The sequence below is a fragment of the Mastigoproctus giganteus genome, chromosome 8 (genome assembly GCF_048544385.1).
Source record: "Mastigoproctus giganteus isolate SK-2022 chromosome 8, ASM4854438v1, whole genome shotgun sequence".
Lineage (NCBI taxonomy): Eukaryota > Metazoa > Arthropoda > Arachnida > Uropygi > Thelyphonidae > Mastigoproctus > Mastigoproctus giganteus.
Window position 1 is genome coordinate 125,310,706 of NC_143582.1, and position 121,896 is coordinate 125,432,601.

At 39.8% G+C, this 121,896-nt stretch overlaps 1 protein-coding gene across 2 annotated transcripts; it reads right to left on the bottom strand.

The window, feature by feature from the left end:
• Positions 1-18,472: 18,472 nt before the first annotated feature.
• Positions 18,473-117,521, bottom strand: LOC150081802 (SEC14-like protein 2). 2 transcript variants are annotated; one of them, XM_090379681.1, is made up of 13 exons: positions 117,458-117,521; positions 96,116-96,202; positions 87,242-87,311; positions 85,139-85,182; positions 80,074-80,130; positions 72,880-72,973; positions 71,736-71,833; positions 67,390-67,468; positions 38,317-38,397; positions 28,694-28,780; positions 27,185-27,291; positions 21,756-22,077; positions 18,473-18,654 (listed from the first exon to the last, which is right to left on the bottom strand). In XM_090379681.1, the coding sequence occupies exons 2-13, from the start codon at positions 96,194-96,196 to the stop codon at positions 18,515-18,517; spliced, it is 1,260 nt and encodes a 419-aa protein (XP_090235807.1). In that variant the 5' UTR covers positions 96,197-96,202; positions 117,458-117,521; the 3' UTR covers positions 18,473-18,514. The 2 variants fall into 2 exon arrangements, with proteins under 2 accessions (XP_090235807.1, XP_090235808.1); XM_090379682.1 differs by lacking the exon at positions 117,458-117,521 and adding an exon at positions 96,372-96,447.
• Positions 117,522-121,896: the final 4,375 nt, after the last annotated feature.

A 121,896-nucleotide genomic window follows, 5' to 3' on the forward strand; every position in this document is an offset into this window, starting at 1 on the left:
CTTGTCTTCTTTGGGGTTTATTGTGATGCGCCTCTTTCTGGCTATTCTCTACCCCAACCCCAACCTTGGGGATCAACTGATTGTGGGTTTTCCGCTTGGTGAGTTGGGATCCAGAACGGGGGTCCTCCGCTTCGTCCTGGGGTTCCACAATAACAGGGTCGTCACTCTGGCCCTGGGGATCATTGTTTTTTTCTATTCTTCCTTCCATTTCACGAATTTCGGATAACCGATACAGTTCGGATTATCGGGTGTATGGTAGGACAGCTCACTGAAAATGATGGCAAATGAAGCCCACCACAAGTTCGTGGCTTAATTTGAAGGCACACGGTTTGCTATGGGAGTTTTGGGCTTTCCCGCTCTGTCAGCTGTGGAGGGGAGAAACACCTAGCTATAAAAATGCGCCTAGAAAAACGGATTTACTTCCCCTTATGGTTTTCAGAGGCGCTAATCACACTGGTAAAGTCAATTTTACTACAGGGACAATAATTAGAGAGATCTGTCTCTTTCACGGAATGGCTATGGAAGGGGGAGGATCATTGAGCACATGGTATATTTAGTTCCGCAGACACAGAATGGTGGGGCACTCTTGCGGCCCAGAGAGCACTAATTGGTGGATCCTCTCAAGTCAAGAATCAGATTTGAACGTGGCAGCCGCGTTATATCGGAGCACTCTCCATTACCTCATGTGAGCGGCATGGTGACCTGTCTTCCAACAAAGGAAATAGATAAAGAACGTAAAAATCTGATTATATTTCCCTAGAAAGTTAGAAAAGTCTCACCCTATGAGTCCACTGTAGGTTGATCTTCAACTAGAACCAGAAATTTTTAACTGTATTACATTTAAAACACATAATTCAGACAAATTATAAAGATAAACGAGACGTCCGTACTGAAAGGCAGTACGGACGTCTTCTGTCAATCTTTAATCAGATATTAAATTCCGGATCAATCCCGACAATATGGAATCACTACAGAGTACAACCCATACCCAAAAGAAGAAACCCTAAGGAACCTAAGGACTTGAGACCGATCTCAGTGGGCTGCTCTCTATTAAAAGTGTTTGAAAAAGCTATCTTATCAGCACTGATCGACCAATGCTTCTCTCATAGACCCAAACATCTGCATACCGTGATCCCCAAAGATCTACATATACAAACTTACTAGACACCCTGTTTAAAATTCAAACTATTCTCAACAGTACATCTCAGCTGGACGTCATCTTCCTTGATATTTCATCTGCTTATGATAAGCTCTCAATTCCAGCTCTCATCTACATTCTGGAAAAATACTTTGGCATTACAGGAAGCCTGCTAAAAGCCATCAACCTCATCCTTACGCCAAGACAACTCATCATCAGCCATAAATCCTTCAAACAGGAGCATGTTATAATGCGGGGAGTACCGCAGGGAGGTGTCCTGTTCGGTTTATGGTTCGCCGCGCCCCTTGAACCTTTCCTCGCAAGGTACTGATTTCTCATCATATGCAGATGACCTCAAATTATATACAAAATCAAATGACCCTGAACAAATCCACCTGATAAATCAGCGAGCCGCCGTCCTGATCAACAGCCTTGTAACCTATCTACTGCAGATAGGTCTGGAGCTAAACATATCTAAATCAGCCCAAATCACATTTACAAAAAAGAGAATAAAAAATGACATCTCAGCCTATCACAACGGAGTGCAGATAAGGAAAGTGAAGTCTCACACCGACCTCGGCATGATTAACATCGACCTCGGTGTTAGGTCCACTGTTGTTTTGTATATTCATCAATGATATTGATGAAGGTATATCAGGCTTAATGTCGAAGTTTGCAGTTGATACAAAGGTTGGCAGGGTTGTTAATGGCAGTGTGCTACTGCAACAGGATCTAGATAATTTGGGCAGATGGGCTAAAAAGTGGCAACTGAAGTTTAACCTTGACAAATGGAAAGTACTGCATATGGGTAGAAGTTACCCCAGAGAAACGTACCAACTGTGTGGTACTACACTTAAGGTGGTAGAAAATGAAAAAGACCTGGGAGTAATTGTGCAGGCAGATATGAAGTTTTCTGAGCAATGCAGACAGGCTGCCAGGGCAGGTCATGGGGTTTTGTCAATGATATATAGGAATTTTGCTAGCAGGGAGAAGGAGGTGATTGTCCCTGTGTATAAGGCAATGGTCAGGCCACGCCTTGAGTACTGCGTACAGGTCTGGAGGCCCCATTTTAGGAAGGATGTAGATTTGCATGAGCGTGTACAGAGAAGGGCAACAAGATTGGTGAGGGGAATGAAGGGATTCTCTTACCAAGAGAGGCTTAAGTCTGCAAATTGCAGTGGCTGGAGACTAGGCACCTGCGTGGTGATCTGATTGAGGTGTATAAAGCCTTGAATGGGTTGAGCACCCTGAATTCTGATGGGATCCTTCCACTTGTTCAGATTACGAACCTAAGGGGGCATAAATCCAAATTAAGAAAAGACAGATGTAGAATAGATGTGCGGAAATTTGCCTTTAGCCAGCGGGTGGTTAATTGCTGGAACAAACTTCCATCTGTTGTGGAAGTTGAATAAATTTAAGGAGGAACTGGACAGGCATTTGGAGGGAATGGTGTGATTTTTTTTTTTTTTTTTTTTTTTTTTGGCTGATGCTGCATAAGCTCATACACTTGCTTTCTTGCATCACATGCCACTAGTACCACTACTTGGGACGAGGGCCTCACTTTTCAAAACCATTTTTCGATCATGGAAACTAAGACTTTTTTGGCGATGTGGGCAATTCGACAAGAGCTGACGGGATTACTCCACGTCGATGTATTCGGAGCATACGTACAGCGGTGCCTACAACCTATCGCACTGTATGCATCACCAATCTGGTCTTCTGCACCGACCTCGTACATAAACAGATTCCTAGCAGTCGAGTACTGGGTAATGCGATGGATGAACAGAGTCACGGGCAGCGCATTCACCATCTCCAGGGCTGTTTTATATGCCAACTTAAATATCACTCCCTGGAGAGTTCACATTGCATCCAGGAATATTCTTCTTCTGTCTCAGATGCTAACTGGTGTGATTGACGCCCCAAGTCTTCAAGGAGTTATGGCTACTGCACGAGGCGCCCCCGTAGCGAGGTGGGAAAGAGCAGCAGTGCGTAACACACGCTTTTTGATTAGACCGGGGTTCGAGCCTGTCACCACCAAATACGGAGGATGCGGAAAGGTCAGGGAATGACCACCGTATTTCCCGGAGCAATATGGCCTTAGTTGCTAATGCTCTAAAAACCAAACAACAAACAGCTACTCCACGTGCTGGACACAGTAATGACAATTCCTACTTACCGTTGCATTCTACACTATCCAACCTGTGCTGTCTGAAGAACTTCTTTCCGAACAACGCAGTCCCCCTTTTCAATTCATTGGCAATAGATCCTGTGAAATACTGTAAAGGCAAGCAGTACAGGGTGAAGAGCCTCTCTGAAGCTAACAGCTTGCTTGAACTATAGAAGTATGAAGAAAAAGCTTGAACTAGAAAAAGCTAGGAATTTGAACTTTATAAATAAGAAGGAATGACCAAAATATAAAATAGCTGTTGGACATCTATTTTTAAATGGTACTGTGAATAATTTCCTCTTCTAAAGTTGTCGATAATTATTTACATTCTGTAAATAATACTGTAAATGATTCGGACTTCTGTAAATATTGTAAACATGATTTGTAAATATTGCATTGTAAAAATTGCCATTCTTGCATTTTTGTACACTCTTCTAGCAGGTCGGCTGTGTAAAAGGGGCGAAAACAATCACTTGCTATAATAATAAACGGATTTAATAATAATAATAGATGTTAAGCCAGCTCGATCAGACCTAACTCTCTTGAGCATTTCTCTCCTTTCTATTAAAATTTGTATAATTACCTTTTTTGTCTAAGAATATATAAATTCATACACCGACCATTGAATAAAATTTAAAATTTAATATGACTACAATCTTTACAAAAAAAAAAAAAAAAAAAATATTTACAATAAACTATTACGGAATGCTAAAAACTGTAATAAAAAAGATCATTTACAATAAAATTTGCTAAAATATAAAACATTAAAAGCGCTAAAAAAAATCTGAAGCTTTCGGGAGCGTCAGCTCCCTTCTTCAACAGTGATATAACTTCCTGCAACATCTCCTTAAGTAGCAGGCTCACGGTACCTCCACACGTGGTATTTCTCCCCGTGGTTCAATCGGCACATGGTCAGAACTGGAAGCGGAAATGTCTCGGGAACGTGGCAAAGAAAATCGTTCATCCGACCTTAATATAATTGTTTCAAAGATAGGATTAATACGTATACCTCTATCTCTGTTTATTGTATTCCTACTGGATGAACTAATCCGTAAACCCTCGAGCCATTTACGCTCCCAGTATCCATGTGCACGATCCAAAATAATAGCGTCCTCCGGGGAGATTTGATGCTGCTTCTCCCAAAAATGTTCGGCCACAGCAGACTTGTTGTATTCAGCGGTTCTTATGGCATTTAAATGTTCCCCCAGACGATCCCTGAGCCGTCGTTTTGTTTCCCCCACATAACACTCCCCACAATCCGGGCATTCTATTCTATAAACCACTCCACTACTAAGATCTTTTGGTATGCGGTCTTTGACCTGAGACACAGCTGTGCACAGCCTCCGCCCAGGAAGCTGTACACAGCGTGTCCCATAACCCCGTAAAATTCTTGCCAGATGTTCAGTAAGGCCCGGATAGTAGGGGATGTATGCGGTGGCTACCGGAACGAACGACTCCCTACGTTCGGACACTCCTCTACTATATCTATCCAGGATCCTCTGGGGGTATCCGCACTTTCTAAGTTCTGCCGTGACACGATTAATTTCTTTTTCTTTATCCTCAGAAGTGGTACAGTGTGATCTTACTCTGTCAAATAAAGCTTTTGCAACACTATTCTTATATTGTCCAGCTTGTGCTGAATTGAAATGGGTGTATTGACCTCTACACATGGGTTTTTTAAAAACTGACGTCTTAAGTCTAAAACCCACCCTGGAGATCAATACATCCAAAAATGACAGGGTACCACCCGTTTCCACATCTGAGGTAAATTGTATAAATTGGGAGAAGCTATTAAGCCAGCAAACTGCATCATCCTCCCTCCCCTTCTGGACCAGGGCAAAGGTATCATCAACATATCTTCTCCAATTCCTAATAGGAAACGAACACCCACTAAAAACCCTACTTTCCAACTCCTCCATGGCCAGATTGGCCACGGTGGCACTAATGGGTGAACCCATGGCAGTACCGCGAACCTGCTTATACATAGTTCCTTGAAACAACATGGTAGTACTAGCTAGACATAATTCTACCCCGGTGCAAATGTCTTCCACACCGAGAAGTGATCTATTACCAAGGGAGGCATCCCTGGTCAATGCCATTTTTACACAATATACTGCATGACCAATAGGAATACATGTAAATAAAGATATAACGTCAAAAGAGATCATGCTCTCATCATCATTTATAGTCAAATTCCCCACAAAATTCACAAACTCTCTACTGTCTTTAACAACATATTCGGACTGCCCCACTATGGGTGCAATTAATTTAGCCAAGTACCCTGATAGCGCATAGGAAGGACTCCCTATAAATGAAACTATAGGTCTCAAGGGCACTTCTGCCTTATGAATTTTTGGCAGTCCGTAGAATCGCGGGAGTTGACTACCTGTAGTGTGTAATGACCAGTAAGTCTCCTTGGAAATCTTCTCCGTGTTCAACCAGGATTGTATCAGTTTATTGACTCGCCGTTCCAGCCCCACCAACGGGTTCCTCTGGATCACCTTATAAGTGTTATTATCTTGCAGAAGATCCAATGCCTTCTTATTATAATCTTCTGTATTCAGAACCACCGTTGATCTCCCTTTATCTGCTGGTAAAACAACTATTCCTTTGTCTCTTCTCAATTCCTCTAGAGCTCTCTTTTGACTAAGGCTGAGATTCGGGGGTGCCTTCCTCACCTGACTCAACACTGCAGCTGACTTCACCCGGATTTCATTAGCTAAAGGCTCAGGAAACTTATTAATGGCCCGTTCAATACCCATTGCTATCTCCGCAATGGGGGGTTTCGAAGACACCAGAGTGAACTTGGGGCCTAAACTAAGGACTGCCTCCTGTTCTTTCTTGAGCTGTCTATTACTCAAATTATGTATAAAATGGGTGCTATTATCATATCGCTGTACCACATTTTCACTCACCAACCTATTAAACTTCATAATTTGTCTTTGTCTATATGACTCTGCTACCCTAACAACTTTATCCGAGACTAACCTTCTAATAAGAGCTAGGTGTCTAGAATTAATAAGTTTCCTGAGCCTTTAGCTAATGAAATCCGGGTGAAGTCAGCTGCAGTGTTGAGTCAGGTGAGGAAGGCACCCCCGAATCTCAGCCTTAGTCAAAAGAGAGCTCTAGAGGAATTGAGAAGAGACAAAGGAATAGTTGTTTTACCAGCAGATAAAGGGAGATCAACGGTGGTCCTGAATACAGAAGATTATAATAAGAAGGCATTGGATCTTCTGCAAGATAATAACACTTATAAGGTGATCCAGAGGAACCCGTTGGTGGGGCTGGAACGGCGAGTCAATAAACTGATACAATCCTGGTTGAACACGGAGAAGATTTCCAAGGAGACTTACTGGTCATTACACACTACAGGTAGTCAACTCCCGCGATTCTACGTACTGCCAAAAATTCATAAGGCAGAAGTGCCCTTGAGACCTATAGTTTCATTTATAGGGAGTCCTTCCTATGCGCTATCAGGGTACTTGGCTAAATTAATTGCACCCATAGTGGGGCAGTCCGAATATGTTGTTAAAGACAGTAGAGAGTTTGTGAATTTTGTGGGGAATTTGACTATAAATGATGATGAGAGCATGATCTCTTTTGACGTTATATCTTTATTTACATGTATTCCTATTGGTCATGCAGTATATTGTGTAAAAATGGCATTGACCAGGGATGCCTCCCTTGGTAATAGATCACTTCTCGGTGTGGAAGACATTTGCACCGGGGTGGAATTATGTCTAGCTAGTACTACCATGTTGTTTCAAGGAACTATGTATAAGCAGGTTCGCGGTACTGCCATGGGTTCACCCATTAGTGCCACCGTGGCCAATCTGGCCATGGAGGAGTTGGAAAGTAGGGTTTTTAGTGGGTGTTCGTTTCCTATTAGGAATTGGAGAAGATATGTTGATGATACCTTTGTCCTGGTCCAGAAGGGGAGGGAGGATGATGCCGTTTGCTGGCTTAATAGCTTCTCCCAATTTATACAATTTACCTCAGATGTGGAAACGGGTGGTACCCTGTCATTTTTGGATGTATTGATCTCCAGGGTGGGTTTTAGACTTAAGACGTCAGTTTTTAAAAAACCCATGTGTAGAGGTCAATACACCCATTTCAATTCAGCACAAGCTGGACAATATAAGAATAGTGTTGCAAAAGCTTTATTTGACAGAGTAAGATCACACTGTACCACTTCTGAGGATAAAGAAAAAGAAATTAATCGTGTCACGGCAGAACTTAGAAAGTGCGGATACCCCCAGAGGATCCTGGATAGATATAGTAGAGGAGTGTCCGAACGTAGGGAGTCGTTCGTTCCGGTAGCCACCGCATACATCCCCTACTATCCGGGCCTTACTGAACATCTGGCAAGAATTTTACGATGTTATGGGACACGCTGTGTACAGCTTCCTGGGCGGAGGCTGTGCACAGCTGTGTCTCAGGTCAAAGACCGTATACCAAAAGATCTTAGTAGTGGAGTGGTTTATAGAATAGAATACCCGGATTGTGGGGAGTGTTATGTGGGGGAAACAAAACGACGGCTCAGGGATCGTCTGGGGGAACATTTAAATGCCATAAGAACCGCTGAATACAACAAGTCTGCTGTGGCCGAACATTTTTGGGAGAAGCAGCATCAAATCTCCCCGGAGGACGCTATTATTTTGGATCGTGCACATGGATACTGGGAGCGTAAATGGCTCGAGGGTTTACGGATTAGTTCATCCAGTAGGAATACAATAAACAGAGATAGAGGTATACGTATTAATCCTATCTTTGAAACAATTATATTAAGGTCGGATGAACGATTTTCTTTGCCACGTTCCCGAGACATTTCCGCTTCCAGTTCTGACCATGTGCCGATTGAACCACGTGGAGAAATACCACGTGTGGAGGTACCGTGAGCCTGCTACTTAAGGAGATGTTGCAGGAAGTTATATCACTGTTGAAGAAGGGAGCTGACGCTCCCGAAAGCTTCAGATTTTTAGCGCTTTTAATGTTTTATATTTTAGCAAATTTTATTGTAAATGATCTTTTTTATTACAGTTTTTAGCATTCCGTAATAGTTTATTGTAAATATTTTTTTTTTTTTTTTTTTTGTAAAGATTGTAGTCATATTAAATTTTAAATTTTATTCAATGGTCGGTGTATGAATTTATATACACTGTATTCTTAGACATGAGTTTTCCCGACCTCAGAGGCCTCTTTCAGGAAATTACCTTTTTTTTTTGTAAATAATTGTTCGATTATCCCGGAAGTATTGGGAGGTTGTAAACCCCTGGCTTTATGGCCGTGAAGGGCAATAAATATTATCTCTCGCCGTCTCTCTCAGCCCACCAGCCGTGCCGTTTCGGATATGCTCTGACCCAGTTGTCTGGCCATTACAATTTGGCCTTTGTCAAACTCGCTTAAGTCCACTGTCTTTCCCATTTGAAGAACAAGAGTAACACTGATTAAAGGAGCTCGGTATCAAGTGTTTATGCCGTAGTTCACCTGCAGTTGCTTCGATTTGCATAACGATTCGCTGGTCATAATGTTTTGGCTCAGCGGTGTATGTGTGTATATATATATATATACAAATATTATTATTTTTTTAATTAAAATATTTTTGAATTTCATTAATATTGTTGAATTGTTTAAGTAAATTGTAGCTTTTTTTTTCTTTTCTAAATTGGATCTATTCTGAATTGAATAGGTCCAATTTAGAATCGATAATCAATTTAGTTGAGGTTTTGAGATGTTTAGTTTCCCACGGACATTTGTGGTAAATTTTAGATAGACCATCCTCACTAAAATGAGAAAGAAATAATGCCGATATCAAATGGAAGCAAGCAAACAAACAAACTTTGGAATAAACCTACGCAAACTAAGACACGTTCAAAACTTAACTGCCAGTCCGTTGCCAGAATAACTCTAATCGTGACGATTGTCTTCTCCTAACTTAACAACCATTAACAGGCTCCTGCCCTTGATTTAGTTTACTCATTATTTTCTTTCTGGCGCGTGTTGCCCCTACAAATGTAGTCTACAGAGGTCAGACCAGACACAGGTGTTGTCCATGACCTTTTAAGTTTCCTAATTCTCTTTATCTTATCCTCGGTATTTTGTTTTTTCGTTTTATTTTATTTTATTCGCGTTAATCTCTCGCTAATTTGCGTATTCGCGTCAACAACGTTGTCCGAAAAATCCCTAACCTACGGCTGTGTCGGATATTGCAATAGTTTACGCCGTAAAGCGTTTTATTTTCTTTACACGCTCATACATTCACGTCGGAGTTTTATTTGTTTTGTACGGGCTGTCGATAAATAAAGTTCGCCCGCAGGAAAGAGAAATACGCAAAAACGTCATCGAGTGAATTAATGACGCGCACATTTGCCTTACCTCTATAAATGCTACGAAAATGAAAGGGCTTCGCCGTGTATAAAATGAATTTCTGTTATAGCTCTGCAACTTAAACGGTGGCCTTCTCTCAGTCAGCGTGAAATGAACTCGACCCGAGTGGTCACATACAAAGGGTACTAGGAAAGTTTTGCAATATGACGCAACAATGAATCACAGGAAGCTGCTTGTTGCTGCATGTTGAGACATGTTCATACGTGCATAGTAGCCGCCGCGCCAAGTCGATGGCCTCAGTTATTCATTAGTAGTGAGAGTGTAAAGTGCTTGCGATGGCATCGTGGTCACGAAATGAGATAAGGACAGTTTTGAGGTATAATTTTGTGCGTGGTTTAACCATAGACCAGTGCTTAGAAGAAATGACTCTTGCACTAGATGATGATTGTCCACATCATACAACGATATTCAGGTGGTATAGAGAATTCCAAAGGGGAAATTTCACTCTGGAGGATTCTGAGAGGCCGGGAAGGCCACGAACGTCAGTTACGGAGGAAAACGTTACTACTGTGAGGAAAATGCTTGACGAAAACAGGCGAGTGACCTACCAACAGATAGAGGATACTTTGGGCCTAAATGCACCAGCAATTCGTTCGATTCTGCAAGGTCATTTGCACGTGAAGAAACTTTGTTCTCTCTGGGTGCCGCATGAACTGACTGAAGAGCAGATGACACGACGTGTGACTTGGTGCCGGGAGATGTTAAAAAAGTTTGATAAGGGACAATCTCGGTATGTGAACAACATCGTGACAGGTGACGAGACTTGGCTGTACTATTACGATCTGCCGACCAAGGCTCAAAACAAAGTTTGGGTCTTTGATGATGACGACACACCCGTAATTGTCAGAAAATCCCGATCTGTAAAGAAGAAAATGATAGCTGTATTTTTCAAATCGAGTGGAATTGTGGAACGTGTTGTTTTGGACACGCAGAAGATAGTCACAGCTAAGTGGTATACTGAACAATGCCTGCCTAAAGTCATTGGATCTATGAAGAACCTGCGGCCAAAGTCAAGAATGGACACCTGTTACCTCCATCACGAAAATCCTCCAGCTCACCGCGCCAAAGCTTGCACCGAATATTTGACCACGACAGGACTGAAACTTCTCGAGCATCCTCCCTACAGTCCAGACCTTGCTCCCTGCGACTTTGCACTGTTCCCACATGTGAAAATGAAGCTAAAAGGGAGGCGGTTTTCCAGTGATGAGGACCTTCTACGGGCTTGGGACAACGAGTGTGCTTTACTCCCTAGTGAAACTTGGCAGAACTGGTTTAAAGATTGGTTTCGGAGGATGGAGAGGTGTATTGAATGTAGAGGAAATTACTTTGAAAAAATTAAATAAACAAAGCTGTGTTGCAAAACTTTCCTAGTACCCTTTGTAAGAACAGAAAACGCAGGATTCAGTTAGCACAATCTAGTTTTTTCGCTATAAGCTTATCAGAATCTACTAATTATTGTCGTTTACATCTTAAAGAGTTAAATTTTTTTATGGCGAGAACAGATTTATTTTCAAAAATTTAAGCGTTATTCATAAAAAAAAAAAATAATAAAAAATAAGCGGTATTTCCGGAATAAACAATATTAAATATAATCACAGGACACGAACCACTACATAAAAACGAATGACAAAGATTATACCCGGATTGATCATTTAATTAGCGGAATGCACTTATCTTAATTTTAATCTTCGTCTTCGAAGCCTGTTGGTGCTTATCCCTTTCTCCTTCAAAGTGCACGCATACACCCTCTTTGCATATACCTCTCGATGAAACCCTCTTTCAGAGCACTTCCGTTTGGCCGTTTATTTCATTAATTTACGTAATATTTAATTAAACGAAATACCGTGATTATAATAACAAAATTACTTGTTATTATAATTACGGTATTTCGTTTAATTAAATATTACGTAAATTAATGAAATATGGGCGAGAAAAGAGTTTTTACGAAAACTAACTTGGTTGCTACGAAAAGACTCTATAATGGTGCGAGTTCCTAAAAGAAATTGTTGAATTACGTTTTGGGCAGAACATCTGTAAACGATTGAAAATATTCAGAATCATTTTCTGAATAAACTGTGGTTTATGCGAAAAAGACAACTCGAAACTCCAATCAGCGTTTGATGGTGAGACTTGGGTCTCACATACATCAACAAATTGATGTATGTGAGAGAATCACTTGTAACAGATGGCTTGGATATAAGAAAAAATGTCCTGGTATTCACGTGCATCCCCAAACCCCCAACCAACTGTGCATAGAGGGCAACATGCAGAGGAGCTGGTCAGCACTTTGCAGAACACCATTATTAAGGCAGCTTACAAATCCGCGAGAAAGAAACGATTCCATCCAGCAACTACCAAATGGTGGACACACGAGCTCACTCTGCTTAGGAGAGAAGTTTCCACACAGGTCGAAGGAGGTTCCAGCGACACAGAGACTGGCCCCCACAGGAAGTTGCACAACTTTATAGAACGTACATCTTCACAAATAATAAATACGTAAAAGAAATTGCGACACGGAAAATAGCGACATGGACAAACTTTGTCAAAGACACAAATGCGAGCAACCCCTGGGGATTGGCCTATAATATAATAAGGGACAAAACCTTTTCTTCGGAAATCTACTCCACAGTTCCAGATAGCACACATAAAACAACTAACTGGACTAATTCAGCCAATCTAATTTTGGACAAACTTTTCCCACCTGATGATAGCCAGGTCGACCTCCCCGAACACACAGAGATTCGGCAGGCCAATGAGCGGTACATCCCACAGGAGGAAACTGATCCCTACACTTTGGACGAGCTAAAAGCAGCACTCAAGAAGATTATTCCTAAGAAATGCCGCGGTATTGATCTTATAGAGTATGAATTCATTCTTTGTTTTTGCAAAATCAGACCACTTCACTTGCTACAGCTGTTTAACATATGCCTACAAGAAAGTACCTTCCCCGGAGTGTGGAAACTGGCACTTGTGCGCCTCATCAAAAAGCAAAACAAAACACTGATGGATCTATGTGCGTTTAGGCCTATAGCCCTCCTAGCAAACTTGGGGAAAGTCCTTGAGAGATTAATAGCACAACGAATTACAATACTCTTCATAGCAAAAGACCTGGTCTCACCTCACCAATACGGTTTCACCCCTGGGAAGTCCTGCGAGGAAGAGCTCTTCGATCTTGTTCTCCACATTAAAAGCTCTGCAGCAAAATTGGAGCTAGCTGTCTGCGTGGATTTCGAGAGGACCTTCGACACTGTCTGGTGGGACAGTGCCTGGCACGTCTTCTCACAACTGCCTTGCTCACGCCAACTGCACAAGTTGATTCATAGCTCTGGTAGGGAGGTCCTCCTGCAATCCAAATTCCAACAGGTCAAGAGAAGTATCAGTCGAGGGTCGAGTGGCAGTACTGGGGCCCCTTGTATGGAATATGGTTATACAGAACTGGCTCTCTCGCACTTTCCCAAATACAAAAGTTATAGCCTTTGCCGACAATGTTACAATTGTTGTTTCCGGCCACCCCCAAAGAGCCCTTGAAGTGAGAGCTAACCAGGTCCTTGCTGACATTCAGTCCTGGGCAGTCAAACAAACTCGCCATAAACCCTAAGAAGACCAAGATGATGCTGTTCAAAGGGAAACTGGACCTCGGGCGCCCGCCACAGGTAAAAATTGCAGGCACGCAGCTTCCGATCGTCACCCAGACTAAGGTCCAGGGCATCATTATTGACCACAAGCTAAGTTTCCTACCTCATTTGATTCATCTAAGCACAAAAATTAAAAAATTCTCTCCAGCTATAATCAGAACTACTAGAAACGAATGGGGATCCAGACAATCCCTATCGCTTTATTATAAAGCAGTTTTCCTTACAGTTTGTGATTATGCGGCTGGCGCCTGGTTTCACCGTGTGGGACTGGTAAAGATGAAGAACAAGCTCAGCTCAATTCATCGATCAATGTTTCTCGCCATCTGAAAGTGTGCAGGATAATGTCCACCCCGGCCCTGAAAGTGCTGGCCAGTGTAATGCCACTTGACCCTCATGTTGCCTATCGAGGCTTGAAATTCCGGATAAGGAAAAGCATTTTAACCACGTTTCTCGGCATCACAACAAACCCGAGTATGGACACCAAAACAGAAACTACCCGCTGCTACAATGAGCTGATAAAGCTGTGGCAGACATGCTGGGATGAGATCTCGCTCGGGGAAGCTACCAAACAGTTCCTACCGGATGTGACCTACATGGCTGCCAGAGCAGTCCAGAAATGGTTCTCCCCTGCACTGGAAACAAACTTTATACTGGCGGGCCACGGGTCCCTTAACGATAAGTTGCACCAACTTGGGCTCCATCACACAGAACAGTGCTCTTGCGGTGCCAGAGAGATTTGGAAACACGTTCTCCTGGACTGCGCGATCTACGCAGACTTGAGGACCAACCTGGTCAATAGCACACAACTAGCTCAAGACAACCTCCAATGCTTGATCTCAAACTCGGACAACTTCAAGGCACTCCAGAACTTTGCCAAAGGAGCCTTTGCACGAAGACGAAGGAACATGAGAACAGCTCCGACGAGCCAGTAGCCACTTGAACATAAATTGGCACTGCTGGTAGGAAAGCCTCTGCTCCTCCCTTTTTTTTTTTTTTATCTTCGCGCTGTGCTTTGGTCGGGGGTTGCCCCGAACAAGGCAGCTCAAACTCTCGTTCTCTAAATGAGGAAATGGAATGAAGTTTTTTTTTTTTTCTCTCTCTCTCCTCCATTGTCGCCTCCAGAATGGGACGCAGTTTAGGGTGGTGCACCCTACCCCCATTCTCTATTTCCAATACGATAAGACCTCCCTGGGTAAATCCTATCCCCAAGGTGGAGGGGCGTGCTAGTTTGTAGGGGAGGCCTTGCCTTCCCGCGGCTAGGGATATGGGTACTTAGAAGCAGTCACCTAGGTGGCTATTGCTTGTAGGTAGCCAAAAGGCCAAAACGTGACATTACACCTCAGCACAAACACAGTTTTTCTTTTCTGTTACTTCCTCCCGTGTGGGATGAAAATCCTTCTGCGGGTTGGAAAAATTTTCCCCCTCTTCCCTTTTCTTCCGCCCGTCACGGGCGGAGAAGAGTCTCTCTTTTCTCTTTTTTTTTTTTTTTTCGTTCATGACACACATATGGTCTTACCTTGACAGAGATTGTGTAAAAATGGAACAGAGCAACGAGGCGGAGATCAGCACATATTCTAGGAGCCACCCATACACAAAACACATGCATACAATATATATCTTAGTGCACTTGCATCATTTATACACAGCCAATTATAGATTAGCAAATTTGCAATAGCGGCATCGTTCGTTACATCTCATATTGTGAATACCTTCACGACGAGCTGCCATGAAATTGCACTATTTCGAATAAGTAACGCTTCACCCAAAGGAGAAGACGGTTGTTACTTATTCTCAGTGGATACCACCATCCATACGGCACCGTTTCAGGGCTATTTGTAGATGTGTGGGATAATAACTCGACTATCCACTTGTCCCTTTTAGACGTAGAAAAGAAAAAAGGTAGAGGGAAAGTAGGAGTGGAAGAGGAAAAGAAACGGTGCAGAAGAACGAAAGGGACAGTAACTCCTTCAACTCACACCACACAAAAACTCAAAACTCCTCGAATAGGCAACGCTTCCCCAGTGGAGAAGGCTGTTGTTACCTATTCTTGGAAACTCGACACCATCAGGCTCCCCCTGGAGCCTGATGGTACCTAACCACATCAGGCTCCCCCTGGAGCCTGATGTGGTTAGGTACCCGAGTGATGTAATGATGACAAAACAGTTGTGAAGTATATCTCCACAATATGAGAGATGCCTGATGGTGTATGATATAAGTTAGGATTCTAATGCATTAAGAGCTTATGCCTCAAGCTGCGAGAATAAGTAACAACAGTCTTCTCCTTTGGATGAAGAGTTACTTATTCGAAGTAGTGCAATGTCATGGCAACTCGTCGTTAAGGTATTCACAATATGAGATGTAACATAAACGACGCCGCTATTGCTAATTGGCTGTGTATAAATGATGCAAGTGCACTAAGATATACATAGTCTAACTCTTTCGCAGCTTGAGGTATAAGCCCTTAATGCATTAGAATACAACATATACACACCTAAACATCATTGCTGACAGGTACACCCTTTCATGGCAACGGTCTTCCCCTTTGGCTGTGACGTCTTTCAGCAGGATAATGCGCAATGCCACACCGCCCGGATTGTTCGAGACTGGTTCGCGGAACTTGAGGAAGACTTCCAGGTATTGCCCTGGCCTCCAAATTCCCCAGACATCAATCCCATCAAGCATTTGTGGTTTGTGTTGGAACAGCGACTCCGATCTGCGGGGTCTCAACCACGAACCTTACAGGAGTTAAAGGATCTGCTGGTTACGTGTTGGTACCAGATACCAAAAGACATAATTAGAAATCTTGTAGCGTCCATGCCTCGCCGGGTACGAGTTGTTTTGGCTGTATGTGGGGGACCAACGTTATATTAGGTAGGCGGTCATAACGTTTTGGCTGATTGGTGTATAAATATCAAGTGTGTATATATATATACACTTGATACACGGAAAATAAAAAAAACTTTTTTTTTTCATATTATACACAGCGCGAAATAAAACAGTGGCAGTCTCTCAGCTGAAGACGAAAGCTGTTCCCTGATGAAACTTCTTGTAATCGACATCCATCTCCTGGACTTTGTGGAGCATTTCCATGGGTAGGAATCTGTCGTCTATCCTGAGCCTCCACGCTACAACTGAGAGAGGGGTTTCGGGAGATCCTCGAATTACACATTTGCCTAAAACTTGGCGTAATAATTTCGCTAGCTATCATTTTAATTGAGACAAGTAAACTTTTCTGGAAACTTCTGCTTGAAGAGGACCCGCGAAGAAGCCAGTACTCATCAGATGAGATGGCTTTAGAGTGGTTTTCGTCGCTGACACCCAGATTTCAGATCCTGGCTGCAGAAACTGGTATGTGCATTGCAGCGTGTACTCGGGCTCTGTGACATGAAGGAGGTGTTGTTTGGCAAGCCATCTGGTTCCTCGTAGACTTGATATTTGTTGCCTATCACAATCACTTAGCAACCAGAATTCTGCCACTGATTTATGGGAGATTTCGATTCATATTCATTCCTTAAACCATGATTACAGTACTATTCGTTTTTAAATACCAGCAAATTTCACTACTTCTTTAAAGGATATCCTTTAAACCTGCCAAATGCTACTACTCATTAACGTCTTTTCTGCGCGCCATCTTTCGTTGTGGAAGCCTTAGCCAGCTGGTATACCTGTAAAGTAAAGGGAGAAAACAAGTTAACCTTGTACTCTAATTTCCTGCTGCAAGCAAACAAGTAGAGAAGATACACTTGTTCGCTCTGTTATACGCTCTGAATACCCCGTGACTAATTTTTTGTCTGGTATCAGCATATGTTTGAAGGCGTCACCTGGAAGAATCCAAGCTATAAAAAACTGCTTGACCATTCTCAGCTTGATATGGAGTGATGGAAGCCAGACTGTTTATTGTACTGTATGCCAGGCTGCAACTCAATTCTGATAGACCATTCTCTTCTCCTTGAGTGCCGATCTACTGTCACCGCTGTCCTAGAAGCACAGAAAACAAGGAAACGTAGTGAAACCACCTTGTAAACCAAGACGAAACCCCATCATCTTGAAATTCTTATAGCCATCCCATTTCTATTGGTCGTACTTGATCTTCTCTAACCGGCTTCATATTTTCGTAGTCTTATTTAATATAAACAGGTGCACATGACGCCCACACCCAAGATTCATGCATGTGAAAAAAAGACCATAAAAATTCCTGTTTCGAAGAGATTCAAAGCCTTTTCCACAAACGATTTGAAAGGACAGCGATATATTGTTGTTTTTTTAAGAGCATCAGCGACTTAGACCATATTGCTCTGTTGTGTATTATGTTTGTGAGGTGCCTATTCACGGGCCGATTTTCATGTTGTGCGAAATGAAAAACACGGAATTATTCACGGGGGGTGGAGACCTTACTTCCTTCTCCTGAGGCTCCCTTCCTCCGCTAACTAAGTCCCGATTGAAGAGCCCGTTTAGATATTTCCTCCAGTCATGACGGGATTCGAATCCAGACCTGTCCAAACGAGTGACAAGGATGCTGTCACGGAGGACAACAGTAATCGTAATGTATTATGAAATGCCACGAGATTATTTTACGAGTGAGTGAGGTATGAATATGAGTGAGGTCTCAGTAAGGAAGAAAATGCTTCATATTCCAATTTTAATAAATTCAGTTTATTTTTGAGTACCAGAGTTTCAAATACTGAGGGATACTCCGATATTCGTCATTTGTGTTTTTATATTTTATCATTAAAAAGTACGCAAACTATGCAATGAATTAGCCTTCCTTGAATTAAAATTTAAAATATTCGCAACGCGCAATCGTTGAAGACTGTTTCAGTCTTCAATGATTTTCATACTTTATACGAAAATCATTGAAGTAAAGTACGAATTTTATTTCGTACGAAATAAAATTCGTACTTTACTGTGTTCGATTAGAATCATAAGGATCTTTCTGCTCCCACTTAGATCGAGGCGGAGTATTCTACCTAAGGGTTTGGTTTATATTCATCCGAAGCGTTATATCGAAGCGGAAATATCCCCATAATCGAACTCAATAAAGTGTTCTACTTTTATTTGATTTCAACTGCTGGGTTGAAATATCTTCCCTGCAATCTTATGGAAAAGGAAGAATTGAATTTTTATCATCAGCATTTTAATGGGGCACACAGATAAATCGAGTTAACAGTATTATAGTCCCGAAGGAGTTCAGTCATCCTCTATATTCTCACTTTTAACATGAATTTGTCCATTGTTCTCTTCTGAATTACCAGGAACTAAAACATCCACGTGATATCCTACTTTCGCGTGTCTGAACCAACTGTAGGAATTGTCGAACCTCAGAATATCTGAAAAAATAAAATAAAAAATATGAGTAAGCAATATTTGAACATCGAATGGAAGTTGAGAGCAAGAAGTTCTGAGACTGAATTTATTATAGAAAAATGAAAAACACAGTAGAGATTACAAGGTGTAATTCGCAAACTTGCTGTTTTTGTGCAGAAACTGTTGTTTGAAAACATTTAAGTAGGTTTTAGTTTAAACATGGCGGAACGTGTGTAGGAAATGATGCACACGCCGATCGTTAATTGGCATCTCCTACTAGGCAATGGATCGCTCATTTTATCATAATTCGTGTAACAGACGGAACACTTCGAAGTTGCTGAGATGTTGCCATTTCGTATGGTACTTGCCAAAAAATCAAAGTCTGGGACCGAATTTATTTTCGGAAAATAAAGTATACAGTAGGATTATATGCAAGGTGTAATTCGCAAAATTGGTAACCATACTTAAGTCTTTCTTCATTCCTAAGAGAATTGCTGTTCTGTACAGACTTGTTCCTGACCAGTTCCTGTAAGATTTCAGGTACTGTAAACGCCAGCGATCATACACCATGTGATTCCGAATTGGCCTTAGTCCAAGAAGAAACGTACGAAAGACACTGCTAGCAGTGTGTAAAAGAGAGGGGAGGACTGCTTTGAAGGGGATAAATTTGATTAATTGCTTTGATCTTTGGTTTAACCCATTCACCCAACTTTTGAGATCATTTTGGGGACCTTTTCCTTTTTTGAATGGACCAGAGTGCCCCAGAACACCTTTCCGGTGTTCCGTTGCATTCTTCGGTAAAATTTTACGGTATTCTTTCGTAAAATTTTTCATTTATGTTTATGTTGATCCCTGAAGGACATATATTCTTATTAAATCTAGTTTAGGTAAAGTATTAGGAAGCCATTTTTAATTATGAATGATCAGTAATAGTTCCAAAAACATACGATATTGAATTGATATTACTAGAAATTGTAAAATAATGATAATAAATGAAATGAGAATTAACTGGTAGCCTCAATTTCCACTAGAAGGCAGCACCTACATTTAACTTATGCTGGATCCTTGGGATGTTTGCACGTTCACTTTTGGTCATGTGCGCCAAACCGCCCTCTGGAGAAGATTCCAGTGCAGTCCTTCACCGTGTGAAGGACTGCATTGGACTCCTCTCGCGACAAGCTGCCATTGAGCCATAAAAATTAAAATAGTCAAACGAAACCGCTTAAGACAGAGGATTTTAGTGGTCTTCTTATTTTGGCTTGCCATTGGGGAATTTTTGCACTGTCTATTAAAGACGATAAGAGCGCCATTCTTATGATATTCCAGTTCATATTTTGTTCTGCAGAGACGAAACTAGAGTGTGGCCAGGCTACAGACGCCGAATGAAATTAATGCCTTACAATAAAATGAACTTACAATTCATTTTAAAAATATGACTAATTTTATTATTGCTATAAATCATTATAAAAGCCTCTTTCTTATAAAAAGAAAGAGATGAAAGTACCATCTCATAGATAATAATTTTTTTTTCCAGCAGCATAAGCCAGCTTTAATTAACACACAGTGTTATTTTTACAATCGAATTTCGTAATTTTAATGGAGAGCGTTATAATGAATGTTATAATGAAAACAAAAGTTAGCACATAACATGAAGTTGTTGTAGTGACACGTGGCTATAAAAATCAGTAATTTGTATGGAAATCGAGCTTTTGTTTAAGCTTAATTAAATTTTCAATGATTGTATTTTGGCGGAGTGTTTTATTTTATTTGCTGTTGTTCTACCGCGTGGTGCAACTAGGAACACTGTCTCCCAGGAATAAATTACCTCCGAGTTGCAGATTGACTTGGAGTATCCACCAGTTAAGCTAAAGATTTGAACGATATCGAAATTAAAACTGAATGGTGCTTGTTGATGCGTGTAGATTCTTTAACGCCATTCCGATGTTATCTTATCTGATGTGAATGGGGCATGGGGTAAGAGAGGTTTCCACCGAAATACTAAACACAGTAATGGTATTTTATGGGCCAGTTTCTCGATTGATGACTGAAAACTTTCACATGAACAACAGTATTTACCTCAGTCGTTATTGGGACAGAGACACTTCAAGTTTTGTGCACACTTAACAGGAAAAAATTTATTATTTATTTTATTTACTGTTTAAGCAACAAGTACCCAGACTTGTAGCAATATTAATAAACAGAAGCAATAGGGTTTTTAATTCAACGTTGTTGCTTTTTAGTGCACACACTGTTTCTTTTGTTAAATAGAAGTGAGTTATAATGAGTCCTTTCCACGATGCATCGCCATCTACCACTCTTTTCGAGAGGTCCGTGTTCGATTTCCATCGGTGACTGGAGGAATTTCTCAAGTCCTCTTCAATTGTGGATGTGGTCAGCCGATCTGAGCGGAAGAAGTAGCCTCCTCCTCTAGTTATTACAGGATTTTGCAATATATAAATCAGCCTGAGGATACACACTAATACAAACAAATGCACAATACCTAAATCGACTGCTTTTGCAAAGTTGTGCTGCAGCATCACCTAGTACTTAAAGCGGATCCGTGGGAAACCCCAGCCACTGTCCACAGAATATGGACGAGCAACAAGTTCTGGTGCCGTAAATATAATAAATGAATTTTTTTTTATCTTCATAGTCTCCTTCCTTAAGTTTTCCGTATAGAACGAGGCGTTCAGAAATTCCAACAGTCACTGATGGTACTGGAATGCAGACCTCTTCAAACGAGTGGATTTGACACTATATTGTTCTCCGTGACAGTATAATGTCGAATCCAGTCGCGGAGGACAAATCTTTCGAACTATTACAAAGCATAAAAGATCCAAGTGTTTTATTCCTAATTAAATACACTTTTCGAAACGGTGGCTTGTAACTTCTTTAAAGTTATCACAAGCTGGAGGAGGGGAAGAACATGACTGAAGTAAAAGATAAACTTTAAATATTGTAATATCATTATAAATTTTCGATATAAAAAACGGATTTCAGTTAAAAAATTATAATGAAGAATAATTGATATGATGATATATTGTAATAAAAATAATTTTATATATATATGTGTATATATGTGTGTGTGTGTGTTAATTCGATAATAGGGTATAAAATATCTTACATGTTCCTGGAGATTGGCAGAAATAAGTCTGGCTCTCAGGCCCGCTGAGGCAGTCGTATTTTTTTGGTTTCAAAAGTTCCTGAAGACAATCTTCGTTATTGCTATTTGGAGCAGTGGCTCTGTAAAACAAACCAAAACAAATGTCTTTATTTACTGTCTGGAAGTCCCAGCGCAACACGGAACCCGGTATTTCAATAACAGTTTCTATTGATACAACAGAACCACTGGAAATCTGGATTTCTTTTACTCCTGGCGTACACAAATAATCAGATTTGATGTTTTCCGTGTAGAAAGAGGTTGGAATCTTACCAGCTTGATTTATCTAGAACAAAATAAACGAATCTTTACACTTCATCATTTTACAATAATACTTTTCACGTACTGTTTATAGCTAACAACTGAAATAAAGTAGGTTTAGCAAAAATGGAACTTGTAGAATGAAATTTCTATTCTAATATGTTAGTTTTGCTAAATTTGCTATCCTGATTTTAAAAGTTATGAACGAAAAACGATACTTCGTATAAATGAAACAGCAAAAGAAGAAACCAGACAGTGTTAATAAGGAAGACTGGAAGCTACGGCACTAGCCTTCTTTGGACCAGTAAAGTTTTTACTAGGTTGTTTTCTTGCAGTAAAAGAGAGGAAGGACGCCGTTTCTTATTTACATCCAGGGACCTGAAAGCCTTCGACAGTAGAAAATCCTCTTTCTCACACATACTTTTATGGTAAAGCAAACTGTAGGAGAAGGTTCGCGTATCTTCTCTCATTAATCGGAATACCCCCCCCCCCACAAACAATTCAATTCATGTGTTGTTGTGAACCCCAGGGTTTCACAACCCCATTAACTGCTTTGTACTTGTCCGGCAACACCTGGTCACCACGTTCCTCCTCGCCACGTTGAGACGGTTAGGATCTACTATCATCTTGTTGATCCAAACCAGGGTAAAACGCCAGCATAGATCAAATTTAGTGAATGAAAGAGAAATTGGATACAGTGGTAATAGTATGAGATGGAAGGGGAAGGAAAGTATAGAAAAGCGGAGGATCAAACAAATGGATCCGCCAACGAAACGGAAGTTATAGAAGAACATAGATTACAGACATAGAAGGGAGTGGAAAATTACACATCTTTCAGGAGAAAAGTTCTTGAGAAATCCCATCCCGACAAGGAAATAGCAGCATTCAAAGATATTCAGCAAGCCTCAATCATGGGAAAAATCATCCTACAACCACTTCCAGTCAGGATCAGCAAGAGTTAAAGTTATATCCATAGTCCTATCCTCTTGAGAGAATGAAAAAGAAGGGTTATGTACCACATCAGACCAGAATTAGCAAGGTAATTTCCTCTTAGGGGTCTATCCTTTTGGGCGCCTCCGTAGCCAGGTGGGCAGGAGCAAGCAGCAGTGCGTAGCACACGCTTCTTGATTAGACCGGGGTTCGAGCCCGTGACCACGAAATACGGAGGATGCGGAAAGGTCAGGAATGACCACCGCATATCCCCGGAGCAATATGGCCTTAGTTGCTAATGCTCCTAAAAACCAAATAACAACAATAACTATCCTTTTGAAGAAATACAGAAGGAAGTTGATGGTCTTCAACAAACCACCAATGATACGTAGAGTTTAGTCCTGAGTCCATCAGTCACAGGTCCAACAATGACACAGCACTGGGTTTAAGATGTGTCACACAAACGTCAAGATTAAACTTGTTATTCAGTTAATTAGATTAATCCAGTGAAGTACTCCGTCAATAAGATCCCAGGAGAACAATTAGGAACTTTACATCCCAATAAATGAATACCTTATATACAGTTTATATACAAGTCAATCAACACAGTTTATCAAAACAAGTTTTCAGTCTAGGTGAAATTTTAAAGCATCAAAAAATACGTTTACCTGACGATACGACATAACAGAGATCTATGGCATATTAATCAAGTAAATTTCCGTTTAGCCCTCAATCATTTTTACATGCAGGGTCCAACATGTCAATCACTAGTCAATCAGCCGTACGGACGATCTGAGTTCCATTCTTCTCTGGAAAGTACGCAAAGCAAATAAGTTGAGTGCCTTAAAAGCATCTAAGGTTCGAATCAACAGTGCCTTATTATCACTAGAAAATACGCCTGTGGCTAACTGCAGTTCATTTCTAAAATCGCTATATAGGTGGTAATCTACAAGAATACTACAATCTACGAGCCCACAAGTACATAAGGGAGTAGGAGACAGTCCTGGTTTATTCAAACTCCTATGTCCAGTCAGTAAATAAGATCCATACAGACCAGGGGTAAACCAAAGGAAATCCACTTTCTTGAATTCCATGACAGTAGGAATAAATTCTCTTGTTACAGAAGAAGTGCCAAGTACAGAAGTGTTCCAGTCATCTTGCCATTTGCTAACAAAAATGGATCGAAGACGTTTCAGCTCTTTAGAAATTGAAGTATTTAAATCGAGTTGTATATGATTGAGAGAATAGAATATCCCATTTTTAAGTTATATTTCAAGTACCTGTATTGTATTTCATAATGAATGGGCAACCGTCCTGTTAACACTTGAAGTGCCACAGTTGAGGTAGTCCTGCAGGTCCTGATCATTATGAGAAGAGCCGCTCGCTGTTCTTGAAGGAGTTGCTTGATGATAGCTGTTTTCGTGGCTCTATATCCCCAAGCACCAGCGCCATAAGCAAGGATGGAGAGGAAGATGCAATTGCAATATAAACGTAACGTGTGGCCCTTTAAGCCCCAATCTTTTCTGGTAACTTTACCAGTAGTTTGGATAGGAATGACTTACATGTTTTTTTTGATAAATTTTGCATGCGGGATGAAGCTCAAGGAGTCATCTAGCATAATTCCTAGATATTTGGCAGTAGAAGTATATTTAATTGGTTGTCCCTTATATCTGATCACAGGAGGGCGCCCTTTATCCAGTCTGCCTTTGAGCAACGTCCGTGAGGTTTTGCTAGTAGACACCTGCAATATATGAACATCTGACCAGTCCGAAAGTTCTTTGAGGACATGCCCCTTCACAAACAGCCAAAACTGATTAAATTTTATTGTTAAGTTTCATTTTGTTCAATTAGTTTTTTATATTGCAGAGAAACATCCGCATTTTCCTATTTATGCAACAATAAATCCCCACAAACCACGGGCTATAAGTAAAATTTATATACTTATTTAGAAAAAGCAGAATTGCTATGATTTAGAGTATGAACCACATGCTTCATTTTATCCTACAAAATGACGAAAGTCAAAAAGTAACTATAGTTATAGAATATAATAACTATTAGCTTGGCATAGATTTACATATTACCAAATAAATTGTATTATTTAATGGAAGTGAAAATTCATCGAATTCGGATCCCACAAAATATTATTATTAAAAGTGATTGTAGCGCATATTTCAAAAACAATAAGAATACAAAATAATTACAACAAAAGTAATAATAAATCAAAAATACATAATCAAAATAGTATTTACTGTAAACAAATCATCCATTAAAACAATACTAGTTTTACAACTAGTATTGTTTTAATGAATAACTAGGAGCCCTGCTCGCTTTGCTCGCCAATCCCCGTGCACGCTTTTCTACGTAATGTATAGAGGTATGACGGCGTAAGTCAAATGTTTTCTACGTAAAAAACATACCTGTCGAAACGCACTGATCGATATCTAATCTAATATATAAAATGAAATAGGAAGTGTAAGAAAAAACTACAAAAAATAAAACTGTGTGAATGTTGAGTGAATAAAAGTTATTATTAATTGCATGTTCTATCTTAGCCTCTTCACCGCACAGACTGATGGCTATGCAGGCCCTCAGGGACCTCATGGTTATCCAAGCTGACACCATGCTGTAGCTTTTTCTAGCTGGCATGGTGTGCGATGCTGACACTGGCCATTTGGGTCATTTACAGCTCTGTTCCCAGGTCAGTCTGGGACAGAGCTGCAAAAAGCACGCTCCACCAAAGGGATCTCTTTCCCTATGTTCTTTTAATCCTACCACCTCTTGGGGTGGTTGAGTCTCCTTCTGATAAATAGCCTTCCCCCACCCTGGATGTCCTCCTTTTTCCTAGTGGCTCACCCCATCACCCACTTTCAGCTCCCACCCTCTGGACCAGGATAGGCATCCTGTACCAGGGGTACCCTTACTGTCTCCCTTTTCAAATCAGGCGGGTGCCTCAACTACTGCCCCCTTTGGTCTCTACCCCTTTTATCCTACCTTCTTCCTAGCTCTCCATTACGTCCTTTCCAATAAAAATTTGGTAAAACTGCAGATGAATTAAACTTCAGCAAAACAGTGATTGACAAGTTGTGACCCCTGCCCACTGACCTCCTAGGTTGATATGCCTAGGGTTTCCCCCCCCACCACTTGCTGCCGTTATTAGATAGCGAACTCATTTTCCGATTAAAAAACAGCGGGATTGGGGGTTAACACTACCTAAGCTAAGCATCTCCTCCTCGACGACACAAAACAATCAGAAAGAAAACGCCTCCACAATAATCACCCAATCACAGAACCTGCTGTATAATCACTCCGTTCTACGACCACGCCCACTGTGTGAGTACAATCACAGCGCTGAGTGGGAGGTGCCTTTACCCGTCATTCACCGCTGTCTTTCCTCGCTTTCATCGGTGTACCCTATACTGGAGTTCAGCCAAAAATTTTTTTTATTTATTTTCGCCCCGCCAGAGCTTTCGTCTCTCCTAATGTGTCCTGGCCCGCCTTCCCGGGGCAGTGACGGAAACTGGGGATGTTATTGGCTCTCCACAAGCCCCAGGCTGGCTAAGTGGCCAGAGGAACAACAAAACACACACTAACACACACACACATGCTGTGGCCTTCAGCAGCGTATTGTATTCTAAACAGAGTAAAAACGCGGAGTAGGGGGAGACCCCCCCCGGTGCCGCGTAGAAAAAAAACACTGTCACTATAATCGATATCTAATCAGGAAATGACCTATGTAATTATTTATCTGTGCATTCTGAAGGTCAAATAAATATCACCATGTAATTATTTACCTTATTATTTATACCACATACTTTATTTGCCTAGTTATTATTTACCTGCGTTTACATAGGTCACTTAAGAAAAGGCCTTTTGCTTCGAGTTCCATATTACATGAGGAATATTGTGGCATCGGAAAGAGCAGGACTAAAATATTTAACTGAAATATTTACAAAACGCTATTTACAGATATGCAATATTCATTAATGTACAGAAAAAACGTTATAATGGAACGTTTGATGCCAATTAGACAGTGAAGCATGTGCACGAGGTGGCGAATGTTATGGAGGCAGTTTTCAATAATTACTTGCATTAGTGACGTAATTGCCTCGCTCTCTTCTCCCATTGGCTAGAATAAATATCATTAGGAGGAAAACGTTTTTAATTAATGTATAGAGAGATAATTATATTCGAAATATACTTACGAAACTCGCACAGCGTTCGTTTCCATCACTGTCAACTCTTAATCCACCAAGAAAGGCAGGCAGTACTTCTGAGTCAATATCCTTTAACAGGGCCTCTTTTGTCGTGTCTGAAATAGGGGGTTACCTATCATTTTCGTTTTTTTTTTTAATGTCTCTAACAATAAAATTGAAATTTCGAACTTCATCACAGTAATTCCTCCTTAACCGCGGGTGTAAAAACCGTGGGTTTCAGATAACGCAGTTTTATATTTGTATACTAAACGCACATTTTAGGAAGCTATCCTCGTTTTACACCTAAAGAGTCATTGCCGCCGAACTCAAACTCCACTACACATCCATATCAACTGCATCTTTTCCTACAAATTCCCCAGCTGTACTACACGCATATTTCGGTGCGGAAATGTCAACATATTCCCTTGATACCTCCTCCTAGCTCATCACACACGCTATCATTTCCATAAATTTCATTCAATTAACAATATCAACTCTCCCTAGGACTGAAATCTATAAACTAATTCAATCCTAATCAAGGATTGAATTAGTTTATAGAAGAGCACAGGAACACGTCGGGCGTGTTCCTGTGCTCTTCTTTTGAAGTTGCTAAACGTACCGATGCCCTTCCCCAGAATACCCAAGTTCTGGAGTAGTGGTGTAACATACCGATTAAACTGTTGTGCTGACTACCACGTAGATTTTTAATCTTAAAGCGTATTATTGCCTGGCACAATTCCTGCTCTTCTTCTCTGAGCGCCTTTTCAATTTACCATTTGTTTCCTCACATGGTCCTCTACTTCTCATATTTAAGAACTGAAAGGAGGACCCCGCTACTTTGTCTATTGTTCAGAAGCTTTTAATTATTTTAACCTACTCCGCATCTGACCAGAAAATGAAATTTTCTGCATCAGCCAAATAAGTTACTGACTCATGATCCTATCTTCTCTTTTCCTTGGGACTTTATATTTGTTCTCTGGTTCTTGGTTCACCCACGAAGGAGACCGTACCTTCCTCATTTATTTTACCCAGTCCCTTCAGCGCATTACGCATCTCAATTAGATCTCTCCTTAGATGTCTAGTTCTCAAACTTTGCAATCCATACCGACTTCCATTGTTTACTAAAATTTATTCTTCCCGTATGACCTCATATACCAACATGCGTACATAAAATAATAATAATAAATCTTTCTATATTTTCCTCTTATATATAAAAATAAAACTTGTTATAGAAGTCTTCCTGATCTCTGGAAGGCATACGTGGTTTTGTGTTACTATTTCTGAAATGTGTAATGATCCTCTCAGATTTAAGACCATCGTGCAATAAAATATTAAATATAAGGAATTAAATTTAAAAAAGAAAGAAAGAAAGAAATGATATAAATAAAAAGCGTGACATGGAACTATTTAATCAAAAGATTAATCCTTTAAACTTGAAAGGGAAGGTTTGTTTTAATTAAAAGGTAAATTTTAGAAGGCAAGGATAGAAGCGACTTCAAGATATTTTAAATTTCTTACCAGAGTTGCAAATGACTAATTTGTACAATATATTTTCAGGGATCCATCTCTTCAGAGTGTTGTAGAACCAGTAAAACGCCGGAGGGACTGAAAATAAACTCTTGTTAGCATAATTAAAGAAAAAAGGCTTCTGTCATGAGAATCAGTATAACAAATTACTTCGGACGTAAAACGGTAAAGTTACCTCTTCTTCATTTCACAATTTCACTTAATGATTGTCATTCTTCGCAATTGTTTATATGATTATTTTTTATCATATGCCCAGAAAATTCCAGCGCGATTGGCACGTGCTACTGGAGTATTTCAGATAAAAGCGCAAAATTGGATAATTATTTGCAACTATGATCGATGTACGGATTATTTTGTATTAGAATTCCCGAGTAGTTAATTAGCATCTGTTTTCACAGCGTGTGTTCTGCACCACAGGATTGAAATTGTTATCAAGTGGGAAAAATAGTACCAGTTAGAGAACTCACTGAAATTCAACGTAGGACGAGAGTATATATACATACAGTATGATGATCAGCGTTTATGCAAGAACTGTTTGTTACGAATGAGTCTGCGAATAGGTTCAATAATTTAAAAACGAGTGAGTTTTATGCGCGAGTTTTTAGTAGGATTTTGTTGGATTTATATCCCCGATCTTCACAAATTCTTTCGCTTTTGATCTGAAGCTTATTAAAATCTCCAAGAGTGTAAAAATGGTTATTAGGAAAGCCTGAGAACAACCTCACCGACTCCTGTTTATATTAAACATAAATTGCGTTTGTTCTCTTTTCAGTTTGCCTGGTTTGCCGGACGAAAAATCCGACTTTAAGGGGTGTGTTGGTGGACTCTGCTGTCCTCGCCTAAAACCGACTAACTCAGCCACGGAGTGAAAAAAAAAAAAGCCATTGACGGGATTCGAACTCGGGCCTTTTTCGGCGTTAAAAGTTTCCTTCCGGCAAGGACCTCCAAGAATAACCATTTGAAAACTATTGAGTCGAGTTTGTGTTTAAGTGATTCGATATCATTTCTAAATTCTGTCTTATGCTCATGCTGATCTGAAATGCTTTCTAGTAAAAGCTTCGAGTATTGCTTCCGCTCGGAACCAGCTTATGTTGTTGTTATTTGGTTTTTAGGAGCCTTAGCAACTAAGGCCATATTGCTCCGGGGATATGCGATGGTCATTTCTTGACCTTTCCACATCCTCCGTATTTGGTGGTCACGGGCTCGAACCCCGGTCTAATCAAGAAGCGTGTGCTACGCACTGCTGCTCCTGCCCACCTTGCTACGGAGACGCCAAACCAGCTTATCGAGGGGGCTGATATGATTAATTTCATGGGCGTCCATTCTAAATTGAACCGGACTAGTATCAGTACTTTGATCAACTATTCTAAATTGATCAAAATAGCATTTAGAGATGTAACAATGAGCTATACACTAGTTTTCTGTGCTATTGTCCTTATAAAGAAGACCGAATGACATAAGCAAGTTGGAGTATTCGTTCTGGCCACCCTTTTAATCAGTGTAATGATGAATCGATAGCAGTAGTTTCTAATTGGGTGCGAAATAACCGAAGATTATTCGTTAAATAGATGGAGAGGTGTCATTTTTTATGGTCCATGTTAGACTTTTAACTAAAAGATTTAGGAATGAACTGCACAGTAATGAAGTTCGTTTCACACTTGCCGACAGTTATTTTTTGTTGTTTTGTTTTTGTACCAAAGCAACTAAGGTTATGAGATACCAATATATTGCGCTTGCAAACTGCGTTATGCCATGGTCAATTTGCCTATTATGGAAAAGGTACAGTATCGGTTCGACTCTCGTCGCCAGTCAAAGCTGGGAATTACTTCTCGTTTGAACAGAAAGAACATGGACTTTTTAGGGTCCGTAGTCTAACGAAGGACCCTTATAATGTCACTCGGTTGTGTTCTCCCCCCCGTCTATTTCCGTCGCTAATTGAGCTAAAAATTTAAATCACATTAGTTATGCGTTATTCGATGCTTATCAAGGGAAAACTATTACGATTGAAATCTATAATTTACTTTTTGTATTAAAATTAAAAAAATCAATATTTTATTGCACTTCGATAGCGCGCTTCTTTGTACTAAGTAACTCTCCTTTTGGTGACAAAAAGGTTGCTAAATAGTTAGTTAATAATTCTGTAAAGGTCATTTATAAATTTTGAGAGGAGAAGTATTTTTTTAAAATTTTCAAAGCTGGAGTTGTCACGGCAAGGAGGTACTCAGAAAGCCAGTGTTGAGGCGACGGTGGTGGGGAGGCGCCTGCGCGGAGTCTTGCACGGCCCTCACCTGCTAGTTGCTTCTCCCCCAAGACTTTAATCGCTTCTCCAGGAAGAAGTCGGAGTGTAGAGTGTGTTTAGTGTCAAGCGGCACCAGGGGTTCCCCCATCTCCGCATAGTATACATTGTGGGTGTGAAACAGAACACTGTCAATGCCAGAGGTTTAAAAGTGTATGGTGTACCGTTGTTCCGCAGGTCATTTAGCCATTGGGCCCTTAATGGGACCCAACGTTGTCCACACTCTGCCCCGTGGAGGCAGACCAGGTACACCAGTATTATAGGTATTTACTCTGGCAGGTCCTGCCACCTAATTTCCTGAGATTTCAGTGGCAAGGACCTAAAAAAAAAAAAATAAAATAAAATATTACGTACCATGTACATAATGAGTTGCTGCCGCTCTACTCTGAGACTAATAATGTCACAGCGGAAGGCGTTAAAAACGTCTTTACTGCAGGAACTCATTGTGAAACTGATACAGTAAAATAAATTTAAAAAAAGTATTGCTGCATTATTTTTATTGAAAAAATTTCAGTACAATGAATGGAATTTTTCATTGTACTAGAGTACAATGAAATAATTCATATAAAATAGATTATAATAACACTAAAATTATTGGTCTATGGTAACTGAAATAAGATATATAATTTTGACACCCGAATGATTTTAATTCCCGAGTGAATACTCCATCGATTGTCGTTCCATTACGTGTAGTAATTTGACTTAATATCTAAATTGAAGACAGCTTTCATAAATTTACAAAACTTCTTTCCAGCCTCAGAATTTAATTCTAGATTGAAATCACCAGCGAGAACTAGAGGTATACGATCCAGTGCTCTTCCAATAATTTTGCATCCCCAATGGAATACGGCATTAAATTCATGTTTATGAATTTTTGAATTATATCTAACGACATCCCTGGAGTGATGTATATGGCAACGATGAAAATAGATTCACTATTGAATTTGCACAAAGATCCACAAATGTCTCCAATTTCATTTGATACCGTTGTCGAATTGCTACTATTATGTTGTGCAAAGATATGTGGTATACTGATGATAGTTGAACCTTCACGTTGATATATATCGCAACACCACCACTACGGTCATCTGACCTTTTAAATTGAGTCACACTTTGGAATGGTTTAAGTAATATATGTTCATCATTATCCAACCACGATTCACTTAATATCAATATTTTGGATTGCTGTAAGGTTGTGCCCGTTTCGATATCTCGAACATTGGGCCAGTAAACTTTGTACGTTCATTGACGATATAGATATACCACGTTGTATTAAATCTTGCAGTTCATCCTGTAGAGATGGTAGCTTATCATTTTTCAAGCGACCTAGTTCAGCACGAAGTTCTAGATTACTAGTAGCTTCGTCGTGGTGAAATGTGAAATCGTCGTGGGGATTTGTAATATATAAACCTTACAATGAGGTCACTCGAGATAACGCCACGTATACAAGTGGCTGTTGATGATCTTTCTCATAATTATATACAACTTTGTCGAAGGTCCCTCCTTGAGATTTATGTATAGTCAAAGCACAAGCACATACTAAAGGAAATTGTGTACGTGTACTGTTCTTGAATGGAATTGTAGTTGATCGTTTGTATAATAGGTACGCACTGACCTGGTAACCGTTTATCTTTCACATACTGTATTGTTTATAACGAGATTGAAGATTATGGCCTATTTTTGACTCAGGAAATTTCATCCACACTCGTTTAACTGTTTTGTCGTCCTCAAATTCGAAATACAGTATACTAAAGTACCGATTGCACCGTTTATGAATCCATCGACCACATCTATATTTGTAGTAATCATGTACTGTTTTCCTTTCAATAATGGAGGTAGAATGTATGGAAGTCCTGCAGTTTGTCACTGACATTTTATAAATTTTATTTTGAACCCTTGCGGACATAAATTAGTAGCATCTTCTTTTGGTAACAAATCTCGGTTCTATAATTTTAAATTCATCTGGTAATAACACTTCTCCATTGCCTATTTTTGTAAGAATTTTAGAAAATGTACTGTCGAACAACTTGTACTAATTCATGAAATTGTAGTGAATGCCATAATTCTGCAGCAATCAATTCTGAAGCAATCTCTAATGACTTGTTTATAAATTCTTTCGATTCCAATATAGAACGAGTAATGTTAGCTGTTATTCCTACTGATTTAAATGCAATTTGCAAAGTTTCTGCGGTACTCATTCACATAATTTTCATTTCCATATATAACAAATGTTGGGGAGTTACTCCACGACGATGAAATCTACGAATTTCACTCGGTGCCATCATAAAGGGAGGAATTTTCAATCCATTTTTAAATTTTCGTGCATGTCCCAAATATATATAAAGAAAGTTCTTCTGCGTGTATATCAAATATGAAACTTGCTGGAGATGATTTCTGACCCGGTGCTATACATAAATATTTATCTTTAAACCATAATAATGTTTTGTTGAATTAACAATAGTTCATCATCATTATTGACAGGTTCCACAATTTCATCTGAATGCCCCTGTTCACTATCATCATTTGTCTCCAAGAAATCGTCACTCACTTTTATGCCGTAGAATTTATAGAAAGGTGAATTTATCAAATACCGTAACCATATTTTCACTATTTCTTCTGTAGATATGATGATTTATGTATGAGTCTTCGTTTTATATGTACATTGATGGCATAATCTTCATCTAATTCTCTAGGTCAGGGGTCGGCAACTGCGGCTCTTTGAACACGTAACTGTGGTTCTTTAACTTTTAGCTCATATGAAGTACAATTTGAAATGGAGTTAGAGGATTTAAAAATCAAAGACATGTGGAGTGTAATCTGGAGAGGTTATCCAGGAAACAAACTATACCAAATAAAACCAGAACCAAAGCTGTGGCTCTAAAGCTTCCGAAAAAGAAGACGAGAAGAAACAATTTTAGGAAGGCTTAGGATTGGGCATACTCATCTCACTCACCTGTATCTATTAACTAATGACAGCGCTACCCAATGTACATCATGTCAAGTACAACTGACCATTCGCCATTTGCTAGTGGACTGTCCCCACTTTCAAAACATTCGCTTAGATACCTTTAAATCAATTGCTAATACGCAGTCATCAATAAATTTAATGCAGATTCTGGGAGATGACCCTAATAAAAAAAGAACTATTTACTTTCTTAAATCGGATAGGAATATATCATAAAATATAGTTATTATTTCATATTCACCATTAGAAAAACACAATATGGCCATAGCAGCCTACGTGTCGTTAAACTCAACAACAACAACAACATGTGGAGTGCAAGACTAAAATGCCTTAAAACTGAAATTGAGGATTTGGAGAGGCAAAAGGCTGCCCTTGCAATTCTACACAATGGACAGCTACAGATGAGTTGAAAAAGTAAGACCAAACTGTGTTCGATGCGTGGAGTAGCTTACCGGACAAGTATATAAATTTGAAAATATTTGCTTTTAGACTCCTCTGTTTTTGGTTCGACGAATTTCTGCGGGCAAATATTTTCGACCATGAGTTACATTAAAAATAAATCAAGAAACCGTCTGAATAATGCGAGTGTCTCAGCATGCTTAAAGATGAAAATTTCTGCATACTCGTCTGACATTGAGAGACTCGCTCAAGAAGTTCAGCAGCAAATTCACATTAATTCGTACCTAATTGGATGTTTGTTGTTTTTTCAGTATTAATAAATGATATTTGAAAAAAAAAAAAAATATATATATATACAAAATATATGTATTATAAATTATGTGATATATATTTTTTAATAAAACATCTTCCCAGTCTATTCCATTTCCTAAACCCGCCCCCTCCTCTAGCTGAGGTTGCGGCTCTTCGGATTCTCTCTTTTTTTTTAATAAGATCAAAAATAGCTCTTTACTCAAAAATGGTTGCCGACCCCTGCTCTAGGTAATTGAAGAACCATCTTATTTACGTTAACTGGTACATTTAATTCTCTACATAATTGATGAACCATTGTATTTCCGTTAACTGGTACATTTATTACTTGTCCAATGATTCCATATTGCCCATGTTCATAACGTAAACGACGAATTTGCATAAGGGGTAATCGTGGTGATATCAAACGCTCAGTTACAACATCCAGAGGCAAATGACTAGGATATGTTGGATATATAAATCCATTTGACGTGGCCATAGTTGGTATCTGTCCCTCTTTTAATGAAGTATGACATGTATTACACGTCATGAAAGTACTCACTTTTTATAAATGAAATTCATTTTGAAGTAATTCATATGAAGTTGTTGGAAATGGTTTCAAATCTAATTAAAACCATAAACGATCACAAACATTACAACTAAATCCAAATGGGTTTTTGTACACTAGTTTTTCAAAATCACTGTCAGCTCGTGTAGACAATATAGGGATGTAATCAGGAATCTCATTATTAGCCATTTCTAATTTCGCTTTTTTTCGTGCACCATATTCCTTCATTCGTTCTGCTGGTGTTTTAGATTCCTGATAAGTATCAGGCATAGTAGAACTCTGTGGTTGAATTTCATTATTATTCGGAATAGTTTGAATTTTTAATTTCCTTTTCTTCCGTTCACGATTTTCCTTCATTATTTCAGCTCGAGTTTTTTTGGGTGCAGTTTGAGAACTCCCAGGCATAACGAAACACTCTTGTTGAATTTCATTTGGATTCACATTTCTGTCCAACTTCCCTTTCTTTCTTTCACGATATTCCTTCGAAGGCTGGGCTGTAGATTTTGCCACAGTCACTCGCATATTAATCATTATGCTGATATAACGGCATCTTTGCTTTCATCTCGTTTATATCTTAATGGTTTTATTTCAGTTTAATTGATAGTGCTGCCAGGCTTGCATTTTATATCTCCTCTAATACATACACTATCTTAAAACTGTTTATGCCATTATGCATACATTTCACTCAATGCCTGCCTTGATTTTTTTCACAGCACGCAATTTGAAGAATATTGAGCATTCTTAGTACCAGCATGTCTCAAAGAGTTGATAACATTTTCAGTTTACTTTTGCAGTAAATCTTGCCGCAGAATTTCTTCCTATTTTGTGCTTCTTTTTTTTTCCATTCACTTTCTTATCTTGTTTAGGCTTGAAACGTTTAATGGCTGAAGAACATGACATTGTGGAAGGGGTATTTGGTTTTTTGAAATTTTATTTTATTTTTTATTTTTTTTATTTTATTCTAACCTGTAAGAATGCATATATTCTGTTTAAACCTTTACTCTATTCTCGTTTCCTTACCCCACATTCCGCATTCTAACTCATGTACCTCACAGAAGAATCGGGTTCGTATGTATATTTATTCTTTCCTGTCAGAATCTAGAGAATTGTTGTACTAAGAAAATTCCTCCTTCGGAATAGGCTTGTGTATTCAAATTGACTAGTTACAACTTCTTTAATGGCTGTATACAATTCTTTATTACATACATATACATGAAATAAAGTTAAAGATAATTATACACATTATATGGTAAGATAATACAACATATATGGTACATTAAATTAACTGTTCCGTTATATTAATTGATATTACACGCATTCATATACATCATTTAGTTAGAACAAGGATACTTAACACTTTCCATGAATCTCCATTATTATAGCTTCTCTAATGTATAACCATTTAGGGATCACACTCAATTCCTTATTCGACATTCTTATACAATTGAATTTATAGCTGCACTAAAACACAAACTTCCTCTGGCTTAGTTACCATAATACAATTGGAACCATCTTATATGCTAGTATTTATCCTAATTATCTGTTTTATACCTGCATTAAACACAAAACCTTTTCTGTCTTAGTCGCTTTAATTATCTCTTTTATTTAACCCCTCTAATATAGCTACTTTCCATGCGTTCATTCATATTTAATTGACTATCTCCTTCTATTTCTCTATTCATTACAATGTTCTAATAACAATACTCAACTCATCTACATATATATCTTAGGGCATATTAATCATATGACCTTCCTCTTTAATTTTCTTATTATCCTATAGTCCTTCCAATAATCTATAGTGTGCTTATTCTAACTTGGCACTTACTTCTATATTCTGGCGGGATGTTTTCGTAAGGGCCTTCTACTTCTTCCTCATTCAGGACTGCTATCTTCCGCCATTCAGAGCTATTTCTTACTGCATCCAGTAAGAAACTACTCTGCTACTCTGCTTTTCAGAACTGCTACTTTCTGCTTTTCAGGACTGATACTTCCTGCTTTTCAGGACTGATACTTTCTGCTTCCAGGGCTGCTTCTCTGCTTTTCAAGACTGCTACTTTCTGCTCCCAGGATTGCTACCTTCTGCTTCCAGGGCTATTTCTAGGATATTATCGCCTTCCTCGGTGGACTTAGTCAGCTATGTACATCTTCTTCTTTCATTCTTACTGTTTAACGAACTCCCTTTAACTACCCCTTACACGTTCATCCCTTTTTCTTATACCCTTACATTTCCGATAAACTCACTTCGACTCATCTCCTCACTATATTTCTACTCACTCTTTCTCCCCCGCTTTTTCGCCCATTCTCTCCTTTTGTTCCCCAACTTTACACTTCCCTTCAAGTTTGGCATCCCTCCCCCAAGGACTCCAACCAGTCTTCTTTTTCTGTTTAAATTTCCGTTCCTTCCTATTTGCTACCACAATTCTCCCAAGCTGTCTCCCTAGTGCGCAAACCAACCCTTTTCTCAAACTTTCTTATTTTTTTTTCTCACAGGCTGTATAGTTTAATATTACCACAGTATTATGTTACAAAAATTGCGCTACCATCATCCGTTTCATTAAAGAATATTCAGAAGCCAGGACCCTAGCGCAGAATCCTGAAAAACCCCAGTCATAACATTGGGCCATTCAGAGCATTGTCCATTTGTAGCTATTCGTTTCTTCCACCGGTTAACCGTCCTATTAAGTGTTATTTCACTGAGGTTTTTCTTTCTGCATATACATTGCTCAAGGTTCAGCTCATTATAGTTCCCTTAAAGAGAGGACTCTGTCTTCTATTTATCGTGCCGTTGCCCTTCAATCCTTTCTAAAGCAATGGAGGTTAACTGCCAACTCTTACACTGTCTCGAAACATGTTGCCTCGTAAATATAGATTCCGTCAGATTATGCCTACTGCGGATATTTTACTTCAGTGGCACTTCATTTTGAAATGCGATCTCTGGGAGGACACTGACAACAACAGTGCTTATTTAGAAAATGAAAGCAACTTTCCTTCTTTAATAATAATAATATATTATGGTATACGAAAATATTTAATTCCGAAAAACTTTATTGGTAATGAATCATTTTATTTAACGGTCACATCCGTGAAGGGAAACTTACCATTCACAATAAAAGCTCTCCTCAAAGTTTCAGGATAGTTTTCTTCATAAAAAGCGATGAGTTTGAAAAGCAGATCCAAACCTAAATCGAAAAAAAAAAAAAGTTAACACACACAGGGTAGTTATAATTAAAGTGTATCATTTTAGCTGGCTGCATGTGAAATGGTTAATCCTAGAAATATGAATAGAAAAAATAAATGAAATAAACAGTTCGAAACTGTCATGGGGTGAGGGGAATTGTGCACTAGAATGCAAATCTAACTCATCCTATGGCTGTAGCTGGCCTTCTAAGAGCATTTACAAATGGAAATGTCGAATACAATCAACCTATCTCGAAATATCTCGATACTGCAAAAGAAGGATCGCGCCTTATTGATAAAACTATTTTACTAGAGAAACAGGAACTGCATGGCGCGTTGAACCCACACACAAACTCGTGCTTAGAGCTGCGCTCAACGACATACACAAACAAACCTTCACAGTTGTTGTTGTTGTTTTGGTAGTTGTTGGCGCATCGGCTTCTGTGGCCATATTGCACCTCCCAAGGTTTTTGCAGTACTTTGATCCAAGCCCGAGGCGGGAATCGAACCCGCGACCTTTGGGTTGCCGGGCAGGTACTTTACCCACTCGGCTAGCCCGGTCGGCCAACCTTCACAGAAGTGCATACCAAATTTTCACAGCATGCATACTCCGACTTATCCAAACCACACACACACACACACATTCTACGCTCATTAACACAAATGCCCTCCTGTATACTCCCCTCCCCTACACACAAAGTCAGCATCAGGTTTTTTTATCTCCTGCAAGTCCAGGGTAAATCAGGGCCATGGACCGTTCCGCACCAAAGAGGAGAGTTCTAGCAAAGTAGCATCAAGGGCAAGTTATAGTTTTCAGTGGTATGTCACAGTCATTTGCCGGGCGTGGTAGTTTGACTCGCTGGGACTGGAGTCAAGGTCTAGGTTCGATCTGATTTATTCAATTAAACGGGTATTTTGCAACGCTTGGCCTTGAACAGTTCTTCGGATTTCGAACAATGACTGTGCGAATTGGGTGAAGGCTTTATAGCAGACTTTCTCCATAATAATCCCTTGACAAGAGGCCAGTCTTAGAGATGAGTATTTCTTTCTTTATTATTATTTTTTTTATTCTGCATTGGTTTTCATAATTGATACAGTCGTACAGTACGTGAGCCCAGTCCTCTCTCTGTCACCATAGGTACAGTTTGGGACTTCAGTCAGTCCTAGGCTATTGAATTTCTCATTAAAGGATCCATGACCAGTTAAGAAGAACAAGTTTAGGCCGAGAACGTACCAAGGTGGTGGTTTGGGGAAGGAACTTTCTGGTCACTTCCCCTTTCTCTTGTTTCCAGCTTGTCTGCCATATCTAATGGAACTTAATAGCAATTCGTTTCTTTTCAACTCTAATGTCATTGGTGAGATTTTGGGTAATACCCTGGAATTCTCTAGCAATTCCTCTTTTAAGTTTATAGTTAAGAGTTAAGCCCTCTACGGATAATCTCGAGATGCAACGGTAATGTGTCAGCCGATATTTACAGTACTGGTGTGTTTCTGAAAGTGCGATATGCTCTAGTTATTGTTAATAAGATTATTCTTTGTATGCTACCTTGATTTTAACTATGGCTGTGCGGTTATACCATATTCCATCTTCACAGGCGATAATAGGAATAAAAACAACTCGGTAGACGAGTGCCAGGGTAGATGAGTTACTTTTGAAGTCCAAATCAGCAGTACTGATTCTGGCAGGCATCCCGGCTTAACTGCATACTTTTTTTTTAGCTAAATAACTAAGGTTGTGGGTAAAAAGAGAGTTTGGAGTGTAAAGCTATTCCAAGATATTTCAGCTCTACTACCATGTGGATGAGTGTGCCTGTAATTCTGATAGTAGGCAGTCTTCTTATGTTTAGGTTTCCTTTTAGGCGGATGGATTTAGATTTCTCTAGTGATATTGCGAGCTTGCGCATCAGCACCCATTCTTGCAGCTGGACAAGTGCTGTGTTCGCGCTTTGCTAATTACCACACGAGTGTACCAAACGGACAGGGTTGTTAGCAAAGGCGACCTATTTATTAGGGGGACCTAAGTCAAGGGTTAAGAATTCATTAAGTATATATATTTTTTATTTTAAGAGTTATATAAGAGTATATTTAAGAGTTATATAAGAGTATATTTCATCAAGTATATGAGGTCTAGAAAAATGAATGATCTCTGCGAGCATCCTTTAGTCACTGGGCATAGAATTTCTTGGTATTTGGTTCGCACAGCTACGTATTTACTTTGTGGGTAGTCGTTGAGCAGTCAAATAAATTCTGTGGCACAGTTCTTTGGCGAGCCTCCTTAGACTACGCGGCCACCAGTTTAAATGCACCTGCAAAATCTATTGATGTTGCCAGCAGGTACTTTTCCTCCACAGTGTTTGTAAACCAACAAGAAATCCCAGTTGTGTCCCTGCTCCAGTCCTGCCCACTCTTTCTGGGAGCCTAAGAGGAGCCCCTGTATCTCAAACTAAATACTTGCGAATGATGCAAATAAATGGGCAAAGGTCCCGCACAGTTGCGGATGAAATACGCCAGGCCACTGAGGAGCATTCAATTGATGTTGTTCTGATTCAAGAGCCGTATGCTGCAAGAATACAACCCCATCCAACCTCTAAAATTACTGGCTTTTCCATACACACGCGAGTCATTCAACCTGTCTCAGTGAACCCAAAAACATGTATAGCAGTTATAAATAGGGATCTCGATGTCCTGGTTGTCCAGGGCCTCTGCAATCAGTTCTCCACCTGTATCCAGATTACATGTACAGATCAATCATTCTACCTGATGTCACTCTACAGCCCTCCCTCAAGTAACAGCAATGAAGCACTAAACTTTTTGGAATTTGCCCTGAATTTTATTGGCTCCAAACAACTCCTGGTTGCATCTGACTTGAACGCAAAATCCCCCTTCTGGCACAGTGCAGTTGCCAATGGCCGTGGCCAGCTTCTTGAGGACTTCATCCTCAGCCAAAATCTTACTATCCATAACCAGCCTAGCCAGTTCACTACTTACTCTAGCTCCACCGGTGAATCTAATATTGATTTAACCCTCTCTACAAAAGACCTACGTCAGTCAGTTAGTTGCTGGAAGGTAACTCCGGATCTGACTGTTAGCGACCATAGAGCCATACTGTTCCATCTTGACTTGGTTCCACCGAGAAACAACAACAGAGCAAGGCCAACTGACTTCATTAGATTCTCTTCGAGAAACGTCAATTGGGAAGCATATGACAGCTCCATAGAACTGGACTTTCCAAATCCAGACCCATCACAGATGGACTCGCTAAATGCACAGGACTTGACCACCTTTATCCAGCACTCCATACTCAGAGCCTCATACAGGTCCTCAAGGAAGAAGGTGTTCTGCCCAGCAATCTGCCCATGGTGGACCCGGGAACTTACCATCCTTCGTAAGGCAGTCCACTCTGCGCGCAGGAACTACCAGCGACACCGTGATTGGCCAGCTCCTGATGTCGAACGCCTTCATAGGGATTATATCGCCAAAAAGAATGAGTATACCAAGGCAATTGCAGCCAGAAAGAGAGAAACTTGGGCAAATTTCGTAAAAGAAACCAACCGTACAAATCCATGGGGCCTGGCATATAAGATTTTGAGAGAGAAAACCTTCTCCCCAGAAATATTCAACACTGTTTCAGTAGACGCTCAGGAAACTAAGTGTTGGCAAGATTCTGCCAACCTTATCCTAGACAAACTGTTTCCACCTGATGACATCTCTGAGGATCATCCAGAACACTCAGCAATTAGAGCTGCCAACAGCAATTACATAGCAAACGAGCAAGCCAACCCATTCACACTAGAAGAACTGGGAGCAGTCCTTAAAAACATTAATGCCAAAAAGTGTCCAGGCCTTGACCTAATAGAATACATCTTCATCATCCGCTTTCACACACTGCGGCCGCACCATCTACTCCTTCTCTTCAATAAATGCTTGGAAGAAGGATGCTTCCCAAAAGAATGGAAGTTTGCCCTCATTCGCCTCATCAAGAAGCCTCACAAACCACCAACAGACCCCCGCAGCTTCCGGCCTATTGCCCTGCTGGCTAACCTTGGTAAGGTCCTTGAGCGACTCATGGCTCTCAGGGTTGTCTCCATGCTACAAATGCACGATTTGGTCTCACCATGCCAGTATGGCTTCACCCGTGGAAGGTCGTGTGAAGAAGCTCTGTTCGATTTGGTTTTACATATTGAAAGTTCTGAAGAAAAATTCGAATTGGCCATCTTCATAGACTTCGAGGGAGCCTTCGATACCGTCTGGTGGGATAGTGCCTTGGCACGCCTTCGAACTGCCGCTTGCCCCCAGCAATTATACAGCCTCTTCCAGAACTATTTTTCCGACCGAGCAGTTATTCTCAAGTCAAAATTCCAGCAAGTCACAAGATCAGTAAATCGAGGTTGTCCCCAAGGGTCAGTCCTGGGACCCCTCATTTGGAACATAGTCCTCCAAGACTGGCTCTCCCGCACCTTCAGGAATACAAAAATTGTGGCCTTTGCCGATGATCTCACAGTTGTGGTGTCAGGGCATTCACGGAAGGCCATTGAAGAAAATGCAAACCAGGTCCTCGACGATCTCTCAACTTGGGCCGCACTTAATAAGTTGCATATCAACCCAACAAAAACTAAAATGATGCTATTCAAGAATAGACTGGATCTCAGACGCCCACCGCAGGTAAAGATATGTAATGCTCAACTGCCAATCGTCACCGAAACCAAAGTACTTGGAGTGATTATTGACCACAAACTCAGCTTTCTTCCACATCTTGTTAATTTAAGAAACAAAGTTAAGAGATTCTCAGGAACCATCATACGCATCTCTAAGAATGATTGGGGACTCTCCAAAAGGTCTCTGCGGTTGTATTACAACGCAGTATTTTTACCAATTGTGACCTATGCAGCTGGAGCCTGGTTCCATCGGGTAACTCTTGTAAAGATGCGAGACAAGCTTGGAACCATCCAGAGGTCAATGTTAATGGCAATCTGCCGAGTGTGTAGAACGGTCTCCACTCCTGCCATTCAGGTCATTGCGGGAGCACTTCCGCTCGATCTACATGTCACTTTCCGAGGGTTGTGCTTCCGAATTACGAAAAATATCCCAACAAGGATCCTTGACATTGAGGTTAATCTGGATGCTGACCCCAAGGCTGAGATGACACGTTGCTACAGCGAGCTCTTCAACATTTGGCAAACTCGATGGCATAATTCAACAAAGGGCATTGTCACAAAAAGATTCCTACCTGATGTAACCTACACTGCTTCTAAATCTGTACAGTCTTGGTTCACCCCTTCACTAGAAACATCATACCTAATTACCGGACACGGATCCATGAATGAAAAATTACACCATCTGGGTCTCCACCCAACAGATCTCTGCCATTGTGGAGCCAAAGAGAACTGGTGGCATGTACTATTCGAGTGCATTGCGTATGCTGATCTGAGACACAACCTTGTCAGCTGTACACAGATCTCTGGCGAGCATCTAGAGCTCTTCCTACAGAACCCTAACAACCTCCCTGCACTGCAAACCTACTCAGCTGAAGTCTTTAGGCGCAGAAGAAGGATTAACAGACCACCAGTGGCAAACATCGATGACCCAGCAGTGGACTGAAACCGACCATGTATTTCCCCCCTTCCCCCATCCTGCTGCATGGGCTGTGGAGCTTGTTTCTGCGGCCTGTGTTCAGGAAGGAAAACATCTCTCTCTCTCTCCCCCCCCCCTTTTTTTTTTTTTTTTTTATAGATATATATGTTTTTTTTTTTTTTTTTTTTTTTAATTTATTTTATTTCTTTAATTATTATTATTATTATTTTATTTATTTTATTTCTTTTATCATTATTATTTTTTATTTATTTATTTATTTATTTATTTTATTTTTTTTTTTTTTTTTATTTTATTTCTTTAATTATTATTATTATTATTTTATTTATTTTATTTCTTTTATCATTATTATTTTTTATTTATTTATTTATTTATTTATTTTATTTTTTTTTTATTTTTTATTTTTTTTTTATTTTTTATTTTTTTATTTATTTTTTTTTTTTTCTTCTCTTCGCGTTCTAAATCAGTCACATGGTTGGTTTTTTTTTTTTTTTTTTTTTTTTGCGTTTTACAGTGATATTATTATTTTATTATTATTATTATTATTTTATTTATTATTATTTTTTTTTTTCTTTTGCACCACGGGAAAATCTAAATAAATATATGTTTTTTTTTTTTTTTTTTTTCTCTCTCCTCTGGAGTGGGCCCCTAGAGGAATCTGGCCCACCTTTTGGCAACATCAGGTGGATCAGAGTCTCATATTGAGACAGTACGTGGTTAGCTGAGACTGGCCCACCTTCCCGTGGTGTGGACGAGTACCCAGAATCATCTGTCCAGGTGACTGATGCTTCTGGGTAGCCAAGTGGCCAGAACAGAACAACAGAACACACACATAATACACACAAACCGACGTCACACACATATCTGGCCCATTTGTAGTGATACTGTTCTTCACAGAGATACGAGGCGGAGTTGAACTAACGTTCTAGGAGCCGCCCATTACAAAAACACATGTCCACATGTCCACATGTTTGTTGCTGTAATTATATAATGCATAGCATCTTCAGTGGATTAGCCTTGTTTAAAGCCATATTGGCGGTCTGAGTGAAGTTTGCAATTCAGAGGAGTAGCAGCTCTAAGAACTTTCCTAGGACTGGTAGCAAAGCTACAGGTCTGTAATTCTTGGGATCTGTCGAAGCTTCTCTGGATTTTTTAAAATTAGGCTAGGATTGCCAACTTCCATTCTGTAGATAATTTGTCTGCAGCTAAACAGTGATTAAAGGGGTGTAAGAGATTGTCGGAGTAGATTTCTGCGAATTTTTTTATTGCCTGTATTTCTAGCAGGTCGTGTCCGGGGCAGTTATTGATTTTAGTGTGCTGTAATAATTCTTCTAAATTGAAGGATTCTCTTTTATTGCTGGAATACGTATCAAGATCCTGTACACCCAAGGGTCACCATTTCCATTAGGACTGTCACGATTCCTTTTTTTTTTTTTTTTTTGTTTCTTATGAGAGTCGTATATGAGTTTTTGTAGGATTCTCTCGGGTTATTGATCTCATTTTGGAGCCAAGATGCCCGTGCTCTTTGAAATTGTTTTCTGGCCTTGTAGACCCTTCGCCAGAGTACTTAAAGTTTAGGGAACGACCTGTTTTCGTGATCTCCTTTTAGGTATAGAAATTTCACATTCCTTTTTTTTTAAGCATTCCAGTCAGTGTTTTGGTATGGTCATTCCAGGCTTCCGCGGTTGTAGACTTTTAGCTGTGTTCATTTCAGAGTAGTACCTATGGTTTGTGTATAGATTTTCCAGTTTGTCTTTTTCATATTTGATGATGTCCAGGTATCGGCTTAGAATACGATCCAGTTGATGTGTAAACTTGAAAGTTATTGTTCTGTGATCTGATGGTGTCCAAGCTTCTTGGACCTGCCAGAATAGATGTCCGTATTTGCAATTGTGACATCTATTCACTTTCTCGAGCAGAACTGCTATAGGTGGTTAAATTGTGCATTTGGTTTAAGACTTGGAAGGGCGCGGTTGCAAGAAATCTGCTGGTAACTGTCCATTATGAGTTTTGGATTATGTGGCTATGCCACAATCGGGATCGGCATTTTGCATAAATTGAAACTATTACAGGGAAATGACATGTAATGATCTTATGCACACACATACAATAAGGGGTGTGCACAGGGAATTAACTTTAGTTACTGTGAGATGAGGGTTTCTGTTTACTATCGCTATCCAGGAGGTGTCTATGCTAGCCTCAACTATTCTGTAGGATCTAGGGTAGCCTTGAACCCTACCATCATGAATGTATGGTTCTTGAACTGTTGGGATATCAATTTGGTTCTCTTCCATTTTGATCTGTCTACAACTGCGCGTTTAATTGGATGAATTTTAGAGCTTGAGTAGTATGGCTGGATTAGTTGACTTCCATAATTGATTGTTAATTTCATCTGTTTAACAGCTCTTTGGTAAGCTTGATACTTAGAAACTCTAATGGAATGGGAAAACTCCAAACGTTCAGCATTGCGGTTGGCACATTTGAGATCGCTGTGGCGACTCCTACATTCTTTAAAGTCACGCCTTTCAGGGAGCAGTGGCCGCATGTCCTTCCTTTGTCAATGCAAGTATGCGCGATATGGCCGTATTTGAGGCAGCGGTAGCATTTAACAATCGGGAAATTTTCCCTGAACCTATTACTGGGTCAGCCAACATAGATTCGATTAATGGTTCTGGATTTTCTGTTTTCTGGGCGAAAGATCTACTATAGAATTACAGAATCCGGAGATCTGCACTTGGTACATATTTGAATCTAAATTCCTGCTCTATTTCTTCCACAGCGAGATGTTCCTGGAAATTTGTGGTGTAAATATCTTCCATTAGCTCTGTTTTTTTTTGGTCGTCCTTTCTATGTCAAAGATAATTATGGAAGGGCCTCTTCTCTTTGGTACGGCGCCTCCGTAGCCAGGTGGGCAGGTGCAGCAGTGCGTAGCACACGCTTCTTGATTAGACAGGGGTTCGAGCTCGTGACCACCAAATACGGAGGATGTGGAAAGGTCAGGGAATGACCACTGCATATCCCCGGAGCAATATGGCCTTAGTTGCTAATGCTCCTAAAAACCAAATAACAATTAACAACAATCTCTTTGGTACGCCAGCCTTCAGTCTGAGGTTTGCAACCTCTGGATGCTCTTTAATGATTGCAGCATCTGTTTAAGTGGCTGTTTCTGTTACAGTTACAGTGTTTCTAAGTTTCCTTAAACTTTTCACTCTTACCTTCTTAAGGTGAGTCTGCAGTCCTGTCATAACTCGAAAATCGACCACAGAACTGACGCAATTTACAGACAGTAATACGGCCTTATTTGCTAATGCTCCTAAAACACAATAACGACAACCTGTCGTAACTGCTTCCTTGATAGTCTCGTTTGTCGTCAGATGGACCTCTTCAGGTGTTCTTAATATGATCACATTCTTATTCTTATCCTTCTTTTGTAGTTCTGAAGTTTTGGTGGGTTTATCTTCATTGGTAACAGAGGTATTGCTAAGTGTGTTTCCTTAGTGCCTGCGCATAGGAAAGTTGGCTCAGATGAAATTGTATTTCCCGTGTTTTTGCTGTAGCAGTCTGTAATTTTGCCTTCAAACTTTAATTTTCAGTGTGCAAATCTGTCATAGTTCTTTCCTAGTTTGTCCAACATTGTTTAATTTGCAGTCAAACTGTTGCTGAGATCCTGTTTGACTGATGTGTCATTATTACTTCTAGTTGCTACCTTGTTGTTATAAAATGGTCTAACGGTGTCCCAGTTGTTTCTTCAGTTTGTTGCCCCTCACTATTTTGGACACCATTTTCGGGTTCACGTGTACTTTCCTTTGAACTCTGTTCTTCACCTATAGAAGGTTCTGGAATTCTAAGTCTGGTCGTATTGCTTGACCACATGATCGCAAGTTGCCAATAAGAAGCGTCCCTTGCGCATGACAGCTATTGTGAGGAAGGCAAGATAGCTGCCGAGACATCGCGATTTTAACGAACGTTATAATGATTGCCATCCAAATTCGCCTGACTTCGATCCAGTTTAACACCGGTGGGATACATGTTGAATAATTCGTGATATCAACGCTTAATCCTAACAGAAAATATAATGATATACTCCACTTAATTGCTAGCATGCAGTATACAACACAGTATTTCAGTGGAAAGCCACTAGGGTTAAAAACCATTTGTAATTATGGATACAGTGGCATTTGCTATGACGATCATCCTTGTCTAACATACAGTTTACGAAAATCGCAGATATAATAATAATCATTACTTTTCAAAAATAGTCAAAAAAACACACTAAGATGCAACGTAATGCTACTTAATCTATACGTTTTAATCTGTAAAATCCAGAAAAAATCTATCCGAAAAACCACGAAATCAGCAGGGGCTTCAAATAAAATGCGTGTCATCCTGCGCCACCTAGCGGACCGCCCACTGGTGAGGGGTACTGGCAACTCTTAGGAGAGTTGCACCCTGCATGTCGCATTTTTTTCCGGACAGAAACGGGATCTTCCAAGATGATAATAAGCCTTGTTATCGCACCCGCACTGTGCGCGAATGGTTCGAGCAACGCGGTGAAGATATCACCCATCTTGATTGGCCTCCAAATTCGCCCGACTGCAATCCAATTGAACATCTGCGGGGTGTTTTGGAACGGGAAGTCACACAATCGTTATCTTTTCCGACAATGTGAAAGCCTTGCAAACAGCATGGTCGCAGACCCCTATGATATAGGGATATCACAGGGATCTGCGCCTTCAGATATATAGCGGAATCAATGCCCACATTTAGTGGAGCCAAAAGCGGCTGTTATCCGTGCGAGCGGTGGCCCAACTCGGTATTAGGTAGATGGTAAAATTCAGTGATTACTGAGTGCATAGAGGAGAACCATATTGAGCACTTCAATCTCCCTACCTAACAGTTCATTAAACAGTGCTACCAGTTGCGCTAATTGTCACGAGATGGCAGTTTTTGGAACCATTTTTTTGTTTGTTTTTTTCACTTTCAGCTTTCGCGTGGGTAAAAAATTGAAAATGCAAAAAACAAAAGCATCCATTCCAAATTCCATCTTTTTACCATTAACGATTTCTACCTACAGCCAGATGAAATGGCACACTTTAATTATAATTACATTGTATAGAAGACATTACGAAAGGTACGGAGTTATACCTGTTTGAATTTTAAAAGTTCGCTCAGGAGTTTTTAATGGTTAAATAATGAAAAATGAATAAAATAAGCAGACACGTATACGCAGTATAAGTTGGTATATTTTTATAGATACATGTCTGCTTATTTTTATTTATTTTTTCTTTAAACTCTGTAGTCATATTTTTTAAATTAGACGGCCATTAACCGTTAATCTGTAACCGTTTCAGATCGGACACCCGTTTATATGACTTTTTTTTTAATCTTATTTTGTGCCCTGAAATAAACCCCAAAATGTTTTGCCCATACTTTAGAAACAACCTGTATGTATAAGATAATACCGGTGATTATAAATATAGGTATAGAAATAAACGGAAATAAGACGCGGTTACAGAAATTGCCATTTTACAATCTATCAAAGATAATCTATAGCTCCACTTCGCTAATATAGAACTGTACATAGATAAGAATTAACCTCGTCCACACTCGCCTTCAATAAGTTAATAGAGATGGCTGAAACTTCATTTCAAATATTGTTCTTTAAATACTGAAGAAACATGTCTGTCTCTGGTAAAAGGCCTTTCAAATTCCTCTCCTCCCCACTCTCTAGAGAGGAATCAAGTGTGGTGAATGTGGAGGCCAAGCACTGGGGAAATTCCCAACGATTACTTTATCAAGTGCAGATGTTTCACTCAGCAGACAAAAAACTGGTTGAATGAAATGTGGCGGGGTTCCAACATGCATTCTGCACTTGCGCTCTCGTAAACGCATTTTGGTTTCCATTCCATCAGAAGTGGGTCTTTCGAAAAAGAATGGCCCAGATAAATGAAACCGCAGCACACAGTCACCTCTGTAGGACGAGAGGGGCTTCCTGAGACTGATGGGGTGAGCTGAAAGAGTTCGACAATTATTATTATTATTCACGGTCCTATTGAAAGAAAACTATTCTTCGTGAGCTCGGAATATGTGTGCCACCTAAGATGGTTCTGTTTCCATTTTATTCAGAGCCCATTGGACAAATGTCACACGTTTAGTCTTATCTGCAGATAAGATTTGGTGCCCCTTGTGATTTTTCGAGGGACACTGGTGCACGTAAAAGTGAAGAACTTTCTCGACATTGCTGCGAGGAATATCAACGGTTCGGAGGTCGTACATGCGCTGTGAGCGCTGGTGGTAGCCATGTCGAGCGATTAGTTACCTGTGCGTCAAATTGGAGGTCATCCAGTTTGAGGTCTCTCGCAGAGATTTCCTGTTTCTTGAAATTTCATAATCATGTTAATGAGGGCTTTCCTTGAACGTGGAAGTCATGTTTCACGTTTGAGAACTTCGAAAGCCATAAGACTGGGTTTTTATAACTAAAAAAACTTTAAACGATTATTTTAAGCAGCATCTGTTGGTTTTACTCTTGTTCACACAGCTTATCCTTGTTTACAACACAAAAAAGCAAAACGCTACCTGCCCTTTTTATGCGTACGCTAAATATGTAAATCTTGGCCCACTGGTGGGGAATACTGCAACTATTTTTTGTTTCTCAAAAATGCATTCAGTTTTTTGCTCTGTGTGTAAAAAGTTTCTTTTCTCTATTGCTTTGTTTTATAGTTTTATTTTATAAAAATGACTAACGACTTGTATAATCACCCTGCGTGGCTTCCCTGACTGTATAGGGGTTCGCTACTTTTCCCTCTTTTGGGTTATTGCGTTTGAATCTCATTGCAGACTGAGGAATTCTAAAAAGAACACCCAGTTTGAGCTGTGGTTGGTGATCTCATGTGGAGGAAGCAGGTTTTCCTTTTTTTTTTTTTTTTGTGAGTTATTCCAAGCTGCAACACAGATATAAATTTCAGTATTATTTTGGCTGAATTACTTTCTTAAAATATTTGCTGTTTCTCGAACAGTTGGACCTCGGTTTAAATATCCCCAAGACATTTTGCATCATCAAACTAACTTATATATTAGCGAGAAATTAAAGTTCCTTTGTTTAGTTTTTGCATAAACTCGTTTAATGTAAAGAATAATATTGCAGTATTTCGTCTTTTCGATTCAAAACATGAAAGATTAAGGATAAAATAAAGAGGGAAAACATTTCTTTCCTTCTTGGGTATTATCAACATTATTGTCTTAATTTTTGAATGTTTTCAATTCCAGAAAATTTGGTTTTATGGAAATTCTGCGAAGGGAAGATTTTGAGAAATAAAATTGTACCCTTTCAGTTCTTTTTGCCATTACTACCACAAATTTCGTAATTACCTCGCTTTATACTGATAAAGGATCTGTAGAACAACGTCAAAGAAATAATTGTTTCAAGGAAAACAAGTACAAGGCATTTGAAGGTAAAAATGCATTCCAGCTTTCCTTCTATTCGAGTTTTCTCTTAATATTCTGCTCAGAGCCGTTATTTCGTGTAAAACTTCGGTTATGATCTGTTTATTTTATTGACAAACTATGTTAGTAACAAAGATCCCACCAAGTTTTGAGATTTGAGTAGTTGAATTTTTCTTTTTGTTTTACTCCTCTGTCGTAACATACTTCATAATGAAGTTTTTCTACTTTTCGCAAAAAAAACACAAAGAAATACATATAACGTAAAATGTCAACAGACATGCGCACGATTTTCCATGTATTTAAAAAGTGGAAAAAGTGACACGCTTACTTTGTGAATTGTATGTAGGTGTGATTTTCAATTTCAAGTGGCGGGGAAACGCGATGTAACCAGACATCCACCTGCTGCCCTTAGGGTCAATCCCGAGCTCTATCGCGTTCAGCACGACTCCATCTCTCGAACAGGTTCCTCCCTCAACAAATGCTCAAGCAAACCCAGGCACTTGACGCCGACCTAAACAAATTCGCTGTTGACCGGACTTACCGGAAAAAAAAACTATGACTAACAGGACTAATCAGCAATGACTGATGTGTACCTTGCATCTGTTCCTGTGTGATTGAGCTGGTGTTCATATCTCGATGTCAAGCCAGCTCGATTAGACCTAACTCTCGTGAGGAGTTCTCTCCTTTGTATTAAAATTTGTATAATTACCTTTTTTTTGTAAATAATTGTTCGATTATACTGGAAGTATCGGGAGGCTGTAAACCCCCTGGCTTTATGGCTGTGAAGGACAATAAAGATTCTCTCTCTCTCTCTTTCACACATCTGAAAATAAATGAGCATAATTAAAACGTGCAGTGGGAAAGTAAATGTACCATTTTATAAGGATTGATGTTATTAGTGGAGTCCCCCCAGGGTCGGTGTTGGGCCCAATGATGGTTTATATATTTATCAATGATATTGATGAAGGTATGTCAGGCTAAATGTCCAAGTTTGCACACGATACGAAGGTTGGAAGGGTTGTTAATGACAGTACGCTACTGCAACAGGATCTAGAAAAGTTGGGCAGATGGGCTGACGGGTGGCAACTGAAGTTTAACATTGACAAACGCGAAGTACGAGGATCGGCACGAAAGTAATGCCTCTTAATTTTTTGCGTCTTAGATCATTTCGCGTGTCACGGAGTGGGCTCTAGTTTTACCGTACTGAGTGGCGCTGTGATCGGTCTCGTCAGTGCAGCACACGGATAGTTTCAAAATAGTGGATGTTACAGTTATACGTATCAAGCAAAGAGTGGCGATTGAATTTCTTACCAAAGAAGAAGTGACGTTTAACGAAATCTGTACGCGTCTCAAAAATGTTTATAGTGACGATACTGTACGTATGAGTACAGTTAGACGTTGTGTACGACACTTTAACAGTAGAGAAAGTGGCATAGTGTTTTGTGGAGGGCGCCACCGGTGGTTTCCCACATCTGCGCCATGGTACTTTGTGAACAATTACAGAATCTCTGGAAAAAGTGTGGTGTCTGGTTAGTGACAGTAGTGCTATGTTCTGTTGTTCTGTTTCTGGCTGCTTGGCCGCTGGTCCCCTAAGGGGACCCCACGTTGCCTGCCACCACCACTGGGAGGTGAGCCAGGCTGCCCATTATACTCTGGCTGGCCTCCGCCAGGGTTGCCTGAACTTCATGACGGAGACCAAGTAAAAAAATTAAAAAAATAATAATAATAAAAAAATAAATAAATAAAAATAAATAAATAAAGTAATAGATTAAAAAAAAGAGCTAGAAGAGAGAGGCATAGAAGAAGAGAGGATTGAAGGGAGAATGAATTTGGGTGGGTTGACAGGGGAGAATTAATCCACCCTACTTTAGGCGAAGTATAGGAAAGGGTGTGGGTTTAAAAGTCACAGGGGACAGGCGCCCCTGTGTAATTGCCAATGACACAGTGCCTGTAGATCCCTCACTGAGGTCAGTCCCAGCAATCTCGCAACTAGATCGGTACCAGCAGTATATCCTACTGATTTCGGGTTTGCAATGACTTAAATCCCGCACCGTGGATGATGCCTGCAATAAATCCTACCATATTAGGGTTTGCATGATTATGTCTGTGTTGTTCTGGGGGGGGGGATGGAAAGTTATCCCACGGTTTAGTTCTTGGGCTCTGAGTTCTGCAATCTTATCTCGCCTAAGTGCAAATGTTTCCTGCGCGTAGGTGGTTAATGCCTTATAGGTATCTTCCTCGAGTAGCAGAGTGAATTCTTGATTGCGAGGGTTCGTCTGTATTTTTGGTGAGGAATTTAAGCCTAACGTTGTCATAGCTGGGGCACTCATACATGAGGTACCCCCAGGACTCCTCTTCGCCGCAGTGGCAACGTGGATCATTCTCGATTCCCATGGCCGTCAGTTTTTGTTGGAAGTATCCATACCCGGTGATGATAAAGGTCACATGGAGGCCAGGCGAAAACCAGGGTGGAAGTTCTGGGTGAGTTGAACTTATAGATTGAAGGAATCGTTTTGTGATGGCCCCGTTGTGGTGTCCCAGTCATGTTGCCATATCTCTTGTAGGGTTATCCGTTGTCTTTCCTGCCTAGTGCCGTTTGTGGTATCAAGTTGAAAATTAAGCAGTTGGGTTGGAACTCCCTTCCTTAAATGATAAAAAAGCTCTCTTTTAACCAATTCTAAGTTTAGTGGCTGGCATTCAGTTAATACCTGCAGAGCAGGGGTGCTGGCGGTGCGGCATGCCCTACAAATTGAAAGGAGTATGAACCTCTGGATTGAATCAAGCTTACGTTTGTTTCTTGCTAGGATGGCTTTTCGGTGATGGAGGCACCATAACACACAATTGGCACGTATACCGCTTGGTGTATGAGAGTAAGAGCTTTGTGCTTCAGCCCCCAGTCTGCCCTGCTGACCCGCCTTATCATAGCACTGTACAAATCACAATTAAAAATCACGACTTTTAATTGTGATTTGTAGCCTGCCTTTAAGGAGTATGGATTTTGTTTTCTTTCGTGAAATGGTAAGGTTGTGCAGGGCTGCCCAGTTCTGGAGTTTCACCAGTGTTCTATTTGTCATTGTCTCCAAGGTTGCCCTGGTATTAGCACATACCAAAAGGAAAAGATCATACGCGAAGGCCAACGGCTCAACTCCCCCCCCCCCCCCCATGTCCATGCCCAGAAACTCGTCCAGGACAATAGACCAGAGAAACGGGCCAAGCACAGAGCCCTGCGACAGCCTCGATCGATGTAACTAGTCACTGTCTGGAATCTGTTGGTAACTTGGACTTTTCTACCAGTTAGATATGACCTTAAGCTGTTGTATAGGTTGTTGGAAACATTTGATTGCCCAAGCCCCCGAAGAACACTGGGCCACTATAGTCGGTCAAAGGCTCCAGCGAAGTCTACCATGATTGCAAGGGAGTACTTAAAGGCTGTGTGAGTTGCTTGAGTGATTAATCTGTTGAAAGCATCTTCTGAGCTGCATGTTTGTGTGTAAGTTTATGTGTATTATGTGTGTATTCTGTTGTTGTGTCTGACCGCTTGGCTACCCAGAAGCATCAGTCACCTGGACAGATGATTCTGGGTACTCGTCCACACCACGGGAAGGTAGGCCAGGCCCTATGGAGCTCGCACTGTTTCAATTCGAGACTCTGACCCACCTGATGTTGGCAAAAGATGGGCCAGATTCCTCTGGGCCCACTCCAGAGGAGAGAAAAATAAATTTCCCGTGGTGTTAAAAAAAAAAATGATAAATTAATAAATAAATTAATTAATTAAAACAATATAAAATAATAATAAAAATAATTAGGGAATATTGCTCCCTAGTGAGTAGCTCCACCAGCCAAAGGAGTAGAATTATTCGTAGCTGTATAACTAATTCTTCTTGTGAAAACGCCGACCGGGCTAGCCGGGTGGGTAAAGTGCCTGCCTGGCAAACCAAAGGTCGCGGGTTCGAATCCCGCCTCGGGCTTGGATCAGAGTACTGCAAAAACCTTGAGAGGTGCATTATGGCCACAGAAGCCGATGCGCCAACAACTAACTAAAAAAACAAACAAACAAACAATTTGTGAAAACATCAGATGCAAACTGCTGAAGAGCAACATAAGAATTCGTGTCTCCCACCAGCAAAGTTTCATGCCCAGGAGAGAGTGTAGAAACTGACCAACGAAGAACATCTCTCAAGTCATTATACAGCGGACAATCAAATAAAATGTGGCTCCAATTTTCATTTTTCCCGCATTGACAAGCTTCCACCCTAGAAAGACCAAAATGACAGTTTTTTCGTTAAGAGATCCATGTCCCGTTAAGAGGAAGGATGTATACAGGGTGATTCACTACCAGTGCGACAAACTTGCAGGAGGTGTAGGGGGCACAAAGACGAATCGGAATCACATAGCATTGCAGGGTCCGAAATGCCTTCGTCATTCGGTAGAGGACGTTGAACGGAGGACGCGTGAACAGCGATCCCGCTGGAAGTCAGCATTTGCGGACCGTTTCTGTTGAAGAAACCAAGTAGCAAAAGTCCTCCGGAGTGAATAATCCGCAGGCTCCAATGATTGGACGCGTTGCAGATGGTATGAACTCATTTGGTTTGTTGGCAGTATCCTCCATACAGTGGATTGGGAAATACCCAATCGTTGGCCTATCGCTCGAGTACTCGTACTCGGATTGCCTTCTGCAAGACGTAGGACATTGTCTGGCGTCCTCGTCGTTCACTCTCGATTCATGGTACCTCTCGTGAAACAACCAGTCTCACGTAACCTTCTGTGCACACGTGCGAAAATCGTATGATGAGGAGCACGCCTGTGCGGGAAACGTTCCTGGTACAAGCGCATGTCGGCCAGTTCAACGTTTGAATACTCGTCCATCCTACTGCCTCGGGAACCGGTTCGCAAATGCTGACTTCCAGCGGGATCGCTGTTCAACGTCCTCTACCGCATGACGAAGGCATTTCGGACCCTCCAATGCTATGTGATTCCGATTCGTCTTTGTGCCCCCTACACCTCCTACAAGTTTGTCGCACTGGTAGCGAATCACCCTGTATAAGTCTAAAGAGAACCAAACAGGTTTCTGCTTTACACAAAAAGTTACCTCAGGGAAAAAAGTCCTAGTAACAGATCCGACAGACGGCGTATCCCAGCGGGTCTGCCACAGATTTATCATTTCATTCCACAAACGATTACGTTCTTGCTTAACATCTGAATGAATATTCAGAACCAAACCCATAAATTCAGTTGATAGTTGTTTTTTTAACTTATAATGAAGGTCCAATGGCAATACACCTGCAAGAACCTGCAGTGCAGAAGTTGAAACAGTACGACAAGCTCTTAACATAAATAATAATATTGTACGTTGCATAGTAGACAACTTAAATCGAAATTTAACAGTTCTAACCCTGTGAAACCATACACCTGCAGCGTAAGTGGCCACAGGAAGGAATACGGCGTTATAATAGATTCTCATGGTACGTCTAGAAAGTCGACGCTTATATTTTCGACGGGCTTGATGTACCTTTTTCCTTAAAGAAGACAATTCTGAGATCCACCAGGAACAAGTCTTTAAACTAATCTTTTTCTTGCTACCCGATTTGTATGAGGCTTTAAGTAATGACTGGCATAATAAGGTAGTAATTCCAGTAGCCGTAAAAGAGTGAAGAGACAAAGTCTTGTTCGGGGTAATCTGCAGAAATGGAGGAGTCAGATAATTCTCAGTTTATATGATTTATGGAAAATCTGACTAAAGCTGGCTGTAGTAAAAATTGATCTCCAGGTTTAGAAAAATCAGTAATAACAAAAAATAGAACCCGATGATCACTTGTTGTCCAATCAGTAATCACCAATCACCACCCAATCACAAACAACTGCTTTAAAATGAAAATTAGTTAGTTAATGTCACATCAATATTTGATTCTCCAACAGAGCTGGAAAAGGTTGTTACTACTTGAGGTAGGTTTATTACATTTAAGCTGTTATTAATAATAAATTCCTCCAACATATGACCACGTCGATCACTTCCATTACTGAACCACAGTGGAGATTTAGCATTTGCGTCAGAAGTTAAGACATTCGGTGGACCCAAGAAATTTAAAGCTGTTTCTAGATAATTCAAGGATAAATTAAAATCTTTTGAGGGATAAAAATATAGGGAAATTAAATAAAAATTCAAATTCAAATATGCAACAAAAACACAAGTAGCCGTTATATTGCATAAACCATTGATTATAGTGATATCAAGCTGATTATTTAAGACCACAATACATGTTTTAAGTTCCTCGGAGACCGATTGAATTATACGGGCAGTATGTGGAAATCCCGTTACCTTTGGAGTATATCCAGGTTGAACTTTAACGGTATAAGGCTCTTGAATTGCAATAACATCAATAACATTTTGCTCAGCAGACATTCGAATTTCATCCGATACTGCTCTAGAACGCTGACCATTAATTTGCATAATCCTAATACCAGCAAGCAAAGACGCGGGAGAATCAGCAAGAAAATGAGATTAGCTCCATCTCCGGGAATAAAACTTGTATTGATATTATTATAACTATTATTCATTGGCGGTCCTTAATTGTGCCGTCTGCAATGCCCGTAAGTACTCGGGACATGTACCGTCCCTTACCGAGTGCTGATATTCCTTCCTTCCTTCCTTCGTCTCTTACAGTTGATACGACTAGGTGGCTCTTCCTTAAATGGACACTCATTAAATACGTGTCCACTTCAAGCACAATGTCCACAAGACGGAGACTCATGCGAACAATATTGGGTGGTATGTCCGTACCCAAGACACAGATAATATTTAGTGACTATCGTGTAAGGACGGTGCTTATGAGAACTCCAAGTCAAAAACAACCTGTCCAGCGAGGACACATATTTATAAATTTAAGGTGAGAAGCTAACAACCCAATATATATATATAACTAGTGATGACGACCTGGCCTGAGTAGTAAAACGAAAAACGGTTTGTTGCTTCACTTCTTCCAATGTGAAACCATAATCTACCAAATTCTTGTTATAAAAATTATCCACAATATCGTCCTTTGAAAGATCCCGTGGGACAGCATAAGTTATGACTGATGGATTACCTTTACGAGGAACGCCAGTGATCACTCCAGCTTCGGAAAACGCCGCCGTAGAAGTTAAGCAGTCCAAATCTGATTTCGTAGCTGCTTCCACAACGACTCCTCGATTAGGAACAAGTCGCAAATATTTTACTTTCTTCAAATCATTTTTAAGAGTTGTAGAAACTACATTTTTCACATCAGAACTTGTTTTCAAGTCACTAGTATCTGAAGCTCTAATTATTAGATGATTTAATAACATCACTAGAAGAAACACCCTTCTCAGTAGTACCCCTCATAGTATCATCATAGGTACGCGCAGGCTCTTGTGTATGTAATCTATCCGTCAGAAACTCATCTGTATCTACATCTGGCTTTGGTATGTTCTTCCCTTCACCCTGTTCAATGTGTTTACCAGAGACCACAGATAAAGTTTGTAACACTGTTTGTAGCAGTTGTGCTCTTTTATCAATTTCCTCATTAATGGCTTTTAATCTCTCATTTTCTATCAATAAGTGTAGTTGTTACAGTCTCCAAATTACACCATTTGTCCATAATGATATCCCCATTTTTTTTAGTCACCTTATTAGCCTCTCCGAAAAGAAAACTTGGGATATCTTTTCGCATTTTAGAAATGACCGCATATACAGAGGACGCATCTTGAATATTATCACTCATCAGTTATTGTTCTTGCGTAATTTTCACATTCATCAGTCATTGTACTTGAATCAGTATTCAAAACAGGGGTGGGAATAGGCCCAATCCCCCTCCACTTCAATTAACTCATCACCTGTGCTTTGCTCTCTTACTAACTGAGTCGCTGATCTTAACTGCGCGTGACCAATACTTTTAGAATAAACAAACTCACCTAACCTTCGTATATCGCCACGAGATTAAGGAATTTTAGGTGGAAGTACGGGTGAAGTATTCTCTCCCTCCCCGCTGGGTCTGTCTAAAGATCGTTTACCGTTAGGATTTCTATCTTCCATAATTCTTTGATATCAAAAACTAGCAAATAGATTAATATTAGTAGTATTAAATAAGCAACTTCCAAATGTATTAGTAAAAACAACTACAGTTTTTCAATAATTCAAACTTCTAAATCCTGTGTTCTTGAACTGTTCCTTTTAGGTTCAACGCAACAATATTATTTGTACTTACAGTAACTTTCTTGATCTATCAGCGGAAACTACGGATTCGCCGACGACGATCGTTGCCACATGGCAGCCATATTGGCTCTGCCGATGTGGTAAACCACACTCACTTAACCAAATAGCTATATCACAAAAGCTACTAATATTTCACCTTGAAACTATTAATAACTCCTAAAGAAACTCTTCCACAGTTAAATCACTCAAAATTACAATCCGTTTAATCACAATAAACCGAAGATACGATCGACCTGGGGAAAGGTGTAAGGTGTATTTAGTGTCAGACGGCACCAGGGGTTTCCCCCATCTCCGTGTTGCTTTCATTGTGGGTGTAACAGTTCACTGGGAAATGCCAGAGATTTAAAAGTGTGTGGGCTTTGTATCTGTATGATGTCGTGTACCGTTGTTCATCTGGTCGTTTAGCCGCTGGACCCCTGCTGAGGCCCAACGTTGCCCCACCTTCGCCCCGTGGAGGCAGACCAGGAACCCAGTAGTTTTAGTTTCACTCTGGCAGATCCTGCCACCTAATTTCCTGAGATTTCAGAGGTTAGGACCTTAAAAAAAAAAAAAAAAACGCGCGCGCTCTTTTATATGCACGTACGTACAGACAGAGACATATATCCATCATCGTCGGTTTGATGATCGTTAGGTGAGGGGGATAATGCTTGCATAATAAAGGCCGAAAGAATGGACGAATGGGAATTTTGACATAATTACGTTTTTGTGTGTGGGACATTCGCTAGCATAAAGATAGAGTGGGTGGGAGACTGACGACTGGGGGGGGGTTAAGGCAGAAATATGGGGATGATAGAGTAGGCAACCCCAGAAGTCAGTGAGGCATGCCCATGCCTCACCAGGAGAAAGTAGGGGGCGCCGGGGGAACTGTCCCACCACCGGCGCAGGGGAGGGGGTGGAAAGGCACCAGGCAAGGGAGCCCGGTGAGCTGAAGAACAGATGTTCTTTGGTTATAATGGTAGTGGGTTGTGGGCTGCGGCCATTTGGTTTCTCCTCGTCCTCCTCCTCCTCCTCGTGAACAGTGCCTGTGCATAATCCGAGAAGGCTTGATACTCCTCCTTTGTGTCTAGGAGGTGATGTTCTTGTCCCTGTGGTAAGTAGTGGATTCTGGTGAGTAAAACACCACGTAGGTCTTCATAGAGCCTGCAGTCATACATTAGGTGCTGCCAGCTCTCCAGCCCCCCGCAAGTGCAAGTTGGATCAACCTGAATCCCAAGTAGAGACAGTTTGGCATTAATTGCTCCGTGTCCAGTTAAGAGGTACGTTGCTTGTAGACCTGGGGAGAACCAGTTGGGTGAGGTTGGGTAGTTTTGTTCAATATTGGGTAGAAATTTCTTTGTGATCTCTCCCTTTTGAGAGTTGCTCCCCCTTTCCTGCCATGCCTGCTGCAGGTGAGTTTGTACCCTCTTCTTTTCCACATTTCTGTTGCTGGTTAGGTCAATAGTGAACCCCAGAAAAGTCTGTGGGGTGCCTTTGTCTAGGTAGTATAGTAGGCCGCGTTGTATGATTTCTAGGTCCAGCGGGAGAGTGCCTGCGAGCACTTGCAGGGCGTGGGTGCTCACCGTGCGGCAAGCGCGAGTGATGGTTAGGAGGATGGATCTGTGAATTTGGTCCGTGATACGTCTGTTTACTGCTGTTGTAGTTTTTTGAAACCATGCGCCGGATGCGTAGGTGACGATCGGAGTGAAGATAGCTTTGTAGAACAGTTTGAGGACTCGCTTTTTTAAGCCCCATTCTTTACGCGTGACCCTGGCAACCATTGCTGCGTAGCGTCTTATTTTTTTACGGAGATATTTCAGATGGTCCTGAAATGACAGTTTTTGGTCCAATATCACGCCTAGGTATTTCAGTTGGTTGGAGAATTTGATTGTTTCCTGCCCAATTTTTATTTGCGGAGGCCGCCTAAGATCAAGGCGTCCCTTTAGTAGGATGGAGTTTGTTTTTGTGGAGGATATTTTGAGTTGATTTCGGTTTGCCCATTCTTGGAGAGTGGTCAGGGCCCGATTTGCGAGGACCTCTAACGCAGCTCTTGAGTGACCTGGGGAAAGTGACATTGTTGACAAGCCCCAAAGCGGCCGGCCGGTAACGTCAACAACAATAGCCGGATCGATGTGCTGATTAAAGAGGACCGCCACACCACAACACGCAAACTGTGCAATGCAGTAGGTATAGGGAAACCTCCTGGGGTAACCATCATAAAGGAACTAGGCTACAACAAGGTTTGCGCCAGGTGTGTCCCGAAAATGCTGGCACGTGAACCACAAAGAAGCCGGAAAGTCAACTGTACGGAACTTCTTCAGCACTAGAGAGTGAAGGAGAGATTGTTCTTTCACGTATAGTCACAGGTGATACAACTTGGGTCCACCATTATGACCCTGAAATAAAGAGACAGTTGATGGAGTGGCACAATCAAAATTCCTACCGCGCAAGAAGTTCAAAAGACAGCCTTCTGTCAGTAAAGTCATGGCGACAATGTTTTGAGACAAAGATGGGGTCTTGCTTGTGGACTTCTTGGAGCGTGGCAGCACAATAAACTCAGATTGAAATGTTGAAAAGTTGGAACCCTGCATCCGTAGAGTTCTACTGAATAAAAACCTTAATGAAGTTGAAGTTCTTCTTCTCCATGACAACGCACGACTCCACACTAGTCTGCACACGAAGGAGGTCATCGCAAAACTGGGGTGCACTGTTCTTCCTCACTTGCACTTGGATTGGATATGTGTTTTTGTAAGGGGCGACTCCTTGAACGTCAGTCCATCTCCGCTTCGTATTTCTGTGAAGAACAGTATCACTACAAATGGATCAGATATGTGTGTGACGGAGGTTTGTGTGTGTTATCTGCGTTCTGTTGTTCTGTTCTGCCCTCTTAGCTACCCAGAAGCATCAGTCACCTGGACAGATGATTCTGGGTACTCGTCCACACCACGGAAAGGTGGGCCAGTCCCAACAGTGCTTGTGATGTCTCAATTGAAGACTCTGCCCCACCTGATGTTCCCAAAAGGTGGACCAGATTCCTCTAGGGGCCCACTCCAGAGGGAAAAAAAAAGGAAGGGAGAGAGAGGGGTTCCCGTGGCGTATTAAAAAAAAAAAAAAAAAGAAAGAGAGAGAGAGATTCCTGTGGCGTATTAAAAAAATAAATAAATAAAGAGAGAGAGAGAGAGAGAGAGAGAGAGAGAGAGAGAGAGAGAGAGAGAGAGAGATTCTCTCCCCCTCTCATGAGGTCTTGTCAACGATATACAGAAATTTTTCTAGCAGGGATAAGGAGGTGATTATTATTTTTGCATAAGGCAATGGTCAGGCCACACTTTGAGTACTGCATGCAGGTCTGGAGGCCTCATTTTAGGAAAGACGTAGTTGCTGGAACGAGTACAGAGAAGGGCAACGAGATTAGTGGGGGGAGCAAACGGGGGTGCTCTTACCAAGAAAGACTTAAGTCCTGCAAATTTCAGCGTGTGGAGTTAAGGCCTTGGATGGGTTAATCCTCTCAGTGCTGATAGGATTCTTCCTCTTGCTCAGATTACGAATCTGAGGGGACATAAATTCAAATTGAGGAAAGACAGATGCAGAATAGGTGTGAGAAAATTTGCTTTTAACCAGCGGATGGTCGATTGTTAATGCTATTAGTGATGTTGTTACAAGGTCGAATGTTTATTCGCATCGTTAATCATAGAACATCGTCGTTTTGTGAGCTTTGTGCCAATCATACGGCGTGGAAGAACAAAAAACAGCAGGCTCGTGTAGCGAGATTTTGCAGAGAGAGAAAGAAGGGGCAGAGATGACTCTGAAAAATGTGTCTTGCATTTAGTGTAGATAATGTGCGTGTTATGGTAAGTTTGAAAAGTGGAGTGGAAAGGGTACTAAAAGAGAAGATTAACGCTTGATGATAATATGTTGTATGCCTTCCTGTGAAATGGGATGAATACTTGGTGGACATCTGTTACTACGTAGAAAGAAGTGCTCAAAGAAAATATAGATTTAAACAGTTTCAATTAATGTATGCTCTGAAATAAAACAGGCAATAGCCGGATTGAATGAAGCACATGTATTGGCTTCCTTTCGGTATACATTTGGGTAAGCTGGTAGAACAATGGCTGCCACTGTGTTTGAAGAAAAGGTTATAAGTTGTTATTTGGATTTTAGGAGCATTAGCAACTAAGGCCATATCATTCCCTGACCTTTTCGTATTTGGTGGTGACGGGATCGAACCCCGGTCTAATCAAGAAGCGTGTGCTACGCACTGCTGCTCCTGGCTACGGAGGTGCCAGGTTAGAAGTGGCGAGAAAATCGAAGTTTTCGCAGTAACCAAATTGTAAAGTAGGAGAATTTTGTATTTGAACACGAGTTAGTTGATTGACTTTGGATCATGTGTGTGATCCTAAAGGAGTTTTGAAAGAAAGCAGATGAATGAACTCCTCAAGAAAATAAAATAATAAATAAAAATAACAAACTTCCAATGAGAGCAATCATAAGGAAGCTGCTAACTCTAGGCGTGTTATCTTCAACTTAAAATTATTCTGTCTTGAATAAACTTAAGTTGGCATGGCATTAAAAAAAAAATTGTGTGTTACGCCAACGTTTAAAAATCTGAATATAGCTTGTTTGTTTGGGGATTTATTAGGCGCATCGGCATCTGTGGCCACAGTGCGCCAAATATGAGGCTTTTATCCTTAGGTATGGCGAAGAATGTTTTGTTCAAATTTATTATACCAACAGTTTTTAAATCTTCCACTTCCAATTTGGAAATTGATTACTATAACAGATTAAACCTCTTGCCACTTTGCCGTCTCGGGGTGGTTTCCTTATGGGAATAAACTGTTGATAATAATAATAAACAAGAAGGACAATTCTGACTTAGTCATGACGCATTTCTACCATCAAAGATTCTGTTCTTTATTTCAGGAAATACTTTATTGCTGCGTGTGACTACAAGTTCCGGTTGAAAAATGATTCCGTATAAATGGCTGTAATAGCAGAACTTTCAATTTGCAGGGCATCGTTTTGTTGACAAGTTTGTAGTACTTCTTGGCGTCGTTAAAGGTAGAGAAATAGCTGAAGCAATAGATGTTTCGGGGGTCTGTTCTGTTAGTGTCACTGTGAGTATCTACCAGACGCTATTATAAAAGTAGAAAGAATGTACAGTGATCCTTCATTTGGTGAACTGAAATGCACAAGGATGCTTCAAATGTTGCAGATTATCCGAAGTCATGCTTGGGTTTAAACAGTTATAAGTGTGAGAGGATATCGAACCAGGTGAGAAAAATAAAAACTCAATTCAGTTCAGATCTCTTTCTGGTGAAGCTCTGGAAATGATCTCGGCACCGGGGCATCGTTATAAAAACAACTTTGATTCGACATTTTTGAAGAGGGAAAATCTGCAACAGGATCTTTCTTCAAGCAGTTATAATCAGTTAATATCAAACAGAAATTCACGGACAAAAAAAAATCTAGGCCAGCTAATATTTGAAAGCATGTACTGGTAAATAATACTGTGGCTGTATTTTGTTATAAAGTGTACATGGTGTCAGCGAAATTTCATTTCTACAATTCTATGACCTTTGAAAAACCTGCTGATTTTTCCGAAAAAATCTATTTTGCTTTAGCGCTTTTTCTTTTGATGAATGAATAGCTTCATTTTCTGGCTGTTTTGGTCAAAACCTTCTTTGTTTACAGTTATCCGATCTCAAACTTTTCGAAACTCAAAAGTTGGCAGGTGTGTTCATTGTGTAAAGTGATCAGGATTAAAGATTATTGTACAATACTGATGTAGAATTATTGTATTTTAGTACTATTGCGTTTTTATTTCGCTCGCACATAATTCGGTGTGATGCTTGAATAATACACTTGAAAGATCGTAGAAAATTAAAAAGTGATTCTTACCGAATCTAGAACAAAGTCAAAGCAGTTTCGTGCATGCGTGCTTCAAAAATTCTCTCCGTAGGCTATTAATGGGGAAATAACTTATTGGTCGAAAATAAATTTGATAATATTCGGTTTGGATGGGTAAATATATGGTTTAAACTCTTAACGTTTAAAATTAAAAAAAAAAAAAAAAAAAAAATGACACGAGAACTGTTGTTGTTGTTCTAGGATTTTAGGCGTATCAGCAACTAAGACCATATTGCGTCGTTTATACATTATGTCTGTAAAATAAGTGTGTTCGGTGGTCGATTTGCCAATTTGCTGTACGGGAAACCCGAGTTTCCGGGAGGAAAAAAATCATGTCATTAGAATCCTGAGCGACTAACTCAATCACGTTGTCAAAAACACCCATAAAAATTCCTAGCATCAGTTCCGGTATTCGAACCCGGGCTTTTTCCATCCGGAGCGAAGAGGACGGTGCATATATGCACTGCTACCCGCGAGGGCTACTCGAGGAATATTGAACCGTTAAAATGTAACAAAATTGTCTTTACTTCCGGTGCAACGTGGCCAGAGGGTTGCGCTGACGAACACGTCCCTCCCGCACCAGTTCGTCCTCCAGATGCTGAATGGGACATTAAGATCGCAGGATTAGAGTTGTCATAACTAATGCTTAATGTCTTCTTTCGTGTTCCTCAAACTACTCTTTCGCACATTTCGCTCGATGGATGGTTACATTGTCACCTAGGAACTACCCCTGTCCATAGGCGCAAACATGTAACATCACTGGGTGTACTCGATCCGCAACGATGTTCAGATAAGTTCTGGCGTTCATAGTGTCCTAGGATCAGGAGACCAAGAGAACACGGAAACATTCTTCACAACATTAGTCTTCGTCCAGCAGCCTGTACTATCAAAATTGAATGGTTCAATGCCATCGGTACTAAATAGCGCAAATGAGGCCTTGTTGAATTTTTCGCTGTTTGCGTTCTTGCCACCAACACAGCCGTAATTTTCAGTTGGTGCATTCCGCTGTGCATTTTTGATAGGGTTCTTCACACCGTGCGCGTTATGTCACGTTTTTATCAACGATTTCATTCATAATCGGCACCAGACTTCGAATATCTGGCTCCATCATCATACATTTCTGGCTGGTTGCGACTGTTCACAGATGTTTTTCGTTCGTTTTCTTTTCGTCAAAGTCTCTAATCACAGTAGTCGAACAGTTTTTCAAAGATTCTAATGACACAAGTGCAAGCTGTCTTTTCTGTTGTAGTGCCTACTGAACGAGCATGACAACCATTCCTCTTTGAGGAATGTTCGTTGCACCATTCTTGATACACCCTTGAAACTGTGGTGCGTGAAAAGTTCAGGAGAACTTCCGTTTCAGAGATGCTTTGCCTAGCACGTCTTGCACCTACTACCATGCCACGTTCGAAGTCCGTTAGATCATTCCTTTTCTCCATTCTTGTTACGGTTTGTACACTTAACTGATACTAGAAAGGTTATTCTGCTGCATTTATATCCACAACTGTGGTCATGTTACTTGCAACGTTGTGGGACAAACCATCTGTGTGCACTGGAGGGGTGTACCTAATAAAGTGGCAGCACAGAGTATATGCACACAATGCTGCTTATAGTTCAAACATCGATGTTCATAATAAACCGTCCAGATAACGTTTTCATTTTTCGTTGGCTGCAAAACTGCTCCTTTATGTTACTGACTAATGATAGGATTTCATTTTGTCAGTTTATATTATTAATAACAAAATTAATCGATTTTATAATAGCTTATATTTCAAAAATCAGGAAACAATAGTTATCACAGAAAAATAATAAAAATAATTTCAAAAAGAGAAGCACTGCTAGCGACAGTTACCTGATCTTGTTACCCAGTCTCTTATCCTTATATCTTGAAGGTCTAATATATAACATATTTTATCTATCCTTCTTCCACACTGCAATAAAATAAAAATAAAAAATCGATTTTAATATACCTAACACATTGAAAATTAATATCTGTATTCTAAATTTAATGTTATCACGTGCCAGCAACCCCTTTGTTATCACCTGCCAAGCAAATGGACAAGGGACGGGGGTGCTATTTGTTGTTAACATATGCAGGCGGCCCTACAAGGTTCTGCACCCCGGTTATAAATACAAACTGTAACGCTTAATTGCGTAGCGATTTTTTCAAAATAATATATGCGATTATAGGGGCAGACCTTACAGGATCATGGGCATGTGCCTACATGGACACGAAAGCTGCACGTGTAAGGCAGTATGAATATTTTCCCTAGAGTGGGCATAGTGATTTTTTTTTCCTTGTTTCCAAGACCAGCACATAATTCTTTATCCGTGATTCCCCTTCTGCTCGTGCGTCGCCATTTACCTCTGTGTATCTTTTGCACACTTCATCCATGTTTTCGGACACGTCCTCCTTCGAAAATCCCTCAGAAATTTCCCATCTACCAGCAGTGAGGCTGGATATAAAACAATTCTGGATTGTTTCAGATTTAACGAGAGTCCATACATTGGACTCTAGTTAAATCCGAAAGCATCAAGCAGTGTAATGGACTTTGCAAGTTTTGGTGCGCTATCGAATTTTCCACTGTTAACGTGACAAATAGTCCTTTTCATCATAGTAATAGTTTTTTTTAAATTTTAATAATTCCTTGATCTAATGGTTGTATGGAGCTGGTCATATTTTGGAGAAGAAAACAATTTCCACGGCTTGGATCTTAATATCAGTTTTGTGGAATGCGCAGTTATCTACCAGGAGACAATACCTTTCGCCTACCCGTGTCTTTTTCAATTTCTATGAGTAACTGTTTAAATGTAGAAGAGGTCATCACGGCACTGCAGTTGGATGCGTATTTCACTGATTGACACGCAGGCATACTGGGGTGGCTGATTTACCTATGATGAGCATCTTTATTTTATTCGTTCCTGTCCAGATGCATGCAACGAGGGCTGTTATTCTTTCTTTGTTCACCTTGGCTCCAGTTCGTTTTTCATTTCGGACTCGAGATCACCGTCCGGGAGGGCTGGGTAATAGACTCCCGTTTCATCAGAAGTATAGATGGTCTCTGTTTTGTAGTGCTCATTGTTGTCAGGCCAAACATAGCGCAGCTAATGCTCCGCTGCCTCCTTGTTGTGAGTTTCCTATTCATTGTGGTTTTTTGAACTGAATCATTCCGCGCTGACACCATCATTGAATCCTTTGTCGATTAAAAGTTCCTTGCACATCAGTTGCTTAGCTAAAGCTTCTGCTTCTTCGAGGAGGAGTGGCCTGGAAATTGGAGTGCTTTAAGAGCACGGGCTTTGGTGTACCGACGAAATAGTTTCTTTGACATCATATTTAGTTGATTCTCTTTGTCGTTTCTTGTTCGGATTAGCATTTCCTATGAATTGATCCACGATTGCCTCCTAATTTGTTTCGATTCGCGACATTGCAATTGTGATATTCCACAGTCCATAGTGTTTCCACAGTGTTTCATTTTGGGAAGCTAGAAAAAGGAACTACCGTATTTAATTAACCTTTTCAGGTGTTAGAAAATGCGAAATTCGATTCGGATTGGGTATTCAAAAAGGCGTTATATGCGAATAAGCGTTATATAATTAACCGGACAAATTTGTAATAGAAACATAAGAAATGGCTTTTTTGTGATTTTTTTTTTTTTAATGCAAATAAGTGTTGTATGCAGCTAAGTGTTACGCAATTAAATGTTACGGTCTGTATTTTTGCTGGTAGCGTATGAATTTGTGTTAAATTCGAGACCTCTGGCTCAGAACTTTGTACTGTTGGCAGTACAATTTTCATAAGCCAAACTGTTTTTAAGTAATATATTTGCACGACATTCTGGTTTAAGGAATAGTATATGTATAAGGATAATATAAGGAATAAAGAAAGTTTTCAGTTGCGTTAATTTAGGCGTTGTACTAAGAGCCCAGATGAATTCGTTGTGATATTTGAATAATCACATGATAATTTACATATTAAAGATCACAGAAAATTTGGAACTTTCTAGAAAGAATCCCTGTTGGCATGCAGGAACCATACTTTGATGAATGGATGCAAAAAAAAAAAAAAACCCTACTGAATAGTTATCTTTTCCTTTAAACGTTTCTTGTACATTCTTGAAATAGGCCTCTGGGATTGAGCATATTTATAATATAAATTTTTAGTAGTTTACACTAACCTTGCGTTGAAATAATAAAACAAGGAACAAAATTAATAGTTTAATAACTGGTATTACTAATTTACAATAAATTACTATTTACAAAAAAAAAAACATATAAAATATACAGAAATTAAAATCGCTAAAATCTGAAGCTTTCGAAGGCTCTGCCTTCTTTCTCAACAGTGAGCTTTATTTTTGCGGCGCAATCTTAAATACCCACAGGTTCACCGCACATGTCACGTGATTCAATGACACGCGCATTGTTCTCATGCGTAACGGAACCGGAAGTAGCTCGGGAGCGCGTCACGTGAAATCGTTCATCCCCTCCAAGAATCACTGTCTCAAAGAGGGGGTGAATACGCATACCCCCCTATCTCTATTAATGTTGCTCCCAGTGGAACTAATCCGCAAGGTCTCGAGCCACTTGCGGTTCCAAAACTGGTTGATGATAGCAGCTTCGTCCGGGGAAATTGATGTTGCTTCTCGCATAATCTGCATTCCTTATTGCCTTCGCGTGCTCCCCTAGACGATCCTTTAAACGCCGTTTTGTTTTCCCCCACATAACATTCCCCCACAATCCGGGCACTTAATGCTATAAACGACCCCACTTACACTTTCTTTTGGAATGGGATCTTTCACTGTGTGCAACTTACGCCCTGGCAGCGTGTCTGATGATCCCGTAATACACGGTCTATTCGTTCGGTGCGACCCGGATAACAGGGAACGTATGCGGTGGCTATCGGCGTAAATGCCTCGCCTCTCCTCTGTTCTCCTTTGATATACTTATTTATGATCCTCTGGGGGGTAGCCACACCTCAGGAGATCCGCCGTGACGTGCTAAAACTCTTTCTTTTTATCCTCGGAGGTGCTACAATGTGATTTAGCCCTGTCTGTTAGTGCTCTAATCACACTGTTCTTGTGATGGTTGGCCTGAGCTGAATTATGGTCTGAATACTGACCTTTACACATAGGTTTTCTGTAAACCCTAGTCTTTTAACACGGGCCTTCTCTGTAGACCAACACATCCAAGAACGGTAAAACCCCCTCCTTCTTCCACCTCGGAGGTGGAAGAAGGAGGGGGGTGTATAAATGGGGAGAAGCCATTAAGAAAATTCAAAACCTCATCTTCATTCCCTTTTCGAATAATTGAGAACGCATCATCTACATATCTTTTCCACGGACGCGTAGGGAGAACCATATCACTAAATATTCTAGCCTCGAGCTCCTCCATCGCTAAACTAGCAATAATCGCACTAATGGGGGAGCCCATTGCTTCCCCGTGAACCTGCTTATACATAATGTTACAAAACACCATAGTGGTACTTGATAAACATAATTCTATACCGTTACAAATATCCTCCACGTCTAGTTGGGTCCTACTACTTAAGGTGACATCGTTCTGTAAGGCCATGTGTGCACAAAGTACCCCATGGTTAATTGGAATACATGTAAACAGAGATGTCACATCAAAAGATATCATGGTTTCATTTTCTTCTATAGATTGTTCTCTTATAAAATGTACAAAATCCTTGCTGTCCTTAACACTACACTCAGAGTCCCACTATCGATGCCAACAATTTGGCCAGGAAATCAGATAATGCATATGTAGGATTGCCTATAAACGAAACAATGGGCAGATCTGAGTGGAACACCCACTTTATGTATTTTAGGCAGTCCATAAAACCGAGGTTTTATGGACTGCCTAAAATACATAAATTGGCTTCCCGTAGCATTTTAATTTCTGTATATTTTATTGTATTTTATGGTATTCTTTTTCTTTTCATATGCTTTTTTTTTTTTTTTTTTTTTTTTGTAAATAGTAATTTATTGTAAATTAGTAATACCAGTTATTAAACTATTAATTTTGTTCTTTGTTTTATTATTTCAACGCAAGGTTGGTGTAAACTACTACAAATTTATATTTTCATGTACAGTTTGGATTTGTTTATGAAATCTACGAAATAAAATGACCAACCACATATTTCCCTTAAGCATTTCTATGTCTGTAAGACTAGTCTACTTGTACTGGTTGCAAACTTACCTCCTGAGATTTTTCTTTCATGAGCCTTAAATTATCCTCCATTTCATATACAACCATCTTGTAGAACTCCACCATTTTGTGAACGGAATTTAACAATCCTATAATATGAAATATATATATGAATGGAGGAGAACTGTACCAATGATTGTTTACATAAAATATAATAAATTATGATCTGTAGTCGTCTCTGCACTGTAATGGCTATGGAGTTTCAATAGTAATTCAAAATTCCATGTCCATTTTTAAAAATTCAAACGACCATAGTTCCCTAACCAATCGGAATCGAACGCACGTTGCATGAATTTTTTTCTTATTCTGGAAGTTAGTTGCCCACGAGAATTTTTTTTTTTTTAAAAGCTGTATATCCTTTACATAAAGACATATACGCTATTCTACCAAAAGTTGTGGACATCCCTCTTATTGCAGGAAATTTTGTAGTTACGAAATATGTAAATATTTTGGCAAATAAAGGTGATCATCAATTAGCCGGGAATTCATTTCAAATGTGCACCTGAACGATAGACACGTGGAAACTCGAGCAGTGATAGCCCATGGATGGAATATGCCTCTGTATCCTATTGCCCAGGAATTAAACTTCCCCAGGTTTATAATTCATAATATAGCGAAGAAATTGAAACTCTGAGGTGAGCAATGATCAGGTGCTCCTAATATACTAACTGACAGTTGCCCACTCACCATGAGAAGGGTGGTTACTTCATTTCGTCATCAGACCCTCGAAAATCTGAGTTATAGTTAGGTCAAGACTCAAGCGTATGTTAAGCGCCAAAGCAGCTAACTACGAGGCGCCATTATATAGTCTGTAATTGCGTTTATTATTCGATATGGGTCACGATATGCTGCTCTCAACTGCTGACTAGAAAGAAGATCTGATGAAAGGATCACATGAGCTTCTAATTGGTTTATTAGATTTTTCATCTCATCTAAAATTGTAAATTCATCTCAAACTAAGGAGGCAGCGCTCTAGATTTCTTCTCATAGACATACAATTTAATCCATGGCACTCGTGAAATTCTGAGCTGCTATTGTGAAACTGAATTAGAAGAGGGATATAGGAAAGTTAGGGAGCATGAAATTGAGCATGCTACAGCATAATTATATTTAAACATTTTTTGATATTGCTTACCTATAATGTCTATTTTGTTCACTAGAAGCACTCGAAGTACACATCCTTCTTTATCACATCCTAATAGTCCTCCTCCGTAGTAGCCGACTATCACCTGTTTGTAAAAGGAGTGCAACTGTATTATACATAGTTTGCATAAGGTGCAAAATTCTCGTAATTTGATAATTCCTTTTGATAATTAATTTGATAAGAACCAAATAAACGATTGGTATTTTGATATTGATTTACGTTTGTAAATAATTATAAAAATTATATTTAAGCAACACGCAATTCAATGCACATTTTTTCTTAATTTATTCTGTTTTTGGCGTCGTTGGGAATTTTTTGGCCTCTTTGGGCCTCCTACTTCCCGTCACTGGTTGGGAGTTTCTTGATACATCGACTGCTTTGAGCATAGTGTACCAATTCTGATGTTACCAGATGGGATCTTTGTCAGGTATCATATATATTCAACGACAAATTTGCATGATGTGCGGTTACTTTATAAGCTGGAACAGGAAAAGATGGATAGCAGGATGGCTTCAAAGTAGGGGGAAGAGGGTTGGGATAAATAGTTATTCCTCAGAGTGGGTTAATGTAAGAAGTAGGGTTCTCCAAGTATTGAGACCACTGTTGTTTTTAACTTTCTTAAACGACATCGATGAAGGGATAGAGGGCGTGATGTCTAAATTTGCAAATGATGTAAAGATCGGTATAGAAGTTAATGATCACCGCCAAGCAGAGTTTTTTTTCAGAGTTCAGGAATGGTCAGAAAAGTGGCGGCATTGCTTTAATTCAGCAACGTGCAAGATCTTATACGTGGGAAACAGGAACCCAAAAAAATAACTTATACGCTTGGTGGAGTTGAAGTCAGTAGTGGAATTTTAGGACTTGGGAGTTACGATACGGTCTGACATGAAGTTCTCCAAGCATTGTAGACAGGTTGCAAAGGTCCATGGCGTCCTATAGATCAGTGATTCGCGAACCCCTTTCAACATAATATTTTTCATGCGAACCACTAAGCCTATATTCTCTGAAATCGTGTAATATTTCTGAATTTTTATTATAAAATATTTCCAGTACCACGTTTTTATAAGCGACATTGCGTAATAATAATTTTTATTATTAAGTATTATTTATACTTTGTAAAGCAGGAAAAGGTCTCTTGTCAAAGCTATTGGCCGCAATTTTTGCCTATCTCTGTTCCCACCACTGTCAAAACCAGATGGTTCTGTTGCCACATTAGCCAAAGATAAAGCTGACCTGCTAGCATCCTGTTTTTCTTTCGACTCATGTATTTATTATCTTGATAAATCACCTCAAACCATTCCAATACACTCCATTCAATGTCTCCTGTGATCTTTCGTCAAAAGGATGTCAGAAGGATTTTGATGAATCTTGATGCTAAGAAAAGCTCCAGGTCCTGATGGTATTTCTCCACTTGTTCTCAAAACCTGTGTCCCTGAATTTACTCCTCTTTTGTGTCGTCTTGTTTCACTTTCTTATTCCAAAGGTGTGTTTCCTTCTGCTTCGAAATTTGCTCATATCCAGCCAGTTCCTAAAAAGGGGTGACAAATCGCAATGGGACGATTATCGTCCCATTGCGATTACTTCTACTCTTTCAAAAGTAATGGAGAAATCTATTAACCGCCAATTCTTAAACTACCTGGAAATGTTTCATCTGATCAACGATCGCCAGTATGAATTCCGTCAGTGTCGATCTGCTGGTGATATATTGCCTTATATTACCCATCTATGGACAAATTCAATGGAAAAGATTCATGAAACTCAAGCCTTTGCTCTTGACATTTCAACGGCTTGCGATCGTTTTTGACATAAAGGTCTTCTAAATAAGCTTCCATCCTATGGTTTGCAAGCTGTTCTTTGTAATTGAGTATCCAGTTTTCTCTCTGACCGCTCACTGAGAGTGATGGTAGACGACCCCTCTGTCTTCCAACTTTTCCAGTAACGCTGGTATTCCACACGGTTCAGTTTCACTCTTTTCCTATTGTATATTAATGACCTTCTTCCATTGACCGAAAATCCTATCTATAGATTTTCTGACGATACCACATTGCATTACACCTTCCAGTTTGAGAAACCTTGCTCAATCAGCTTCAAATTCTCGAGTATCCACTACAAAATCCTTAAATGCTGATATCCGGGTAATTGTCTAGTGGGGCAAAAACATCTTAATTTCAATCCTTCTAAAACTTAGTCCTGTCCTATATCTCGCAAAAAGAATTCTTCTGCTCTTATGCTTATCTCCGATGAAGATTTCTATGCAAGATCTTGGGGATTACCCCGACTTCTAATCTCTATTGGCATAAAGCACATTATAAGTACTATTTCCTCTGAATCTGAAAAACTGAGTTTTCTCTTTCGCTCTCGGCGTTACTTTTCTTCCAAACAGTTGTCGACTCTGTAAAAATCGCAAATCCGGCCTGCCATAGAATATTATTCCTACACCTGCCCCCCCCCCTCAAAACCTTTCTCAGGCTTCTAGATTCCATTCAAAAGAGGGCAGTTAGGTTAATTAATGACTCCTCTCTAACAGAGTCTCTCCACTCGCTCTCTCATAGACGCACTGTTTCTGCTGCATGCCTCTTCTACAGATACTTCCATGGGCATTGTTCTTCTGAATTGGCTTCTATAATTTCCGCTCTCTCTTTCAAAACTGTCCGAACATGTGCCGCCACCAGCCAACATCCATTTACTGTCCAACTTCAAACTCACAGAACCAGCTTTTAACAAAAAAAAATAAATAAATAAATTTCCTTCTTCCTCATTTATTCATTCAACTGCCATTTTCTGGAACAACCTTCCTTCATACGTATTTCCTGAAAATTACAGTCTACAGAAGTTCGTCTAATGCAACAAGTATCTTCCTTTATCTTTTCAACCTTCAAACCATGCTCAAGGATTTTGCCTAAATGGATGTCAAATGATCCAATGAGACTCGTGGCAGAGAAGAAAAATGCATGGGATGCATATAAATTATAAGGCGACACAGAAGCCTATGCCAGGTATAAGCTAGTCTGTAATCAAGTCACAAAGGAGGTTAGGCATGCGAAGGCAGATTACGAGAAATCTTTGGCAAAGGATGCTAAGAAAAACAACAAGGATTTCTTTACTTATATAAACTCTAAAAGGAAGGGGATTAATCTGATTGGTCCGCTTGACATCGATGGTTCGACTGTTGATGATCCTGCTCAGATAGAAAACAAACTGAATGAGTATTTTACATCTACATTCACACATGAGGAGTTATTAAGGGAGGAAAATGCCAGAAGATTATCAAATTGTAGCGGGGTGCTTAATGATTTTGTAATAACTGAGAACAGAGTGGAGGAGAAATTGTTGAAGTTAAACATAAGAAAGATACCTGGGGTGGATGGGGTCTATCCAGTTATATTAAAGGAGGTGGCAAAGGAAGTAAGCAAACCCTTAGCCATAATTATGAGAGCATCCTTGCATTCAGGGGAGGTCCCCACGGACTGGAGATGTGCAAATGTATCCCCAATTCCCATAGGGGGATCGGAGGGTGACACGAGTAATTACGGTCCCGGGTGCCAAGCGATTGTGACTGAGCGATTTCTCTGTGCTTTCACTGCGATTCTCAAAAGGTGAATTCTAGTTCTCTTTTACGTTCTTCTCCTTAATAAATCCTTTTATTTAATAGCAGCTCTTTTTTCAAAAGTACTGATCGAGAGCAAGAAAGGAAAGTAACCTTTCTTTTTTTCATATTTAATAGACTAACTCCTACTAATTTCGCTTGGTCACACCAGGCACTGCTCCTGCCTCCCCGTGGCGGGGCCGGTAACCTTGGCAGAAAAGTTTATCTGCCAGGGACTAAGAGGAGCCAACATGGAACAAAATATGTTTCCATCTCTTCAGCGAGTTTTTCCATCATTTTTTCCATCATATGTTTCCATCTGTTCGGCGAGAAGAAGTGGTACTCGCACGGATTAGAATAGGGCATACCCATCTGACTCACCTCCATTTACTCACCGGCGATGATCCTCATCGTACTTCAACAACCTTCAAAATCTGCCTAATCTTCAAGAACCGTTGACATTACATCATATCATAGGAGAGGAGGCAAATATTAAGGAACTTTTTTGCTTTTTGAAACAAATTGGAGTGTATAATCTTTTATGAATAGATTTTAGAACTGAAATCAATTTGAACTACTACGTTCTTAATTATTTTCTGATATAACTACGAATAGGCGCACTATAGCCATAGCAGCTAATGCGCCAATAAACAACCATACCACACACGAGTAATTACAGACCAGTTAGTTTAACTTCTGTTCCGGGTAAAATAATGGAGTCACTGGTTAAAGATGCATTACAGGATCATCTAGAGAAGCAATAATTCAGACACAGCATGAGTTTGTTAAGGGTAAGTCTTGTCTGACAAATTTGATTGGTTATTATGGTGTGGTTTCAAAGGAACTGGATGCAAAAAATAATTTTGATATCATATATTTGGATTTCAGGAAAGCTTTTGACACTGTTGCGCATGGAAGACTATTGTACAAATTGGAGCAGAATGGTATTAAGGGTAAGTTGCTACAATGGATAAAAGGATGGTTGAGTGGGAGAAGACAGAGGGTGGTAATCAATGGGTGCTGATCTTCGTGGACTTGGCGCCTCCGTAGCCAGGTGGGAAGGAGCAGCAGTGCGTAGCACACGCTTCTTGATTAGACCGGGGTTCGAGCCCGTCACCACCAAATACGGAGAATGCGGAAAGGTCAGGGAATGACCACCGCATATTCCCGGAGAAATATGACCTTAGTTGCTAATGCTCCTAAAAACCAAACAACAAACAAACAAACAACAATCTTCGTGGGCTAATGTTATTAGTGGAGTCCCACAGGGTTAGTTGTTGGGTACACTGCTGTTTTGTATATTTATCAATGATATTGATGAAGGTATATCAGGCTTAGTGTCAAAGTCTGCAGATGATACAAAGGTTGGTAGGGTTGAGAAGTGGCAACTGAAGTGGTAACATTGACAAATGCAAAGTACTACATATGGGTAGAAGTAACCTCAGAGAAACGTACCAACTGTGTGGTAGTACACTTAAGGTGGTAGAAAATGAAAAAGACCTGGGAGTAATTGTGCAGTCAGATATGAAGTTTTCTGAGCAATGTAGACAGGCTGCCAGGGCAGGTCATGGGGTTTTGTCAATGATATATAGGAATTTTGCTAGCAGGGAAAAGGAGGTGATTGTTCCTCTGTATAAGGCAATGGTCAGGTCACGCCTTGAGTACTGCGTACAGGTCTGGAGGCCTCATTTTAGGAAGGATGTAGATTTACTTGAGCGTGTACAGAGAAGGGCAACAAGATTCGTGAGGGGAATGAAGGGACCCTCTTACCAAGAGAGGCTTAAGTTCTGCAAATTGCAGTGGCTGGAAACTAGGCACCTGCGCGGTGATCTGATTGAGGTGTATAAGGCCTTGAATGGGTTGAGCACGCTGAATTCTGATGGGATCCTTCCACTTGTTCAGAGTACGAACCTAGGGGGGCATAAATTCAAATTAAGAAAAGACAGATGTAGAATAGATGTGCGGAAATTTGCCTTTAGCCAGCGGGTGGTTAATTGGTGGAACAAACTTCCATCTGTCCTTGTGGAAGTTGATAGGTTAAATAAATTTAAGGAGGAACTAGACAAACGTGTAGAGGGAATTGTTTTGTAATTTTTTTTTTGGCTGATGCTGTACAAGCTCATACACTTGCTTTCTTGCATCACTTTCCACTACTACTACATTACTAAGTACTATAGGTTCTGAAAAAAAAAAGTACCTATACATAACAATGATCCTTGAGAATAAAAAAAAAAAATACCATGGAAAACATTTATTGAATATGATATACTATAAGATGGTAAGGAATTATAAGGAATTGTGGGAGTTGCGAACTTCCACACTTGTGGTTCGCAATTATAAGGAATTGCGAACCACCGGTTGTGAACCGCTGTTCAAAGTGTCTTTTATGTAAGACTCGTGAACGTAGCCAATTATGAAATCCTTCATATTTAACTTGATTAAGAAGTTTCCACTCAATCGGTGTGATGTCGCTTGTGAAGAGGCGCATATACTTCTGTTAACCATAAAAAAGAACAAAATTTCACTTAATTTAAGAAAAAAAATTGTGTGCCGAGCACTCATAGCTGGAAGTTAAGTGAAACTACTTTTGAAACGTTTATTATTTAAATGTTACAGCGGTTTAATATTTTACAAGTTTATTACAAAACGTTTTTACAGATGTCTCCTTTGTATTCAATGGAGGTGGTTTCGGTGGTCGCATTGCATGTATACGTGCTCTGTACGCCTTACAACGCTCACTATTAGTCTTCGGCATGTTTGAATTATAATTTATTTTTTCGTCGAAATTTTTTTATGAAATACAGTGGACAATGACGAAAGAAATATTTTGGTTTTTCAATTTTTAAAATCGGACTGCTAGAAGCGGAGATATAAGCGATTTAAAACGTAAACGCGGCACGTCTGCGAGTTACAATGCGGCCGTGCTGTAGGGGCACTGATTGCGTCATGCGTCGCTGCTACGTATTGCAGACGTCATTCCGTGTCGCATTTTCGTTTCGATTTTTGTCAATCCACTCCACGGGCACAAGTTACTCTCATGTGAAAACTGCCTAAGGCGCGCCTAAAGAAGCTTCACTTTAAAAATCGGACCTGAAATTTAACGCACTGCGTACATTAACGAACTTGTTTCTTATGATAAGAAACTTGATAACATTAAGAACGTTTTTACGTACTTAACGTTATTAAGTTCTTAATGGCTCCACGCAAGTGTGGCATTTTTTCAATATTGATAGATGCTAATGGAAGTTGGACTTTTCTTAAGGAGGAAAGATCGATGATTCAGTATGCAGTGCCTTGTCAGATGGACAGGTTTTAAGTAATTTTGCCTTTGGGAAAACGAGTTGGTTAAACAACATGCTGGATCTCTTTAATTTTGAATTAGTTATCTAGTTAATTGTATTGCGTATTGTGCCCAATCACGCAAAGAGCACTTCGTTTAGCACTTCAAGAACTTTTCGTTGCTGGAAGCGTGACAACTTAGAGAAAATAGTACTGTTGATAAAAATAAAATAAAAAATCAGTACATTATATCGATGTTAAAAATTTAAACTGAAAATCATGTATTTTTATAACATACATTTAAGGTACAAATTTCTTACCTGGTGAGGAGTGAAATCGGTGGTATCGGCTCCTAATTTTTTCCTCCAGCTGAGATGCTAAAAACAGTACAAGAACATACAATATACTATAAGAATCAATAGTTCAGTTGTATGCATTAGTCTTATATAGTACTACAACTGCCATGAGGTTATGATTTGTTGCCTGGCTTACAGGCAACAAATTAGATTAATTAGATTATACACAACAAAGTAGAATCAAACGTATGTAGAAGATTGAGATTAACTGGGATGCCTGGGATTTATTTGGGAGACATAAATATAAGAGGGATGTTTAGATATAGACTGTATTTGTGATTTAAGGAAGCAAAAGTTAGGTGTGTTGGCGCTTGGGTTACTCATTCTCGAAATGTCTTTTCCTCAATTGAAATTCCTCGTTATTTGGCTGTTATTCTTTTGGATTGGTTTATTCTGTTGAGTACTATCTGCCGGATTGCGTTTCGTTTACATTTGAGGAAGGTGGCCCGCTCTTTCCTGTACTGTGGTAGTCGGTGGAGTTAGTATTAGTATTAGTAATAGTAACGGCCGTATGGTGCAAGAAAGCTTATGGCTTATGCTGCACCAGCCAAAAAAAAAAAAAAAAAAAAAAAAATCCGAACAAAACAATGATAAAAACAAAAATTAAATAAATAAATAAATAATAATAATTAATAAATAAATAAAAATAATAAAATGAAATTAAAAATTAAATAAAAAGGAAATTAATCCTATCATCCTATGCGCTTCCCTTACCCGAAAGTACTATCCAGATGACCTTTGAATTTCCCCAAACTGTCGGCCTCTACCACCCATGAAGGCAACTTATTCCAGTAATTTATAACTCGCTGGCTAAAATAAAACTTCCTGCAGTCCAATCTAAACATTTCCCCGCGTAACTTGAATTTATGTCCCCTAGTTCTAGCATCATTTATAATCTTGAAAATTTTGTCCTCATTCATTTTACTGATGCCTCTCAGAGCCTTAAACACCTCAATCAAATCTCCCCTAAGGTGTCTAGTTTCCAAACTCTGCAACCCACATATTCGAAGTCTTTCTTCATACGGACGCCCTTTTGCCGATCTCACCAGGCGAGTTACCCTTCTTTGCACCCTTTCAAGAAGCTCGATGTCTTTCTTTAGGTGCGGTCTCCATACTTGAACACAGTATTCCAAGTGTGGTCTAACATAGGCCTTATATAATGGGATTATCACGTCCCTATCTCTACTTGCAAAAGTTCGATAGATCATCGATAGGACACCATGGGCCTTCCTTGCAACCTGTTTACAATGCTCAGAGAATTTCATGTCTGACCGTATCGTAACACCCAAGTCCCTTTCCTCCAGTACTGGGTTTAGTTGAACTCCACCAAGTGAATAAGTTATTTTGGGATTACTGTTTCCCAGGTGTAATACCTTACACTTTGTTGGATTAAAGCACAGCTGCCATTTTTCTGACCATTCTTGAAGTCTATCTAGGTCTCTCTGAAGAAGCTCAGCTTGACAGTGATCATTAACTACTCTACCAATTTTTACATCATCTGCAAATTTAGACATCACGCCCTCTATCCCTTCATCAATGTCGTTTATGAAAATTAAAAACAACAGTGGTCCTAATACTGATCCTTGGGGAACCCCACTTCTTACATCAACCCAATCTGAGGAATAGCCATTTATCACAACCCTCTGCCTCCTGCCCTGAAGCCATCCTTCTATCCATCTAAGGATTTTTCCAGTGATTCCAACCTGTTCCAGCTTATAAAGCAACCGCTCATGTGGGACTGAGTCAAATGCTTTGCTGAAATCTAAATAAACAATGTCGAAATTATTCCCTAAATCCAGCTCGTGAGTGACCCTTTCGAAATAGCGAACCAGATTTGTTAAACATGATTTTCCCTTTACAAAACCATGCTGAGTATCCTTGAGAATTTCAATTCGATCCAAATGATCCTGAATTCCACCCTTGATCAATGCCTCCATGATTTTCCCTACTACTGAAGTCAGACTGACAGGTCGATAATTTCCCACTTCACTTTTAGAGCCACCCTTATGTATGGGAGATACATTTGCACTTTTCCAATCCAAGGGAATCTCCCCAGAGTCTAGTGATGCTCGCATAACCAGCCTCAGTGGTTCAATGCACTCGCTTGCCGCCTCTCTCAAGATTATAGGGTATATTCCATCAACTCCAGGAGCCTTACTAGTCTGTAGGCTTGAAAGTTTTTTCATTAAATAATCTTGCGAAATTTCAATATCATTAATTACATATTTTTTAACGTCGCTCCCACAATTTCCCATTGCCACAAAAGGCTTTTCATTTGTAAATATCGATGCAAAATAACTGTTGAGTTCATCTGCAACGGCAGCTGGTGTATTTATTACTATCCCCTTTCCCTTACGTAAAGGTCCGATCTGGTTTGTCCTGCTCTTCTTGGCATTTATATATGTGAAGAATTCTTTATACCCCCTCTTTGCTCTGTTTGCTAGTGATTTCTCATAAACTGCCTTTGCCTGTCGAACCTTTTCTGTGGCTCTATTACACATCACCTTGTAGCTGTTATAGGCTTCAGTACTTTTTATTGCTCTGTAACGTTTCCATGCCACCTTTTTCTGCTCAAGTAATGTGGCAACTTCACTATTCATCCAACTTGGAACCCTTCTCGTGGAGTATTTTTTTAATGGTATATACGCATTCAAGGCATCGGTGATTAATGTTTTAAAAGCGTACCACAGTTCAAATGTATTTATTCTCTGCGCGATATCTACCCAGTTAATAGAGGCCATGTAGTACCTTAAGGCATCGTAATTTCCTTTTCTGAAATTAAAACCCATTCCTTTGCCTTTTACTTCTGCTACCTCTCTCGTCATCATCCACCGTAGAGTTATTAAACTTTATCCATTTCCGGAAGGCTTTTTGTTTTTTTCTGAAAACCTTTCTGACTTTAGCGTTGAACCATGAATTAGTCCTCAGATTTATATTTTCTTGGCAGCCCCTTGGGTGGCAATATTAGCTAGCTCGTTTGCCAGGTTTGATGTGACGACATCTGTTGATTGATGTTGTCGTTTCTCCTACTTCACTTCAATGAGAGTGCAGGACTGTGTTCTGGTTTTAAGTACTCGATGGAGTATACCGTTTTGGTTATCACATCATCATTACCTAGCGCTTCTGTATTTGAGTCATTTGGAGTGCTGAACTGAAACGTGATGGATGAGTGATCAGAAGAAAAGCTGTATATTTTATCACTTTACAGTTCGATTTACGATTATGAGAGAAAGAGAGAACGGAATTACTATTCATGAGACTATTTCAATTACATTTAAAAATATACATATTTAGAGTTTATTACACTCTACTGATTTACCAACTTTAGCAGCCGATGGTGTACTAGTTTTCATTAAAAAAAATCACTAAATATAAATAGTCCAGCAAAAGTGTATGATTTTTTAAATTCTACTCCCAGTGACATGTTTTTATTTACATAGCAGAAGCGCTCTTATCCGGCTTTATCAGGATCGGTGATTGGTTGGTTTTATTTTAAAAAGCCGGGAATCATAAAAAAATATACTACATACGTACTTTTAGAATTTTATTCTGACTTTAAACATGTACATGCATATTCATTTACGTAAAAGCAGTAAGTAATCTCCATATATTTACATGATGAAATGTGGAGTTTTGTAGCATAGTCCCTCTGCCCTCGTGGGATCACCGTCCTCCCCATACCGGGTGGAAAAGACTCGATAATTTTTATGGGCCTTTTTCACAACGTAGCTGAGTTAATCAGTCTTAGGCGAGCGTAGATTAGTTCCGGTTCTCCCAGAAACTGTAGCTTTTCGTCCAGCAAACAAACAGAAAATCGACCATACGATACACGCAATTTACAAACAGTATACAAGAAGCAATATGGCCTTAATCGCTGATGTTCCTACAACAACATAGTCCCTCCATTTTTATTCTAGCCATTTTTGGTGGCTTGGAAAAAAAAATTACGTTTTCAGGCAATTTATTTTCTTTTAAGTGCTTCAGTGCAGAAGCTACAGATCCATGGAAACACCCAATCTTTGAAAAGTGCCGAGAGCCTGTCCATGCTGATATTTGTGATTGGCCCTTGCGGGTGAAGATGGACATTTTATATTTTTAAAAACTCTAGGCTGGGTTCATTCACTGACAACAAAAACAGGAAGTTTGTGTGTTCCGGTTGCATTGCTGCAGGTGGCTGTCGTCGTTTTCTCTTTCGATTTGTTATACCTTGGTTCTGCAGGCCCCGTTAATTTTTATTTTATTGTTGTTATTATTTTTGTTATTGTTTTTGTAGGTAGCATCTTAATTTGGGCTTGTTTCGTCCATACTGTAAAGTTTTTATCCAATCAATTATTCCACTAATAATTAATTACCTTAAATCTTCTATAAATTTTCGACCAGCATTCTGATCATCGAATAATCTCTCCCCAGTAGTACTCAATTCATAAATACTATTATTTTACCACCGAAAGCGTAATTTTCGCGCTTACTGTTGTGTTTCAAAGAAATTGGACAAATGATAGGCAAATACAACGCAAGTAACAGATCAGATGTCTTCAACAGTGATAAGGATTATAATTTTAGAAAGAAACGAAATGGCTAATGTTTTTGTGCTATCTAAGAAGCTGTAATCAGTATAAAAATTAACGGGTATTTTTCGTCTTACCTGAATCGAAAAACGAAATAACCATTCATAAATGAGAGCAGCTTCGTGCGATTGCCGTTGTTATTTCACAATGTTTGGGCAGGTGTTGATGTGATGCCATAGAGTTAGTACACATCGAACGCCGGGTATGCACGTGGCTATCCTGTGGTTGATAACTACGTACTTCCTTCAAAGATCCTCGTGTATAAAATGCGTTATTATCCTTCCCACAGACACTGACTGTAAATGTTTTTGGCGTACATTAACGGTATCCGATGATTAGATGAGTACAGCAGGTGTGCATGTTCCAAATATTAAATATACATAGCATTTGTAGAAAGGCCAAAAAACGAAGTAATTCTGTTAAAAACATTGAAATAATTACCTTAGAAAAAAGTACCTTACCTTTCGAAGCAGGGCTTCTGATTTCACTTGATCAAAATTTCTGGCTAAAATAGACAGAAATGATTTTCAAAAATCGAAAAACAGATTCATGCGTTATTATTGTTAACTTATACAATGACATCGGAATGAAACTAAATTAGTCCCTTAGCGTTAATTGCTAAAGGCGTTAGTTTAAAAATCTTGTCGCACCTGTAAAGTTAATAGAATGTATAGCTGATGATACATTTAAAAGTGATTATACATTCATTATTATTGAAATATGGTTCCCTTTGATTTATTCATATAACCAGAAATTCGAAACTTTAAATGCAGATGGTTGTCCTTTGGTCGAAACGTGTTTAGGAACGTACTATGCATTTTATTACCTCACATATAATATTTTGATATTTCTCCACTTAGGCACCTAAAAGGTGCATAAATGAAGAAATATGTGCAAGCCTTCATTAAGACGCTGTAATCCTGTGCAATGCTGGATCAAGGTCAATAAAATTATCATTCAAATTAACTGCGAGGTTGCTATGTGCTGTTAGGTACCATTTGGCGTTAAGCGCAAAGGCTTCGGTAGGTTTCTGTTTCCGAGAGAGAGAGAGAGAGAAAGAGAGAGAGAGAGAGAGAGAGAGAGGAAATGCAACCTTCGTCCGAGGCAGACTAACTCAGTCACGTTGTGGAAAAAAAAAAAGCCATAAAAACTCCTCCCGCCATTGATAAGATTCAAATTCAGGCTTTTTCACTTCACCAAGTGTGGTATCTATGGAATGAATGACATCAGAATGGAACTGGACGCCTATCTAGGACTGTTGTGCACGCTTTAAAGCAAAGCATATTTACTTTTATACAACGTTATTGTATTGGTTTGGATTCTTACATGTCATTTTATTATAAAACACTCATCCAAATCTCATTTTATAAGAATGCACTCATTCACCTCGAAACTTTTCAAACAGTCGACCCATCCATCCTGGGAGTTCATCTGTTCCAATGATCTACAACGCACTTCCCGAAGATAAACTTCGAGACATTGGCATTGCATAAAAAACAGTACGGGAATCCCGTTGTCTCGAAACTTTATACTAGACATGTTGGACAGACAACTTGTGATCGAGACCCGCTAATATTCGTAAAATCGGACAAACGCTAACTTATTAAGATTTTCTCTTTTAGAACTTGTGTCCTCATTTTGAATTTAAATCAATGTTTTAAATTTAAACCAAATAAAAATAGAATAATAAATAGGATATTTTAAGAAATATTAAAACCTATAATATTAAATTTTAAGTCAGGAAATATCTTACCTGAGATTTTTTCCAGAAATAACTGCATGCAGGTAAGATGTAATCAGAATAGATGGAAACGGTATTAAAAGACCTGCTTAAAAATGAATGAACCTTGCAACAGAACAAAGGAATCGCCATGAATGGATTTAGGGCCAAAGCTTGCTTTTATTCCTTTGTTCTGTTGCAAGATTCATTCTTAAGCAGGTCTTTTAATACTGTTTCCATCTATTCTGATCACATCTTACCCGGATGCTGCTATTCTTGGAAAAAATCTCAGGTAAGAGATTTCCTGACTTAAAATATAATATTCTACATTTTAATATTTCTTAATATCCTATTTATTATTTTATTTTTATTTGGTTTAAATTCAAAATGAGGACACAGATTCTCTACAAGAGAAAATCTTAATAAGTTAGCATTTGTCCGATTTTACGAATATTAGCGTGTCTCGATCACACAAGTTGTCTGTCCAACATGTCGAAGATAAACTTCATGAAATCCAGGATGCTGTTACTCGCCAACATTTTAGAATTGTGTCGTTATGCTTATTTAATCTTGCTCTAACTTAATTATTTTATAGCTCCTTCGATCTAATCAGATGGATCGGAGTTCAGAGAGGTATGGCTAACGTTAACTTTCTTTCTTAATTCGGCCTTGCTTGATGTCAAGATTATCCTTGCAATTTCGACGTTAGGAAGCTTCCTTGTTTGGATACAAAAGCACTCGTGTGTATGATGTTTCTTTTGCTTTTGCGTTGTTAAAAAAAAGTTATAGGAATCGTTTGTATTTTAACAAATGATTTTCTTTTTATTGCACTCTTTTCACTTACCTCGTAGCCATCTGATTAGAAAGTGATCGTCGTGCTCGGGTTTCAGAACATCCTCCAATCTTCCTCGAAACTGTGGAAATTTCAAAACAAAAATTATAAGTTATAAATACCACGTATACTCGTATATTTAAACAAAAATTAATTTCAGAGCGTATGAATCAGAAATACATGTATACTGTTTGACCCGGTTTTATCTCTCTCTCTCTCTCTCTCTCTCTCTCTGTGTGTGTGTGTGTGTGTGTGTGTGTGTGTGTGTGTGTGTGTGTGTGTGTGTGTGTGTGTGTGTGTGTGTGTGTGTGTGTGTGTGTGTGTGTGTGTGTGTGTGTTTTGATGGTCCCGGAACATCCAAGTCTGATCATTTATTTATTTCTGAAACACAGTATAGCAACTTTTCTACTTATTCAATATTTTAAATATTAATGTTGAGTTCAAATTTCCTTTGTTTGTACATTAATATTTTTCTTTTTCTGATTTTTATAGTTACGCCATATTATTTTTAGATGCTACGGAACTTCTAAGTAAGATTTTTGAAGTCTGCTATAAATAAAATGTTATTTGCCAAATTTGTTATGTTTTAAATTAGGCCTGAGAGATTAAGTGGGAAGCTGTAAAAGTTTGCTGGGGATATAAAGGTTGGGAAGGTGGTCAACGAATGGAATCAGGCTTTTATGCTTGGAAACGATTTGAACCGATTGCAAGTGTGGTCTGAAAAGTTTAACACTATGAACGGCAGTTCAATTTGGGAAGAGAAATCCAACTAGGGAATGGGGAATGAGAAAGACATGATGTTCAACATGCAGTGTAAACTGACGGAAAGAATGGTACACATTATTCTGTCTATGATTTAATGAATTTTGGAAATAGAGAGACAGAGAGAAGAATTTTGCACTATTCCTCCTTTAAGTTGGTGAGACCATAATTGGAATATTGTATCCAGATCTGGAGGGTCCATTTAAAGAAAGGTGTAGAACTGAGCAGGTACAAAGATGACCAGTTAGATTTAGCAAAAAGCGCTAAGTATCCTTTTGTGGTGCGGCTTGGAAGATATGGTATGCAGAGCATAGCCACCAGATACTTTAGGTAAAGGAATTTCATTGAAGTGTATAAGACCCTGAGGGCGATTAGTAAATTGAATGAGGGAGAAATGCTCTCATTGGTGAAAGGGAGGCGAGAATAAGAGGGCACAACTATACAATTTTAAGGAAGAACAGTGGACAAGAAATTATGAGGCTACTTTCGGCAGCGTGTTGTAGCACCTTGGAATAAGTTGCCTACGGAAAATTTAGCTAAACTCAAAGAGGAGGAGTGGTTAGATACTTTTTTGACAATGGGAATAATGAGTTTTTTTTTTTTTTTTTTTTTTGACAGATCCAGAATAAGTTCTTTTCTATGAATTTCTGTGCCTTTTTGATGCTAAATTATGTCCATTTAAGTACTTTTTTTTCCTTCAATGACTGTATTGATTTCATAACTAATAGCAAATACGCAGCTTTATTTTTGATCGATTTTTCCTCTTTTAGTTTATTTTTCCTCTTGGTTTTCTACTAAAATTAATTTAAGTTAGGTTAGAATATGTAACCTAAAGCTGGAATTTTCTATAAAAATGATTCTATTGCAGAATTACATTTTCTTAGAGATATCAAGATGATCAAGCCTGACATAGTCGAGTGATGTAGTAGTACGCGTATTGAGGTTGACCGTGGTTCGAGCTCACGAACTGAATACAGTAATGATTATATTCATCGTTGAAGTGATTATTTGTAAATTCCGCTGGCTTATGGTCGTGCAGGAGTATAAGCAGAAAGAGAACACATAAAAAGGAAAGCACTTTTTCTTTCCGTTGTTTAACGCTACTAAAGTAAGTTATTCCTAACTCATGGCAACTGAGTTACGCTACCCTTACCTTACCTTACTACGAGAAGAAAATACTCAGGTGCTAAAATGAGTTTAAATGGACTATAACTACTTTCTTTCTATATTAGAACCAAAAAGCTCATCATACATTGCAGTTAAGTTAAGCAATTATGACTCGATACATCCAAAGAGACTGAAAAAAAGCATCCCACCAACCGACATTTTCTCCTTTCTAATATTAATCCGTTCTTTGCCCAAGATACGTGTAGTATGCAATTTTTCCCCCTTTCCTGATTCAGAAACCTCTGCTACATATACAAGATGGTGCAGGAGATTCGCTAATGAAAACTGAATTACAAACACTTACGATCTGTCACCCTCAATAACTCCAGACGGGGTTGGTTACATATGCGCAACCGAGGCTACGAAGGGGACTCCAAGAATCTAAGACGTCTATCGTGTCTGAGGTTATGTATTCTTAGGCTGTCAGTTTGTTGCTTAGATGCCCTGTTATGAAAAAGGCCCATAAAATTATGGACCGATTTCGAGTCCTGCATCATGGACGGGTTTCGAACTCAGATCCTTTCCGCTGTATATTCAGTGGGAGAATGCTGAATATACAGCGCTGCCCTTGCAAGCAGCACATTGGTTATATATAATGGATATACAGTATATACTGAGTTGGTTTTGCATTAGCAACATCCCCTTGTGTATGGAAGGACTGGTCGCTTTTCTGACGCTGGTTAAGGCGTAAAGTAGGGATATAAGATATCAGCCGTTCTCATACTTGGTTGATCAGTTTTTGAGTGTCTACGAGGAAGAATGAGTCGGCGTCGAGATCTTTCCAACTTCGAACATGGAATGATTGTTGGGACAAGACGCACAGGTGCTAATCTCGACAACAGCCAACATGGTTAAGTGCTCCCGTCCTGTGGCAAAAAAAAAAAATCTTGAAAAAATCGCGATTCTTTTAACTTTCCTCAGATCCCCGATTTATTTTTGCTTTCTTCTTTGGGAAAGAAAGCTAACGTTAGTTAACCATCCGAAACTTAGGGTATCACTTTGCTAACGAAGCATCATTGCTTTAAACTCCTCAGACCAACTTACTGTTTTGCGACATTTCACCTTTCCTATTGTCGGCTATTGACTACTGACTGTATGCGCCAACCACGGTGTTTCACGAAGTATCACAACCCGCCGCAAATATTTTCTTCATTGACGTGTTGCTTTCATTCTGATAAAAGAACTCACAAACATAAGGCATAAGCTTTAAAGTGCGAGACTCGCTAATAGAACTACAAACTTTATATTAGTATTAGACCAAATCTAAGAGTTAAGGTTCCCCTCCCCCATCGAAGAAAAGCTGGCTGTCCATGATGATCTCTTGCGAATACGACAGGTATTATGATCATCGTGTCCTCCCAACACAAGTGGAAAATACCTGATTTCGAATCTCGTCAACGACAGGAGGAACTTTTATGGGCTTTTTTTCATAACATGGCAAGGGTAGTATGATTTTTTTCTCTCCCGGAAATTCGGATTTTCTCCAGGCAATAAGCAAGATGCGGAAATTCGGATTTTCTCCAGGCAATAAGCAAGATGCGGAAATTCAGTTTTTTATTATACCCTTTCCTTCTTCTGATAAGGGGTCAGAAGTCTTGGAACCCATCTAACAGACACTTTACACATATGCAACTGTTGATGGATGAGTTCTCCACAGACCCTAACTAATTTGGAGCTCTGCAAATAGTTCTTTGATACTAACAAGGCGATCTTCCAAGATTATTGCCACAACTTTTGCGTCTCTCTCTCTCTCTCTCTCTCTCTCTCTCTCTCTCTCTCTCTCTCTCTCTCTCTCTCTCTCCTGTTTCAGCTATTGCTGGGTGTCCTGGGATTTCTTCATCGTGCACTGAGGTTCTTCCACATTTGAATTTTTTTAAAACAATGTGCAACAACATTGTAACCTGGGTAGTCTTCTTCATAAACACAGTGGCTACTTCTCTGTCGATTGTTTTGGGTGTTTTCCCTTGCAAAAAAGAGAACCGGAATCATTGATCTGTATTCCATTTTATCCATTGTGACACTTCGTTTCAATCAGCGCTGCAAAGAAAAAAAATATTTGCCAGATCGAAACCAAAATTTGTGTGGTTGCTATAGGGATTTCAAGGTATCAAATAAAAAAATTCATATTTTTGTCACAACTACCTCTGAGTGAATTAAATGTTTGAGTGTAGTTGTTGCGGATTCCAGGGTTTCACCCATTAGTTGCTTTTATACTTCTTGTAGTGAGGCTTGCGCCATAGCCGGTTATGTGCGTGTGTTTTGTGTGTAAATCTTGTGCTCTGTTCTACTGTTATATTGTGTGACGGGCGCTTGGCATCTTACCAAAAACCCATCCTGGTATCAGGATGCGGAGATGGGAGAAATCCCAGGTGCCGTCTGACACGAACATACCTGGTATCAGGATCAGCAAAGAGAGGAAGCTCCTCAAAGACATTCCTGTCTTCTTTGAGGAAAGAGTCCAAATATCATGGACCAAATTTCACCCCATCAAACTACATTAATAGGGAAAGATTCATCATTAACAATTATATGTACTATTTATAGTCGCCTCTGGGTGAATACAAATCTTTTTTGAATTCCCTCTCCGCTTGTTGTCAGCGTTAGGCATTCCGTTATGTGTATCTGAGAAATTCCAACCCCCGCTTAGGTTTTCACGTACGACTGTATCTCGGATGTATCGAGATATTGATCCAGATCCAATAACCAAATAACATCAAGCCAATGGCGATCCTGTGATCAGACATAGCTTGTTGATGCTAGAGGCTAAAGAAGAAGACTGACAAGTTTGTACAGGGTAACAGAAATGCTATAGCCAGTACAGTGGTTATCAAAGAGGCATTTCAGAACAACTAATTCGCCGTGTGTTGTAACGGATGGGGGCATCGAAATGGCGACCGACTGGGTTCCATAGTTATGAGCAAAATTTAAAACGGCACGGTTGCACACTGCTCAGGAACACCAGTGGAGGAGTGGTATGACCAACGCCATTTCCTGCTGTTTCTGCTGATGGAAGATCAGAATATAGCAAAAACAGCATTTGTCTGTGTACGTACCCTGCCAAGTATCAACAGTGCATGTGTGGGGAGTGTTTTCGGGGTGTACGTTGATATCAATAGAAGAAGAAGAAGAACTCTTTATTATATACAGAAAGCACATTGCTGTATACAACTCCCTTCACGGCTACAAGCCAGGGATTTACACAAAAGAAATCACACAACATAATAAACACACAAAAAAAAAAAAAAAAGCATTGACTCCTGAAAGGTTTGAATACTGGGATGACGGATTCAAGGCAGTGATGAATAGGTCTCGGGGAGCAGGTTCTAAGGTCCTCTGACGCGGTCCTGGGAAGGAAATCAAGCGAGTACTTTCTGCCTATATTCCTTGTCGACTGCGAATTTGTAGAGGTCGCTGTCCAAGGACTGTATGTCTTGCAGCATTTGCACAGGTAGGAACCGATCAGTTAGCTTTAACCGGTTTGGAATGGCCTGTAGGATTGGATTAGCCCTAAGGCTCGGGACCGGGATCCTCCATCCGCAGTTAGCCCAGAAATCTGGTACTGAAATAATGCCGACCATCATTTTGATGCCAAAGACGAGTCTTGTCTCGTGAATGATGTCAGGAAGACGTCTCATGTTGAGAGCTGCCGCCATCTGGGTGGTAAGCCGAAATTTCCATATGGCCCCCTTCAGTAGCCAGAATTCCCCCGCGAAAATCCGTCTAAGATGGGTCATAACGGTTGAAGTCCAGACTTCGGCGCCATAGAGTATGACCGGATAAACACGTCTTAATATATTTGCACCCAACAGCCTGATCATGGACGTGCATTAGTTATTGTTTATCGTCCACCGAAGTCGACAGACCTTTATTTGCAAGTGGTCTATGTGGGGTAGAAAGGAGAGCTTTTGATCAAAAATAACGCCCAGATCTGTATGTTGTTGGACGGCAGAAATCGCGCATCCTCTTAAAATGGGTTGTACTATGGTTGGGCTCCGTCTGAGAGAGAAAGTCAACTGTTTTGATTTCTCATGATTGATTTGAAGTCCGAAACCGGAGAGGAAGGCCTCAAGGTTCCGGATTTTCTGAAGGATTAAGTCATTGATGTATTCAGTAGTGTCTCCAGGTCTCATGGGAGTATACAGTTTTATGTCATCGGCAAAGGTGAGGATGTCAGTTCGGCCTGTCACAAATGGCACGAGAACAGCTGAGAATAAGATTCCGAACAGGACCCCGCCTTGTGGGACTCCAGCTGTAATAGTCCTGGTATAGCGCAGATTGCCATCGCGCACAATAATGGTCCTGTTCTCCAGCATTGTCTGAATGAACCAGAGCACGTCTCCACCAATGAGGTAATACTCACCTAGTAGCCTTGCCAGTGCGTGAACGGATACGGAATCAAATGCTGCCTGGACGTCGATATACGTAACGGTGATTTCTGAACGGTGCCCAAATGCCTCGAGGATCTTGGTAGTGGTGGTGACTAGATTTGTAGCAGTGTATCTTGACCGGGTAGCATAGTGGATCTGCGGTAGCTGTTGTGGCATAATTTGGATGGTTAATGTTCTTAGAAGAGATTTCTCAAAGAGCTTTAATAGGCATGATGCAGAGGAAATTGGACGGAAGTGATTGGGCTGAGAAGCAGAGCGTGTTTTTGGCAGCGGTCTTACTAGATAGACATGCCACATAAGAGGAAAAACATTTTGATTAAGGATCTTGTTAAATAACGACAGGATAGGATCAACAACAAATGTACTGAGGCACTTCAGCATAAACTGAGGAATTCTGTCGGCACCTGATGCAGCCATAGGTGCTAAGCTAGTCATTGCGTCGATCAGCTGGTATTTGGTGAGGTGAACTGAATTTAAGGGGTCTGTCGAAATCGGATTGATTGGGAATTCCATTGGCGTAGTGGATTCTGGCTGAGCAGCGAACCTAGTTATATGGTCGAGCCAGCTGCTCATATTGAGTGAGTCAATGGCGTCCTCTGATTGGATTCTATGGAAGGACTTCCCCTTATTTATGGTATCCTCTAGGTGAAGTTTTATTGCCTCCCTCTTGTTCCGAATAAAAAGCGCCCTAGCTCGGGAATAGGCAGTTCTGTCCGAGGGTGAGCCGGAGTTTTCCACGTTTGTGCAAATTCTGTTTAACGTGGACACTTTCAGACTTTTGGATTCCACCAGGCCTTTGAATGGTCTGTGATGGTTAGTTTCTTCGTTGCAGCATAGAGAGAAACAGTGGCTATCCATCTTGTCATCAGGTCAATCCCGAGTTCGGGATCACATTCCTCAAGGACATCCCATGGGATTGCTTGAGCTGCATAAACACACTTTTTTTTCAGGATTAAGGTATTTGGGCGCTGTAATTGTTTTGGTTGTGACTTTCCTTCTTCCAGAAGTGATGGGCATTTCTATTTGCACAGAGAGAATAATGGGGTTATGATCAGAATGTATGTTGCTTGTAGGGTTTTGATTATCCACATAATTTGCTGACACCAACGCAAGGTCTAATGTGCTTTCGCCCCTCGTGGGTAGTGTGCTAACCAGTTTGAGACCTAATATACCTAGACGCTGACTCAGTCTCCTCTTGAAGTTTCCCTGAGTGTTCGGGAAATTTAAATCCCCACACACGACGTGTTTCAGTGATGAATGGAGATGGTTAAGCAGCCAACTGAGGAGTTCATCAACTACTTGTGCGTCTGGAACCGGTGGGATATACATTGCGAACGATAGGTTATCTGAAAATTGATTCTAAGGCAAATTCTTTAACGGCTGCTTTTTACCACTTCAAATAGGTTCTTCTGACATAATGCCACACAGCCAGAACAGTGCATAACTGATTTCAGGTACATAAGAATGAATTCATCCTACTTCGGTGTTCTCTCCATTTACCAGATCCCAGTCCAATTGAACACGTGTGGGATGCCGTGGAACCAGCTCTTTGGCGTAGACATCTGCACCCATCCAATGTATAACAACTGTGAGAAGAAACAGTTGAGCCCATGCCGCAGGGAATGGAGGCTGTTCTGAAGGCTAAAGTGGAACTTGCAATTCGGTAGTTGTATCTGATAAAGGTGGATGTTTACTGTGTATATGCAATCCTTTACTAACAAGTTAATGATACAAATACAATATAATTATAAAAATAGGCAGCAAACTCAAGTAAAGGACATTCTTATCAAAACTAAAGAACTAAAATGGTCTTGGGCAGGACACATAGCTCGAAGACATGATGACAGATGGACTAAGAAAATAACAGAATGGTACCCAAGAGGAGCTAGAAGAAAACCGGGAAGACAACGGCGGAGATGGATAGATGAAATTCATGAGTTTGTGGGTAGTAAATTGATGGCCATTGCACAAGACAGAAGGAACTGGAAAGTTGCTGGAGAGGCCTTCATCCTGCCGTGGATTGAAAATGGCTGGTCATGATGATGATGATTATAAAATACTGATTGCCGTTTTCCAACACGTTGGAAAACAGCAATCAACACACATATTTTTCTCATTCTCATCTCCTTCAAGGAGAAAGCTCTCTAGAGTGGCCTAATTGTCTCCTCCTACAAATTGTTGCATATGTTCTTACCACCTGTCCGATTTTTTCAACAAGGGTGCGTCTAAACATCCTTAAACAGTGATAGCCAAAAATCATTTCGTTTCTCTCGAAGTCATCTTATAAGATGGAGATAAGGTAATGAAAAGGTTTAAATTTCTTAAAACAAGTCAATTTTAGATTATTAGGTATAAAAATAGAATACATTGACTCTCGAAAGTCAGTCTTAAGGTAATTTTGAGACAATTATAACACAATAATAATAATAACTCTGTTACAAACAACTTTCTCGGGGCAGTTAGCCACCCACAATAGCTCTTCTGCTAAAAATCCTTTGGTAAAACGCATCCTATGGAGAAAAAAATAAATAAATATACTTTTCTTTAATGCACTCATTTTTTTACTCACCTCTTTCAGAGCTCTCACTTCGTTTTCCTGAAACTCATGCATATCCCCATCAGTATTCGTGCAACTTTCAGTTACTTCCATGAGTTCCTAACAAAGGGTAATAAGTATTAAAAAGCTGTCTTCACGTACAATCACTTCTGTGATCGCGCTCATCGACAGTCTAAAGCAAATTTTAGTATTTCAGTAATTTTTCAATTTTGCGAACTTATAGGTAAAGCTTGCGATTTCTGAACTATACAGATTAGTCCATACTTACCTGAAACGAGTATTCAGTAGAGGGGAATCTTAAAGGAGCGTGTGATTACCGCTGAAAACCAGACAGTGCTCGCAACAGGCTCTTACGTTGCTATGTTCTGAAAAAGCGGACGAGTACTGTTACTATGAGTTTGTCGAATAGTAATTAGTTTTATTGACACCTCCAGCTAGTGTTGAGACGAATCCAAACTTTCCAACTAGATGGAAAGTTTGGATTCGTCAGGATTTAGTAATGTAATTCGTCATAAACGTGGCTTTTTTTTAAAGGAAAAAAGAAAAGCCAAGTTTATGCATATTTGTCTCTTTTAAATAGTTCTTTACTGTAAAAGTCGGAGAATTCTTTGATTTGACTAATTTTTGATTGGAGAGAAAAACAGTTTCTACGTGCATTTATTTTATATTTAGTTGAAAAACTGCTTTTTGTCTGTAGACTGCGACTCGAAGTTAACAGGTTCTGAAGTAAGCGTGTTTTGTGTCCAACCTTGTCGTTGTCATTAATATAAATTCCAGATTTAGAACCGGTGCAGTTTTGCTTTTTTTTTTCACTATTAGTCAGAAATTGATAACGTAGCTCAGGAAATCCAAATTTGTGTAACGGAAACAACAGGTTTAATGCTTTATAAAGTGTGGAGAATTGTTTTGTTTTCAGCCAAATCAAAGTTATGTGATATGAACAAGAATTACAGAAGAACCTTCGTGACTTCTTGGAAACAATTTATGTTTATATCAGCGTATGGGTATAATCGGGTTGTTTTTGGATTAATGCCAGGTTAATTCTGACCGTGAGCTTCAGTATTTGGTGTGTTTAAATTGTGTGTGCCAAGAACAGTTTGTTAGTTTGATGGTCTGGAATTATTACGAAGGTGAAATCCTACACTTCTTTTGAGACTGCTTTATTCTATTTCCACGGAAGTGACCTCAATAAATCCATAGATCCTTGTATCATCATCAATTGGAAAGCCTCGGAGATTGCGTACACAGCGCATTTCTACGAAAGAATCCTTGCGAGCAGAGCAGCGGATGCAATCGCTGGGCTTTGCACATTGTATGGGAGAGGTTCAGGGTCGAGCTCTGTCGAGGAGGGAGGAACTTCTCTGAGCTTGTTATGGTCATAGCCGAGTTAGTTAATCTCGGACGAGGGTTTGCACGGTTACCCTCCCCCCGGGAAACTTTTAACATCGGGAAAAACTGACTGAACATTGGCAGTTTACCCGCACAATAAATAGCTACTTTGTACCCTTAACTGCCTTTGAATATGAGACATGAGTTGTAATATAAATGGAAACCGGCATTTCTTTTGAACTTTGAGCATTTCCCATAATTTTCTAAATACAGTCAATCTTGCTGTATTGCATGGAATTATGTAACCACTATGGTATCACACAGACGCATCCAAAAAGACAATAATTTCGGATTTCATAATTCAGAGATCGGAGCAATGTCAGTCCCAGTTCTGTGTATGTTTGAAAGGATGTCGAGGAATTTTACCATTTTATTTGCAGTTGTATACATTTCTTCATTTTCGAAACTATATCTTGTTCCTAAAAGTTTTTGCAAAAGAAACGGCTCTGTTTCTAATAAGAAACAGCATTTTCATCCATGCGTTTTCCTCACAATACATTTAACTGCATTGATTTGTAGCTTTTTAACTAATTTATTTGAATACTACTAAAGGAGGACTTTTCAAAGAAAACTATATTAGATACTACCAGAATAAAAATATTATATAGTGCAGATATTAAGGAATAAATCATTTCTTTTTTTGCGCAGCATTTTCATAAAGCTAACTGCTATTGAAAGACAAGATTTGCTGAAATTTAACAGTGTTATCTCCTTTTGGATCTTACATTTTTTGTAATTAATTGACTTTTTTTTGTATTACTTGTATGTTTTGGAGTTCGTTTTCACGCTAAAATTTATCTCCTCTGAGAAAGTAAAATTCATTTCCTCAGAGGAAATAAATTCTTTCTTAACCTTCCTAGAATGACTACGGCTAAGTCACTTATCCCTCGTTTTGAAAGCCTCGTGTTCAGAAATTAGAGGAAGATAACATAAAATAGTACAGTTATTATAGCTACGTTTATCGCCGGGCTTTTGTATTTCTCGTTTATTTCCTGTACTTTCAAAATGGAAGAGCCACCGTAGTGACTCTTTAAATTGAAATTCAAATTCAAGCGCCGATGTTGTTAGATACAGTGGCGGTCTCAGGTATGGGCTAAAGGGGCTTCAGCTTCCTCTCATGGCGAAAATAATGCGTAATTTTTTACTGTTGCATTATGATTCCCCGAACATTACTTTCACATCTTCCTTTAACAACTTTAGCCTCTCCCCCATTTAAAAAAATACTGATCAAGTGGTTGAATATGATAACGTGGCTTTCGAAGGCCTCCGATCCTTAATGAGAGAGTATATTATACATGACAATCCGAATTGTATATGCCCACAACGCGTTGCTGGACTGGACTCTAGAGTAGACTGGCATGACGTTTACTGATCAGTCAACTTGCATTTCTCAACTGTGATTTTTCAAGGCATCTTCATATGTAGGGAGCGAACCAGATTCCTTCTCAAAGAAAGTTACATTTAAAGCTTGTCATTTATTGGTTTAGGTTGGAATCATTTTTAAGGCTTACCAAATCTTCATGTATTCCCACGAGCAATTCTCATAGCTCTAAGGTATCGAGACAAGATCCTTGTATAGGAACTGCAGGTCAAGACGCAGCTGCAGGGCGTTATCGTCCATTTTTTTAATGGACGATAATGCACAACAGACTTCAGGGGGAGCATATAGTCAGCCTAGACCTAATTTCATTGAAGCATACATTGGTAACTTTCTTAACTACAACTGGATGCTTTTGGCAGGAGAGTTAGCAGCCACAAGTCTCCTCCCAGAAACCTCACTGGCTCATGGAAAAATGGGAACTGATACTTGAAACAAATTCAAATTCCACCGGTAATTTCTTACATCTACCCATATATTTATTTGTCTGTAAATTTCGTGTCTGGTCGATTTGCCTGTTTGCTGGACGAAAAAAACTCCAATTTCTGTGGGAGAAAACCTTGCTATCTGCGCCTGAGACCGACTAACTCAGCCACGGAGTGAAAAAAGCCCATTAAAGTTCCTCGCGTCATCGACGGGATTCTAACCCGGGGCTTTTCCACCCGGTGTGGGGAGGACGGTGACGATACCACTGTGCTACCGCGCAGTAATACTTGAAACACTGTGACTGCAGTGAAAATATATGTCACTCCTGTATTGCTACTCAGAGATATTACTCGTCTTATTAGATACGTTTTCATGGATAACCCATCCGCTATTTTGGACTGGTGTTGAATTCATTTGCATAATTCAGTAATTCCAGGTAGAAATTCGTCCAACCTTTTAGGAGGTTAAAACGATTGTCTTTAACATTTTGTTTTAATCTAATAAAAGATTTGGTGTTTATTCCTTATCTTTTGAGCACCAGATTACGCGGTATTGCTAGAAAGTTTCATGAATATGTTTGTTCGTATGTTTTCGTGAATGTGTTTGATCGTTTTTGGCAATAAAAGTCTTCTAAACAAGCTATATCTTATGGCCTGCCGACGGGTTTTTGGAACTAGTTATTCAGTTTTTTCATTGAACACTCATTTGTGATGGTAGATGGTGCTATCTTTTAACTTCTCCAATATTTCTGGTGTTCCTCGAGTTTCAGTTCTTTTTCTCGCTCTTTTTTCTCTTGTACGTTGATCCTCTTTCGCTGTCTAGAAATCCTATGGATAGTTTTGCTGATGATATCATACTACATCCCCCTTCCAATTTGAGGACCTTGTCCTGTAAAAACAGCCTCAACTTCTTAAAAATTCATCACAATTGTTTAAATGCTGATCTCCAATTTAATTTCTAATGGGGTGGGGGAGGGAAGAAACGTAGTTAACTAGAATCCTTCTAAAACTCGTTCCTGTCTTATTTCTTGCAAGAAAAGAGTCTACTGCTCTTATGCTTATCTTCGATGACACTGATTTCTAGCCAAGATTACATATTAGGGGGGGTTGCCCTGAATTGCAATATCTGTTAGCATAAGCACTCCTCCTATTCTTCTTCAAAAGAAAAAAAACTGATCTTTTTTTTTAAATCTCACATTACTTTTCTTCGAAACAACTACTCACTCTGTACAGATCTCAAATCCACTTTAGCATAAAATATTGTTCCCACATCTGAGCTAATTCCCCTCTAAACTTTATAAAAATAACCGGGGTTTTCTTTTAAAATGAACACCCTGTAGAAAGTACTATATCGTACCTTCTTTAAGAAACGTTTTACAAATATTTTCATCTATCATTAAAAGAATGAATATTTTAAATTTGCTCTAAGCTCGGCTCGCATCCAGCCAAGGTTAGAACTGTAGTGAAGATTTTTTTTTCGCGTTAAGTAAAGCGCAACTACGCTATGAAAGCCAGAGACTTTTCGATCGAAAGTGTGGTAAAATGTAGTGAATAATATCAAAAAGTAATGATGTAATTGGAGGAGGGCGAGAGAGTTGTCCTTTGTTGTCAAACTTTTGATATCCAGGGTATCAAATATAGCCCGTGTTATGTTGTTAAAAGAAAGCGTCAGCTTTCAACCTGAATGTTCTTTATCGATTTAGAACATCTGCCTACTACACTGCTGAAGTGTAATCAGTTCGTCCCCCCTACTATTAAACGAATATGACTCATTAGAAGTGACAAATATTAAACTTAATAAAATTCTGTCTTAAATATTAAAAAGCACTCTTTAAGCGGAATAGAGCACAAGTTTCGATAATACTTACTTTGTTTGTTGTATTCTCTTGAGAATTCATTTCATTTGAGGGGTATTCACTCGCCATGTACTCGCGAGTCTCTATTACATTTATTTGTGTCCTTGTGACTAGTGTGGTATCAGTGCTTTAACTTTGTACGGAAACATATCTCTACACCATTATCACGACTGATATGATTCAGTACAACAGATATCGCATGCTGCAGGTGGAGATGGCTTTAAACGTACCTTCCCCCCTTCTCTTTTTTTTTTCCGTGATTAAATTGTGTATTCTTTGACATCTCTACATGGTTACTGAATTCAGTAGAAAAGGATTGGTTAAAAATGTTTTTAATCCGTTTATTTCGCACTGAGCAGTCAATAAGGTTCCTGTTTTTACTAAGGCACATAACATTGAGATAAATTTGTGTCACATTACTTTACGGTATATTAAATATGTGAGAAAATACTGTGATCTGTCTGGACATGATTTCTAAGATTGCGTTTATTTGTTGATAAAATTCAACAACCGGTTAGGTAACATAAGTCGTTCGAAAAGCACATGTTCATTATATCGCCTTTTCCATTGGCCATAATGAACACACCGCTTCATTTCGTCCTTCACATACGCTTGTTTTATATAAGATCCTCATCACACTGCGCACTATTAAGATCCCTTAATATTCAACTTTATGGCAAGCATCCTCTCTCTCTCTCTCTCTCTCTCTCTCTCTCTCTCTCTCATCTTAGCCTGACAGAAATCATCAGAAGAGTGGAGGGTACTGCTAATATTCTACTTCAGTTGCTGTTACAAACTCGATATAATTTAAGTGCGAAGACTTTTAAGAAAAGTGTGGTTCCTGAATGCATATAAAATCAACACTGTTTTCTTCTGCGAGTATTTTGATTTCATCAGCGACACACCATGACTGCTGAGCGTTAATTTGGACGATTTTAATCTTGGATTTGCCAAATTAATGATTCTGTGAAATAGAAGAAGTGTTGATTGTGTTACTCATAGCAGATTCTGGAATGTACTATATCCATTGTTTTAAAACATTCAGGAAAGGTTGGATCTGGAATTGAATGGTGATATTGTCTTGGTTGTCGCTTGCAGTCGTGGGTCTTCTTTATGTGGGCATTCAGAAAACAAGTGCCAACTCAATCCACGGGATGGGGATTTATGGCTGCAATTCTGTGTCGTGTGACAATTTCCACGACATAAAAAGCACTTGATCACAACGGTAAAATTTCTGTGCTTGCGTGCGAAACCCTAAATAGATTCGATTTCTGTTAGATAAAATTTTGAAAATCTAGAGGAAGCTCGAAGGTCCAGTTGACTATAGTCTGGATTTGGGTTTTGCATGGGTTTTGCACTAAATCTGAAGCTGGTTTCTTGTGTAACTTCTTTTAAAAATCCATTGTTTGGTAAGTTTTTGAACAAGAGGTCTTCAGTAATTTCTTTTTTCCTTGGTCATATAGTTGTCTATATCTTACACCAGGGGCTCACATCTGGTGAGTATAGGCTTGGCACATCCAGGGTCCTCAGCTGGATATCATTATTCTTCTCTTTCTTGGTGTTTCCCTTCTCTCTCTCTCTCTCTCTCTCTCTCTCTCTCTCTCTCTCTCTCTCTCTCTCTCTCTCTCTCTCTCTCTCTCTCTCTCAGGGTGATTCTGAAATTTTTTTTGGCTGATGCAGCATGAGCCTCAGACTTCCGACTTCCTTGCACCACATGGCTAATAATAATATCATACACCAATAGCGTGAGATTGGAAGGTTTTCGGGTTTCAGCCGAAAGTCCAGCATTACAAAACGTCTCCGAGGATGCAATTCGTGCAAGATCAGCTTCTAAGGCCATTTCAATGATAATTCCTTTGTTCCTAGTTAGCTTCATGATTTGACTTTATCATCTTTAAATTCCTGATTAAAAGTTGTTACTCTGCCATTGAAGTCCTGGCTGGATCTGTATACTCACCATTTTCTGTTGCTTTTAGAATGAGTTGACTTTTTCCCTCTTTAGGAATAAGTTTAGTCAATTTTGAAGTGGAAGATTCCTTATTACTATTTTCCTCTGAAAGATTGCTTATTATTATTTTAGTACAAAAGAGAATAAATAGGTCAACTACTGAGTGCTGGGCACTCAGTATGAAGGGTCCGTAGTCACGAATGGTCGTTAGAACTCAAATAGACAACGTTTACGAAAACGTAAACGTTGTCTATTTGAGTCTATTCAGTTGTTGTGAATGGCATGGGTGTGAGAAGCGACTCCGACTTCTTCCTGGAGAAGCGATTAAAGTCTTGGAAGAAAAGCGACTGGCAGGTGAGAGCCGTGCAAGACACTACGCAAGCGCCTCTCCACCACCGCCGCCTCAACACTGGCTCTCTGAGTACAACTTTGGTACTCAGAAACTCCAGCTTTGAAAATTGTTAAAAAATACTTCTCGTCCCAAAATTTATAAATGACCTTTACAGAATTAACTAACTAACTATTTAGCAATCTTTTTGTCACCAAAAGGAGAGTTACTTAGTACAAAGAATCGACGTCCACTAAAAAATTGGTTTTTAATTTTAACACAGAAAGTAAATGATAGATTTCAATTGGAATAGTTTTTCCTTGATAAGCATCGAATGCAAGTTAGGTGCTCATTTGTATTTATGTTTTGCATAATAAACAGCTCATAATTCTCCATTTTTTTTTTTTTTTTTTTTATCTAGTTAGTTGAAGCTTTGATGTTCAAAGAGATTCGGCCAATTTCAGTAATGTACCGCCAGGTAGGGAACTGATGTCCCAGATTCCAAATTTATTGCGCTGGAACGTTAGTTAGTTCTCATTCTAAAGAAAAGCCAACCGTTGGCTTTTCTTTTTGTATGACGTGTCTACTTAACTACAACAACTTAATCCAATTGAATGGCTAGACTACATCACAAGATTTAAGCCAAAGTCAGCATCAGACTTTAAAATTCACAACAGTTGTCAGCGAGATGTCCTCGCTTCCATCATCATCACAAAAAGATAGCTTATCCAGGCCATCAATGATATCCCACCAACGTCTTGCACTGGATATGATGGGGTCCCACAATTCATTCTTAAGAGCGTTAGTGTATTCATCATTGATGCACTCCTAGGTATCTTCAATGGAATCCTCACAATGCAAAGTTTCCCAACAGCCTGGAATCAATATATTGTCCGACCAATCCCCAAAACACAAGGAGCGACATCAATTTCACAATTCAGGCCAATAATGAAAGCCTCATGTCTCCTAAAAGTCATGGAGAAGTGCCTTCTTCCTATCCTAACCAACCAGGTTCTGCCATGTGAATCACTATACATTCACTATGCCTTGAAACGCAGGTCCACCATTACAAACCTATTGCAAACCACCAACACCAATTGTTTATCTGGATATCCAGTCTGCATTCCACAGTATAGACATCCAGCCCCTCCTGCAGCTTGGTGAGGATGGATACCAGATAAAAGGCAATATACTGGAATTCTTGAAGTCGCTACTTACGACCAGGGTCCTTCACTTGACTGTGAATAAAAAATCTTTCACAAGGAAAGTTTGTGTAGGTGTACCCCAGGGCGGAGTTCTCTCAGGGCTCCTCTTTACGGCTGCCATCCACCCATTCCTGTATCAGCAAACAGAATTTATCAGTTATGCAGACGACTTGAAGCTCCTCTATTGGATAAACGGGACCGCCCGACCTGATTCTGTTTCTGGAAACATTATCAACAGCCTCAAGAATCTGATTACATACTTGGCACAGTTCTCTCTTAAGATAAATCCAAAAAAATCTGCACAAATGGTATTTTCCCTCAAATCAAACCCAACGCAACTAAACCTGGAAATCCACGGAACCCCCATCACCCCAGTCATCAAGCACAAAGATCTCGGCGTTATATTCGACCCTAAACTCAGTTTCAAATACCATGTTGCAGACATTCACAACAAGGTCTGCAGAGCAAGATGGCTTGCCAAACAACACCTCCTTCATGTCACAGAGCCTGAGTACACGCTCCAATACGTATACCGGTTTCTGCAGCCAGTCATCACCTACGCGTCAAAAATCTGGGCGTCGGCAACGAAAACCACGCTAAAAACCATTGCATCTGATGAGTACTGGCTTATTCGGTGGGTCCTCTTCAAGCATAAACTGCCACCACTCATACATACTTCAGATATCACCCAACTTCTAAATTACAGAAAAGTCTCCAAACGGATATTTGCCCTCCGCTTGCTTGTGACAATTAAAATGATAGCGGGTGAAGTCAATACGCCAAATTTTTGGCAGATGTGCAATTGGAGGATCCCACCAAAACCCTTAAGAGCCCTCCCCTCTCTGCAGTCTGTGGCGTGGAGGCTCAGAATAGGGGATAGATTCCTGCTCATGGAGATGCTCCACAATGTCCAGGAGATGGATGTGGACTACAAAAAGTTCATAGAAGACAAATCGTACAGAAGACGCATCATCAGGGACCAGCTTTCGTCTTCAACCGAGTGACTGCCATCCTCTTTTCATCGCTTTTCATGTTTCTTCATTTCACATGTTAATATTAATTTTATATGTAAAATATGTAATTATACGTTTTATGTGCTAATATATGTTTTAAGTAATTTTTCCTGTATAAGTTATTTAATGTTAAACCCCTAGCATTGTCGCTGTTGTGGGTATTATTGCATCAGGCAATCATGTAACCAATCACTGCCTGCAATAAAGATATATATATATATATACTGGTAGTTGTACTCCTTACTATTCAGACACATCCCTCATCGTTTTGTACTCCATTCCATATCCACTAGTAGCTGTGACACGTGATATAGTGAAAATCTGTGCAGCACAGACCTGTTTCTGCCATGGTAGGAACAAATATTTCTCTCGTCTCAATGGGATTCGAACCCAGGCCTTTTCCACATGGTTGGAAGGACAGCGATCATAATCACTGCTTTCTAAATTTCCTAGGATCGCTACTCACTGTTGTTTACTATTTTGGATACAAAATCATATACATTAATAATTAAATACGTAATTAATTTTTGATAATTAATAAATAGTTCCGTTCAACTTCGTTGCTGAAAACCTTATTGGATAGATGCATTTCGGTTAAAGCGTTATAAAAAAATCGTGCAAACGAAACAAAACATTCAGCTGATACAATACTAATAGAGATGAATGGACAGGACGCCAAATCTCCTTTCTGTTCTGTTTGTATTTTAGCTCTTTATGAGTTCAGTTTGCCATTACTAATATTTACTCACGTGCACAAATGTTGAAAGCTAGAAACGTCAGTTTCTCCTCTCACTGATGGAATCAATGCAGTACTTCTGCTCCCCAAGATAAGAAACCATTTCACAGACTTCAAACTGCTTCCTCTTTTCTAGTGGATTGCCTTCAAGCACCGCTTTCGCAACCTATTTCTTTCTTTTTTTTTTTCCTAAACAAGTTCTGGAAAAGAACTTTTCACAAACCGCTTTCTTCCCCGCGTTACATAAATACGTGCTGAAATGCGCGTGCATTCAGCACGCACATTTAAGCACGATCTGGCTGTTTTTGTTATAGTCTTGCACGTTATGCTATCGGAGTAAACGTACAGAAACGCACCTCTCTGAAAATGGGTTTATCCAATAGTCAGTGTTTATTCAGTGGTCACTGTTCATCCTCTTTTTCGGAAATAGAGAAATGTATTCACGTTTCCTTGACTGCTCGACATGCGCAATGAAAATTACATATTCCCATTTTAATGTAATCGCTCTTTAATATTTAAATGAATGAATGAATAAATAAACAAAGAAGGGAGGAAAATGCACCAGGATGGCGGTTATGGATTGGAGAGGGGAAGCTGAAGAACACCAGTTCCGAAATCCTATCCTTGTAATAAACATGTGCTTCAAAGGTAAGCATTGGGAGCTCAAGCTCAGCCAAGAGACTCGGCTGGTACAAAGTTTCAATTGCAGAAGCCCAGGCTACAACGTCTAAGAAACCTCAGTGAAGGCAGAAAAAATATACCACTGACACAAGTTCCAATTTGGGTGAGTACAGTACAACTGTCGTATTAGGGCCACCGGAGAAGCAACTTATCTCTCTGTTCATATGTGATATGTCCATAAATTTCTTGTGTTCTCTGGTTAAGCCTATTTTATCAAGTCGAAAAACCCGAGCTACCGAGGGAGGCATTACTATCCACGCTCGAGACTGGCTAACTCAGCCACTAAGCGAGAAAAGCCCATAAAAGTTCCTCTCGTCGTTCACGGGATTCGAACCCGAGCTTCTTTTTCCCGGTGTGGGGAGGACGGTAATTATAACCACTTGTACTGTACGTACTGACACTTCGAAACATGAAACGTTTGAAATGCCAACTAGTCCAAATATTAACTGATAAAAACGCCGATTCAGAATATCACACAAAATTAAATTTTAGTTCTCGTATAATTAACAGCAATCGGTTGGTAATCCGAGGGATGCGATAGGCGTGATGAGAATTTCGGCAGAAAGACATCTAGAAGTGAATAAAATGTTTTGAATGGACAGTGTATGTATGCACTACTGAGTTAGTCGGTTTCAGTCGCGGATAGCAAGATTTTTCACCACCGGAAACTAGGGTTTTTCATCGAACAGAACAGGCAAATCGAACAGATAACACACGCAGTTTATGGACATATTACACATGGGCAGATGAGTTGGTTCTCCAGTGGCCCTAATATGATAGTTTTTTTTTTTTTTTTTTTGACCATGGACTTTAACCAAGGAACGACCAACAGTGTTTCCAGTACCACGATCCAACGAACTCTCCTCCGTATGGGCCCCGGAATAGGCGCCCAATCAAGGTATCCATGCTTATGTCCAGTCATCGCCAACCACGCCTAAAATCTGAACAACGCTTTTAGATCATTGATGACGTGAAAAAAGTTACTTTTTCTGACGAATCGCGTTTCCTGCCATACCGTGTGAATGGCAGATGCATTTTACAGCGATAAACTGCAGAGAGGTCCTGGTCCAACAGAAGCGGGCAGGCGACGCCAGTATTTTAGTATGGGGAATGTTTTTTGGGAAGAATCTCTTGGAGCTCTCGTATCCCCAAACTGCATTCTGAATGCTAAAAATCTACCTATCCATTGTAGGCCGCTGTAGCCGAGTGGTCAAACTTAAGTGTGCATAATTACATGAGTGAGCAGGGTTCAAGCCCGTGACTGCTAAATACGGTGCTGTTTCCTGTAGTTTGTCTACCTATCCATTGTGGCTGATCAAGTAAAGTCCTTCATCGTGAGTGACATCCTGGATGGAAAGAGGAGTGATTAGTAGTGTATACTGAGGACAAAAAGTTAAGGTAGGACAAGATGGCATTGAAACTGTGGCAATAGTCAGAGGTGCAAGACGGGGATTGTGTGAGACAGCTCTATATAAAGTCTATACATTAAAGTCTGTCCCAGACCTTAATATACAGGGTGTTTCAAAAATGATGGTCAATAATTTAAAGGTGAAAAGTACAAACTAAAATAAGCAAAAAAGTTCCAATGAACATCGGGCCGCAAATAAACCGTTTTCGAGATGATGCACATTTTCTGTTAAGATCCGCCACTGACTATGGGAGCACTAGTTTAGCAAAAATCTGTGAATCCTTTGCTAAGGGTGGTTTTATTAAACATAAGATAATACATTTTTAATTTTTGGTTTCAACATCACAGGATTTTACAGATGTTACATGATGTTCTTTCTAACACCCTTTCCTCAACATCATGTGTTACGCTTCTGGGCCTACCTGCTCGTACTCCATGTGCGAAGCGTCCATATTCTCTAAGGCGTTCATGTATCCTGATGAATGTGGGCCTGTTGGGCTGCCTTCGGCGGGGAAATGCTTCTTGGTACAACGTGCAGCCTCGAGTGCACTGCTGTTGGCTTTACCATACATGAAATACATGTCCGCATACTCTTCGTTGCTGTAACCTCTTTCCATGTTGACTATCCTTTGACAAGTACTAGTATGCCTGCTACGTCTCAGAACATTGAGAGAGGGGAAACGGAGAGAATGAACATAACCTAACCTGAACAAACAAGTCAGTGGTGGATCCCAACTCTGCACAGTTCACCTTGTCAGTGGTGGATCCAAACTAGATATGGTTAATATCTCGAAAACGATTCACTTAAGGACCCGTCTTTACTAGGCTTTTTTTGCATATCGTTGTCTGTACAGTTCCCTTTAAATTATTGACCATCACTTTTGAAACACCCTGTATGTGAAGAAGGACACATTTGATAGAGTAAATTTGGATGAAGAAGAGTCATATGGGAGTGTTATATTTGGAGTTAGTGGCAGATTCCGAGGAAGGATTGTGGAGTTAGTAGACTAAAGGAAAGTTGTGATAAATTCGCGATGAGAATAAATACGAAATGACAAAGATAAAGAGAGTGAGAAGGGAAAGTTGTGAGTTGGGTTAGTTTAGGTTTGTGTTGAAGCGCCAAAGAAACTAAAGCTATAAGGCATCGGTGTATTGTGCTTGTAATTTGTGTATTCGTTGGTCTGTTTTGTTTTCTCGATGAAAAACACAAGTTTTAGAAGAAAAAACCATGCAGTCCTCGTCTGAGACTGCGTAACTCAGTGATTATGGGAAAAAAAGTCCATAAAATTTCCTCACGTCGTTGGCGAGATTGGAACTCTGGCTTTTTCCAACTGGTGTAGAGAGAGAGAGAGAGAGAGATTACAAGCACTACCCACAAGGCAAGACGTGAGTTAAATGTTGAAAGGAGAGAAATAATAGAACAGGCGCGTGAGTGTAAAGGTATTTGGGAAGTCTAATGGTGGAAGAAGCAAATAATAACAGAGAAATATGGGTAAGAATAGCAGTGGGGAAAAAAAGCTTTTGAGAGTTTAGGAATTGGTTTAACGAAAAGATTGATTATGAAATTTTATATTTCGATCTATTAGAAAGATTTTTCGAATCTCGCCACATTTTATTAAAATCGGACCAACAGAAATCCGGCAAATATTATTTTTTCATATATATCACAGAGGCGATGCATATACCGAATATTGTGGCTGAAGGCAGTGGCCCTGCATACATTAATAAACGTATAGTATGGAGTGCGTTAGTTTATGGAGCAGAGACACGCCCACTGAGATTGGACGATATTAGGACGAAGAATATCGTATAGATATTTAGGAACTGATTTAAGGAAATCGCGTCTCAAATAATTCACGACTAAACGTAGACATTTTTATATACAAAAACATTTGCAGATGAGGGAAAATACAGGGAGATTGCAACAGCAGAAAAAGGAAATACCAGGAAATCGGAGATAGCGGTATTCCTATGCACGCACCTGCGGTTTTAATATTAAAAAAAAAAAAATATATATATATATATATATATATATATATATATTTCTTTTTGGCAACAGAATATAAATTTACAACAAAAATATATTATATATTTTTATTTTACAATAAAATATAAATTTACAATAAAATTTTTTTTTTTTACAATTTTTTTTTTTCTTCTTCCCCTCCCCACCTTTTTTTTGTTGATTTTTTTTATATTGATAATACTTCCATAAATTTATTATTTATGGAAGTATTATCAGGGGTTCGGACATATATTTACAGAATAAACATGTTTGTTATAAAAGCAAATAAAGCGTCTACTCTGATAGTTTATAATGGAAGGACCGTCTGTCACGTGTTTGCAGATCACAGTTGTCTGCAGACCAAAGATTAAGAAACTCTGCTGTAAATTATCCTAGTTTAGAACATGGGCAACACATCGGATATAGAAGAGAAATCGCGTAGCAGCTGTAGTAAATGTACTGTTGAATACCTCTACAAACCTGCGGACTTTTTATGTTGTCTAAACTGTGATGTCATCCAGTACAAGTTCTCTTTGATGTCTATCTTGGCCAGGTAAATTTTAAATTCATAAAAGATTCCTAATTTGATATACGGAAAGTCTGAATTACTCCATCATGAGCTACTGCCTCCCACAATAGCAATCTAAAATATTCCTCAAGGTCGGAAGTGCGAACAAAGTGCCCTCGTGGGCAGCACAGTTGGTAGAATCGCCATCCTCCCCACACCGAGTGGAAAAGACCCGAGTTCGAGTCCCGTAAAAGACGTGAGGAAATTTTATGGGTCTTTTTCACAACATGACCAAGTTCGTCGGTCTCAGGCGAGGGTAAGATGGTTTCTTACTCCCAGAAACTTGGGTTTTTCGTTCAGTAAACAGAAAATCGACCATAGAACACACGCAGTATACATGGAGCAATATGGCCTTAGTCGCTGATGCTCCAGCGAACTAAGTCAGGACGAGTGCACCTGCAGAATGAACTGACCTTCACCGACTTGAAGGTAATCTCCCCGCCCCCACTGGGAATACGATACCTCTTGTTAAGGCAATTACTAAGTACAACTGAGTTATTACTAAGTAGCAAAAATTGCTAAGCAATTAAGCTCAGCAAATATCGAGATAACTCTTAGTGGGAAGCTATCCCCAATTCATAAAATCCTCGTAGACCTGCTGCTTGACAAAAAGCTGCAACGAGAACATGATGAATGAATACGCAACACATTGGAAGTATTGGGAAGAAACTTTTCGAAGGATTGAAGCAATCTGTTTGTGATCTTGCTGTCCCAGCTAGTCAACTCTCTTCGTGGAACGTGATCTGCTCGCTCCCCAAGCTGCTACTGGAGCCCCGGAGGTTATTTCTGACCACAGAGTATCATCTTAGTATCATCTTCTCTGTGTTTCTGACCTGCCTTGTGCCCTGCCCGAGTTTACCTTCTCAACACATGCTATTCCCCTGCCCCATTTCCTGGCGCCTCCGTAGCCAGGTGGGCGGGAGCAGCAGTGCATAGCACACGCTTCTTGATTAGACCGGGGTTCGAGCCCGTGCCCACCAAATACGGAGGATGCGGAAAGGTCAGGGAATGACCACCGCATATCCCCGGAGCAATATGGCCTTAGTTGCTAATGCTCCTAAAAACCAAATAACAACAATCCCCATTTCCTCCAAGGAAGGAAGAAATATCTTCAATTTGAGACCACTTTCAGCCCGATAGGTTAGGCCTATTTGAAAATGGCCATCTCAAGAAAACGGCTTCCGTATTAATATATAGATTATAGGACAAAATCCCTCAGCTCCTGAAAATTCTCTGATATTTTAACGCCGTCAGGTCGCTTGTGAACCTTAGTGCTTGAGGGGAGCTGCTGTACTAATGTATAATAACAACAGTTGCCGCTGACGGAAATACTAAGGTACAGGAGAAATAAATGAAAAATTAATAAAAAGAAAAAATCTCTTCCACAGTAACCATATGCGAATGGGTTCGTCCGACAAGATAATGTACCATGTCAGAGTGCCAGAATTGTAAAGACCTGGTTCGAAGAACATGACAGTTGAATTTAGTCTATTGCGGTAGCGTTCCCAGTTACAGATCTCAACCCATCTGAGCACTTGTGGGATGAAGTATAACTAGCTCTTTGCACTAGTGATCCACAAGTATCATATTCGTAACAACTGTGGGGAGTAATCGAGTGAACAAACCAGCATCATTGTTCATTAGATTACTGGCTCGTTCACTGGTACGCATTCGACACCTCGCTGAGTCCATGCTGTGAAGAATCCTGATTCTGGTTGTTGTGTGTTGTGTTGTGTTGGTTGTTGTAGACGCATCAGCAACTTGGGCCATATTGCGCTGTATATAATGTCTGTAAATTGCGAGTGTTCTGTGCTTGAAGAAGCCGAATTTTTGGGAAACAAACATACCACCCTCTCCCGAGACACTAACTCAGCCATTTGAAAAAGACCCATAAAAATTTCTCGCTTCATTGATGGGATTCGAACTCAGGTCTTTTCCACCCGGTGTGGAGAGGAAAAGATCTTAGTCGGAATCTGTGCTACCACGAGGGCCTGGTCGTTCTGAGGGGCTAAATGGAGACTTACTCTTTGTTAGCATTAATAAGGTCAAATGATACAAGGAACCGAAACGAGCTACAACAATAATAATAAAACAGAATATTCATACCGTTCCCATTCTCACCAGGTAACCATACTGTTTCACTTTAAATTCAGTTAGTGCCTCTGCCTCATTGGAAAGCAACTTATTTCTCTTCTTTTTTTTTTTTGGTAGTTGTTGATCCATCGGTTTCTGTGGCCATAATGCACCTCCCAAGGTTTTTGCAGTACTTTGATCCAAACCCGAGGTGGGATTCGAACCCGCGACCTTTGGGTTCTCTCTATTCGATAGCCGTCTGCCTATAGGTGAAATTCGTCGGATTCAGGCTTCTGTTACTCCCTGAGAGTTTATATTTGTGCCCAGTGGTTCTTGTGTCACGTATGGTAAGAACAGACCCTTCTAATTCATTATGCAGAGTCCCTTTAGTGCTGTACACCTCAATCATATATCCTCTTAGATGTCAAATTGACGAACTTAGCTTTCGACAGCTAATCCGTTTATCATACACACACTGGTGTGCAAAACTTAAGGACCAGTCAGGTTTTCAACTGTAGCTTCTCATAGGAGTGGCCTGGATATGAGAAAAGTATACCAAAGGAAACTCGTGAGGTACAGAAATGAAGGAAACAACACCAGCGAGGTGTTGTTTCCTTCATCATTACAAGCGGTACAGAGGGACTTTATTCAAACACGGCAATATAGCACTGGGTGCCATGATACAGATACATCACTGCCAAAGATGGAACAAAAGGAAGAGGTGGTCCTCAGTAGGAGATATGGCCACCTCTAATGTCGATGCAGGCTTTGCACCGCCTGTCCATTCTTAGAACAATGTTGTTGATAAGTTCTGGTGGTAACATCGTCCATTCCTCTTTCAGCGCTGTCTTCAGCTGGTGAACATTTTCTGGTCCCCAGAGCGTCCCATATGTGTTCGATGGGATTTAGATCGATGAAAAGGACAGGCCAATCCATACGAACAATGTCCTCACCTTCCAAAAGCATATCAACAGCTGCAGCGCGATGGGGATGTGGCCCCATCGCACATCCATAAACACGAACTCAGGGCCAATGGCACCTCGGAACAGACGCATATGGGGAAGGATTATCTCAGTACAGTAATGTGCACCGGTTACAGTACCGCCTTCCAGTATCTGGAGTTATGTACGTCCATCCAAGATAACGCCTCCCCAGACGAGAACACCTCGACCGCAATATCGATCCCTTTCAGTGATGTTTGCGGGGTGATACTGTGTGCCAACCTCTCGCCAGATTAGCTGATGTCCAGAATCGCTGCTGAGACTGAATCTATTCTCATCAGTAAAGAGTACCTTACCCCATTGCGCTGCTGTCCAGTCCTTGTGTTCGATGCACCACCGTAAACGGTGTCTCCGATGGCATGTGTTAAAGGGACACAGCGTACCGGCCGTCGGGCAAACAGTCGCCTTTGTGGAGTCGCCTACGTCCTGTACTCCTGTGCAGTTGGTTTGCAATGGATCCCTCTGTCTGGTGTCAGTCCCTCTTGGCCTGTAGGAGTATATAGCGGTCATCATTGGGCTTTGTTTTTTGTGGACGACCACCACTGGTCCTTCGAACAACTGTACCTGTCGTTCTGAAGGCCACCACGCACGTGAGACGATTCTATGGGCGATACCGAACTCTGCAGCCACACTCCTCGCACTTCGACCTTCCTCGAGCTTCCCAATTATTCGACCCCGGGTAAAGTCATCCAGATGTTGTCTACTAGCCATTTCGTTGTCTGTAGCACTACGTATGAAACCAATCGAACGTCTGTAACAATCGTGCTCACCATTCGGTAACACATAACCGCTGAACTGCTGCTTTCATCTTTTTATGTGAGTCCTCTCATCACGATTCAATTTTTTGCATGTGCACCATCTTTCTACTGAACGGCCACAGACTGTTTTGTTTGAATTTGTAGTTGTAACCTTTAGAAATAGTGTTGGTCCTTAAGTTTTGCACACCAGTATACATCGATCTGCACTCATTGCCAATCTGATCGCGCTTCTCTGAACCCTCTGCAGAAGCATAGCATAATATGTATAGTGTTTACCGATGAGCCTTACAATATTTTACATTTTTCGATTATACAATCTCTTCATTGTGGCTTCAAATTTTATTTCTTTAGGGTTATTTGATTTTCCAGCAAAGGATTCCGATAATATTTCCATTTAAATTTTTCACTTTAGCAGTCACTGTATTTCTGTTTATTTGCTCTCATATGCTTCAGTAATCGGATCTCCTTTCTCTTTTAATATTTTAAGTTATGCTATATTTATATAAACATTTTTCATCCCTTCTGAAGTCTATTTTATCTCCTTTGTGATGCAGTTTATTTTGTCCGCCACTGTACAGTGGCGGACTTTGCTGGAAAATCGAATCCTTTGCTGGACAAAATAAATAGCATCACTTATGAATTTTGCAAATATGTTTTGCACTGCATTGTGGGTTGCAGAAATGTTCGAAATGCATTTGTTAGATGGAATATATAACTCTGTGAATGAAATTCAATAAAAACACTCCACCTGATATATCCAATTGCCATAAATATTTTCCCAAAGGGTATAATGCGCAATTAATGGAAATATGAGAAATCATGCAAATGGCAACCACGACAACCAACCAAACATAAATTTTATTGCATTTACGTGTACAAACTGAAATGACAAGTTAACGTAATAGTATCGTAATGTACTGTAACTCAGAAAAATAAGTCCTCAATATTTTGTTGTTCCTCCTCGAGCTGCAATTACAGTCTTGCAACGATCTGGCATAGAGTTAATCAACTTCTGGATATACGGTTGCCCAATTTCGTGGTACCACACCATTACAATGCTGTCCTGCAGCTGAATCTTGCTTGTTGGTTTCTTCTGAGAAATTTTATACGACATTATTTACCAACAATTTTCAATAGGTTCAAATCTGGACTGTTGCCATTACAGTCCAACACTAATTCCAGCATTTCAGAGGTATGACTGCACTTTAAGGAAGAAAAACGAGGGAAAACATTGGTGTAAGTATGTTTTAAGCCTTGTGAGACAAGAAGACAAACTGATCATTAAATCTGAACAGCATAAAACTTACCAATTTTGCTGTGTGGCAAGGTGCTGAGTCCTGTTCAAAAATGCAGTTTTGGACTTCTGTGTGGTGATCCCTAATAACTGGTTTCAGGCACTCCTCCAAGATAGCAGTGTAGGTTTCTGCATTCCCCGTTCCGTTAAAACTTAATTCGCTCACCCCCTTTGCTTGTTATGCATTCCCAGACCATCTGAACGGCGGGGAACTTACAGTCGATGTTATGCAGTCAGGATGGTATGCCTCCGATTTTCGTCTTCTGACATTATCGCTTCCCGTTCGAGCCATGAAGGTTGAACTTCGATTCGTCAGAAAAGATGACGGTGTCCCATTGCTCTTTTGTCCGTGAAACATGCGTTTTAGCCCAAACAAGTCGCTTCTTCCTCATTAGTTGAGTCAACAAATGCGTATTCTTGGGCCGATAGGCATGCAGACCACATTCCTTTGGATAATTGATGCACTTTTTTCAACACCAGAGGCCATTTCAAAGTCTAGTTTTAAATCAGGAGCACTAGCATGGCGATTACGAACCGTTTCAAATATCGATCTGTTACGGCCTAATCCAGGTCTTCTCTTCCCATCACCAGATTCATGCTTCAATTTCAGCACCTGGAATACTGTTGACAGCCTATTTTATCAGCGATAGCACGCGTAGAAAGCCCTTCCTGGGACAGAGCAACAGCTACACTTTTTTTTCTTGGTGCCAACTGAACATATGGAGTCAGGTTTACACCTCCGCAAAACAGGATACTAATGAGCGTGTATACCCTTCGAACGCCGTATTTATAGAAACGGCTGATGCAGTACCTTGCAATTACTCTCTCGTGCAACAGAAGCGTTGTCTGACTCAATACCTTTGCTTTGCAACAAACAAAATGACTGCAATCAAACAATATCTTATACGTTTCTCTAAAAATGTTACTTTTTTTTATGATACAGATTTTTTGTCCACCACTGCATATCAAATTAATATTATATTGTATGATTTTATGTGTTGCGTTAATTTATTGTAAGCCCGTGTATACTGCAAGCAGGTAATTAAAATGGTCTGATTTTAATAAGAAATATTAATTGTACAAATAAGAACTCCCTGTATATTCATACTTGCATATAATCACGATTTCGTTTTGATTGGTAGAATGGTGGGCTCTTTTTTTTTTTTTTTTTTTCTTATATTACAAGCATGGACTATTTGCAACGCGATCTACACGTAAATCGGAAACATCAGAATTTCTGTAAGGTGAACTGTGTGTACTAAGGAACCAGAAAAAAAAAAATTCCTACCTTGCATTCCTTCCTTCTTCACAAGCTGTATTACATACGCAAAATGCGTTCGTGCTTTGCAAATTTTTATAATAAAACCATGCCCACATATGCGCATTATAAAGATAAAATGTACTTTATCGAGAGGAAAAGTAAGTTTCTTTCCACTTTTCTCCTTTCTTCCTCCTTCCCGCCAACTTCCGCTTAGGCTGACTTCAATCTGACTCATCATTGCGTAAACAACTGATATTAGTCTGTAATTTTATTGTTCTGCAGCGCTGTGTGCGTGTGGGCGTAAAACTACTTTCAGCTTTGACAGTTTCTCGTGCAGGTATTTTTAATCGACGTAATAATACAAAGTTTGCACTACGAAAGCAGATATAATTTATGCGCGTAATTTTGCCATACAAGAAAAAACGAGGATAATGAAAATGCATAGGTTGAAGATTGAAAAGATAAAAGAAGATACAGTTGACAATTTTCAGGAAATACGTATGGAGGGAAGTTGTTTCAAAAAACGGAAGTCGAATGAATAAATGAGGAAGAAGAAAAGTTGGACAGTAAAAGGATGTTGACCATTTGCAGCACGTGTTTGGACTTCATTGGAAGAGAGAAGGAGAATTATAGAAGCCAATTCAGAAGAGCAGTGCCCATCGAAGTACCTTTAGAAAAGGCATTCAGCAGAAACGTCTGAGAGTGGAGAGATTGGTAGAGAGGAGTCATTAATTAACCTAATTGCCTTCTTTTTAATGGAATCTAGAAGCTTGAGAGAGCAGTTCTGGGGGCCCCGCCCCATATGTGGGAACAATATTCCATGGTAGGGCGGACTTCCGATTTGTACAGAGTGAACAGCTGTTTGGAAGAAAAGTAACGCCGAGAGCGAAAGAAAAAAAAAACCACTTTTTTGGATGCAGAAGAAGCAATATTTGTGATGTCCTTGTGCCAAGACAGATTAGAAGTCAGGGTAATCCCAAAAGAGATATGTTATCTTGTCTAGAAATCAATGTGTCATCGAAGATAAGTATAGGAGCAGAAGAATCCTTTTTGCGAGATATAAGACGACTGAGTTTTAAAAGGATTGAAATCAACTAAGTTTATCTTTGCCCCACTGAAGAATTACCTGGAGATCAGCATTTAAGGATTTGGCAGTGGATATTCGAGTTTTTGAAGCTGTTCGTGAAGGGCAAAGGTTTCTCAAACTAGAAGGTGGAATGCAATATGCTATCATCAACAAAGCTATGGATAGGATTTCTAGTCAACAGAAGAAGGTCATAGAACATAGTGTTACAGATCATGCGGAACCGTGACTTTGTGACATAATAAAAACTATTTAAAGGCCAGATTGTGTGTGTGTGTGTGTGTGTGTGTGTGTGTGTGTGTGTGTGTGTGTGTGTGTGTGTGTCGCGCGCGCGCAGCGCAGCAGTGTAATGTTCGGTTATGTTCTTCGTCTGGCTACTTATCCTAGGGGCCCGTGGAATACCACCAACCGAGCCAGATAGAAGGTACTTAAGCCCTGGCGTCAACCGAGTTTACCAGGCAGGTCCTCCCCCCCCCCGAAAAAATAAGTTTTTATCGGAAGAGAGCGCGGGGATAACAATTCAAGTTTGGAAGATAGGTGAGGAGTGACAGGAAGACTTCCACCAAGAATTTGAGGGATGGAGCGCGCCTAAAGAAGTTTCACTTCAATAACACCTTTCAGAAAATCGAAAAAGAGTAGCTGTCTTCCCCATGACTGGATTGACTAAGGAGTCCAGTAAAGCACACAATATTTTATCTGAAATGAAGAAATTTATGATTGTGATTTTATTATTATACATGTGACAACTTATAGTTACATACCGTACGTTTAATTGACGCCAATTTTTATTTTATTTTATTTTATTTTATTAATAGCAAGATACACAACAGGTAACCATTAACAGTGCATCTGAGATCAGATCAATAAACATAATAACAATAATGTGAAATCCTACAGGACGATAAACATTGATATAGATTCAAACAATAAAAGCATATGTACAAAAGAGGATTGTATTAAGTTAAGTTACCGGTAAAACAAGTAATAATTAATCCGTTAGAGAATAGAAAAATAATATAACAAATAATAAGCTACAATAATTAGATGTGAGCTAGTCACTTTGAAGTTTAAGAGAAGAGGCAAACTTGTGGATGGAGTTCATCAGTGATTGGGAGTTGTCAAAGAAGTCGATGAGAGAGTCATTTGCTGATTTGCTGATTCTGTTCAGTGGACTGAACTTCATAAAGTCCGTGTTGGCAGAGTCAAGGCGAAACGGTGTAAGGTTCCTGACTTGTCTACAGGGAGCATTGAAGTTTATTTTACTCAGGATATCAGATGCTTCATAAATTCCAGTGATTACTTGGGCTAGAAGGGCGATGTCAGCAGTAACTCTTCTAGTGCACAGAGGCCTCAGATGAAAGTAATCACACAGCAATTCATAATACACTGAGTGATAGAATAGAGGATTGCGGTACGTAAGGTAACGGACAAAATTTTTTTGGACTGCTTCAATTTTGTTAGTTAAAGTCTTTGCGTGAGGATTCCAGATGGGTGAACTGAATTCAAGGATTGGCAGAACAATAGTTTTATAAAGGATAACCGCATATCTGTAGTTTTTGAACTTGTATGTGTTCCGTTTGATGAATCCCAGTGTTTTGAATGCTTTGCTGGTGATTTTAAGGACATGGGCATCGAATTTAGCACTGCTGGAAAAGAGAATCCCCAAGTCGTTAACTTGGTCACACCTTTCGATGATCACAGAGTTAACAGTGTACTCCGTATTCATTAGTTGTGGAGAGCTGCAAGATGAGAAAGAGATTACTTTGCACTTCGAGGGGTTAGCAGACAAGCCATTCAGAGATAGCCACAGAGAGAATTTATTGAGAGCACATTGAAGCTGTTGAGAATTGGTAATCTCCTTCACTGCTGAGTAGATCTTAAGATCATCTGCATAGAGAGCAACTTGAACATTGGAGGTGTAGATGAAAGAAGGAAGATCACTTACGAAAACAATGAAGAGAAGAGGACCTAAGGGAGAGCCTTGTGGTACCCCGCTTAGTGGTATAAAACAGTCTGAGTTCACTTGATCGATGATAACTCTCAAGGAACGATGCGTAATATAGCTGCGTAGCCATGAGAGCAAAGGGTCACGGATACCATATAGCTTAAGTTTTTCCAGAAGTTGTTCGTGCGGGACTTTATCAAATGCCTTAGATATGTCTGTGTAGACTGCATCAACTTGTAGGTGGTTATCAAGAGCTTCCGAGGTGTATTGCCAGAAAGGAAGTAAATTTGTGACTACTGACTTGCCACTGCAGAAACCATGTTGATTCTGATCGATGAAAGGCCTGAAGAATTCGAAGAGATGTTTGTGTACTGCTGTGTCGAAGAGTTTAGCCAGGCTGTTTTGCAAGGTTATGGGTCTGTAATCAGATACGTCATTTTTATCACCTTTTTTGAAAATAGGAACTATATTGACCTGCTTAAAGTGCTTAGGATACTTCCCCAGCCTGAGAGACAAGTTGAAGATCCGCAGTATGAGGGGTTTTAATGTAGTGACAGTCATTTTCCAAAATAAGCCTGGAATGTCATCTGGGCCTCTAGTATAGTCATTTCTCATGCTTTTTAATGCCGTATTTAAATCTTCATCAGTGATAAAGAGGTTAATGAGGATATCATCTTTAACAGGTGTGAAGTCAGGCAATGAGGCAGGTCTCAATGTATCATTTGTTTGAATTCTAGAAAAGTGTTTGGCAAACTCTTGAGCAATACTGAATTCGTCAGATAAGAGAATTCCATCTGCGTTATGGAGTTGTAACTTTCTACTGGTTATATTCTTGTGCTTCATGAAATTCCAGAATGGTTTGATATCTCTGTGAGTAAGCAGACTATCCTGAACTGACTCTGTATACATATTGTAAGAGTTTAATATGAGCGTTTTCACTTCTTTGCGGAGTTTGCTGAATATTTCGTAATATTGGCTGTCACCTGATTGCTTATATTTGTTTCTATAAAATTATTTGGATTTAATTTTATGTATTAATTCGCTGTTATACCAGTGCGGGTAGGTAGAGCGTGTGGTAAGATGGGATTGAGGAACAATGTCAGATATAACTGAGTGGACACAGTTAATCAGGTTGCTGGTGAGCACATCGATGTCATCCATAGCGTCAGCGAGCTGCTTGTCTACGTTTCTTAGAGCTAAGTTGAGCAGAGTCCAGTCAGCCATTCTGAAATTGAATCGTGGAGAACGGGAGCTGCATTTGAAGTTATGAGAGGTCACTGTGATGTCAAAAGTAATTGGCGAATGATCCGAGTGAAATATAGGGTTGTCATTGTGAATATCTATATGAGTAGAGGAAAATATTAGGTCGAGGTAGGCATTTTCTCTGGTTGGAAAATTGCAAATTTGTTCAAGACCATAGCTGTGAAGCATATTAAA

What these genes read in the sequence shown, in the direction of transcription:
- LOC150081802 (XM_090379681.1), bottom strand. Translation starts at nt 96,196, where the DNA reads ATGGAAGTAACTGAAAGTTGCACGAATACTGATGGGGATATGCATGAG. An exon ending in AAGTGAGAGCTCTGAAAGAG is followed by an intron (nt 87,312 to 96,115) that starts GTGAGTAAAAAA and finishes AAATTTCCACAG; the next exon opens with TTTCGAGGAAGATTGGAGGA. An exon ending in CCGATTTCACTCCTCACCAG is followed by an intron (nt 72,974 to 80,073) that starts GTAAGAAATTTG and finishes TTTTACAAACAG; the next exon opens with GTGATAGTCGGCTACTACGG.